Below are 102,205 nucleotides of genomic sequence, written 5' to 3' on the forward strand. Positions count from 1 at the left end.
CACAATAACAAGTATACTCTGAATAAACGTTTTTATTTCTTATGAAGGAATCAACTTGCCTCATTGTGGTATATTAAACTTGTCTCATTGAACAAAGGAATCACATGCTCGTAGGCTTAACCTATAAATTAAGCTAATTAGCACAAAACATTTTACGCATTTTAGGAATATAGTTTGATTTCAAGCGTTTACTCCTGGCCAAGGATAGTGGTGGTGTCCACAAGTCGAGGTATTCATGCCCCGTTTTTTTGGGAAGAATGGTAACATAAGGCAGATAGTTACCACACCTATAATGCAATTATGGCGAGTACAATGTACCACGACATGGAAGCGAAGAAATAAAAAATATTCTTAACCATAAAGCTACCGGTTTGGTTTTATACTGTCCATTACTAGTTGTGTCTGGATATTTCGTCATATTGAGTAACGTTATGTTTTTATCTGTTCCAGCAAGTGTGTAGAGAACCGACCAAACATTTGAGTAAAATCAGTCATTTTCTATATAAAACACACGTGAGACTGCATTAAGGATTAGTTGTACTAATTTCAATATTTATAGTGCTTGTCTTTGCATTGGTTTGTGCGATTCAGATGTTATAAGTGATCTTATAACAAATAAAGGACACTTAAGCACAGATTATTTATAAGACATATTTGACAAGTCCATGGATATAGATCACATAAGTAATTTTATATGAAATTATAAAAATTCCTTTAAAACATGAATTTTTAGTTATTCACATTAACCATTTTGTACTTACATTTCCCTTTCTTTGATGACGCTAAACTAATATATTTTCATTTTCCTTTCTTTGATGATGCTAAACTAATAGATTTTCATTTTCCTTTCTTTGATGATGCTAAACTAATAGATTTTCATTTCCCTTTCTTTGGTGATACTAGACTAATAGATTTTCATTTCTCTTTCTTTGATGATGCTAAACTAATATATTTTTCATTTCCCTTTATTTGAAGATGCTAAACTAATATATTTTTCATTTCCCTTTCTTTGAAGATGCTAAACTAATATATTTTTCATTTCCCTTTCTTTGAAGATGCTAAACTAATATATTTTTCATTTCCCTTTCTTTGAAGATGCTAAACTAATAGATTTTCATTTCCCTTTCTTTGATGACGCTAAACTAATATATTTTCATTTTCCTTTCTTTGATGATGCTAAACTAATAGATTTTCATTTTCCTTTCTTTGATGATGCTAAACTAATAGATTTTCATTTCCTTTCTTTGGTGATACTAGACTAATAGATTTTCATTTCTCTTTCTTTGATGATGCTAAACTAATATATTTTCATTTCCTTTCTTTGAAGATGCTAAACTAATATATTTTCATTTCCTTTCTTTGGTGATACTAGACTAATATATTTTCATTTCCTTTCTTTGATGATGCTAAACTAATATATTTTTCATTTCCCTTTCTTTGAAGATGCTAAACTAATATATTTTTCATTTCCCTTTCTTTGAAGATGCTAAACTAATATATTTTTCATTTCCCTTTCTTTGGTGATACTAGACTAATATATTTTTCATTTCCCTTTCTTTGATGATGCTAAACTAATATATTTTTCATTTCCCTTTCTTTGAAGATGCTAAACTAATATATTTTTCATTTCCCTTTCTTTGAAGATGCCAAACTAATATATTTTTCATTTCCCTTTCTTTGATGATACTAGACTAATATATTTTTCATTTCCCTTTCTTTGGTGATACTAGACTAATATATTTTTCATTTCCCTTACTTCCCATACCTCCTGAATCTCGACGAAAACGTTTCCATGGCTGCTGCTTTTACTGTTTTAGTACAGAAGAGGTTAATGTTTTGTTGGGCATGGTTTGACAAAGGGTCTTTTCCTGCATGCTTCCCTTAGTTTTTCTCTGGCAGATACATAAAGGGAATGGTCTTACCATGCAGTTTCTTTGCTTCTGCTATCCATGTAGGGGCCAGCCTCTAATCTTAATGAACAAAATGCTTGCTTTAATTAGTAAATGTCTCACTAAAACTACTGTGTAGTGTCAAGTGTGTTATAATTACACTTACACTTTTATCTGTTTGCATTACACGTTGTGTAAACTCATTTTTTTCTTTTATGGATTTTGTATAGCTCACATCATCACCTTGTATTCAAATATTTACGAAAATTTTGAGAACACAAATCTGACAAAAGAAGTAGCTATTGAGGTTAAAGAGTATTGATGCTACAGTGTATTCTCCAGGTACATTGTGTTTTCATTTTATGAACTGTTCTTCTCTCACATATTATTTTTGAGTCAACATCTAACGCTTATACAGAGACTATGACAATCAAAATAGACATGAGGAAACCATACACAAGTCTACAAAAAAATTATACATTTTATTTATTTTCTTCTGCTTGAAAAGTTCAGTGATTTTTCAGTCGCAACACTAAGGTGTTTATATTGTAATCGTTTTTTTGTCTTCGATTTGTCTTTCCGTGTTTTTACAGATTGATTCCAGATATCGTACGTGAAGACTTGGAAAACGTATTACCAGAGGACATCTACGTTATGACATCAGCAGCTAGTGAATGTGAAAAACAAACCAAAACATTTTTTGTTTAGTGAAGCGTGTAAAGATGTGTAAATAATAACTTTAACAAATATCACAGTTAAATAAAATGTTAAACAATCTAGAATTACCTGCTGGCTTAATACTTCCTACGAAATATTTTAAATTTAATTATATAATACTAATAATATAAATGCTAGGTAATTGAACTAGTACTAAAATTAATACATTTATTATTCACAAAACTGAACATGGCTATCTTGACCGATCTCTTCGTTACATAAATCACAACACTTGTAATGTGTTTGTTATTTTCCATTTGCTTCTGAACTGTTCTTAAATAGAAGACATCACACATACGTTCCAGTATTCATACGTGATAATAAAGAATGCTGCATAACATATGCTTGTTTTACTTCCAAACAATTTGTTTATCTGATGTTAAAAGATCTAGAAGCCACAGATATTCAATTGAATATGTTTGCAATTTTATACAGAGAGTTGAACGTCATGTAATTAAACCCGCTAGGTGACAGCACTGATTATCATGATTACGTAAGCTATTTTAGAGGAAAAAAAAGCAAAAATACGGGTTTAGAAGATTTGGTGTATGACGTGAAAAGTAAAGGCTTCATTAGGTATACACCTTTTTTACTGGCCGTTTAAAAGACAAAAAAGGCTATATCACAAAAAAATGATGAAATATGATATTTTTGTTGAGGCTTTGCTTTTCTAAGAGCAATAACAGATACGTAACTAAATTTATACTAGGTTTTTAATTGTGGAACATATACTGAGTTTCTGAAGTAAAACTCCATTATATAAAGTTTAAACCGAAGCGAATCTATCGTACAAAAAAGGGCTGAAAGGGGATTTGACTTAGTTGTAAGGGATTTCTCAGTAATGAGTGGTTAAGGCACTCGACTCGTAATTCGAGGATCGATGGTTCTAATCCCCATCACACCAAAGATGCTCACCCTTTCAGCCGTGGGGGCGTTATAATGTAACGGTCAATCCACTATTCGTTGGTAAAAGAATAGCTCCACAGTTGGCAGTGGGTGGTGATAACTAGCTGCCTTTCCTCTAGTCTTACACTGCTAAATTAGGGACGGCTAGTGCAGATATCCCTCGAATAGCTTTGCGCGAAATTAAAAACAAACCAAAACAAATTTCTCAGTAAATACCAAAATTAAAGTCAACACGACGCCTAAAAGGTTAAAACAAGTACAATATGTTTTCACTTTCTAATACCTCAGAGTCGGACCACTTTATTTAGCACAATACAGAACTTGAACTCATGACTTTTGCTTAACCAATAAGTGCATATTTTCCTCCATTTAATACACACACAGTGTTAAAATAAGTGTTAAAATGAGGAATAAAAAACAGAAGTTGACTTAATGTTAACATGTGAGTAATTTTGTTAAAATTCCTCTCATAATAAACTGTACTTATTTCTCCTAAATAAGGTATCTATACTTACGTAATTTGATTTTGAAACTTCACGGAAACATAGATCTGTATTTTATTAAAAAAATAATAAATCACATCAGATGAGAAAACTGGTCAAGTAATCTTTGGTTTTGAGACGAGCCGAAGAGCGAAAATTGTTTCTGAAACACTCTATTCAGATTCTGGAGATGTGACTTATCTTGTACGTTTGGTACAAAGACTCTGCCACATAAAGGTTCATGTGACTCATACCATTCTATGTTATATATATATAAACAGATTCCCGGTGAGACAGCGAGAAGTTTATGAAGTTACAACGCCAAAGTCCAGGAACGATTCTCCACAGTAAACACAACAGATAACAGTGTAGCTTTGCTTTGAAAACATATAAAAAATCTAGTCAAATATTCAACTATATATAAATCAAGGTAATTATATTATGTGTTTATAAACTGTATGATTATTATTTGAAAACCTTTTTTATATTCACAGCAAGACTGTCAAAAACACGTGACACAAAAAGCTTACTGTCGTTGCTTCATCAATAGCGTATTTCAAAGGTACTTTACTAGAAAAATGGTTATCACAGTCTGTATGAAATATTGTTGAAAACAAAAAATAAGTTTTACTATTCACGTACTAAGAGACAGTTAACATAGTATGTAACTTTAAGATTAAAGCTTCAAGACGAATTTTATTAAATTTGTTCATAAACCATTGTACTTTTGAATCTGAAATATAACATTGATCCAGCAACTGATTTGATCTCCTTTACTGAAGATAATTGAGTTTTAACTATTACAAATTTAGACACAGCATAAATCATTTCGAACCCTTTAATCCAATGCTATCATGAGCTATTAGGTTGTCCAGACATAAATGTCGTTTTTGAACTGCAAAGTTTGGAAAAGTTTAAACCAATATTGTAAAACATGTTTTAATCAAAATAAGCATCATTTGCTTCAACACACTTTTGCCAACATGTAATGATGCTATTAATATCCCTGCAATAGAAATCAGAGTTTATATAATTAATGAACTCCCTGAAAGCTTCTTTTGAAGCTGCCTGGTTTTGAAAGAGTTTATTATTCAAAAAGTTGTCAAGGTGCTTGAAAAAATGAAAATATGTAGGGGAAAGTTCTGGAAAATAAGATGGATGAGGCAGAATCTCGATTCCTAATTCGTTCAATTTTTGGAGCATCATCCTTGACAGGTCTCATAACGCTGATTTAGTTGATCTTCAGTCAGCTCATGCGGAACCCACTTATCCAACTTTTTCATCTTTCCAATCGCACTCAGGTGATTGGCAATGCTTGACTTGCTTGTGCCTAGCTTTTCTGCAAGCTCACGTACTGTTGTGCGAGGGTCTGTCTCAACTACTTCCCTTAATGTGTTTTCATCTAAGAATGGCTTCCTTCCACGACTTTTGTGGTCTTCATGACTTTCATCTCCATGTCGAAATCTGTGTAGTTTCGCTAGCTTTTCGTCCAAGTTTGAAGTCATAAAGGAAGATCAAACGAAAGTCCTTGTCCATGCTGCCTTGGGGTTGCAAAGCTTACTCTGAGTAGAGTTGGAACAGCAAATAATGAAGACACCTTGTAAGCGATTACACAAACGATAAGTTACTGAAAATTCAGCTTCTAAATGTCATCGTAGGAATTCCGACATTTATTTCTGGACAACCTAATATTTACATGATATATCCCTACTGTTTTCGTGGTATGTAAAGTTACAACACTTACATGATATTATATCACTTTTATTCTCGATATCTATAAGATTACAATAATTACATGATATTATGTCTCTTCTATTTTCGAAGTATGTAATATTACAACACTTTCATAATATATCTCTTTTGTTCTCGAAGTCTGTAAGGTTACAATACTTACATGATATTATAGCTTTTTGTTCTTGAGGTCTGTAAGATTACAGACTACATTACTACCTAATAGTACCCTCAAAGTATCAAAGAGAACGAAAGATACAATAACGCGTGTTTAGATTACGATTGTTACTTTCATTTACAATAATTATGATTATTTATAATAAACACTGATATCTGCGAACGCAAATTCCTTCGTGCAGTGTTCTAGCACATTTAAAGTGATGTAATATAACTGATCTGACTGCTGACTGTGACAAATATATTTCTATGTTTTTGACACACTAGTAATACATATTCTAAAACTACATGTCGCTTAGCCATTACCAAGAAATATCGTGGGATATTGAGGGCGTGACCTGCGTAAAGGGAGTAAATAGGAAAGAAATAGTTAATTTCGATATATTGGTTCCACTGTGGCATACTCGTATATCATGTCGATACACATTATATAGTTAGTTTTATTTTTTTTAAATGAAAACGAAAATCTATAAATCCCTATACCTATAATTCACTTTTCATTTTCTGTATAATGATAACATATCTTGTGTGATTGACCTATATTCATACATAGAAAAAGAGAGAGAGAGAGAATTCTAAATTATGTCGGCACTAGTAGTTAGTTAAAGTTATTCGTAACTTGTTGGAAAAAACTTATTATACCTAACTATGTTTTGTTATATCAGTTCATTGACTTTTGACCTTGCCTTGCAGAATTTCCGGTCAGTTCTGTGAAAAGCGGAAGGAGTCTAATTAAAACTCTTTCGAGACTAATAGAAGGGGCGCGTGTCGCTGCCCAGACGTGACGTCATAACAGGGTCATTCAATGATATTTTAAATAAACCTATAAGTGAACAAGGTCATTTACCTTTTTATTGTAAAGTACACTAAAGTAATAAATCTGGTTCGAAACACTGCGGCGTTTTTGTTTCATTCGTAAACACAAATAATAAGCTGAACCAGGTGTATTTCTTTATTAATTATGGAGCTAAACAATGCATATAACTGGTTTTTAGGTTTAGAAACCTTCATACTGAAAGAACGTTCAGTTATGATTGTTTGTTTTTGAATTTCGCGCATAGCTACACGAGAGCAATCTGCGCTAGCTGTTCCTAATTTAGAAGTGTAAGACTAGAAGGAAGGCAGTTAGTCATCACCACTCATCACGAACTTTTGGGCTACTCTTTTATCAACAAATAGTGTGATTTACAGTCACATTATAAAGCCTCCACCGCTGAAAGGGCGAAAATGTTTGGTGTGACGAGGATTAGAATTCGCGACCCTTCAATTACGAGCCGAGCATCCTAACCACTCGGTCATGCCAGATCACCAAAATAGACCCATTTTTATCTAATGCAATTGTAACATCATTGAATTTAATGAAACTTTCTACAATCTCTTCTTTGACCTTCATAACCTATTTATTACTTTCTAGATGAAAATTTAAAATACATAACTTCACTTACGTACATTTAATGGTTTAATAGTAATTAGAGATTAAAACGCGAAGTTCGATCCTTGCAGTGAAAACACAAACCAGAAAAAAGATCTAAGTGTGTTTTTGGTAAATATTAAGTCAGTAAATGACAAAATTTGCTTATGTTAAGAATCATCTACCTTACCATTATTTTGGAATTCTTGGTTTTTACCAGAACTGTGTTGAAGGTCCTCAGAAAACATCAAGTGTATAAATTACAATGGTAGATAACATCCCACTTACTTATCATTTTATTATTAATTCCTAATAAGCTCATTAGATGTATCTCAGAAAGGCTGGTATGGGTATTAACACTTTTATTGATAAGGAGAGAACCAATTTCCTAGGTCATTTTCTTAAGCTAAAGATACATTTTTATTTCAAGTGGGTTTCTCGTTAATAAGAGCTCATGAGCTGTTAATGAAAAATTTTGTTTTTACATTTGACCGATTGAATACTTGAGTTTTTGAATACAAAGTCAGAAGTTTAATAAAGAATTGAAACTTGTCCTATTTCATAATGTTTATTATCCTTCTTGTAGGGTAAAAATATTAAAACAAAATAACTCATGTACACCGTCAGATATTTTTCAGTTACTATGCCAAAATTGCAGTATTACAGTAGTATTCACGTAATACTGACACGTTTGTCAGTACACAAACAGAACATAAACCGCATACAAACCACACAAAACATGTCGAAGTGATTGGAACAAAAATTGTCAGAGGAGTCTTTGTCTACAACTTTGTCTCAGACAAAAGAAAACTTAACGGGTTCAGCATGGTTGGTCAGACGAACAAAATTTACCTTATCCTCACCCTCTTCACTCCTGGGGTGTTGAGCACGGGTTTAGCATAGTTGGTCAGACGAACAAAATATACCTTATCCTCACCCTCTTCACTCCTGGGGTGTTGAGCACGGGTTCAGTATAGTTGGTCAGACGAAAAAATATACCTTATCCTCACCCTCTTCACTCCTGAGCAGTGTGTAATTATTGCTAAATTACTGAGCGTCCTCGTTATTAATTTAATTTTTAATAATAAACAACCAAACTAAGATTATTGTAAAGTATACTTTCTGTACAGTTGTAGTACGAAATGAACTATGTAAGTGATATCAGAAACCTTGGTGAGACAGCGAGTTCTGCAAGGAAAATTGAATTCTAAGTTTCGTATGTAACTGATTGTATGGTATAGTTGCTTTCAGACGTGGATTATAAAAATGTGGCTGATTTAATATTTACCGGAACCATCGTCGCTGATCTATCTAATAAAATGTTAAAAAGTGCATCTAGCAAGTTATACAACTGTTCGTCTCTTTTGTTTTTTGGCAGTTTTGTTAATGCAAACGTGGTTTTCATTATTTTCATCTTCCAGTTAACTATCAATAGTAAAAACTAGAGATGGCTCTAATTACATGCGTAAAATAACGCTGTTAGAAACGTGTACAGTTAAATCGTGGGTCTTTTAATTAGAACCATGCTAATACTGGGAGTATTTAGGAGGATACGTGTTAAAAGTAACAGTTTTAGTCTTTGAAAATCAAGATTGAAATTCGATCTCAGAAAACTGATTGATTACTTAATCCTTTGGTAGGGTAATGAATTTACTCTCGAACATTTGATGACTAACTTGAGTTGACGGTTTTTTAGGTTGTTTTAAAACACGAGGGATGATGAGTGAAAGATAATCAATCATGGTCTGACCTTATTGTAAGTATCGCCAGTTTTCCTAAACCTTAGTACAATTTTACTGGCACTTAAGTCCCATAAAACGTAATCTCTCTCGTTAAGTGAGGAGAATCTCTTACATAGAAAGGTTTTAAGTTAATAACTGTCTTTTGAATTGTGAAGTCTAAACGCTGTGTTGAGCGAAAGAGTCAATAAACTTGTTTTTATGAGCGTTAAAATCAAAGTTCAGTGACACACGAAACGTGTTAGTCAGCCAGTTAGGCTAAACGTAATTTGTAATGTCTAGTGAACATAAATCTTTTTGTTGTATAGCAGCATTTTCTTAACCTTTTCGATTCAAAGAACCTGTTCGCGCTGCTTTCCTAAACTAGCGGGGTACAATTAAAAGTCACCACGACTTACATGTGAATATTATGACAGTGATTTATTAAGTTTTTGTTACCGTAAAATTCCACGAATCGACAAAGTGGTTGAGAAACACTGATGTAAATCCTGTTTTATATTGATAAACTCAATACACTAAATACGGTGTAAAAAGACACAACACTTGTGTAATTAATCAATACCTTGACATTCATAAACTAAGCTAAAATTGTGTAATCTTACTTACATACTGAACTGGAGTAATTTTACATATAAGTTTAACATAAATTCCGCGTTTAATAAACTATTAATGGTTTCTATTAATAACTGTGTCGGCAGTATTACTATAATACGTGTGTTGAAATGTTGATGTTTGATTTTGAAAATGTTTGAGTTATGTAAATTTGTAAATACATCCTGCCTGAGTGTGAACGATGAAACAAGTGTGACGGTCGCAATACGGACAAAACGTAGAAATATACATTAGTTGTAAGAAGTTTTTTGTTTTGAATTTCGCGCAAAGCTACACGAAGGCTATCTACTCTAGCCGTCCCTAATCTAGCAGTGTAAGACTAGATAGAAGGCAGCTAGTCATCACCACCCACCACCAACTCTTGGGCTACTCTTTTATCAACGAACAGTGGGATTGACCACACCTTATAACGCTCCACGGCTGAAACGACGAGCATGTTTGGTGTTATGAGGATTCGAACCCGCGACCCTCGGATTACGAGTCGAGTGCCTTAATCACCTGGTCACAGTTGTAAGAAGGCCAATAAAGACGACAATAACTCTTTAGCTGAACAGCCCAGTGTTTTATAAAGTATATTCGTGAACAGTAATCCTCATATTAAAGATTTGAAACTCACACCACTATGTCTTTGAAATAACGAAAAGACAGAATTATTTTTGTCCTAAAATAAAATAAATCATCTCTTTTGGTCCATACGAAATACTGATCTAAACTTTTAAATTTTGAACTCATTAAAAATGCACACAAACATTTGTGACTGGATGTAATATACAGAAAGTAATTCATTGGAAATATTATTTCCAAGAAACGATGTTATATATGTAAATGTTAAAATAACGCCACATTGCGGCAGTATTCAGATAAAATAAATGTTTTCCTATAATTTAAAAAATAGATGGTAAAATCAAATGGCTATGGCAGCACTTAACGATGAAAATAATAGAACATAAATGGTAAGAAATTGAAAAATATAAGTTCAAACGCTTATAATAAAAAATATCGTTTTGTTTGAAAATATTACACTGTATTTAGTTTCTGTGATGCATAAAGTAATCAGCTATAGTATGAATGTTTCAGGTTAATATGAAAAACAGTCCTGGCTAAAATATTTCCTTATTTTGTAACAGACAAGATCATTATTATGACGATGGAATTAAAATATGTTGTCAAAATGAGAAATGTTTATTGTATTAAAAAATTATGTTCATGTACACTCTCGTCCTTAAGAGATGTGCGTCCCCTGCGGTAAGTCTACGGATTTATAACGCTAAATTCAGTGGTTCGTTTCCCCTCGGTGGACTCTGCATATAGCCCGAGGTGGCTTTTCTATAAGGAAAACACACACACACTAAGACATGTGCCTGACAACGGTCACTTGCAAACTCTTTTTGTTAACTTGAAGATGACCTAAAAAGGTCCAAACGTTGTTATGTACTTTATTTTAATTAAAGATTTAATACCCATACCAGCAGTCTTGAGAATACATCTTTATTTCAAGTGGAGTTCTCGTCATCAAGAGCAACCTTATATCAGTTTATATTAAGCATTCAGTTCTTGTTTAGTTCTCAAATAACCTCGAAAAGCGAAGTGATATGCTGTCGATGAGGTTAATGATGTAACACACTGTGATGTTATCCCAACTTATCACTAGAAAACGCTGCAACTCAATTACAGTAGCTGGCTTAGGTTCGTGATTAGTAAGTTTCAGGCTCAATTCTACACAATAATTCTCAATGGGGTTACAATCTGGAGACTTTACTGGGCATGGTAATATTGTAATGTCCTCCTGGTCAAGATAATCCTGTATAATATGTTCACTATGGGCATGGCATTGTCACCCTAGAACATAAAGTTGTCGCCAACTCTTTCCAAAGCATATGACAGAAATATCCTTTCAGTGTGATGATTGTAGGAGGTGTCGTTGACGTTTCTTTGGATAATATGAAGAACAGGTTTGAATCATGATAACTAGCTGGTTAAACATATACTGCACCACCTACTATGTGGGAGAGACATTCTTCCCTCACCTGTTCTTCAGACCCACAAAGAAAACGAATCTTACCATCAACCTTAACAAACCCGAAATAGAACTCATCTGAAAAGATGGTATCAAATATAACAGACTTTTTAGTGCGAGTACTTTATTAATTAATTTATTTTATGTTTTAGAAAAATATATCTTACGTCTGTCAAATATTGTGTGCAATCCACTGATATCGAAGCTATAGAGATTTCTAGAAGTTCTAAGTGATAGACGTATAAATAACAGCCACCAGATGAGTGTAAAAAGAGAGAAAAACTGAAGTTAAGCGATAAAGAAGAGTATTCAGAGAAAAGTTAAACGTAAAGTGGGAGTGAAAGGCCTAAAACTGCTATGTTAGAGTAAGACTAACAATTGCGAAAGAAATAAGGAAAATAAGTTGTCTTGTCAAAGGATGTTCTAAAGTAATTGAACCTGCTTAAGTGAACATTGGGAAAAGAGCAGACAATTATTGGGAGTACGAAAAAACAGACGATTTTATTTTGAAGTTCAGGATACAACTGTAACTCAAAGAGAACATAAATTAACCTTATACTGACATTATAGTAATGGGAAACAGAGAAAAGACAGCTCTGTCCTGAATCACCTCTAAATATGCAACTCGCAAAATAATGTCAAATTTGTTTTCTAACATTTTTGACTTGATTCGTTTTATTAAATGCCATTTAATACATCAGTATTGGCTGTAGTGAACCTTACTTTTGTAGGGGTTCTTTTTAATAAGTGATGAACTTGAATTTTCAGTTACGTCAATATAAATGTTCAAAAATTATGTGTAACGTTTCATCAAAGGTATTACTTCAATACGCTTTCATAGTGCTTATCAATAAACTTTTAACTCTGGATAAAGTTATAGTTGGAATTTTAAAATTATGTATGACCTGCTTTAATGTTTTTAACATGAACTTCACATGGTGCAATGAACATTAAACTATAGCAAAAGTCAGTAATATACTGCAGATAATTTAAATCAGTGAATCCACTTTTTGCATTGTATAAAGACTGAAACTACAGTGGCGTTTCTTGTAGCAATAGAGTTAATAAAAACCATGAAACTTTACTACCAACAAATAATTTGCAGAATGAAGATTTCAGGTTTCTTAAGACATTTTATTTTCCAAATTCCAATTTTTTCTTTTAAAATTAATATTTTTTTTCGACAGCAATTGCAGTTCGAAATAAGAGAAGGAAAATTTGCAAAATATTTAAGCCAAAGTACCGTATGTAAGTAGAATATAAAACAATGAAAACATAGAAATAAAAACTTTAAACTGGATTTAAAAGCTGAGTATCGAAAGAAAAATGTTAATACCTGATTGGAATACCGAAAATCCGAAAACAGTGCAAAAATAATCATACCTGTGTCAAGGTATATAATGTGTGAACATAATAAACATTTTAATATGAATGCATCCAATTTTAAGATTTCAGTTGTAACGAATACTTGATAGTTGACAGGACTTCAGCAGCATGTGTAAGAATTGTATTCAACAACAAGAAATCCCTTTAACATGGTAATTTCACCTTTGATAACTTAGCAAATTGAAGTGATTTAGTAACTGTAACTGAACATAAAAATACTGTTTCAGAGGAAAGTATTTTAATGTCATTGCTTGTATATATTTATATATCATTACTTCTATGGAACCTATTTCAGTTTGAGCTATATTTGCTTAAACCACTGCATGGTCAACTAGCACATTCTCAGTGATGTCGCTCAACGAATCCAAATTTATAATCCCATTAGATTTACAAAGAAATTTTTGGTACTATCCTTATAAAAAACTTTGTCTATTAAGTGAGCTATTAAATCAATTTAATTTCATACATGTCGATAATTTGAATATCGTCAAGAAGCCTTATATCTGAGTAATAATAATCTCATGTGTTTGAATTGAACATGTTTCTTTGGCGCATTTTATAACTTTCTTTAAGAAAACATGGCTTCATTCTTTTATGGCGTGTTTTAAATGAAGCGTCAGTTCATTGGTTAAAGCTAATTCTACTTGACGTAATAGCCTAACTGACTCAGCCATTATACAAGACTCTTACGGATTACCTCTCTCTTGTAAAACATATTAGTTTCATTACCACACAGATACCTAGTGGAAGAACAATGATAACTAGCCTTTAAAGATTTGGAACTACACAGATACCTAGTGGAAGAACAATGATAACTAGCCTTTAAAGATTTGGAACTACACAGATACCTAGTGGAAGAACAATGATAACTAGCCTTTAAAGATTTGGAACTACACAGATACCTAGTGGAAGAACAATAATAACTAGCCTTTAAAGATTTGGAACTACACAGATACCTAGTGGAAGAACAATGATAACTAGCCTTTAAAGATTTGGAACTACACAGATACCTAGTGGAAGAACAATGATAACTAGCCTTTAAAGATTTGGAACTACACAGATACCTAGTGGAAGAACAATGATAACTAGCCTTTAAAGATTTGGAACTTAACATTTTTAATCGTTGTTTATTTTCTTTTGTTTTATTTTTGATGTCAGAAGATGAAATCCTATACACACACACATGTATAATGATAATGTTCGTTGTACTGATAGCCAGTATTGTCCCGCCCATAATGTTACTGGGAGATGCTGGTTGGACTTTACCCAAAGAAATGTGCTTTACAAAGAACCGGGATGTACCGTTTGTTTGTTTTTTTTAGCCATATTCTTCTTGAAGTATTACGGTTTCTCCACTTGGAACTTTCTAGGAATTCCATGAATGATTTGGTACTAAACTGTTATAAATTTCTCGACAAAAGTAATCATAGTGTAGATTATGAGAACAAAATAATCATAGTGTAGATTATGAGAACAAAATAATCATAGTGTAGATTATGAGAACAAAATAATCATAGTGTAGATTGTGAGAACAAAATAATCATAGTGTAGATTATGAGAACAAAATAATCATAGTGTAGATTATGAGGACAAAGCAGTTGTTTTAATTATTATTATTATAACACAACTCGTATTTCTTTTCTATCCTGTCATAACTGATTGAAGAGATTCAGAAAACAGGAAAAAATAATTCACAAACCTCCAGAACAAGCTACTTCACAATCAGTTTTATAATACCATGCCTTCCCATAATGACACAGCAGTACGTATGCGGATTTATAATGCTAGAAACTGGTTTTCTATACTCGTGGTAGGCATAGCACAGATTGTCTATTCTCTCTCTCAGTGTTTGGGTAAGATATGTTCATACCCTGGAGGGTCAGGTTCTCTTTGACCTCTTCCTCCTCCCCGTACTTATGGTCTTGCAGTATTGGAATTTGTAATATTATTCTGATCATTTTCAGAGCAATGTCCATGTATTGTGGTACATATATGGTTATTATTTTACTCTATCAGCAGAATGTCAAGTTTGTTGGTGGCACTTTTTCTTTCTTTTTTTAAATTAATTTTTATTATTTTTATTTATTTATTTATTTCTTATATGTTTAAAATATAAGCTACCTGGAGAGAAATGTTTAGGATCAACTTTATCATTTATGAGGTACCTATCTAGTTCGCATAGTAATTCGTTTTTCATCCAATTTTTATCGAAGTACGTTATTGTACTATGTAGGAGTCTATCTGGTACGGTAAGTATGTTCGAATATTTGTGTATGAATTGAGATGATATAGTTCTTGGAACTCTGTATGCTGTTGTGAGGAGTGTGTTTTGGATTGTTTAGTTTGGTTTTAATTATTTTATTGCTTACAGTTATCTATGCTGGAGCTGCATAATCTATTACTGGTCTAATGTATGTTTTATAGATTTTTAGTATGCTATCTTTAGATGTTCCACTGTTTCTACCAGTTAGACTCCTAGCATAGTTAGTTCTTCGCCAGACTTATTTTTAATTTCATTGACATGATTAATCTAAGTTAATTTTGAACTATAGGTTAGACCTAAAAATTTTGCCGATGGGGCAATCTGGAGTAGAGTGCCATTCATATATATTTTTGGCTGTTGTTTTTTTGTGTTTTGTAGATTTCGCAAAGACTACGAGCTGTATTTTTGCTGTGTTTATTTTTATTCTATATTTTTGACAGTATTCACTTATTCTATTTAGTTGCGGTTGTATGTTAGTGGCTGCTATCGTGGGTGTTGCGGCACTTTTCCAGACTGCCACATCATCTGCATACTGTGAAGAGAATCCATGATTTGAATCCTTCAATGACATATTGCTTACATACATGATAAAGAGTATAGAGACTCCAGCTTCTGGAGTAAAATACTCAGAAAAGGTACCCTCAACATTCACTCTACACTTTCTATTTTCCAAAAAGTTAGATAACCAACGAATAATTCCACGCAGTAGTCCCATTTCATTCATTCGGAACCTTAGACCATCGTGCCATATAGTGTCGAAAGATTGTCTATTGTGTAGTTTTGTGTTTAACTTCAAATACAAAGACAGAAAACATTACCCAATGGAAAGGGATTGTGACTCTAAGGTGTCTCGTCAAACGTGGATGTAGAGCGCCATCTGTCAGTTGTTGATTGTGTGTTTGTTTTGAATTTTGAGCAAGGTTACATGAGAGCTACCTCCGCTAACCGTTCCTAATTTAGCCCCCACGGCTGAAAGGGTAAGTATTTTTGGTGTAATGGGGATTCGAACCAGCGACTCTGAGATTACTAGTCGATCACCCTAACCACATAGCCATAAACGGTTGTTGAACAACTACAAACACAAATGTTCACTTGTGAAAAAGCCACCTAATAAAACGTGATATCTAGTTCACTTGATTTATAAATTACTTTATTCACTTATTACTTAAGGGCCCTGAAGAGTAGTAATTAGAATAGTAAAATCTAAGTATGTGTAAAGAAAAATGCGACTTTACAAACCTGCAATAATCTTTAAAAAGCTAAAATTCAAGGTATTTGTGCAAATAATTAAAACTAGTGTTAAAACCACATCTCTCAACCAGTGGGCGAGGGAGGGATGAGTTAAAATTCGACAAAATAGTAAATACAGTGCTTTAATTAAAGTACTTGTCTCCACCAATTTACGAGGATAAATTTTATTACTACCGGTTATGATTTTTAAATGTAATTTCTACGATTTTGCAAAAAAGAAAAAGAAAACAACTGAAAATACGTTCAGACGGTTCACTCTAGCTACTCTTAGATAAAACAAAAGTGACTTGGTATTTCCCGTCAATAGTCCTTGACATCAGGCCTTCAATTCCAACAGTAGAAATCGGCATCACCATTAGAATTTCAGTTAATTTTTTAAAGATTGTCCTAAGTAATACACACCATCTTAGGGTTTCAGTTAATTTTTTAAAGATTGTCCTAAGTAACAGACACGATCTTAAGGTTTCATTCAATTTTTTAAAGATTGTCCTAAGTAATAAACACAATCTTTATTTCGGTCTTCTTGCAACTCACTTGAAGGAGCTCAAGTCAGCCCACATGACATCCTCTCTTCACATCACCATATGTCAAACAGCTTATTGACTGGATGGTTTGGAAATAAGCGCATGCGTTGATGAAGAAGAATGCTTGGTCAATAAATTGGTGCTCTATTTGTTCAGTCGTGGTGTCTACAAATTTTTAACGTTTTTTTTTAAATTTGCCGCACACTGGAAGCTTTCGTTTTGAGATGTACGACAGCTATAGCAATTTAGTTTTCTTTACTTAGGTTGAAACACTGAGTTCCCGTATCTCTCAAATGTGCTATCGTTGACACCACGAGCTGAGGAGCTGACGGATGGTTTAGGTTTTCTTTTTGAAAAACGTTTCTGACATTAAACATTACACCTAAAGTCTCATCTAGAACTGCTACCGTAACAAGAAAAGTAAATTTCTCCATTTCGAGCAAGGAATGTCCTAATAACGATAATAACTCTGCACCAGCTTTGTATAATGTAGCAATAACAAATTAAAAGGACACGAACATATTTGTTATCACTGAGCCAGCGTACGTGGACTGGTTCTAGAATGTTTAGCTCAGATTCTTCCATTGACCTCTGAACCTCGTGCAACGCGCGATCACGCTTTGATGACGTGTGGAATAGTGATACAAGTCTTTAAAGGCACATAAAACCATTATAAAGTTATAGTTGATATTCAATCCAGAGGCGTCACAATCATATAGAACTTGGTCAATATAGGTCTGTAGGTTGCAAGCTGTAGCTCTGCTAACATATGTCAAACGGTCACTCATTTTCCACTCATTTCTTCAGATCGTCGTCTTGCAGCATAGGAAGATGAAAAATCATAGGTTTATACCTCTTTGTATGTTTGATTTCTTTTTTTGCTAAGAAGTAGACGCTTATTACAAACTCAGCCATTGCTTCATTGTTGTAACTATATTCTTTAATCGACTGTTGAACAACTAAAGTATGAACCGTCTTTTAAGACCCTTTTCACGAAGATCATGTATTATTTGAACATGATTTAAAATGTCTGTTGAACTTTTGGAGAGACAGTAAACGTGGTTGTTGTGAAAACGCCACCTATTCTATGTAGTGATTCTAATTTAAAAATTTTCGACATTACTTACAAAACGCCCTTATGAGGGATATATAAAAAAATAACCAATTATATTTGTCTTCCAGTTTCTACTGGTATTTAACCGAAGTCGATGGAGAGGCTAGGAAATTGCAGCAATAGGACTGATGAATCGACATCACTAGTTCCAAGACTCTGGGCCCGGCATGGCCAAGTGTGTTAAGGCGTGCGACTCGTAATCTGAGGGTCGCGGGTTCGCATCCTCATCGCGCCAAACATGCTCGCCCTTTCAGACGTGGGGACGTTATAATGTGAGGTCAATCTCACTATTCGTTGGTAAAAGAGTAGCCCAAGAGTTGGCGGTGGGTGGTGATGACTAGTTGCCTTCTCTCTAGTCTTACACTGCTAAATTAGGGACGGCTAGCACAGATAGCCCTCGAGTAGCTTTGTGCGAATTTCAAAAACAAACAAACAAATACAAGACTCTGTATAAGTAACACCATTCACTAGGAATCTTTGTAGCAAGCATTTTTCACTGCAGAACAGTTCAAACCATAACGTCTAAAACGCACAAAACAGCAAAACGACGTAAAAACAAACTATTATACAGAGTTTTCACACAGGCTAATAAACACCGGGACCGCTTTTTGAGAAGCGTTTACATGTCTACTAGTGCTTACAAACTTCGAAAAATATGAATAATGTTAAGTAATATGTCTACGTTTAGTTTTCACAAACGATCTCTAATTCTGGATTCTTTAATACAAGCCTCTTCCATTCGCATTGGTTAACTATTAAGGTCAAACACGCCATTTTTTGAGATCACCAGAAATTTGCCTCATTCTGTTTTATAATATATGGGTCCGGGTATTTTTAATTATTTAATAATTAAAAAATAAAAAAAAATAAAATCAGCATCTGAATAAAAGACAAAATAGTTAGAGTATTTCAGGGGGCACATTTGTTTTGCACAGGGGAAGTTCCCCTTGTACTCCTCATTAATTCAACATTCAAATTTAGAACAACATAAATATATGTATATATAATAAATGAACTCAAGAAAAATATTAAAAACCAGAAAAGTGAAACGTCATCATTCAATAAAAATCTTATTTTGACTCAACCGGATGATATGACTGCTAGAAATATCAGATAATTTAAAGGAGTAATGAAACACATGGAGAATAATTATCATATTTTCATTAAGGATAAGTGTTGGTAAGAAAGTATGCAGATTGCGTGATCTGTACGTTAATTATGCAAATTAAGTATTGACATGATTAATGCTTTGGTATATATAATTAGCACTGCTTTTGATTTTACAGTTATGAGGATTACGTGATTGAACATCGAAACGTGTAATATCTGTTTTGAGATTTTGGGACCGTTGACAAACTTAGAATAAAATGTGTTAATTACTTACTTTAAAAGTTGATCACTTTAGTATTTTACTCACTCTAATACTATTTTCTAACTGAATTATTACTATCAAATATGAGCTATATACTGAAATATTATGATAAACTACAAATCTTATGGAAATAATTTGAAACTTAAGAATATATGCCTTTACTTTTAAATGACGTTTAATAAAACAAAAACAAACAACACTCTAAAACCAAAGCGTACAAAAATGTTCAATTTTGTGTTGCTTTCTTTAAGGAAACAATTTGTCTCACTACTGGCCATTTTGAAGTTTAAACTCTGTGGTTAATATATAGGTTTATTCTATATGCGCAATAAACTTTACATGTTTCGAAGATCCAATTATATTTCACTCGCTTTCAAAAGGTCGAATAAGGTGGAAGGTTTGTGTTCGTGTCCCGCTATTAAAATTGTTTGATAAGAATGGTGTGGTTGGTTTGCTTTGAATTTCGTGCAAAGTTATACGAGAGCTATCTGCGCTAGTTGTTCCTAATTTAGCAGTGTAAGATTAGAGGAAAGGTAGCTAGTCATCATCATCCACCGCCAACTCTTTGGCTACTCTTTTACCAACGAATAGTGGGATTGACCGTCACATATAACGCCTCCACAACTGAATGGGCGGGCATGTTTGCATGCGTTTGATTTCTGCAACTCAGGAACAGTTAAGCCCACTAGGTGTCAGCACTATCGAAAATGTTTTGATGCGAAATTTAAAGGTTTCACTTATAACAAGCAATTCTATTTTTAAACAGCAACAACAAACACAAATCAGCTTTTTATTACTTTTTTTTAAATCAATTTACAACTAATTAAGTAGAAAAACAAAAATTTTTAGATATTTTTTATCCTTTCTGCTTTATAAGGAGCTAGCTTATTGTTACACATTGAGGTACAAGAAAGATTCAGCTAGCTTATTGTTACACATTGAGGTACAAGAAAGATTCAGCTAGCTTATTGTTACACATTGAGGTAAAAGAAAGATTCGTTACAATTTAAAATGATGCAGGTATTAAGACGACTTTTGTTCACAGTACACTTTGTCTTGGTTTAAACGTTTTATACCAAAAAAACCAAAACATTTGTAATAAAATCGTTAACTGAATGTTTTTTTCTCCACATTCCTCTTAATTTATTCATTTCGGATTCCAAATTAGAAGAGTTTAGAACTACTTTTGTATGCGGGCCCGACATAGCCAGGTGGGTTAAGGTGTTCGACTCATAATCTGAGGGTCGTAGGTTCGAATCCCGGTCGCACCAAGCATGCTCGTCCTTTCAGCGGTGAGGGCGTTATAATGTGACGGTCGATCCCACTATTCGTTGGTAAAAGAGTAGCCCAAGAGTTGGCGGTGGGTGGTGATGACTAGCTGCCTTCCCTCTAGTCTTACACTCAGTGATGTCGAGAAAACCCACTTGTAGAGAAATATATATGCAAAAACGGCTCGTTTGAGTTGAAAAAATATTTTACGTAGAAGAGCGAACAACGTTTGGACCTTCTTCGGTCATCGTCAGGTTCACAAAGAAAGAGGTAACTGACCGGAAGCTGACCACATGTTTGAAAGGGGTTGTGTAACTGAGTGTCGGAATGTAGAGAGCGTTGTTAGATGTTTAAATATATAATGTTATATTATTTATTTTATTATATTTAATATAGGTATGAAGGCGTTCCTTTATATTGGTTTATTTTGAGTTTGAGTTGTATAAGTAAGGCTTCTTTAATTTTGCGTTTGTTTATGTTTGTTTCTTTATTTGGTATTTGAGTGTTTTCTATGGTTATGTTGTGTTTATTTGACTTGCAGTGTTCGAAAACGTGTGAAGGTGACTTTTTATGTTCTTTGAATCTGGTTTCCATTTTTCTACTTGTTTCTCCAATATAGAAGCCGTGGCAGTTATCACATTGTATTTTATAAATAATGTTTGTGTTGTGTTTGTCAGTGTAGTTTTTACATAGTATAGACCTCAGTTTTGTGTTCGGTTTTTGAATAAATTTGGTATTAACTGGAATGTCATATTTTGTTTCTAGTGTTTGCCAAATGTTGGTTATTTGTCTGCTGATGTCGGGAATATATGGTATGCAGTAGTATATGGTTTCGCGATTTTTTGATTCGTGAGATACATTTACTTTTGTTGGTTGATTTGCTTTCTGTCTAGGTGTGTGCGTATAATGTTTTCCACGGTTTGTGGAGGAAACTTATTGATGTTGATGAAGTATTGTTTTATTTTGTCTAATTCATCGTTAATTTTATCTGGTGAGCATAGTTTTATGGCTGTGTTTATTTGGTTTCTTAGTATGTTGAGTTTTTGTTTTGTTTCATGTGCTGAGTCCCAAGGAATGTATAGTCCAGTATGGGTGATTTTTCGGTGGATTTCTGTTTTGAATTGTGTATCGGTTCTTGTAATTTTGAGGTTAAGAAATGATATTTGATTGCTTTCTTCCTGTTCACATGTGAAGTTAATGTTGGGATGTATAGAGTTAATGTGATTGAAAAAATTAAGTATGTGTTCTGTAGATTTGAATTCCGCAACCGTGTCATCTACATATCTGTACGAGTATAGTGGTGGATGTAATGCTGTGTTAATTGCTTGTGTTTCAACTTGTGTCATAAAAATATTGGCTAGAACTGGTGATACTGGGTTGCTCATGCTTAGGCCATTTGTTTGTATATAGTTGTGGTTGTTGAACATGTAGTTTGTCTTTATCGTGGTGAATTCTATGAGGGTTGCTGATTGGTTGCTTGGAATGTCTGTAGTTGGGTTAAGGTCTCGAATATAGAGTTCTAAGGCTATTTTGCAGGCTTCAGTGGTTGGAACTTCTGTAAAGAGGGATATAACATCGAAACTGGCCATTAAGGCTTTATGATTAAGTTGATTTAGATTAGACTTGAAATTAAAAGAGTCTTTGATGAATGAGCTGGCTGATGTTACATATTTGGAGAATGCCCATGCTATGTATTTACCAAGATTGTAATTAAACGATTCATATGTGGACATTATTGGTCGTAATGAACAATATGGTTGATGAGGTTTGGGGATGCTGTATATTTGTGGTGTGCGTGAGTCGGTTTTACGTAGGTAGGAATAAAGTGTTTGTGAAATTGTGTTGGCTTTTTTCATTTTTAGTAGTAATTTGTTTAGTTGCGTCTCGTGTGTCTTTGTTGGATTTGTGTGTAGTGGTTTAAATTTGTTCGTGTCTGATAGGATGTTCTTCATTTTTTTAAATGTATTCATTCGTGTTCATTATGACTATAGCGTTACCTTTATCTGCTTTTAGAATTTTTATGTTTTTGTCTTGTTTTAGGTTTTTAATGGAATTAATGTCTCTTTTTGTAAGGTTGTTTTTTAGTTTTCTGTTTTGTGAAATTATGTTGATGGTTTTGTGAGAAAATTCTTTGAAAAATCGTTTAAGATGTTGTTTTTAGGTGTTTCTGGAAAATATAAATTTTTAATTTTACCTGGGAAGTTTGGCTGTTGAATGTCAATAAAATTATCTAAGTTGTCTTCTTTCTGTTGGCTGTTTCCTTGTTTTTGTTTTCTGTAGAAAGTATCACAAGTCTCCTGGCTAGGTCTTCTAAACATGTTTTGATTTCTATGGTTGGAATGTACCTAGGTGTTATTGCGAAGTTGAGTCCTTTGTTAAGTAGATGTATCTCGTCTGTGTTTAACTGTCGGTCGGATCTGTTAATTATGAGGTTAGTCAACGGTTTGTCGTTTTGGTGTCTTTTCTGTTGTTTGCATCTTAGTTTTTCTAGTTTTTTTGTTGTGGCAGATCTTTTTGTCTCTGTCGTTCTTAGTATTGATTTGGTTCATGTTTCGTTGTATAAGTCCGTAAACCTCTGGTTTAATGCAGCATGCCAGTTGATGGTCTAGGTTCATTTTTTTTTTTTGTAAGTTATGTAGTTCTTTGTAATAAATTATTTATTAATAGATACACAAACATTATCCAAAATTTACAGAAAAAACTACTTAAAGCCATGTTGAACACAAAATACAAAGAAGATGACCGAAGAAGGTCGTAACGTTGTTCGCTCTTCTACGTAAAATATTTTCTCAACCCAAACGAGCTGTTTTTGCATATATATAGTCTTACACTGCTAAATTAGGGACGGCTAGCGCAGATAGCCCTCGAGTAGCTTTGTGCGAAATTCAAAAACAAACAAACTTTTATACGCTTGTTATTCTACTTACCAAATGGATAAATTAAGTGAAAGGTAAAGTTAACCTGACAAATATCACTGTTCCAAGAAAAGTTAATAGGAGAAAAGGTGAAACCTTCAAACATTGTGCAAAAGTGAAATCCCCAGATATTTAGTTGATACAATGTGTGCTAGTTGAGCAATAGAATTGATAATTATTTGATATAATATTGAAAACTTAGTAATCGATAATATACGTAAGAAATCAAAAGATAAAGCCGCATACATAAGTTATTTTCAAAAGAATAAAACACTACCTGTTAAACATTTTTTAGGATAATAACAGATTTACATTTATTACTATTATTATAAATCATTTAAAGGCTTCTCCAGAAGTAAGAACATTCACGTTTTAAAAATAATATAATATCGAAAGTTAATGTTTATGCCTCTCAAATGTAAAAACAACAATCACAGAATCATACGATATATTTTGAGAAATCCATAACTTGCATCTAAGATAAAAATATGGACAATAGTCTTCAAGTATTATTTATACAGTTTTGAAAACACAACTACTGAAAAACCTTGTGACAAACGTCTGGCACTCTGGCTGCATTCTGTCATATTTTTCCGCCCTGATGAAGGTGGCAATTGTTTATCACATGTTTTCCTTTACCAGGTTATATTGTATCTAGAATAAAAAGGCGAAAATCAAACAAACTGTAAGAAGGTTTTCCCTTCTGCTGCTTTTTTCTTCTGTGACAATATTTCAGCTGCTGACTTTGTTTACCATCCATTTGAAAAATACGGATGTGAAACCCATCATCGAAATGCATACCACCTACGTATATTACCAAAGACAGGTGTGGAAATTAATGTGATCTCCTTTACATTTCTACAGTAAACCCAGTCATAGCAGGCTAATAATATTTTGTGTTAAACTAGTTCCACAGATGATAAACGTAAACTTTTATTATAATGTCGCATTATACTAAGAAGTGCAAAGCATATAGGAATGTATTCTAAAGACAGCTGGTATGGGTATTAAAACTTTAATTTATAAAATAGAATACAAAACAATATTTCGGCCTTCTTAGATCTTCTTCAGATTAATAAAAACAGTTTGTAAATGACCGTTACTGGGCACACGACTTAGGGACGAGAAGTTGAACGGGTACAAGACTGTAGGGGACGCTGCAGTTAGATGTTAAGTTATTAATTATTATAGGTAAAAAGGTGTTGCTTCATATTGGTTCAATTTTGGTTTGAATTGTTGTATAAGTTGGGCTTTTTTAATTTTACGTTTGTTTATATTTATTTCACTACTTAATGTGTTTGTGTTTTCTATGGTTACGTCGTGTTTATTTGATTTCAGTGTTTAAAACCGTGTGAAGGTGTTTTTTTTTTCGTGTTATTTGATTCTGGTTTCCATTTTTCTGCTTGTTTCTCCAATATAGAAGTTAGAGCAGTTGTTGCATTTTATTTTATAAATAATGTTAGTGTTTAGTTTGTCAGTGTAGTTTTTACATAGTATGGACTTTAGTTTCGTACCTGGTTTTTGAATTAATCTAGTATTTACTGTAACGCTATTTTTCATTGTAAGTTTTGTTTTTCCAAATATTGGTTATTTTGGCGTTGATATATGGTATGCAACAGTGTAAAGTTTTATAGTTAGTTGTTTCAGTGGATTGTATACTTGCTGTTGACTGTGTTGCTCTAGGTACGTGCGTATATAATTTTTCGACGGTTTTTGAAGGAAACTTGTTTAAGAAATGCTGTTTTATTTGATTGGTTTCATCATTTAGTGAGTATAGTTTTGTTGTTGTGTTTATTATTTGCACAACATACCCATAGAAAACATCAACGCAATTTTACAAAGTTTTATTTTCAGTGTTTTTTATTGAAGAACGCAATTTACTCCTACCTTTTCAGTTCTTGATAACAAATGTCTTGGCTTCGTGATGACAAAACCCCACTTGAAGTTCTGTGTTGTCTTAGCTGTTCTGTATAAGGATATAACAAAATGACGTAATTTAAGTATCTACACTAAATATATGCATAAATGAGTTCATGCACTTTAAAAAACTTATCTTGTTATAACCTTCAAAGGGATAAACCCAAAATATCTTTGATACTCTTATTTGGGGTATGATCAAATCAAATTATATACTTTCCAGATTAATTTTAGACTCCAATGTTTTTATTTGTTCAAAAATATGTAATTATATCTTGAAAAAAAAACAACCATAAGGGAAAGCACATGATTATGGCAACATAATATTTTGGATATTTTTATGTATGAAAAAATAATGGAACAATCAACTAATAATAAATTTCAAAATATAAATATTTAGTATTAATAATAACAAAAGTTTTGAGTCGTACTTACAATTTTTGTATTTGTGTTATTGCATTGAAATAAAATATTTCTTCTGATAACATTCCACCTTTAACATCACACCATTGTTTATCTCCTTGGTTTGCTGAGAAAACTTAACACAAAGCTCTGTAGCTCTGTCCATCGTCTATCATTTAGAAATTATTTTATGTTTTTGTAAGGTATGTACTCGGAGAAAGTTGTCTCAAAACACTGGTGACATCAAATTGGTTACTTAAGAAAACCTGGCTCGTAGACTGACGTCATTTTACATTGGATTTTGTTGAAATAAAGTATAAGAATAGAAGCTGAGAAAATTAAATTTAGATGTAACACATAAATATGTATTTTTGCTGTCACACTAGATGACAGGGCCAATGCCCATATTCAAATAGGCAATGGATAAAAAGAACAAAAAACAAAAGTTGTTTCACTGTATTCAGAGTCCGATAATGTGACGTATATTTGTGATGGAGGTTCTATTAAAAAACAGTTCACGTACCCATAACATTGATATATCTAATGTAACATATGTAAACCAAGGTATTCACATAATCGTTAATATGTCCACAGCAAGATAGATGGTGAAAACCCGTTACGCTATAAGCTTAGTATTGTTACGTTAACAACATTTTACTTGAAATATTATTGAAGTCTAGCTGAACTATCACAGTACTGTAATACATTGACAATTGAAAATTAAAATCCTATCTGGAGACAGATAGCAAAATGTGTCACTGTCTGGTAACTTCTCCAAGACAGATAGTATACAGTTAGTTCATTAGTGAAATAAAATTGAACGGTAGATACTACATTAAGTGAAATAAAAACCCATAGATATATAGTAAACAGTTTATTCAATCTCCTTTGTTGAACAAAATGAAGTTTTACTAAAAATTCAGACCGAACAAAAATCAATTCGACGTTTCGAACACATCATTATTTTTTGACCGAACCGTTTAGAAGAATGTTATTATGTTCCTTCAGTTCTCAAGATCAGTAAAGTTAAAACTAATACAGATTTCGAAGACTGAATCATTTGTTAATTTATCGGTTGTTTTGTTTGTTAAACTGAGTCCATGTCCATTTTTAACGAAGTTTTGTGAGACAATAGATGTTGCGTAAGAATAGAACGGTATTTCCACACTATGCAGTGTCTTACAAGAAACTAGCGAGTTTCATAAAGGGTTATAACATTTGTTCTTGTTTTATTGTACATTAATAACTTTGCCACTTTTTACTTTTTATATCAACTTGATTTTTAATTTATTCTTAATTTGTATTCTTGTAAATCTTGACAAGAACTATAGGCTGGATTATACTTGAATATATTTTCATGTGTGAGTATTCACATAAATTAGGTTCTACTGAACATTGAACCCTTTCTTACATCAAGAGTTTGAACTCAAAACATCAAGTCCTATTGCTGTATGATTGGATGAATATTGGAAAAGGCAGCTTTCTTAGAGCATTTTGAGATGCAGTTTGATAACATGCCTCATATGGTTAGTTTAGATATGTAATTTGTCAACATACTTGACATGATTAGTTTTGGTGTGCTGAATACGTAAGAATACGTTATCAAGCCGAAAAATGACGTTTAAGGAATGAAAACACATAAATTATGAATAGTTGTCAATTTGTTTTATCAATACCATTAATTAGTGTGTCATCAAATCATTATTAAACATATATCTGGAACAGGATCCATTGACGTCAGAAATAATAGGAAAAAGTTTGTTATTAGTACACTTCCATCCCACATTTTCAGACTCTGGAGAGACAGGTCTTGGAAAGTGTACCTATTTCGACACTATTGATCGGTAGTATGCTCTCAATTAATTTCCTACCACATATACGACTACATCATGTAACGTAAATTGGCCTGTGATGTTCTCATTTGAATCTAATTAAAATCTGGAAACAAAATATTGCTTAGAGTAAATATCATAATCTAAGTCCAACAGGTAGTTGTTGCTAGGATAACATGTATTGGTTATATAAACACTTTCATATTTTTACTTACTACCCTAGTTATTTCTTATATACCGCATATAAAACTGAATGGTTACATAGACCTTGAATGGTTGTCTTGAAAGTTTTACATGTTCTACAGTAATTCCGGTATGTTGAATCAGAAATGATATCCATTTTCTCTATGGCGTACTGAGTTTTCACAAAACGTCATATGCACTTTTGCACAAGTGACTCATTTTCATTGAACTTGGGTCACATTTAGTGATGCTTAAAATATTGACAACTGCTGGTTGTAGAGATATCTGGACCAATCGCGACGTGAGAATCTTATCGATCATTCTAGAACCCACGAGAAACACACCGCTAGTACATAAACGGCTAACAGACCGCATGACGTGTCATTTCTTGTTAGTATTTGTTAGTGTGTGCACTTTTATATTATTGTTTCGTTGCGTAAATGACCTTGACACATTCTGTTATACTTGTGATAAAATTGTTGTAAATGTGGTCTAAGTAATAGTTTTATTTCCTTCCTGATTTATAAATAAATCCTTAAATAGAAAAAAAAAATATTTTCGAGATCTGCTTAGCTGAATTATGGAAAATCCGTTATTAAAACCGAAATAAATTTTATGAACTTAATATTCGCAGGCTTGTGTTATTGTTACAGATTACTTAAACTATAATTTAACATATCTTGACAAGCAATATCATCAGTGTAAAAGTGTTATCATTGTTGCTAAAGTTACAAAACACTTCTTGTTATATTTAAGACGAACTACTTATTTTATAAAAAAAATTCCTGTTAATATGTTTTTAATCTACTTACTTTAAGCTTCAATTTGACTTCATGCACGGATATTTTGCCAACAAATATCGACTTTTAATTTATGTATTTTCATACTCAAATTATTATGTGTCACTTAGTAACATATTTTCTAAATCAGTACCTCAAAAGTGGCTTGAAATTAATTTGCCCAACTTTTACTCTAAAATGGGGTAACATTATACATGTATGCTATTACTTTAATTCAGTTTTTGACACACGCCCCATTTACTTAGGAGGAAATCTATGGGTTTATAATGCTAAAAATCGAGTTTTGATACACGTGGTTGGCACAGCACAAATAATTCATCGTGAAGTTTTGTGTTTAACTACAAAAAAACAATAAAACAAATTTTTAGCTAACACAAAATAAGATTTTAAATTTGAAAGTCTCACATCCAGATCATTTTAAATATTTCTAAACAATTATTTGATAGGTTAGATAACCTTATGGAATATCTTGCCGATAAAGGAAAACAAAAAAAACAAACTTTTAACCCTCTTAAGTAATCCTGGTTTATGTATTTATGATCACGAGATAGACGGTCATCTTCTAACACTTCTCCATCTCCGCTTGAGGCCATAAGGTTGAATGGATTATGATGGAAATCCAAGACAAAAATGAATCTTTCATAGAAGTCTTTGTAACAATCCATACACGCGCGTACATGTACTTCTGTACAGCAGTCAGATTTTTAAATCATTATTTATGAGATTATTTTTGTCTCATGAACTTATTTTGATATATTTTTATGATCATCGCTTGGGGGCGTTGAAGATTTAAAAGTATTTATTAGTGTCAAATAACAAATTATCGTACTTGAAATGTTTGTTGCATTAGTGTTCAATTACAGACTGTAATATCGATGTATCCAATGCTCATTGATTACAGACTGTAATATCGATGTATCCAATGCTCATTGATTACAAACTGTAATATCGATGTATCCAATGCTCATTGGCTTAATAAGATGCACTTAATAATGCCACACGTTTTACTATTATATCATCAGTGAGTAACTGGCCTACTGGCGTAATAAATAACCGTATGCTTGTTTCTCCTTTTATTTTTACTGTCATAGTCTACAAAACCACATTATAAAGAAGACATTAAAATATCTTTACACAAACGACTTCAGACTAAGAATGTTTAACTATTCAGCTTTAGAATAAAAACATGAAACTGGTAAACGTAGGTTTTCCCTAAATCTTTTAAGTATCATGAATGCTTTGTTTTCCTTATGTTTTGTTTTATTTTCCAGTAATAACGAACTCTTTGTTTTTTGAATTTCGTACAAAGCTACTTGAGAGCTATCTGCACTAGCCGCCCCTAATTTAGCAGTGTAAAACTAGAGGGAAGACAGCTAGTTATCACCATCTATCGCCAACTCTTGGGATACTCTTTTACCAACGAATAGTGGGATTGACAGTCACATTTTAACGCTCTCACAGCTGAAAAGGCGAGCATGTTTGGTGTGATGGGGTTCGAAACCGCAGCCCTCAGATTACGAGTTGAGTGCCTTAACCACCTGACCATGCCAGGCCAGGGCCGTCGATGATAGCAGAACTGTTATAAATGCAAATTTTAAAACATTTTTCATAAACAAAGATAAACAAGATGAGAAAACATTCGCTGTTGACAGTAAATATGCTGTTATTGTAAATAAACTTAAACTCGCATACTTATCTGGAATATTTATTGTTATTCCTAAGGCCGTGTTAAACATAACTAAATCTCAGTCTGAAAAGGGAGATTCTGCTTTTCAAAATCACTTGTGTTTTCGCTTACCACTAACTTCACTGAAAAATACCACAATGAAACTTAGAAGATTGACAAAAATAGCGTTTCATCTGCTAGACTTCAAACAAACGTGTAATATCCATATATAATGTGAATACACTCAGCCAGCCAATTTATTCAGTCTAAAAAATAAATTACATCAATATACTAAAACTGTGACGTCAAAGCTTTATTAAAATAAAAATAAAGGAGATGTGTATGTGTATACATTTTGTTTCTCCCCACTTGTCATCACACCATTAGATCAATTTTAAAATGAATAATTCCCTCAATCTCGAAACATTTAACTTTTGTGATGACAGTTTAGGTCTCGTATTATATACGTAAATTACTGGCGGTTGGTACTCGTGCACTTTTGAACTAAGGTGTACGTTTCGCCTTCAGCGTAATCTTAAAGGTATTTCTTATAAGCTGATTCAAATCTGTATTCTGAAGACAGCTGGTATGGGTATTAAAACTTTTATTAAAATAAAGTTCATAATCATGTTTCGACCTTCTTAGGTCATCTCCAGGCTAACAAATCCCCATACCAGCTATCTTTGAAATACTTTTTTTTTTAGTTCAGGTAGGTTTCTCTTCATCATGATCCAAATCTGGTTTTATTGCTTTACAAACCATCGATTCATTTTATACGTACGCTTTGACAGGGCTCTATTTATTCACAGTTATCAAACAAAATTTATTAGCTCTACAAAAAAACGTTAATGCACATATATGCAATGAAAAAATACAAGTCAAAACAGTAAAAGAGTTCTTTAGTTGTTGTCAAAAGATGAGATTAAATTTACTGGGCAGGATGTGAAGATAACAGTCATACATCAAACAGACAACAGCAACAAATGAGAATTATAAAGTATTCCATTCTAATTAATAGTTTCATGACGTTGCGATATCTAACTTCAAGTGTTTGAATGACATGAAACTACAGTAGTAAATAAAAAGGAGAAATGAAAAAAAAACACATGGTTAAGATCTTTAATAAGATATCACCGTTTATATCGTTTTTATAGGGACACAACAGTATGATATATTGATTTCTTTGTTATTCAAAATAACATTAATTACAAATGATGACATCTGAGCATTTTATTATTTGCTTCAACATGCCACAAAAACCACGTGCTTTCCAATGGTAATATGTTCCATTTTGTTAATGCAGACTTTATTCGTGGTCAAGGAGTGGTTTAACTATTTATACCTCTGATCTATCCTCGTGAGAAATGTCACCTAATATTTCCAGTTGAGACGTAATATCCTTGCTATATGCAGACATAGTCTTACTAACACTGAGACGCAAATTTCTTACTGAGTACATGATGTTACAGGGAGTGAGACGAAAAGTTGTTTCCTCAGTACACAGTCTTACTAGGATTGAGATGTTTCTAACTACAGTACACTGTTTTACTAAGGTTAAGAGCAAGCTTCTTATTACAATACATAGTTTTAGTAACGTTAAGAGCGAGTGTCTTTTTACAATATGTAGTTTCACTAAGGTTAAGAGCAAGCTTCGTATCACAATACACTGTTTTACTAAGGTTAAGAGCAAGCTTCTTATTACAATACATAGTTTTAGTAACGTTAAGAGCGAGTGTCTTTTTACAATATGTAGTTTCACTAAGGTTAAGAGCAAGCTTCGTATCACAATACACTGTTTTACTAAGGTTAAGAGCAAGCTTCTTATTACAATACATAGTTTTAGTAACGTTAAGAGCAGTGTCTTTACAATATGTAGTTTCACTAAGGTTAAGAGCAAGCTTCGTATCACAATACACTGTTTTACTAAGGTTAAGAGCAAGCTTCTTATTACAATACATAGTTTTAGTAACGTTAAGAGCGAGTGTCTTTTTACAATATGTAGTTTCACTAAGGTTAAGAGCAAGCTTCGTATCACAATACACTGTTTTACTAAGGTTAAGAGCAAGCTTCTTATTACAATACACAGTTTTACTAAGGTTAAGAACAAGCTTCGTATCACAATACACAGTTTTACTAAAGTTAAGAACAAGCTTCTTTTTCTTACTACAGTACAGTGTTACTAAGATCGAGACTCAGTCTTTCTATCACAGTACATAATTTTGTTTATTACAGTACATTGTTTTCTTAATATGGAGACACACTTCTTATTACAGCACAGCCGTATTAAGGCACAGAGAACTTGTAAATCCTAAGGGTTGTTTTGTTAAAACGTTAAAAGTGAAAACAACTCATTATTGCTGTGGAAACCTGGATAACTAAGAAGTACTAACAGTGTATATCAACTTTTAAAAAGTGATTAAAAATGTCCAGTTTAAACAACCTAAGATCGTTAAATCGTGAAATTACATTATTCAAGTGTAGTCCCAGTTTGTTTAGCCGGATTTTCTTAATTGACTTGTAATTTTTAAACAGTGTTTAAACTGATATGTTGAAAAAGGTGGAACTCTTTATTTTTACCATATACTTTGATATTTCAGCCAGAAAACCAGAGTTGCTAATGGGTTGAATCTTCATAAGACAGAACGCTTTTCTGGATCATTCCACTCCCATTTAATCCAATGTTTATAAGATCCTAGTTAGTTTAGTTTTTCATGCTCTAATTAGATCCATTTTCAATTTGTATTATAATATCCGTGTAAATATTTTGTTTTACTTGTTTGTTGTTAAACACAAAGATACATGATGGGCTATCTGTACTGTGCCCACCGAATCTTATTTTTTCTATAGTGGTGAATAGATCTATTTTATATTTTTTTTATAGTATCTATGTAAATATATTTTTGTTCATTTGTTGTTAAACACAAATGTACACAAAAGGCTATCTGTGCTGCGCCACCACTAGGCTCAGACTTTAGTTTTTAGCGTTATAAGCCTATAATATTTTGCACCCAAAGTAACTGCTACATTCTCACAATGGGCTGCGAAGAATAAATGATAGTGTGACTCATATGTTGTGGGTTAAATCACTTGGATCCCATCACCATATTGGATTTGAGCTGTGGGGTGTTCCAGTTTTAATCACCAAGAAAGAATCCAGTTTTCTTCATCACCGACGAGCAGAATGTGACCCGTGCTGCTCGTGTCACAGATACTTTACCATCTGAGTTAAGAAGTGACTCCACTAGCGATTCTCAGTTAGGCACTTTTCAACAAATGAAAACAATACATTTCCAGCCTCTCACAAACAGAGTCCGTCCTAGGGCCATATGTCAGGATCATGAGATGGCTCCAGTTTTTCTCTGGTAATCAAATCATTCATGCATATTTAATATATACCACTAAACTATGGTATTCACAATTTTTTCAGGTGTTATTATTGTAACCATCACTCATTAAATTTTTGTTTTTTTCTATTTTTCTGCGGTTTGTTCAGTTCTGACAACTATTAATTTTGTATTCTGTGCAAGATTCAGAATATTTTTTATTATTTATATATAAAATCCATGATGATGAAAACAATTTGTACTTTTTCTAAATACTATTTATTACTTATTTTGTACAGCAATAATAGCAATTTTTTTCGTCAAGAATGATTCTGTAGTGAATTCTTACTAGTAGGACGTTTAAGTTCCTGTAAGTGTCATTTAATCAATCTGCAACCTCACTGGATTGGGTTTACACAGTATAAATAGTAAACATAGTTCCACATTTTGTCTTTTTATCACAATTCTGTCACAAATAAGAATAATCTTAGTTTTGGTGCAACACAAACAACGGGTGGAAACGTTTCTCAAATCAATGTTTAATCTGTCTTATGAAGTTGGACGGTAACTACAACAATACATGAATGAACGTACATATGTTTACAAGATTTTAGACGTTACTCAAGTTAACATATTTATGAACAAAATGAACATACAACTGAGAAGAAACAGACACGAACAGAATTGCTGTTTTGGTTGTTGTATTATTACAGAGCACCAGCAAATTGAGGACTTAGTTGTTAAAAGTAAAACACAGTTAGATATTTTATTTAGTAAGCGAATGTAGCAGACTGTTATGATTTCTGAATATTTTAAAATATTTCTTCTACTGAGCTATTTTTGTAATTAATTTGCTTCATGTTGTTATCGCGCACCAGATTACAAACTAGTCGAATCTTACTTACTATAATAGTTTAAGAATATTTTGAATTAATAAGCTACTAGAACCATTCACTGAATATTTGTAGTCTATCACACAAAATTCGTGTCAGAGATATTTAAGTTATAAGGAGTATTAGAATATTTTTCTATGAGTGTTTGTTTTTGTATTTTTAATATTTTAATAACTAAATATGCTTATAAGATATAACATTTCACTTAATGGTTAACTTGCCAAAAGTACAGGGTGGTAGTTTGTGGGTTTTTTTTCAAATAGAAATGTCATCATATTTTACTCAACCACATTACACTTCTCACAATTCATACAATAAAAACATATATTTGTTTGACATCAGATCTAAAACTTAAGAAGATACGTAACTGTCAGTCTCATGCATCACATCGATCAGGGCTCATCTTTTGTCTAACAAGACTGATAAGTGCAAACATCCTCAGATAAACATTTGTCTTGTAGTAAGCATCGGTAAATGGATTCTGTAATGTGTTCTTCTAGTCCTCTTCCAGGAAAAATGGATCTATGTAACTACTTCATTGATGTCAAGACATCCAGTAACCAAGAAACAGCAGCACCAGGACACAAGATATACTGCTGACTAGGAGATGAACCACTCGTACTTTGTCAGTGTCTCTAAAACGGGTAAGTATAGCTTCCTACAAGAATAATAATAAAAAAACAACAAACGGAAACGAATTAAAACAGTCTTTAATTGATTACAGTGTATTCTATATTGTTCGTGATAAGTTTCTAATCGGATGAACCTCAATTATTTCTGTTAATCGCGGAACCAGTAATTGCTTATTATGTAACATTGTACTTTATGGAGACATCAATAATATAAAAGCAGACATAACTCCAATTTCAGCTATAAATTTTAGGTTACTTACGATAAAAAAGAACACAAACTTTTGGAAATATTGTTTGCCATAGATAAAATGGATAATAAAAGACGTCAGAGTATTATTTGTCATACCCCATACTGATAAAAAGAGATGTTTTAGCATTTCTTATAGATCAAACAAATAACGAGAGACGTTATAGTAGCGTTTGTCATACACAAAACGGATAAAGACAGACATGAGAGTAATGTTTATCATACACCAAGAGAATGCGTAGAGATATATGAGAATATGGTTTATCATACACAAACAAAATAAAATAAATATATGATAATATCGTTTGTAACACACACCATGAATAATACCAAGCCATATGAGAGCTTTCATTCAAAATACACAGGCACGTAAGAGTACTGAGTGAAATACACAAATAACAAATACAGAAACATACAAAATGTAGGCATACTTTTTCTGATCCGAAATCGGCCTTTCATTTGTAGTTGAAGTTAAGTTTCGATTCTCAAACCCTGTAAAACCACTACAACCTACTAAACTATAAATTCACAACCAAGATATTTCCACTATCTTAACCTCGAGTGGGTTGAAGGAGAACAGATGTTTCCTAGGTTTCTTCCGAGCTTTTCCTTGGAAGGGTTTCAAACTGAAAAAAACAAACAAACCTACCAGCATTTCGGTTCGGTAAATGTTATCTCCATAATAGTAACCCACAGATCTCAGTGTCTAGCCTGCCTAGCACAAAGCTATACAATTAGCTATCTGTGCTCTTGCACCAGGGTATCAAAACCCAGTTTTTAGCGTTGTAAATCCGTAGACATATCGCTGTGTCACTGGGGGGCCAGGACATTAGGAACAACAAACAATAATTATTTTTCAGTAATTAGAACAAAAGTATCTCAGTAGACGTTCATATGTTCAAAAACCACTGCTGAGAATAGGTAACTAAATCGAAAGGTTAAAAGAAATTCAGAGCATGAACAGCGGAGTTATCAAAGAGAGAAGTGTGTTCTTCACAGGTGAACCTAAGTTTGAATTGTTCGGAAAAATTCAACAGTATTTTTTATGGCAGAGAAATGAACAGTATCGTCGCTAATGTACATTAGCAGGGAGACATGGGATCAGTATAAGTTTAGGGATGAATTCCAGCCAACAGTGTCGATGACCGACACGAAACTGACCGCTTAATATATAGTAAAATCGTGATCCCTCATAATATTTCATCAAGAATAATAATATTCATAAGACGGTAATTTGCCTTTCAGCATAAAAATGATCCAAATCATACAGTAAATGTAATGAAAAAATCTGATTGCAAAGAGACCAATGAAATTATCATAACCATGACTTAGTCTGAATAAAATCCCAATAAGAACACTCTTGAGGCTATATCGTAATATGTAAAGATTGAGATCAGAACACGACTAAACAAGCTTGACTGAATCATTGCAACAATATGTAATAATAGGTTTGTTTGAAATTAAGCACAAAACTACACAATGGGCTGTCTGTGCTCTTGCACCAGGGGTATCGAAACCCGGTTTCTACCGTTGTGTCACTAGGGGTCAAGACTTTAGGAACAATAATCCGTAATTGTATATTAATAATTTCAATGATAGAATGAAAACACGGTTTAATGCTATGCTGTGTGTAAAACAAAAAAGTAAGGATATATCCTGGGTAATATATACAACTAAATATTCCAAGATATATTTTAAGCTCTACAAATTGTATACTTTATCATCACCTAGTCGTGATCGTGAAATCAGATATTATTGTTGTCGTTTTTTTTGTGACGAAGTGTGAAAAGATACCGTATACATATTACTATTTCAATCGATTAATAATTGGCTAGAAAACTTTGGGGACCTGTTCAGAATGTAACGAAAAGGTCCATTTGTTTATTGAAACTAAAGACGTTTAGATGTGTAGACGTTTTATATCTTTAAGAACTAATTGATAGCTCATGCCCAAATTCAATGGAAAAATTAGATATATTATCTATAGATGTAATGATTTTTCCCATTTTAGAGTGTTTCGAAATAGTAACAAGGCTACTTTATTTAAGTCTGAATGTTTTAGTTTACTAACCCATTTCAGGATCTTTACTGTAATATAATATTAACTTCATAATATATGCTTACCTAACAAAGAATCTCTGAGTCAACCAGACTACTTGTGTAGATTTTGGTAACAAAAGTTGGACCCACACGAGATCCGGAAATCTGGAAAAGTTGGAATATAATTTAGGGATCTGAAGGGTTTTATCTAAGAAATCGTTTGCTGTGTTGTTTTTTTTCTAGGAATGTAATGGTCGTAGTGGTTTTCTATCTCTCCAAAATTAACCATTCTCACCGCCCTGATTGTGTCTGTCATGGTCACTAGAGGTCGTCTCAGTAACAGCTAAATTCAAGCTTTATTTCTGTCTCGCAGTAAAACCGGTTTCAATTGGAAATAATTTTGTAAAAACCGGTTTTAATAGAAAATAATTTTGTATAGCTCTTCTTCTGTAACTCCTGTTTTATTATTCTTCAATAATCGTTCGTCTTTATTACCACGAGTTTCATTTTTCTTCACTGTCGCTAGTCATTTCTTCTTTTACGTTCAAAAACGCAATCGTTAACATTATCAAAATGTTCCGTGTCATGCAGCTCATTCGTTAGCGTTCTCGCCTTCGTCATTCTTCGATTTATTATGATTTTTGCTGTAAACAGTTATTAGTCACACAAACTAGTTATATTTTGTAACTATGCGGTAAATTTATGGTAGAGCAATGTTCTTTAAAAACTACCTTCATTTTACAGGGTGTGAATCCGTTGACATTTCACGCAAAGCAGTTTCAACTTATGTCGGTATGTTGGCTTTAAGATGATAGCTATGGATATTGTATTACCACACTGCCATGAACCCAAAAAAATAATGATAATTGTATCTCTTCCAGTTCTTTTCGGTTTATGGGTCGAAAAACATCACTGGATTCATCATATGACATTGAATATTCTGTATAATTTACAAGAGAACTGGGCAAATACCGGCCGTGTGTGTTTCACGGAGATGGAATACCGCATGTGGTCTCGTTGACTCAGAGATTATTTGTTAAAACGTTATGATATACAAAACAGATGACAAAAGATATACATTATACAATCTTCTACTAATTATCCATCCTTATTACAGTTTTTACAGGCTAATATTAAAGCAGCTATTTTACTCTGAAAACAAACTGGAATGTTTGAGAAATTTAAAACCATCTAATAGTTTTTAATCTGTTGAGAAAGATCATTTTAACCAAGAAGAATAAACATGTATTGAATACTTTATTACAACATCAGCTTATATTGTTTATGTTTGGATGTGATGATTCAAGTGTCGAAATGTTAAAATACTGAATGTTTTCGGTAAATCCTTAACCCAATACGTAAAATATAACTTCCGTGAAGAATAGGTTATACCTAAATATATTTAAATCAGAAGTCGAATAATGCTCACTTAAATTAGTATGTTATAGTTAAGCCTGATATTTCGTTTAAAATGTGTATTATCTAGTGATTTATTTAGTTAAACGCAGGAAGTTTGCGTCTCCTGTGTTTGAAAACGAAGCCACTGAGTAAACATGGTCTGCCCTAGCAGACTTAACAACTCTTTTCGAACTGGACATGATTCCTACCAGTCAGGAGGTAAGATAAGAAAGACCCTCAACTGGCAAATCTTCTAGTCAGGACGGAATACACGCAGAAGTAATCAAGTGTGGTAGAGATTTGTTGACCAATCAGCTATATAAATTACTTATTTTATGTTGGGAAGAAGGAGGAGTAACAATGGATATGAAAGATTCATTGTAACACTACAAAAATACAGGTAATTGTAGGGACTTTAACAACTACACAAGCACTTTTCTCCTCAACGTTGTAGAGAAACTGTTTGCAATGGTAATATTAGAATAATACAGATCCTAGGAGAACGAGTAATGGTAATACTTAGAAGGCTTCTTTGAGGAGCGAGTAACGGTAATATTAAGTAATGGTAATACTTAAGAATGGTAATACTTAGAAGACAAAACAAACAAACATCTTAGGTGGCGTCGGTTGCAATGGTTAAGTCGCATTGTGAAGATGGTTTGTTTTAAATTTCACGCAAAGCTACTCGAGGGCTATCTGCGCTAGCCGTCCCTAATTTAGTAGTGTAAGACTAGAGAGAAGGCAGCTAGTCATTACCACTCACCGTCAACTCTTGGGCTACACTCTTACCAACGAATAGTGAGATTGATCGCACATAATAACGCCCTCACAGCTGAAAGGGCAAGCATGTTTGGTGGGACGTGGATTCGAATCCGCGACCCTCAAATACGAGTCGAATACCTTAACAGCCTAGCCATGCCGGACACTGTGAGGATGTCTGATGGTCGCATTACCGAATAAACTAAAATGAATTATTATTAACTACATAAAAATGTATATCAACCACACAACTTTCGCAACGTTCAGTGTAGGTAGACAAGCCCTTTCGTGCAGTATCAGGTTCGTAAATTTTATTTGTGTCACAGCAAATTAGAGTTAGAATAATTATTTTAACATACAGTTTAGAAATATAACACGATACAAGAAATAAACAGAGTTTTGGATAGCATACGTTATAGAAAAACATGTTATCAAAATACTTCAACACAACTTTCAAGGAAATTTCATGTTTTATTTCATAAACATAGAAATACATGTTTATATTTGACATTTTTGTAAACCCTAATCTCCATAATTTTTTATATAAACTTTCCTTAAAGTATCACAAACCTAAACAAACTTTATCCTCCTTGAAGTTTTTGTTTACCAAGTGCATTGTTTTTACCAAATCAAACTGCATATATGATTGAGTCAGGCTATACAATACATGACAATGAAATTAATAACAGCTGATTAGATTGGTAATTCATATAAAGTACGTTATTACAAAGAGCACACTCGACACGGAATAAAAAATACAAACTCCATCCAGATACAGTAATTATAAACGAATGAATGTTTTTGCTTCTTTGTTGTTATGCACAAAGCAGTGCCCACCATAAGTATCGAAACGCGGTTTTCAACGTTATAAGCAATCACACTTGCGGTTAAACTATTGAAGGCTTGAATTAATGAAGAAAGAGCTTAAAATTCGAACTTGTTAATCTGTCTTTCATGTTAACTGTCTTCGAATCAGGTTATGGTGTTACCTCTCTTTTAATCACATTTATCCAAGTGACTCAAGAATCTTGGTTTCGATACCCGTGGTGGGCAGAGCACGGACAGCCCAATGTGTAGCTTTATGGTTAAATTACAAACAAACAAATCTAATCAGATTGTGATGTTATTATTGTTTGAATAAAGTTATGGTGTTATCTCTCTTCGAACCAGGAATTGATATTATCTCTCTTCGAACCAGGAATTGTTATTATCTCTCTTCGAATCAGATTATGGTGTTATTTTTCTTCGAATCAGGTTATGGTGATATTTCTCTTCGAATTAGGTTATGGTATTATCTCTCTTCGAACCAGATTATGGTGTTATCCCTCTTCAAATCAGGATGTCGGATTATTCATCTTCAACTTAGTGCTAACAGAGTTTTATTTTGCTTTCTTTTCTTTATGTGACATTGTTCTTTAAGTCTGATCTTGACGTATTTTGAATAAAAATAATATTTTATTTTAATTCATTTGACATTAATCCTCCCTAAATCATCCTTTGTTGTTATTCCTTGTACAACAAGGCCTGATGTAATTTCCTTTTCAACTGGCCCAAATTCACTACTTTTAAAATCAACATTTGAAGTTTCCTCTATTTGAGTCAGACTTTTAGAATGCTTTCTTTTATCAATAAATTTTTGTTACATTTCTGTGGAAAATCTCATATTTTTCTCACTAAAATAGCCCTTGACTTTAAACTTACTGAAAATATATTTTATATATCAAATCAGATTTTACTTTAGTTTGCTTTTTCGAATCAGGCTTCGAATTTAATTGACCTGAAAACGGTCTTTAAAATTATTTTGTTTAAATACATTTTTCTTCTAAAATTTGCCTTAACATTTAGGTTTACGAAAACTATTTCTAATGTTAGTATCTGAATCAAATTTTGGTTATTTTCTTCATGTGAATAATATTTAGGATTTTTTCTTTGATATATATTCTAGTATCTATAACTTTTTAACTAGATTCTTCAAATACAATTTCACAAAGATCTTATAAAAAATTAACTTTTTTCAATATCTTATTTTAAGTTGGAGAACTGTGATCAACTACTCTTCAAATCAGTTCTTAAATTCATTTTCTTACTATACAGTTTTTAGTGAAAAAAAAGAGTATTTAAGGCTAAACAGTAGTCAGGATAGAACCAACTACTTTCGAACTAAGGTATTTACAAAACTATGAAAACTAAAGAGAAGGAAGAAAACGCAAGTTATATTTCTGCAATTCCATGTTCGTTTGCTTACTTTACTTACCATTACATAGATAGCGCCTGACAGTTTGGATGTCGTGGATCGAAACCTATTGCCGTACATCTTCCCTTTTCAGCCATAGGAACGTTATAACGTTGGTCAATTCTACATTTTTATAATGGTTGATTCCTTGGTGGCTCAGCGGTAAACTAAAAGGCTTATAACGTTAAAATCCGATGTTTATATCCTTGCGATGGATATGACACAAATCTTTCATTGTGTAGCTCTGAACATAACAACAGCAACAAAAATTTAACACAAACTGTCGTGGTTTGTTAATCGAAACTTAAGATACGTACAAATTCTTTTAGTTTTATACGCTGTGCTTTTCTTTGTTTAGTAACAAGAAAACTATGAAACATTTAATACACTCTAGTGTTTTCATTGTGTCCTGGGAAAATATATTTATATTTTTTATCAACAACTCTGATACTACTAAAGATCAAATCAGGTTTCAATTACTGAAAATGACGCATAAACTAACAAGCAAAGAAACCCTTATTTCTCTTGCATTATAAAAATTCGTATGAAATTAGCCTCTCTCTTGTTTTCTGTTCATCCTCCTCCGTAAGTGACGTCATATTGTAACAAATTTACCATGAGAAACACAGCCAAGCAGTATTTTAATGTCACGGCAACTGCATATGAACAAACTTGCTTACAGTTCACAATTTCAAACCGACACCATCATATGAACAAGCTGGTTTACATTTAACAGTTACAAAACTGAGACCATCACATGAACAAGCTTGTTTACAGTTAATAGTTACAAAACTGAGACCATCACATGAACAAGCTTGTTTACAGTTAACGGTTTCAAACTGATTTGTTTACAGTTTTAAACCGATACGATTATACCCAGTTTTAAAAAATGCATATTTTACATTTGATATGTTTATGAAAATCTTCTGTTTACATATTTCATTCATTATTCTCGTTACGAATTCCACTACACACCAGATACTTGGCGCCGTTTTCTATTTGCTATATTCGTTGGTTTCTCTTTGAATATTAAAATTTAATATTATTTTCAAAAACTTTACATATTTCAAACTTTAATTTCATGTTTTCACCAGAGATATATGCGTTTTTGTTATTTATCTGCATCATATGGGAATCATAAGATGAGCTGAAATTAAATGTTTGAAAATGAAAAAAAATAGCTCAAAAATCAAACTTTATATTTTGTCACATTCTTTTGTTGTCTAGAAATAAATGTTCCTGAATTTCATTAAATTTTATTGAATTATTTGGAACTGTTTTCGATTACAATGCATATATAAAGAAATGTAACCAAACTTGTCCTTTAATATTAACTGATTGCCATATCGGGGATGTTTCATTAATAGAAATCTCAGATCGAGAAATAATTATTTTTGATTGAAGATTTGTTTTGTTTGTTTTGGAATTTCGCGCAAAGCTACACGAGGGCTATCTGCGCTAGCCGTCCCTAATTTAGCAGTATAAGATTAGAGGAAAGAGCTAGTTATCACCACCCACCACCAACTCTTGGGCTACTCTTTTACCAACGAATAGTGGGATTTACCATCACATTATAAAGCCCCTACAGCTGAAAGGATGAGCATGTTCGGTGCGACGGGGATTCGAACCGGTGACACTCAGATTACGGATCGAACACCTTAACCCACCAGGCCATGCCGGGCCCTCTTTGAAGAATCTATGAGATACATTTATTAAAAACATGGATAAGCTTCAAATTTTGTAACTTTGTGACTTCTGATATTAAATACATTTATTCACGCTCAGACTAGCTTCAGTGTTTCCTGGATCGGTATGCACGTGCCAGATTTGCAGTTACTTCCTCAAATACATCTCGTTTCGCAACCTGAGAAATCGTGGTCGTACGTGGGCGGGAAATAGTGTAATAAACGTATTTCGTTATCTTAATACGTTATATAAGTTCCTGCCTCCAGATCCGGGCCTATTTCTGTACCAGCTTAGACAGATAGCTTGATTTTTGTTATAATTATCAATCTTCCTTTTATGAATTATTTTATTAACCTGGCTTTTTCGTTAGCTACACATAGTTGACAGAGGATGTTCCACAATCACTTAAAGAAACCAATTAGTGTAATTATCCATGACTAGAGCTTTAGCATTATAATTATACAATTTCGACATCAATAAACATAAGTCTATACCTGTTTGATCTGATTTATTGTATATATTGGACACCATGTTTTATATATTCTTTATAAAAAACAGTACTGGTTCGAGTCATTTCAGCCCACTTACAACTTGTTTTTGTTAGTTTTATAGTGTTCAATCAAATTATGAAGATGAATTCATATGTTTTAGAATGTTGCATTTAAGAAACAAAATATTAATAAAATAAATAATGAAAACGCATTGCTTCATTGTACGTTTCGGAGTAATAGCAATGAACAAATAATTTATTTGTAGGACAATTACTACAGTGTATTATACAAAAGTGATTTGAACAATAAAGACAAAAAAACCAACTGAAAAATGCTGATACTTTACTACAGTTCTAAAGAAATACGAAATTTTGTCACGTATGAGTCTCTACGAGTTACAAGTCGAGTGGACTATGCACGTGAAGGTTTGTCTTAATCAAGAGTGGAATAATACCTTCATTAACTAAAGAGGGATAGGTGAACGTGCTCAGATTATCAATAGCGAAACGTTTTCCAAACATCGTTAGTTGCAAGGTAATGACTCTCTGATCACGTAGAACGCAAATAATGTTTGTTTTTATTAAACCAACTCCCAGTTTGGTGTTTATGGATGTCGCTAAAGGTCACGTATATATTATTTTTGTCTTATCAAGCATTGTTGTAAGAATTATTTTAGATAAATGGTCGTTTACATCACTTAATAAAGAAAGCTTGTGAGGAAATACTTTGTCAAAACTTATGTATGCATTGTCCTCAGTAAAATAACTCCATCCTCATAATATCATGTTATTACGTACACAAAGAAAACGTCATTCCATAATTTGTGATGTTAGATGACCTTTCAGTACAAAAGACACATATCCCTTGCTACACTAGATTCACGCGAAGTACTGTACTGTATGTGTTTTCTTATAGCAAAGCCACGTCGGGCTATCTGCTGAGCCCACCGAGGGGAATCAAACCCCTGATTTTGCGTTGTAAATCCGAAGACATGCCGTTGTACTAGCGGGGGGCGAAGTACTGTACTGTTGCACTTGTCCTGCAAGACTTTTTGTTGCTTATATATCCATGGCTACATTGTAGATTCACACAATGTACTGTAGTGTTGCATTTGCCTTGCAAGATGTTTTGCTGCCCATATATCCATGGCTACACTGTAGATTCACACAATGTACTGTACTGTTGCATTTGCCTTGCAAGATGTTTTGCTGCCCATATATCCATGGCTACACTGTAGATTCACACAATGTACTGTAGTGTTGCATTTGCCTTGCAAGATGTTTTGCTGCCCATATATCCATGGCTACACTGTAGATTCACACATGGCACTGTATTGTTGCATTTTCAAGAAACCGGATTTAATAACACTTCTAAAGCTATTATTTTCAATTTTCATACAGCATGTCAATTTTCATTTGCAGACCACGCCATATATATATTTTGTCCCGTTACCTTATTGTTTTTTTAAGTATTTGATAATTAAAGTACCGTCCGCTATAATTTCAAGATTTTCTTATGATATGTTTCTCTTATTAAAACTTGCTTTAACACAATAACCTATCAGTTTGATTCAAAATATCTGAGATGATTTTTACTAGAAAATTAAGTGAATTTTTATCTAATATATGAATAAACAGTTGCAAATAAATATTTAATAAACTATTTAGCTGTAATATTATTTATCTTAACTATTTTAACTTAATAGATAGATTTTGAGAACATAACAGTTTTTGTTTCGCAAAAGATTCGTTTCTTTGGGCTACTTATGCTCTGCCATTCACATGTATCGAAAGCTATTCTCTATTGATTGTAAGTCCGCAGATATACCGCTGTACCACCGTGAAGGGGGGCTTATAAAGATTCAAAGGGGTTACTAGCACCAGTAATCACACATTTGTGACTGCTAGACTATAGGTACGGCAGCTAGTCAAGAACCAGTCGCTAACTCTTCGGCTATTCTGATCAAATAGTGGGATTTAACCGCCACTATTATAACGCTCCTTTAGCTCGAAAATTGGGGCCTGGCATGGCCTAGCGCGTAAGGCGGCCGACTCGTAATCCGAGGGTCGCGGGTTCGCGCCCGCATCGCACCAAACATGCTCGCCCTCCCAGCCGTGGGGGCGTTATAATGTGACGGTCAATCCCACTATTCGTTGGTAAAAGAGTAGCCCAAGAGTTGGCGGTGGGTGGTGATGACTAGCTGCCTTCCCTCTAGTCTTACACTGCTAAATTAGGGACGGCTAGCACAGATAGCCCTCGAGTAGCTTTGTGCGAAATTCCAAAACAAGCTCGAAAATCCGTATCGCGATTTTGCGGAATCAAGACGGCAGTCGAACCTACTAACCATTGAGAGTCATGCCTGCCCTGTCTATACTATTCAGTGTTACCTTTACGAATCTTTAAGCATTTTGAATAAGTTTTTTTAACTGTATTTGTCAATATTGTTTTGTACTGTAGATTTAATATTTGCGTTTAGGACTAATCCAAATCTCCTAAGCTGACCAAACCTTCATTAACATCGTTAACAGAGAAGGTATGCAAATAACGATTCTATATAATCTAGCCTTTTTTATTTCTTTACGCGAAAAACAATAAAATAAATTATCTGCACGATTTCTGATAGGGGGAATGAGCCTCAAATTCTAGTATTATAAACCTGAGTACTTTAGTCAATTTATGTGATTTTAAAATTACTTTAATTAGATTATTTGTAATCAAAAATTTTAATAATAACGTAACTCCTGCTAAAGAAATAAAAAAATATGTAGTAATTCCAAATGAAAAATAAAATATATAATTATTAAGTGGAAATATTAATATTGTAAGACATCGTTAAAATTATTTATTGTAGTTTTTCCATACTATTGGGTGAGCTCCACAGGATGATGCGTATTGGTGGCTGTGAGGGGTGGAGTTGGGGCAGCATTTTGTGTGAAGAGCCCAAAAATAATGACACAAGAAACCTGAAGCCCCCTGCGGTAGATTTACAGCGGTAAATCTACGGATTTACAACGCTTTAAACAGGGGTTCGATTACACTTGGTTGGTTCAGCAGATAGCTTGATGTGGCTTTGCTATAATAAAAAAACACACACAAACAAAAGAGTTGTAAAAGAGAATAAACTAACACAACTATCAGTTTGGTCTTAAAGCATTTTTACTCTCGCATTTACTTATTCCTTATAAACATTTTTTTATTTAAATATATATTAAAATATGCAAAGAAAATGTTTATCTTGTTGTTATCACTTACAAAAATTATTTCAATATGAAGAGGACATAAAGGAAACTTCGCTGAGTTAGGGAGCGCCGCTAAATATAGTTTGAAAAACAGTGATGTAATGTACTAAAATCAAAAGGTTATAGTATAGTGATGAAAGAAAAAGTATATCGTTCATAATCATCGATCATGAAAATCAGAAAATGTCAATTTCAAAAGGTACAGAAAACGAATAATGGATAGGATCTCAGTTAAAATAAGTAACCATAATATGCAAAATGTGTGAAAATATACAAAAGTGAACAGCGAAAATAAAACGAGAAAAAATATTCTACACTGTTTTAATTCTAAAAATGTAATTTTGAAAAAAATATTAATAACGCTATTAATTTACGTTGGAAATGCAAGAAATTAATCACGACTTTCAAAGAGATTGACTGGTGCATCTAACCTTTTTAAAAAAAAAGACATAAGAAAAGATAAAACAAATAAATAAAAAAGGTTTACTTTTGTTGAATTTCGCGTAAAGCTGCTCAAGAGCTATATACGTTAGCCATCCCTAATTTAGAGTGGCCCGGCATAGCTCGTAATCTGAGGGTTGCGGGTTCGCATCCCGTTCGCGCCAAACATGCTCGCCCTTTCAGCCATGGGGGCGTTATAATGTGACAGTCAATTCCACTATTCGTTGGTAAAAGAGTAGCCCAAGAGTTGGCGGTGGGTGGTGATAATTAGCTGCCTTCCCTCTAGTCTTATACTGCTGAATTAGAAACGGCTAGAGCAGACAGCCATCGTGTAACTTTGCACGAAATTTAAAAAAAACAAACAAACCCTAATCTGTCAAATAGTGGCCGTCGTTATTTAAATACAGAAGTCTAAAATCACATAACTATAAAAACCGTGTTTGATAGCTGTGGTGGGCACAGCACAGATAGCTCCTTGTAAAGCTTTTCAAAGAAACAAAAATAAAAACATTTAACCTAATAGTTCAAAACTAGGAAGAGATAGTACAGGTGTTTTATACACAGATCTGATGTAATATCCGAAACAAGCAAATAAATTATCTTCATGAATGTGATTCATCAGGTAGGTACTTATATTGACTTACATCAATAGCTAATAATCTTCTACTAAATAAGCATGCCATCGGTGTTCACCGCGGCTTTAACAGCAGTATCTTTCATATCTGTCTGATATTTTTTAATCATGAAGAATTTCCTTCATATTTGCTATACCTAGGCCTACTTCAAATTGTTTATTTTCCAAGTGTCAGCGATAATATTCTTCCAGAACGATAGAATCCGGGGTTCGATTACGACGGTGATGACAACAGTGTCGATATTTCACTTTGTGCTTTAACTTTTGAACCAAACTAAATTTAAAATTGCAAGACGTTAGTGTAAACAAGAAACAAAAACAATTAAACATAGCACTGGTTGTGTAAAAGTGATTACATTTTTGTTTCCGTTATTTGCAGTGACTTTTATACCTTTGGAATGTTGATGCACGTGACCACGATTTGCAATAGCCAGCGATGCTTCTGCAATCAGTGATATTTCTTTTTTATTCCGTAACTGGAAAAAATTATAATTTTATTAAGTTTATAAATAAAAAATCGAGGTTTGATACATATCCATTGCATATAGAGAAGCGTTCATTAGCGATACCATTAACTTAGCTCATGGACTGCAACGGACCTAAAAATTAAAATTTAACATATCTTTCTTTTCTTGCACGTGACGGTATACTTCAGGCTTTACAGTGTTTATACTGTGTCTTTAATTATAATGTGCATGACAAGCCACAAGTGTATTTTAAAAGTAACTACTTACCCAACCACCCTGTTGAACAATCCAGGACGCTACGTCACCTTCTACTACAGAACCCATACCTTGCACCAGATTCAACACGTATTCAGGATGTCCAAGCCGGACACAGTCCAGAGCTAGTCCTCCAGCAACGCAATATAAAGCAATGATTCGTCCCCAAGAAATGTCTTGACGCAAGACTTCATCAGCCACAGCCCGGAATAGATTTAGCATTCCTGACTCAGAAGTTATTGACTGTATTCCCACGCCGTCTACAACGCTGTGAAAGAGGCGAGGGTTCTGTCGCTCGAGGAGTCTTGCCATGTGGAGAAGTTGCTCTCCCACCTCTGTTAGAATAGGGTCGTTGGAGATCTTGCTCAGGCTTCTCAAGCGTTGGAGTCCAAGTTTCTTGTGTACTGCAATGCACGAGCGTAGTTTCATGCGGAGGTAACGGCTGCAAAGACACTGGGCCTGACTTACAACTTCATCCTGTGAAACTACCGTTCGCCAGCCGATCGTCGTAGATAGTTTGTGAGTTACTCGGCTAAGTTTGCGGCGTCGTATACATGCCATCTGAGCTTCACGTGCATTCTCGATTGCAGCAGCGTAACCTGAGAGTGAAGGCCGAGGAAAGACCACTTGCAAACTCAGTCTTCTTGGTCGATTGTTATGGTCGTTCCGTCCAGTCACACCATTAGTTACAAGAGATAGAGCCATCCGGAAGTCGTGTTACTAAAAGGAAATATATCAGTTAATAAACTGATTATTGTTTGATGTTTTGACCTCTGAACTTATACCAAAGAACATTATCCCAAGTTTCCTAAAGTGATTTCAATAGAAAGCATAGATTAATTCGCTTAGCGGTGGATTGTAGCCGTTTGTACTGCTAACATCCGGCAAGAATCGTTGCTGGGATTCAACTCGTGCATCGTTTTATGAGAACTGGTCTGATTGGAGAAGGTTCAGTGGTTTGCCGATAGACGGCAGGCAAGGTAATTATCTAACGAGTGAATGCCATCAATCTCTCCAGAAACGGGTTCTATTCAATCCGAGCTTATTAGCTACAATGAAAAGAATTTTGCGGTATAGAAATTTCTTCTGATACAAGGTGATAAACATACAAATGTCTGTTTAAGCAGTGGTGGTCGTATATAGCTTCAAGGCCATTGACAATATAAGACCATCAACTAACAGTTTAATCACGGACGTCCGTGAACAATGTTACAAATACATTCTGATGTAACTGTTCGTTAGAAACGAATACCTACTTAACCATTTGCTGTTTTTACTGTTGGTAAAATAAATATGTTTAGTAAAGTTAATGTGTAAGAAAAATATTAAACACAAATATGTAGGAGCATGAATAAGCTAAATAGAGTTTTATATCCTGGTAATTTCATATTTCTATATTTTTACGGGCTCTACATATTGTCTATATTAAATATAATTAATTTATATTTTCACAACTGCTACTTTCGTCAAATAGAGATAGTGGTACAGAACTCATTTGTAATAACGAGCAAAAGGCGTTTGAACATCTTACAACATATTTACAGGTATTTGACGCGGTGTATTTCATAAATGATAAACTCTTAATGAAGCTGAGCCGATAAAACAATGTCATTTATTTAGAAACGGCGGTTTCTAGTTTCGATACTGATTTTGATTCGTGTCGTGCATCATGTATGTCTCAGACATTTTGTTTCTGTTCCAGTGGCTCAGCGATAAGCTTGAAGGTTAATAACGAGAATATTTGGGGTTTAATCCCTGATATGATGGAAAAAGTCCAGATAGCCTTTTGTGCACGTTTGTCCTTAACGAACTCATGAACTCAAACTTTCACGTTTCATACCTGTCAACTTCGCTTGTTAGATAAAGCTTTTCATGACTTCAACCTCATTTAACTTACTTATTCCACGCTCTTATATCTTAAGTACCTTTACAGTATTATTGGAATTTATAGGTGATATATACCATTAAATTAACAAATACGTTTAAGTATTTCATATAACAAAATCATAAGAATGAAGTAATTTGAATATTCGTGAAAATAATTGGAAACTAAACATAATCTATACAAATCTCTTTACAAAAACCGTCAGTCAAAATAATAAAATATGCTTTAAGTATTTACAACTTTAATCAATCTATATTAATATTAACAAAATTATGAATTAGTCACATTAGGATAAATTCTGTTTAAACATTTATAAATACTAGCCAACCGTTGCTAGCGCAATCTGATAGATTTCTTATGGAAAAGAAACTTAGTTTTCTTCATCGAAGAATTCTGATGAATCAATACACCTAATTAGGGGTTTGTGATGCAAGATCAGTTCCTATTGTAAAAATATTGGTAATATAAAAACCATATATTAAAAAACAGAGTCTAGAAAGTATTCATTCGTGTTGTTTAACTCCCCTTAACCACGGATTATTGATTTTTTAAAGTAATATATTATAATATCCACGAATAAGGTTTCTAAAGTTCAGAACTTCATAGAAACGAGCATCTTACTGAAATAGAGAAGAAACTATTATAATTATTGAAGAATTGAATATCTAATCTTATATAATAAAAACAAGCAAAATTGTTATAGGTAAAATAAGAGCATCGTTTTCAGAGATCTTACAGATTTTCAGATGTTAATACTCCTGACAGATTGAATAGTGTGCGATAAGATGTTAAGCTAACATTATTTTCGAGGAGGTGCTGAGATTTGTTGTTCTTTTCTCAAAGCTATGTTACGATATGTTAACATCAACTACACTCATTACACACTTTCATCGTCAAAATAATAATTTAGTCTTTTAGAAGAGCAAATTATTTCAGACCCTGTAAACAAGTAACTCACTAAAAATAAACGAGTTAATTTGTTTCAAGTGTTCTCGCACTACCAAACAAGGGCTATCTGCGTCAATCGTCTCTAATTTTGAACAAATAGATTAAAGGAAAAGCAATTAGCTGTTCAACAGCAGCGATCCTAAATTTTGGACTATCAATAACGATATTTAATTGTCACTTCTGAAAACCCCAAAGCGGGAATTTTTGTGACAAAAGGATGCGAACCGAGGAAGGACCCTCGGATACATTGTCCGAAACACTAACCCCAAGGCCAAATTCAGTCAGTCGAGTGAGATCTCCTTTACAACATTTTATATCGATGTCAAAACTTACTTCGGCCAGGTTGAAACCAAATGGTTGACCATTGTGAAAAATAATATGAAATGTTAAACTACTCTAATTCGTTATATAACCGATAGGTGGTCCCGTGGTAGAATTATTGAATCCGGAGCTGTTTTCCACACTTTAAGTTTAACTTCTGGCGTGAACGGCGGGTGGCATGTTGCTACTGGCTGGTTGCCTTCTTTCTTGTCAGTGCTTCTAAATTAGAGACGGCGGCAGATAGCTTTAGTAGTTTTTACATAAATACTAAATATAAATCTGAAAGCCAATCAGCTACGAGTGGCTAAATGTTTCACAGATTCTGTTGCATCAGTTAATTGCAGTCATAAATTATTAAACTGACCTCCTCAAGTTTAACAAACCGAGTTGCTAATCAGTCAGTTATCAAATTCAGTACATTGCACGTTTTATTTCAAAGTTAGCTTTGTGAAGGCTAAGACTACTAGTTGATTTAACACTATTCAATAGTTATTTAAAGTTAAGAGAAGTGCTTACGACGTTCACATATCAAATTGAATTTCACTGACTTTTCAAATAGTGAATTGCATATTGTTGTGTTATTAATACATGTTCACAGCCTTCCGAACGATCTCTAGCGATTGTTACATTTCAACATAATTTTATTCACATAATACTATACATGTAAGTAAAGGATACTATCTGATCCCAGTTTCACCCACATTACTTACAAACACAGTTTAGCTTCCTTCTCTTTACTTTTTTACTTGTTTTTATTTCTAATTTATCCAATTTATTTTACGAAGTAAAGGCTACGACCATGTCTTGTGCACTTTGAACTTTTCTCCACGTGACTTTCGAGATTAATTTTCTTCCTCTTCGGATTGACAGGTAGCGACGTAAAATGTGTCACGATAAGATAATAAATTTAAGACCTTTCAGGCAAGTTTCTTTCATTATCGCAAATCTATAGAAACGACAAATAGTTAGCTCTTATTTTCAAATCATTTTAAATCAAATATAATTAATCATAGGGACGAAGTAAAAAGCCTTTATAAAAGAAAAATACTACTTTCTGATGGAAAAGGAAATTAGTGGCAAAGCCAAAGCACTAGGATCGGGGTATATACCCAGTTTGAAATATTTTGTATTTTTCACTGAAAATAATGCATTGTCAAGGCATTTAAATACTTTAGAAATCTCAAGTATTTTATATTGATACTTGGGTGCAATTCAGGGGGTATAATCACACCCACTACATTCCTCATGTTACAAGCACGAACCACACATTTCTAATAATAAATTAGCTCACTTTTAGTTCCCCGCTGGGACAGCGGTAAGTCTATGGAATTACAACGCTAAAATCAGGGATTCGATTCCTTTCGGTGGATTCAGCAGATATCCCGATGTAGCTTTGCTATAAGAAACACACACACACTCTCACTTTTTATTTATTGTACGTTTAGAGAACTAAATAGGTAATAAATGACTGGACACGAGTGTAAAAATACAGAGAGCTAGCTTTGATGAATTCCAAAGCATGCAGATAGCCCTCATGTAGCTTTGCGCGAAATTAAGAAACAAACAAAGCAGTATATGAAAGAAAGAGTCGATCAGTTGCGGTTACACTGTGAATAGGTAATCTCTTTAATAACGTTCCATGTCTGCTATTTGTGTTCATTCAAAAGTTAAATGCAAAGTAGCTCCTTGCTGTCTTTTATTATGCATAACAACACACAAGGGCAGAATATACTAGAATGATGAATCGTCAAATACTTATTGTATGATATAAATAACACATATATAAGGAAACGTGTGTGTATTGATTCAACGCCTTTGAGTTTACATGTAAAGTTCAAGTTATCCTTTATAAGACAAAACTGTAGGCAGCGTATTTTAGGTAGTGAAGTTTAGAGGGTAGTTGAAAAGGGCATCGTCACCTCCCCTCCTTTCCTTTTTGATTGATCGCGTTTTTGTTTTAGTAAAATGCTGACCCTGACAATTTGTAAGGATTCAAAGCATATTATTTGTTAATACATTTTCGCTCCATCTAATCGTAACTACTCATTAGTACTTGATAAACATAAATCTGAATGTGGCGGATTAATTATTGGTGCGGAAAAATTTGGTTTCTGTAACAGTGTTGTTCACTCACTTGGATCATGCTGAAGAAAACATTTCACGAAAGAAAGTTCCATGCAAAACACGAAAAAAACACACACCTTTACACGTTTTCAAACACTGGAAATCAAATAAACACAGCCTAACCATAGAAAACACCCAGATAATAAGTAGAGAAACAAATATAACCAAACTTAAAATCAAAGAAGCCCTACTTATACAACAACTAAAACCAAAATTAAACTAAGTTACAGGTGTTCCTTTATACCTGTACTAATTAATAACCTAACATCTAACTGCAACGCCCCCTACAATCCCGTACCTGTTTATACTCTAGTCCCTAAGACGTGTCCAGCAACTGTCAGTTGCAAACTCTCTTTGTTAACTTAGAGATGACCTAAGAAGGTCGAAACGTTGCTCTCTGCTTTATTTTGGTAAACGTGTTAATATCTCTACCACCCGTTCCGAGATACATTTTTCTTTTCAAGTGGATTTCTCGTCATTACGAATTACTTCACCACGGACGGACTTTATCTACATATTTTTCTTACCGAAGTTTAACTAATCAGGCCCTAATTCGAAAGTTTAGTTCGTCGGTAAGAAAAGTATTTTGATAAAGTCCGTCTGTGGTGAAGGTAGTTCGTGATAACAATAGACCCACTTGAAAAATAATGCAATTCTTGTTAGCTACTTCTAAAAGTTTCTGATCAAATTTTAATAAAGTTACTTATTTTTAACCCCTAGTTTAATAGAAATAAATAACTTTACTAAAACTTTATGAAGTAGCTAACAAAAACTGTATAAAACTTGATGCAGAAAATTTAGAAAAATCTAAAAACACAAATGTACAAAGAACTAACTTTGACTCCAGTTGATACTTAAAGTAATTAATGGTACTTTTAATTCCTTGCAGGAGATGTTGATATTATTTTTGTTACAGTCAAAAGCTTTCAGTTGTCCATCGTTGTTTGGAACCAGTTTGATGAAGTAATTCTTCCGTGCCACTCATCTTCCAGCAAAGAGGTCATCCAGAGTGTGTTTTAAGACTTGTGAACTATCACCTCATCTCAATCAATGTCACTAATATACTACTAGAAATGGGGTTAATGTAATAGATTAGGCTTCAGAGTTCAGGCTCAGAAATTGCTTTCTGTAGATTTATTTATTCCACCTGTTCCCGCTAGTACAGCGGTAAGTCCACGGATTAAAATTAGGGGTTCGTTTCTCTTTGGTGGACTCAGCAGATAGCCCAGTGAGGCTTTGCTACAAGAAAAACACACACTTATTCCACCTATTTTCAGGAAAAAAAATAATATTTCATACCTACCTATTCATACTCTGCAGTGAAAATGAATTACCTAGATAACTTCCAAAGACTTACAATGTTGATTCCGTTAACTAAGTTAATTAAAGTTCAAATTCCGTCGGAAAACCGATCGTAGTTCTTTATACAAAAGCTTCACAATGACTCGAGTGTTCTCAGTTGTTACTGCTCCCGATAGCACAGATGTAAGTTTGTAGACTTATAACGTTAAACATCGGGTTTCAATACCTGTGTTGGGTATACCACAGATATTATTTGTGCAGTTTTATTTTTAAGAACAAACAAATAAACAATCTCTCACTCTGATTTGGACTTTATATTTCACCCACATTTGTTTCGTTAAATAGCAACAAAAACATTCAGGTAGTGAGGAAAGTTTTGATCAATCCTGTCTACAATCACGTATAATGGGACAAAAACACACATAGTCAGTAATTAATTTCTGCCACATCTTTCAGGATCTGTGTTCCGGAACCTGTTTTCAATGTTGTTGTTTTTAAAACTCAAAGCGGAAACAATAAAATTGCTTTTAATATTGCTTTGTGTGTGTTACGAATTGACTTCTGACTGTCGTAGTCAACTGCATTAATCCCCTGGAGCCCAAAATAGTAGCCTCAAAAACATTTAAATTTTTATTTTCTTAAAACAAAATCCTCCAAACCCGTGAAAAGGATCTAGAAATTAAACACTATAACCAATAAACAAGTTCAACATGGCGGTAAGATTCAGTACGATGTTATTCCTACTATTGTAACATTTAATAAATATTGTAAAGATATTCCTTTCCATATTGCGTGTTTCTCTTACATCACGGTCACACTTCAAGAAATGGATATAATAGTTTTACAAATTTCAAACAAAATGTGAATCACACACACACACACACAACTTAAGAGATTGATACACAACTTCTGTATAGGCGCCATTGTGTTGGTTTTTGTTTTCTTTCTACGTATAACGTATAAGCCCAACAGGACGGTATCCTTCATACTATCGTGCACAGAACTATTACTTCCCCCTTTCTTTATGTTTCTTTGTTTGTTTTTGGAATTTTGCACAAAGCTACTCGAGGGCTATCTGTGCTAGCCGTCCCTAATTTAGCAGTGTAAGACTAGAGGAAAGGCAGCTAGTCATCACCACCCACCGCCAACTCTTGGGCTACTCTTTTACCAACGAATAGTGGGATTGACCGTCACATTATAACGCCTCCACGGCTGGGAGGGCGAGTGTGTTTAGCGCGACGCGGGCGCGAACCCGCGACCCTCGGATCACGAGTCGCACGCCATACGCGCTAGGCCATGCCAGGCCCCCTTGCTTTATAAGCCCAGCCTATATAACTCGTAATATTACAAAAACATTGCACGTAGATAGAAATATTTTTATAAGATATTAAACTGAGAATGTATTCGTCGTAAAGTATTTCGATCACGGACTTTGTAATGAACACAGAACGTGTTTCAAACTCAAGGAAAACATTACATGCATTGTTTAAGTCTGTGATAATGGTCACCAGCAAAAAGGAAAATGTTTTCGTTTTTTATAAACAAAGATAAACTTGTACAAACGTGATATGTGGAAAGAAATAAAATGTACGACTTAAAAATAAACATAGCATTGCAAAACCATTTATCTCCCCCCTTTCTAACTGTTGTAAACAAGAATCGCCATTGAAAGAAAGATAACTAATGGTTTAGATTCATCAGTCATACAGTTAATATTCCTGAAAGAAAAGACTACCCTGTGACTCAGCGGCAAGTCTGAAAGCTTATAGCTCTAACAAGCGAATTATAATACCCCGGCCCAGCATGGCCAGGTGGATTAAGGTGTTCGACTCGTAATCGGAGAGTCGCAGTTTCGAATCCCAGTCGCACCAAACATGCCGTGGTGGCGTGATAATGTGACGGTCAATCCCACTATTCGTTGGTAAAAGAGTAGCCCAAGAGTTGGCGGTGGCTAGTGATGACTAGCTGCCTTCCCTCTAGTTTCACACTACTAAATTAGGGACAGCTAGCGAAGATAGCGCGTGTGTAGTTTTGCGCGAAATTAAAAAAACAAATATAATACCTCTGGCGGAAACAGTACGGATTGCCTGTTGTGTAGCTTTGTGCTCAACTACTTATAAAGAGATGCAGAACAAAATTAATTTTAATAAAATGAATACCCAGTAAAACATATTGATATTAAATAAAAATATAGTAAGTAGTGACTTTCACTTTAAAAACATGGTTAAAGCCAGAAAAGAACATTTTAGAAGTACTTTTCGAGCATCGCTTTCAATAAGCTTTGATCTTTTGTTTGACAAAGAGCGAGTGTTATATAATATTTTTAACTGATATCCGCCCCGGCATAGCCAGGTGGTTAAGGCACTCGACTCGTAATCCGAGAAAAAAACTAAAACAGAATCATGGACAAGTATGTATCAGTCCCAAAGTGTAATCGTTGTGGTATTTAATCATCATGTAAGGTTATTGTACGTTTATGACATTCATATACCTAACTTACCAGGAAGTCACTAACTATGTGTAGAAGATTTACGCGAAATTTGCTTAAACAGAGCTTTGAAAAATGATGTCCACTTACAGCGAAAAGTCTGAAGAAAATTTGTCAGTACAGTAAGCCTTGTTACGGTGGAAGTCTTGCTTTAGGCAAAGGTTCGTAATCATGTAAAGAACGAGAAATCGTGGAACAAATTAGACCTGAAACTGTTAGATGAAATACTAAAATGCTACAGAAACTGTAGGGACTTAAAGACGATAAATCCATTAAAAATGGACAAAAATAGGATCTTTTTGATACCATGATTGAATATTAGGAAAGTTAGTGTGGGAAAGAATAATTCCAAAGCAAGGATATTTGTCAAAGTCAGTTGGTTTTGTCCATTAAGCAATTAGAAGATTGGTGGGTGAAACTCTATAAGAAAACAAACTTAAAGATATCATTTTTTAAATTCTAATTCCACAATAAACAAGAACAGTCAAAAAACGAAAGATTCTAATGGTAATATCCATTTTGTAAAAGTTAATTCTGTAAAATTTTCGTAAAAGCTAACAAAGGGTATTAGGACTTTTAATCTTGATGGTACGATGTTGAAATCTAGAGGGGTGAATTAAAACGGAAGACTAAATAAAAGACTTTAGTCAAAGAGAACGCCCCACGCTAGTACAGCAGTATGTCTTCGGATTTACAACGCTAAAATCAGGCGTTCGATTCCCCTGGGTGGGCTCAACAGATAGCCCGATGTGGCTTTAAGAAAACATACACACACATTTAGTCAAAAAGATGGATTTAAAAACAAAGCGTAAAGAATACTTTCACGCCACTTGTTAAAAAATTTTAGATTTTTTGTCACTAAATCTAGAGTTAATTATTGAAAATGGTTTAACCTTGCTTCTACTAACGATTCTTGATGGGGATTTTTTAATGTAACAGTTATGGTTTACTAGAATTCTGAGGATTCATGTTCCACGTTCTAAACCACTGTGTGTGATATAACAGTGATGATGAAATACTACTCTCTTTTAGTCTATCAGGGCAAAATAATTGTTGTTCGTTTGTTTTTGAAATTTTGCGCAAAAGTACTCATGAGTTATTTGCTCTGACCTTAATTTAGAAGTGATAGACTAGAGGAAGACTTCTAGTCAACACAAACGATTGTCTACTCTTAGGTTACTCTGTTATCAACGGAAAGTGGGATCTAATTTCACGTTATAATGTCCATATGACTAAAAGGGCGAACATACTTGGTGAGAGAATTCTGACTCGTGAGCCCAGATATGGGCTCGAACACTTTAACCATCAGGCCATGCCAAATCCAGAAAAATAGTGTTGGAATATATGCACAGATAGTCTGTGTGTGGCTTAAAAAATTCTAAAATCTTTTGGATCACAGAAAAAATACCAGTGTAGAGCATTTCAACGATAACCATTATTCTCAGGTGAAATGAGCTCTGAGTAAGTTGAAAGAGTGGACAAAACAGTACTGTATTTTATATAGACTATTTTAAATAAATAAGTATGTTTTCCTTAAGTTGAATAATCATGAAGCCTATTAACAAAAATTTGAATAGAAATAAATATTTTGTAATCAATTATATTAAACTCCTATGGTTACAGAGAAGAGTGGATATTACACTTTATATGAAAAGGAAGTGGATTCATAGTTGTAGTTACTTGTATTATTTACCCCGTTTTTCTAGATCCCCCCCAGTGGCTCAGCGGCATGTCTGCGGACTTACAACGCTAAAAACCAGTTTTCGATACCCGTGGTGGGCAGAACACAGATAACATATTGTGTAGCTATGTGCTTAATTCAAAACAACAACAACCGTCTTTCTAAATGTAAAACTTTAAAGACCTGCTTGAAGGATAATAAAGTTAACTTTTTTACATTTATTCTCATTTTCAATCTGTCCAATTATATTGAGAAAATCACTGAATCTTCGCAATTATTTATGCGATATCGTTTTGATCTGTTTATTGAAGAGGGATTTTTAACAAATTCAGTGTTAAACGTATTAAGACCTTTCAAGACAAATTACATTAAGGAATGGAATTTTGTTAACGTATACATGTCTCTTAAATAGTAACTTACAACCGTATCCGTACAAGGATTTCAACACGACCTTATTTATAAAACCACGAAACTATGATCCCTTGTTATGGAACACAAGTTTCCACGATTTCACATGTTCCCTTTAATCCATCTTTGCAGTATGGTGTTCACAGTTACACAGATTCTATTTAGAATAAATGAGCAAGACCTACAGAACTGAACATCTCACGAATACTTTACTACAAAGTATGGGTTTATACTGACTTCATAGAAAGGGAGGAAATAAAAATACATAATCAAAATCATTATTATCAAGAAAACACAGTCATAATAAAAAACATAGGGCAAGTATGGAACCAGTATAATGTTAATGTGAGAGAATCTTTATCAGTTCTCTATCACCAGTTCAAGATAATCCCCAATATTCCAAAATAAAAAAAAGCTAGAAGTTAAAATTAATATCTTCTATAATTCAGATATTAAAGTTTAAGATAGTTGTAAATCGCAAAAAATATTCTGTATTGTTAACATATAAAATTTCAAGACAAGTTTGAGTGTCTGACCTTTAACCACAGAATAAAACAAGGCTACTCATGGCTCACACCTCACTCACGTGACTTTCAATTATTCTTGCTGGACCAATGAAAAAGACATCCGTCTATCTTGATTGTAGAGACATTTTTATTTCCTGCACAAAAACAGGTTTAATGAGCGATAAGTAAGATTTTTGCGACACAACACAATTATAATAAAAACAAGTTGAACTGCAAGCAATGTTTTGTTTTCAAACTGAACTTAAAGAAAAGAGGATTTTCGTAAAATGTATTTATTAAGTAAGAGAGATGATAAATGGATAATGTTCTGTAGCACATTTCTCCTCTTTTCTTTAAATTCAAGAAGACTTGATTATCCCTAACTTAAAGCTAAAAACCCAATCAAGAGATCAAAATGACTCCTCTGCGTTCAACACTCAAACTCGTTTACAAAAAAAAAAAGCTTTAAACTACGATAAAACGGAACAAATTTATACTAGAGATAAACTGAACATAAATGAAAAGCCATTTAATAAATAAAGTACTACCCTTTGAGAAAGGAGTACCTAACACCATATGCAGTATAAAAAATTAGAAAATATATTTTAATGATGAAACAGTGCAACATATCCTTTTAATGAGGATAATAATAAAATACACACACAGAAAACAACAACACCAAGAACATACGTTAAAATATAACTACTTTAAAGCTAACTGAGTCAAGGAACCATTCTCACTGCGGACAATCTTAATCTATAATAACCATTTAGAAATTAGCACACTAAGTTCACACATTAAACACGTCTTTTATAAAACACATTTACATATCATCACATACTCTAGTGCCTGTGGTGGACCACCTCTGGCTTGTGTGCCATTTTTATAATAACTGACAAGTTACTGTTAAGTAACGAGGTACTCGTGATCTGTTCTGGACATCAGCCACTATTCAGGTAAGGAAAGTGATTTTGTGAAACATCAAACGATCATTTTGCTGTCAAATATAACAAGATACCTTGGAAAGAAAACTCACAATGCCTTCCAACAGAGATTTTCAACTTGTAGCAAAATTATTCAATTATGTAATCTATTGATGGTCTATTGATGCTTCTAATAACATCAACTGTTTTAAACTGCGATAATCGAGTGATTGTTGCAAAATGTTGTCTATACATCTTGTTGGAAAAAAAAAACTTATAAAAATGAAAAGTGAGAGTTTCAACACCATTAGAGTTATTGGTTTCCATAGTTGAAGCAACAGCAGCTACAGCTTGCTGCTAACCTCTCTACACCTTTTGTGTGATCAGCCAGGATGGAGTGTAACATTTACCTTTCTGACCAGTATAATATTAGCAATTTGTACAGAAGTGTTCCAGCAACCGAAACAGAGGCTCTGACTTCCTTTGGGGATGATGTCTAGGTAGAGTCATCATCTGTATTGGCTGTGATATAAATATCATAGAAGCCAGAATACTTAGGACAGTCACTGTGGAAACGCCTTTGTGAAAATTCGAGCTCAGTTGACTCAAGACTGAGTAGGATGTCCCGTGTTAGAGGTTTCTATTGTGATTGCTGTTGTTGGTTTTCTTTTTTCCTGTAATTTATATAAGGTTAACTTCTGAAACCTCATTGCTATGAATATCACCTGCGTTAGGATGCATACATCTCACACTCTCAAATAGCGCTTCAAAGCCTTGCTCATTAACCTTTCGACATACGTTTCGACAATTGTATAATCATGATGTGTAGACTTCATTGCAAGATATGCTTCTTGATGCAAATGGCACAGAAAAAACACTCATGGTTTCAGACAGGTCTTTCCTTTGAATTTTAAACTTTGGCATAACTGAGCCACAAATGTGCCTCTATTTCAAAGCTATGATTCCATCAAGTATTCAGTGGCATTGAGAGCAGGTTCCTCTTAGCTCAAGAATAGGCATTACATTATTTGTTTCTAAACAAACTTTCTTGTCCACACCCTTAAACATTGAGAGTGTGATCTGTTTTACCTTTACCCCATTTATTCACGATTTGGGTGTGACCCTCTCCTTGATGTAATAGTGGCCTGGAATCAGTTAGACAGTTGTATGAAGGTGTGGTGGAGTAGGATGGTGCTGAGAGCCCTAAACGTGTGAGTGTTATCTCCTGACCTCAAGGTTTCATAATGGAAATTAAAAGGACTAACTTATCTATTGCTTTGCACGACCAGGGTCACCACATAATATGTGGTGGCCTAGGTAATATGTTTTCTACCCCAGAGAGGCTGTATATTGCTTCTTTATTCACACTTTCTCCTTACAAATGCATTGTCTCTATTGGTTAGAAAATATCTTCTATTGATGGACGTCGTCCACCAATTGCAACACAAAAACTTTCTCTGAAACGCCTGAGAATGGCTTTGAACATACCGTGGGATACTGATACACTCGGGTTTGGATACCAAAGGCTGTGTAACAACACCCTGATAGTCCTCGGTCATATGAATTCTGCTTGTGTCGAGGCTTTTTCTCAGGAGAGAAATTAATTAGCCATTCTGCATATTGAACATGAGGCTGGAAAGCCGTGCGTCATTATCAAAATACTTACAAAAATAAAAAGTGAGAGTTTCAACACCATTAGAATTATTGGTTTCCATAGTTGAAGCAACAGCAGCTGCTGTTTGCTGCTAATGTCTCTACACCTTTTGTGTGATCAGCCCCTTGCACAGTAATAATAAATATGAATAGTGTTGTTTACGTGAGAAATATCCTACCTTCAAACTGAACTAAAACAAAATAGAAAACTAGAAAAAATTATGTTTTAACTAATGAGAATAGCACAATACCATAGTGTATCACAACGTAAATATATATTTATTAACTGTAGAGGTCCACTTATATATAACGATCCAAACTCAACGATATGGATATAACATCAACACAATTATATCAATACATACCTGACTACATCTGTAGGTTGTTTCTTTTGTTTTTGAATTTCATGAAGCTACTCGAGGGCTATATGCAGTAGCCGTCCCTAATTTAGCAGTGTAATTTACCAACGAATAGTGGGATTGACCGTTCATTACATTATTACGCCCCCACGGCTGGGAGGGCGAGCATGTTAAGCGCGACGCGGGCGCGAACCCGCGACCCTCGGATTACGACTCGCACGCCTTACGCGCTTGGCCATGTCGGGCCTTACATCTGTAAGATCGGGTTAGAAAACGCACCAAACACAGTTATATCACTATAAAAGTGTCATTTAATGAAGTAGTTCATCGTAGGCTTAGTAATCGTAAGTGTCTGAAAACGTTGTACATAGCTACACATTCGCAAAATGTCACCAAATTTATCAGTAATAGATTATAACTAAGACTATGAGATCTAAGTATCTGACCATGTGTTTCAGTGTTAATGTGTAGCTTAGATTGATAAAAAATTGTACTAGGAGACTAATTATTTATAATTGCACCTCCTACCGTTGAATAGTGTTTAAATTTAAATATTTTGTTAACTCAGCATGGAATGTTTAAATTAGGGCAATTTTTTAACGGCTTCATCAACCTGAACAGTCAAATTCAGTACTACGTTAATAGAAAGCAACTTTACTGGAGGCTTTCCCATAATTGTTCATTATCATTTAACGAAATTTTAATATAACAATCTGAAAGAAAAAGAGAAACTATTAATTTTATCGATGAACTTGTCGAGGTAGCGTTGTTTACCGTTCCATTAGTTTCAATATCTAATGTTTATGTAGACACGTGAATACAAAATAAGAAAACGAGGCAAAATGCTTCGATGTAAACCCTTTCAGTTTGGGTTGTTGTTAGATAGAGTTTTCTACTAAAATATGAATGGGTAAAACGGAAACAGGAACAAATGATTGAAATTAATGAAGTCAGATTCACATGATTTCTTTGTAAACTTATTAGTTAAAAGAGTATCACAGTGACCTTTATGTATATTTGCTGATATTTAAGGGTTCAATTTTAATTTTCTTATTATTAGCTTGAAAAAGATTTTTCCTCAGTCATTAGGTTACGTACAAGCTTCAAAACTTCGCAGACTCCTTCTTGTTCGAATTTAGATGACGTATTGGTAAACAGGCCATTCTTGAATGATTACAGGCAAATAAATATTAATCAAAGTTACCCGTGCTTTGGTGCTAACTAGACTTCTTTAACACAAAATGTGCAAATTCTCTTCTCGCCCTATGACTTAAACCTTTAAAGAAAAGTAATTTTCTCGAAAGTCACATTTTCAGTTCGCAAACTTGTTCATTGTTTAACGATTCTACAAAAAAGAAAAAGTTTATTCTTCATTCAGCAGCTTTAGGTCTAAAATGTCATGCAGTTACACCTCAAACTCTATTAGTTAACGGCTAAAAAACAGACACACATCATCCAGTTTTTTCTTCCAAAACTTCGAACATCCCAGTTTTTATTATATATTTTTATTTATATTCTAAGAGTAGCGAGAAAAGATTATATTTCTCAACTTCGCTGAAGCTGGAGTTATTCCGGTATCATTTCACTAAATAATTTAAGAGAAAGTAAACTAACAACCCATTGAAATGTATATACTTCTGAAAACCATAAAGTTTCATTTTATGGTTTTAAAGGTAAAAAGATATGACATGTATAATACTTATAAAATATATAAAAATTTACTTTATTCAAATCTTTATCATTAAAACATACCCATTCTAAAATTACAATATGATTTTAGTGCCATCTATCCTTGCAAAGTGTTAATACTTTTGTGCATCGAATTATATTTAATATTATTTATCAATAGATGGCGCAGCTGATTATTATACTAGAATTTCATTAAATGATATTTTAAACAAAATACTCTACTTGTATTTATTTACTTATTGAGTGATTATTTGGAACTAAACAAACACAAAGATACACAATGGCCTATCTGTGCACTACCCATCTCGAGTATCGAAATAGGATTTCTAACGGTGGGAGTCCGCAGACATGCTTTGTATTTATGGTAAAGTTACTAATGCTACTTGCTTCCCTCCCTAAATTTTAAACTACTGGACAGAGAGAACGGATTGACTGTCATTCTCATAATCCACCTACAGACTAAATGGGAATATTATTTTTCGTATAATACAGATTCAAACCCTTCTCCCTAGCTCTATTATATTAAAATAATTTTGAAAATGCAAAATAGTAAACCACATGACAACTGCAGCTAATATAATGTCGTGGCGAAAAGGCGTTCTTTGTCCTTTCGTATGTAAGGCATCACCGAAAACGGACTGCTTATAGGAAGGGTATACAGCAGTTCTTTATAATGTAGAATATTCATTCAGTCAGATACTAAAGGTATTGTCAGATTTAGAATTCTTAAGACGAAGATATCTCTTTGGATAGTAAGACTATCAAGAAAGACCTGTAATAAATCGTGCTCTGACCGTCGTAAGGAAACAAAAGTGCAACATCTTGTAACAGGTAAGGATTCACGAATACCGAATCAGAAAAAAGGTCAACCATCCCTCGCATGCCACATAATAGAGAGGATCTTCATGTGGAAAATCAGACATAAGTCACGTTTACAAAAGTTGTTTCCATTATATATAAGTTCAATAATCGCCTACTCCAATATTCGGAGAGTGAAATAAATATTTGTGCTATTCAATAGGAAGACTTACTAGTCTATCTGTAGGATATTCTAAGTGGCTCTGAATTTCTGTGCAATAATGGAGTTAAAATGGGTGCTGGGTAACAATTGTACTTCTACGTAGATGCATTATGGAAAACAAAAAGGGGAGATATATGTTTGGAAATGAGCACCTCACTTTGGAGACGTTACCAACGAAAACTTTGCTGCAGAGCTATTGTCTAGATGCACTGTCGTCAGATAGATCATGACTGGAAGTGTTGACATAGATTGTTACGATGCAGTAAGGCTTCAACATCATTTTAATATAACGTACTCAACTTCTACATTTGAGCAAAGCTTCCAGAAGTGATAGAAATAAATTAATTATATTACCTAATTTTTATGAAGCATATTTAACATGATTTTAATGTTTGGGTGTTTTGTAGTCAAGTACAAAACAACACAAGGAGATACCCGTGTTCTTCCCATTGAGAGTATCAAAACTCGATTTTAAGGGGGAAAATTCAAAGTCAGTTTATTGTTAAAAGCAAAGCTGCACTATGGGATGAATATTTGTTACGTGCCTATCTCTAGAATCGAATTCCCAATTTTAGTGTTATAAGCTTTCGATATTACTGGAGCGCCCAAGGAGCTAGATTTTAAAGGACAATATTAAGACCGAGTGAGTTAATTAAAAATTCCAAATCCTAAATTTATCAAGTTTGAAAGTTATGTAAAAACTAAATTGAAAAAAATTATATTTCAATGATATTTCAGGCGTGCAATGAGAGTTAGAAATGGGTAAATCATTTTCATATTTTATTTTTAGATACAGTTCTGCAGTTTAATCCGCATGTAAATGTTATTATAATGAATACTCTTCAGCCATCAGTAGATAAATTTGAAAAAATAAAGAAACATAAACACTAGACACAGGTGAGAAACCTTCATATTCGCGATGACAAGAAATCTACTTGAGATACGCAAACCTTTATATATTTTACTATTAATTTTCCCATGAGTCGACTTTACACACACGTGATACTTAGGTTCACTGATCTTCAATAGATTGATATGGAGATCTGATTAAGACTGAAGTGCACGTGTGTAGCAAAGAGTAACAAAAAGTTTTCATTCGTCCACAAAACAACTAAAATGCTGGGGTTTTACTGGTACTGTATCTCAGGACGGCTGGTATGGATAGTAACACTATTGCTAAAATAAAGCAGAGAACAACGTTTTGGCTTTCTTAGGTCATCTTCAGGTTAACAAAGAAAGAGTTTGCAACTGGTACCACCTGGCATCTAAGTTGGGTCCATCTGTCTGGTTTCTCAGGTATACATATCCAAAAAGGGCAAATGTATATAAGAATGATGACGGAAAATGTGATCAAGCAACTTAAGTCTTTAGTTTTATAAAATCGTCACTGTAATACTTAACCCTAGCTCTAGGTAATAATTTTTACAGATTTAAGACTGTTCGTTTCATCTTCACGGCTCCCCAGTGGCAGAGCACAGATAGCCCATTGTGTAGGTTTGTGATTAATTATAAACAAACAAATAATCTTCACGTGGACGCTAATGAACTGCAAAACTCCTGCACAAACGGTTTGAAGAATTTGCTTAAAAAAGATATATTATTTTTTTAAGTTAGGGAAAAGTAAAATATGATACTTCTTTACATTTGTCACACCCTCATTAATGATGTATTATTAAATAGCTTTGACCTATGTGTATGTGGTTAGGATAAAATGTACGAATAACTTTTAATGAGATTAATTTGGTTACTACACACGTGATTTTAAAAATTTCATAGACTTGTATGAAAAAGGGCTGCCTTCTTAAAATATAAATATAAAAATAACAGCAATAATTTTTTTGACAAATTAACAATAACATATTAAAAATGTAAAAGTGGAATACCGAAGAGTAGTTTCGTTCCCATGCTAGGCCTAGCACGGCCAAGTGGTTAGGGTTCTCGACTCGTAAAATGAGGGTAGAGGTTTCAAATCCCCGTCACACAAAACATGCTCGCCCTTTCAGCCGTGGGGGTGTTATAATGTGATGTTGGTACAATAGTAGTCCAAGAGTTGGCGGTTAGTAGTGATAACTAGCTGCCTTCCCTCTAGCCCTACACTGCTAAATTAGGGACGGTTAGCGCAGACAGCCCTTGTGTAGTTTTGTGTGAAATTTAAAAAAAACACAGGTAAATAAAAAAAATATATATCATATACATAATGGTCTTGAACGTTCAGTCATGATTATATATCTCAGATAATAATTCATAATAAAGATTAATAACAATGATGAGAGTACAAGTATTTATGTGAAGAATGGATAAAAAATTAAAAGGTGTCAAAGTATTAAATACACCAACTAAACAAAGAAACGCTAATGGCTTGTCATGGTGTCTATGTCATTCGAATCGTAATCATCAAACATACTTGCCCTTTCAGCCCTAGAGACGATATAATTTTACGGTCAATTCCACTTTTCGTTTGTGAAAAGGGTAGCGTAAGAGTTGGCGATAGGAAATATTTACTATCTGCCTTCTCTCTAGTCTATCACTGTTCAATTCGGGACTGCTATTGCAGACAGCCTTCGAAATTCACAAAACAAAACGAACAGCAAAAGTTACAACAGGTCTTGTTAAATAATAAAAAAAAACATAAAATCATTCTAAATGAATGAAAAATATCATTCATAGAGTGTTCTTTGTATCACTGTGATTACAAAAATAATAGTTTATATCATTAAATATACGCGTTTTATCGCCATCTTTAAAAACTGAAGATTTTCATTACATTCCAATTGGATGGTCTTCCATTATAGGTTTCAAATCACAGTCTGTAAAATTATAATTCTATCTTTATATACCAGGATTTGATCTGTTAGTGTATGTAAATTAAGAAACTGTATTTAACAAGAATTGTCAAACGCCTAAGCTAATGAAACAATAGAGTATACGTGAAAAGAAACTGTAAAACGTCTAGGTTACAGAGCAATAGAGTTGTGTTTTTGAGGGGCACCTAACACAGCTCAGTGACTGGTTTGAAATTTCTAGAAGATATGAAAAAGTTTGCATGGATCCAAGATCCATTCAAGGCTAAGGCCACATTTAAATTTACCTCTGTAAAAAGAAAAATTTCATTGAACTGTCTTGTGACAACACTTTAAAAAAAAAAATTGGCAGCATGGAACTAAATGAGTTTTGGATATCAGTAAAAGATGAATATCCGCTGCTAAGTGCTAAACCTAATTGCATTTACGACACTATATCTCTGTGAAGCTGTGTTTTCAGCGGTTGCTGTGATAAAAAGCAAATACTACGCGAAAATCAATGTGAAACAGGAAATGAGGGTGTCGGTGTCCAATTTGATTCCAAAGTTTAAAAAGCTGTGCAGTGACCAACAGGTGAACACATCCTATTAGTAATTGTAGTTACTACTTAAAAATGAAATAACTATATTGTTTTTACTTTCAATTTACGTGTATTATTCTTTCAAACGGTTACTAAGTTGTTAGGATATAAATACCTATTAAGTATTAAGTTGTTTGGACCTAACTATTTAATAAACGGAACTGTTAGATTTTTCTTTTTGTCTTGGGGCACCGTAAAAAATTGCTGAGACACTAAGAACGCTGTGAACCGAGAAAGTTTAGGATACGCTGGAGGAATCTATCTTGTATTTTTTACGTTCTGTACACTAATTTCATCATTCTCTTCCCTAACTATATACAGACGAATCTGTCTTCCCTTCTTTACGTTCTGTACACTAATTTCATCATTCTCTTCCTTAACTATATACAGACGAATCTGTCTTCCCTTCTTTACGTTTTGTACACTAATTTCATCATTCTCTTCCTTAACTATATACAGACGAATCTGTCTTCCCTTCTTTACGTTCTGCACACTAATTTTATCATTCTCTACCCTAACTACATACAGAGAAATCTATATTTTTTTCTAATATTTTCTCGTTATTCTAATAATTTTATTTCCCAACTAAATGTTTAAAGTAGTTTTAATTTTGTGTCTATCTACTGCACAATAATCTATTTGTATGTTTTCTACTTTTATGTGTTAAGAATATTTTTCTCATAACAAAGACAGTTAAATACTTTCCATTGTTCGCTATTTTGAACCTCGAACTTTTCCTCTAAACTTCCATAACAAGTTGACTGCATATTGTATTAACTGTAGCATTACTTGAGTAACGTGTGTAATCAGGGATAAATAGAGTTAAATTGTTTTGGGGAACATGAAAACAATATGAGAAACAAATGTTTTAGTCAAGTTATTTTTCTACATGTTAATTGTCTTAATTTTCACTTTGCTTATATCTGCTCCATTTTGAGTTGAAACACGCCAGTGTTAATGTTTCGTTCCCTTAACAAACTATTAACTCTTTTCTCAAATTTTTGTTTTTCAAAATACTCAGAAAATTGGCAGAAGGAAATACTTAGAAATGGTTCTGTATACGAATGGTTTTGTAAGTGTGGAAGGCGATCTTTATGACGTCTCAAAGGTTTGCTCATACATACAATATGAGGTTTTTCAATCTCGCGTTTTGCTCCCTTCAGCCTCATTTTTCTTTTCTTGTTAACCAAAAATGTCACCAGCTATACTTCATTCTCCACTAAATTCATATCACATTGATTATAATGTTGGCAACCGAAAACAGATATGTTTATCTTCTCTGTTATCTACTATACTTTTAGAATAATTATTTTTATTTTCCTGCACGCTTTCCACAGAAACGTTTTATCTCTACTTTTGTTTATTGCACTCAAAATTACTAATTATCATGCTAACTGTACAGAAATACGTGTATTCTTTATTTTTTTGTATTATCTTAAGATAACTTGGTTTCCCTGCCTACTGAATACACAGACGTTAACCCTAAATTCGATAGAGAATGAATACAAAACAGAATGTTTTACCAATGTTATTGAGGATACACATAAATAAATCTAGCTTACTAAGTTGTGTAGATTTTACCTTTTTCGTTAATTATATATAAGTTTCGTACTGTCCACAGTTTATTAATTTATTTAAATTTTGTTAATGTATCTTTTCAAGACATGACACATTCTTACAACTTATCTTTGGTTCTGCGCAGTCCAAAGCTGAAAAATTCAGTTTAATAAAAATCAAAGAAAATAAAATAGTGAATAGAATGAGAGTTTTGAAGAAAATAAAAGTGTGAAATCAATGGAGGAAAGAATATAAATCTGAACAGGGCATCTTAAAGTTGAAAGGCTTGACAGAAGCCTTTTAAGTTGATAAGGATTTACTTCGTTCGACATGACAAATCATTCACGAAGATTCCTTACAAGTTTCTTAAGGTCGTGTTTTACTAGATGTTTTATCTTGCTAAAAGTCGTATTAGGTAGACAGTGTGTGACAAGCAATGACAAAGTTATTCAGAAGATACATAGTCATTTAACATATACAAGTTAACTGTCATTGAAGATAACGGTGGATATCATGATTGAGACAGCTGCTTACAAGATGAACGATATTGGTGGGCAATGAAATGCATAGCTATGCCCAAAGTTTAATTAGAATTTAGATAAATATATTTATGAACATAAAAACTGCGAAACTTAAAATGCATTATAAGATTTATTGAAAAATTTAGATAATTAAACCAAGATTAATAGAAACTAAGAAATAACTCTTACCACTACACTTTGAATAGAATGACACAAAATAAAGATAATTTTTGAAAGACGATTCTGGAAAAATGTCATATTTAATAATTTTTGAGATATGAAATATTTATCGACGTCAAAATTATTACTGCGAATGCTTTGAAAAAGCAAGAGAGCTTAACTAAGCACAAAATTTAAGAAATAAGCATCTTTCTCAGTAATTGCAAGATATCTGAAAGCTTCACTCCAATTGTTTCATTTTATGAAAGTACAGGTCCTAAACCCTCAATAGTGTTAGATAATTAGGGTTACATATCTTTTGCCAGCGCTAATTTCAATGTCATAGTCACACTGTACCATTCGGCCATCCATTTTGTTGTTGGTGAACTCTCCCATGGAAGACATCATTGAAGAACAGTATATATCAGATGCATGTAAATTTTTTATTAAGAACCACTATGTAGGTATTTGGAATTATCTTAAGGTTGTCTTGACTTGGTTTTGAGTTAACTCTTAAATACAATATCCTCCATAAATTTTTATTCAATAGCGAGAAATCTGAGATTTTTATAAAGTATGAAAGATCATATTTCAACTTAACTTTTTAAAACATTTTTGAAATAAGCGAATCAAGCTATCTTATTCAGGTACAAATTTAACCAAAATGTTTTCATACTGTTCTATATTGCTGTTATTGTCTACATGCATGGTGTAATTCTTGAGTAAATGCCCTTGCTAAATAATAGAGAAGAAAGAGTATGACCAGACAAACATGCACGAGTTGTTATTCCGGTCTGTACTAGATGTTCAAAGTACTTGTTTGTCAAAACATACAAACATACCCGTTTTGTATAAAAAGGAGCTCTCTTCGTGTGGCACTTTTTTTTTAAACAGATCAGCTCTTTGTTCGAACAGTATTCTCTGTACTTGTTGTAGGTTCGTGCTTCGTCACGTGCTAGAAGTTATAGGGCGTCATATTATTCGTTTGTCCGAGATGACTCTGTTTTGGTCAAGTTAACAAGTCAAGACCCAAAGAGGTCTTGCACATCAACATGGGCAAGACAGCATGCCAACTTACCGTTAGGACATTAGCAACATGTTATCTTTTTAGATGTGTCCTGTTTCTGGCTTGTTAATGCTTGTGGTAGAATTCACGTTCGTTGTTTGCTTGAGAAACAGATGAGAAAAGACTACCATTCCCATAGGCAACACACATGCAGTGGTACAGTACATGCTTGGGCAGCTACTCATTAAGGGGGCAAAATACTCTTCATATCCTCTATGACGCTTCGAGGAGCATCATATGAAGAGGATATTTCTGTCTTATACAAGGGCAGGGTTTGGAAACAACTTTGTGTTTCAGAATGACAATGCCACTGCCCACAGTATATATATCATATATGATATTTTCGACTAGAAGGATATTAGTAGATTGCTTAACAGTTCTCAATAATTCGCTGATCATGGTAATCTTCTAATATCCTTCTAGTCGAAATAATCCTATACAATATGTACATTGTGTGCAGTGGCATTGTCATTCTGAAACACAAAGTTATTTCCACGACACTAAACCAGATACTGTAGCTGAGTTGCAGCTCCTTCTAGTGTAAATTGAGATGAAATCATGGCGGATTACATCAGTAACCACATCGACATAGGACATATCAATTGACACAATGTTACAGACACTATTTATTATAATCTGATGCTTTATTTTTCATGATATACGTTTTGGTACGGTTATGTTGAGAAAGATGAAATGCTGAATTATACATTTTTCTACAGCTGTCTGATAAAACTGTTTGCTGTTCTAATAAATCGTTCATTATGTCCATATAACCTGTTCCATTATACAAATTATATATACATAGATGTTTAATATAACATTTTTTTTTAGTTTGATAGCTCTAAGTGTACATTTATTCCATCCTAATAAGAATTATCTTACTTGTTACAAAACATTCAAATAGTTTGGCCAAAACTGTATGTCTATGAAGATAACTTTACAAGCTGTACTGTAGATTATCTTACCAAAGACTGGTCATCGATACTTACGCCATCATCAATGGAATAACTGTTTACTTCCTTCATCTGATCACTATGGCCTACAGTTACTTCTTCATTGTCCACGCCGTAGTTGACAATGAGAAACAATTACTGACAGGACAAGAAGATAAAGGTTGTCTGAAAATAAAGCGCTGAATGCTATTTTACTAAGGTTACCAAATATATTGTTCAACTACGTTTGATTACGTCTTCACATTGCAAGATAACTTGTTCCATGCGAGTATTTCCTTTTATTATATCCATATAGATATTAATATCAATGTGTCATTGGTGAACAATATGAAGTTTTGAAAGTCTCGATATCACCAAGAGCTAAGCAAATTATACTACAGAAGATATACTGTTTCCAAAGCCTTGGCGGCTTTAGGTTATTTTTTTTAAAAAAACGCAATGGACACTAAAGGCTAAAAGATATTTTGGAAATAAATATGCGAATATTCTCCAAGAATTTAGATCTTTTTCCCCCATTGTTATGATTATGAGACTTTCATGAAGGAACACTTTAACCTTTAATTTAAGCTTGTTTAAATAGTATTTCACGCAACATATGAAGAAAAAACTGCTGCAAAGGCTTGAGGTATATTTTAAGGATTATTCCACGTGGGAATTTTCTGATTGGACAAATATGGTTTAGTTTAGTTTGTTTTGAGTTTCGCGCAAAGCTACAGGAGGTCTGTCTGCGCTAGCCGTCTCTAATTTAGCAGTGTAAGACTAGAGAGAAGGCAGCTGATCATTACCACCCACCGTCAACTCTTAGGCTACTCTTTTACCAACGAAAAGTTAGGTTGACCATCACATCATAATGCCCCGACGGCTGAAAGGGCGAGAATATTTGGTGTGACGGGGATTAGAACCCTCGACCCTCAGATTACGAGTCGAGTGCCTTAACGCATTTGGTCATGCCGGGCTTCCGGTACAGGAAAGTTAACTGTTGGGTATCCCTCCAGTCTACTGTTCAAACCTATGACCAACTAGAACAATCGATAACACTCTAACGTTGCGATTGGTCTGGAAAAAGCTATAGCCAGTGGTTGTCAAAATTTTAAGCATAATAACATGCAACTCGGTTTCAAAGAAAATGATTCACTTTTGTCAAGGAACATACGATATTTTGTGAACAAAATTATTATGAGCATGCAAACACTGAAGCCTCAACGAAAGTACACTTTATTGACAGAAATGTTACATTGCAATCTTTAACTAATGTAAATTGAACCTCAGACTTAGTGAGAGCCAATATGAGTGTGGTACCTTAGGTACTACGTCCCTTGCCTCTGCAGGTCCCCAGATTTCTCCTTGACACTTGGCAACCCTAGCAGTATGCCTTTAATCATAAAGGGACACATGACTGCCCCATTAATCGTATTTATCAAACAGTGCTTGCTGTATTAATTGCCAGCAGAATCCCTTAAGCTGGCAGACGTCACTTACCAAAAGCTCTCCTAGTTTCTGTTGGTTGGTACTGAGTGACAACAGCCAGAGTGAGTCTTAAGCAACCATGGTTGGTGAATGCACAAAAGCCCTGTAAAGACCACTCCAATGTGCATATACTAAACACATAGGTAAATTCACTAAAAAAAAGGTAGGATGTAGCTTTCAGACGAAAAAAATGAACTATTTAAAGTTCACCTAAAGTTCTTCTTTTAATTGTCACCTTAGGAACAGGATGAGCAATACGACAAGAAGAAATACACTGCTGGCCAAAATCTTAAGGCCAATGAACATAAAGAAAAAATATGCATTTTGCGTTGTTAGACTCAACCGTTTATTTGAGTAGAGCTTCGAAAGATGAAAATAAGAAAAGGGAAAATAAAAATAAAAACGTTTTTTAGCATTTAATAGGGAAAATTTAAACACCATGAAACTAGCAGAGCTATTTTGATGGAAAAGCGCTTGGAGCACATGAAGATGTCAAAACTATTCTTTCTGCATTCTTTTCCTCCAAACCCCAATAATTTTATAGAAGCTTGTGAATCGTTGGCAGGAAACAATTAATAATAATGGAACATACATTACTGATTAAATAACATTAAAGGTTTTTTTTAATTCTTTCTCTTTTTTTTCTGAACCTAAAATCGGGCATTACTTAAGGGATGACATGATATATGAACGAACTACAGTTTGTAAATTAAAACAAATACATAAACCTCGTGTCCTATTTTTTACAACCATTTCACCAATACGCTTGTTGTCACCTAATTAATGGAAATTCTAAAATTCAACAACTATAAGTTAGGGAAAAAACTATTAAGGTCTGTATTAAAATACCATGCTGAAGTTTAATCTGGTTGTGTTATGATATGGATTTTAATAGGACGATATAACCTACAAAATAATATTTTTTTGAAAAAGGACCAAACTGTACCAAAATATCAAAATGTGCTTGTTATAGCGAATTGTTCAATCGTGCAGAACTCAAATTTTTATTAAACTATGCAGAACTAATCAGCATAACTTCCAATCTCAAATGTGCTGGTATACAAAGTTACACACACACACATATGACTTTCATTTCACATTGTCCAGGATTCTAAACGTATGCATTTTTCAGATATTTTTTTATTTTGATATTTTTAACACAGGTGAGGCCCACGAAGTTCACTTATTTAAAAATTTTAAATAGATTTAATCTTATTAAAGTTCACTTATTTCACAAATCCCACTATTTGTTGGTAAAAAAGTAGCCCAAGAGTTGGTGGTGGGTGGTGATGACTAGCTGCCTTCCTTCTAGTTTTACACTGCTAAATTAGGGACGGCTAGCGCAGATAGCTCTTGAGTAGCTTTGCGCGAAATTCAAAAAACAAACAAACGAACCAAATAGAAAGCACATAATAAGTTATAAGCTCTTGAGAGTTGGTTAATATTCATAATAACATTATTATACAATATATATCCATGTGTAGACTATAACATTTAATATGTTTTTACGGTCACTACTTCACTTAAGAAAGTATTTCAACTCATTAAAAAAAATGTAAAACCAGCATACTGGAAGCTAAACGGATTCTGCATAGAGAGCAAAGGCGAAAATTTGTTATGTTCTTTGACGTAAGCATTTTTTTTTTGCTTTTAACAGGAGGTGATTGGTTAGACATTCAGATAAGTAAAAAACAATGTTCTTCTAAATTAATTTTTCATATTAACGTGTCTTCTAATTTGCATTTAGTATAGAGACAGAAACCTTATAACAGTATTTTTCAGCCAATCACAGATAAGCAACCTAACCAAACTTCCAATAAAGGAAGAAGAAATGTGGTCTAGGTCGTCAGTATCCTGCTGTCAAAGCAAAGCAGAACTCCCCCTGTGGTTGGCTGCTACAGACTCTCTGGTCCATCCGGAAATTTGATAAAGGCTTTAACGTTGCATCAGTACACCAGTTTGTGGAAAGCTCAAAGTTCATATATTAAAAGTAAATATTACGAATTGTACATGTTTGTGCGATATATCTTAATTTTTTTGTTAAAGATAATTTATGTTCAATAATTTGACGTTTCAATCATTGAAAATATTCATCGTAATAATCATACACCTTGCTAGAGAAACTAAATATAACTATATTTTAATGAGCAAGATGTTTTAATCGAATTTTTTCGGACTTATTTTAATTCTTTTTTACAGTAAACAACCATAATGGCTAATCAACCAAGCTACAGTTCTCTAGGATGGCCTTATCAACCCAATGCCTCCGTTGTGGACACAATGCCCAAAGAAATGCTCTACATGATACATGAGCACTGGTATGCCTTTCCACCTATGAATCCCCTGTGGTACAGTATTTTAGGGATGGCTATGATATTTTTGGGGATTATCTGTGTTTTGGGTAATGGGATGGTCATTTATCTAATGACGACCACCAAGTCCCTGCGGACACCAACCAATTTACTGGTAGTGAACTTGGCTTTTTCGGACTTCTGCATGATGGCCTTTATGATGCCAACAATGACTGCTAACTGCTTTGCTGAGACCTGGATTTTGGGACCCTTCATGTGTGAGGTGTACGGGATGGCTGGCTCACTCTTTGGCTGTGCATCCATCTGGTCTATGGTGATGATAACACTAGACAGATATAACGTCATTGTTAGAGGTATGTCAGCTGCACCTTTGACCCACAAGAAAGCCACTCTGCTCCTCCTGTTTGTCTGGATCTGGTCAGGTGGTTGGACCATCCTGCCCTTCTTCGGATGGAGCAGGTAGAAACATCTTTTACAAACCAAATGAAACCTGTGAAGCGCTCAAAAAATCAAATAAACACCATAATTTGTGTTAATAACTTATCAGTCTATGAAAGTAATCGATAATTATTTTACAGTAATTAAATAAACCTTCATTATAAAACAATTTATAAATCATATTGGCTTCAATTTAAGGATATGGACTCACATTTTTTTACGTCAAAATACAAACACAACGGACATGTATTTGTTCGGTTGGATTCTTAATCAACTCTTAAAACTTTTCGATTTTTTTATCTTCAATGTCTAGATTATTAAAGTTTTCATAATGTAAAAATGCACATCTAATGAACTTGATTTTTTGAAACACTTTTTAACCAATTAAACCTTTTCACACAGGTATGTACCCGAAGGTAACTTGACAAGCTGTACCGTGGATTATCTTACCAAAGACTGGTCATCGGCTTCTTACGTCATCCTCTATGGAATAGCTGTTTACTTCCTTCCTTTGATCACTATGATCTACTGCTACTTCTTTATTGTGCACGCCGTAGCTGACCATGAGAAACAACTTCGTGAACAGGCCAAGAAAATGAACGTCGCTTCACTCAGAGCGAACGCTGACCAACAAAAGCAGAGTGCAGAATGTCGTCTAGCTAAGGTTAGCAAATATGCTGTTTATCTACGTTTGATTGAAGCTATGTGTATCAAGATATCAAGTTCTAGTAGAATTACTTCAGTGACCGAGTAAAATCTTAAAAAAATTAACCGGTTGTGAAACTTGAGTTGGATTAAAGATCTAAATATTTAATATTAAATTGGTTTGTTCTAAACTAAACAATTATCAAATTGATATTGATGAATCATACGATATTTTGAATATATTGTTCATATTTAGAAGCTAGACAAATTATACCGTCTCCAGAAGCTTAAAATGGTTTGAGTTATTTGTTTAAAGAATGTAAAACACACTAAAGATTAAAGGACGTTACTGAAAGAACTGTACAAGTTATCGTAAGAAAAGCAGTGCAAGGTTTTTTAACGAAGAACTGTATCTTATATTTTAAGTCTGTTTCTTTAGTATTTAAAGATCGCCTCCTTCAAAAACCCACTAGTAAAAACTTTGAAATTAAATGTATGTTTTATTGTCATCAAGTCGTGGGTAATTAGTTTTCGAGTCGATATATCTGTTTTTGTTTTCTTTTAAATTTCACGCCTAGTTACAGGAGGGATATTTGAGCTAGCCGTCCCTTATTTAGCAGTGTAAGACTAGAGGGAAGACAAGTAGTCATCACCACCCACCACCAACCCTTAGGCCACTCTTTTATCAATGAAAAGTAGAATTGATCGGATCATTATAGCACCCCCACAACTGAAAGAGCAAACATGTTTGATGGGATTGGAATTTGAACTCGTGACCTTCAGGTTGTGAGTCGAGCTCTCCAACCATCTGACCATGTCAAGTCCTTGTTTAAGATTCTTGCTGAGAGAAGTTTACTGTTAATGTTGACACTGCACAAAACCGAATAATTTAGTTACGTTAGAGAAAAATATTTTAAACATAGCTAACACTAGATGTTTTCCATAAACAATCGTAATGCTACTAGATTATATACGTCACTTATGGCCTCAAACTTTGGAAAGTTGCTGGGATTCAATACTTAAATGATTTCTATAATACTGAGTAAACAAAATTTATAAATTACGATCAAATACAAATATAGATAGCATATTATTATAACCTTAAAAAATCATGTTCAACATGACAACTGAAACATGCTGCAAAGAATAGATAAATACTTGATGAGAATTTTTGTGAATTAATGAATAAATGACTCAAAGTACCTCAAACTGTATCAAGCCCAAGTAATTTACTTCACATATGGCGAGCGAATTTGTTTAGTATCTATTATGTATATATTTGAAGTATATTTTGAAGTACTCGTTAGTGAATATACTTTTATTTCTGTTATCTATAGGTTGCTATGATGACAGTTGGCCTATGGTTTATGGCTTGGACTCCTTATTTGACTATCGCTTGGGCTGGTGTCTTCTCAAGTGGAAAACGTCTCACCCCTCTAGCCACAATCTGGGGTTCTGTGTTTGCCAAAGCAAATTCTTGTTACAACCCCATCGTGTACGGTATCAGCCATCCGCGATACAAGGCTGCCCTTTACCAGAAGTTCCCATCTTTGGCTTGTGGAGCAGGTGAATCCGGAAGTGACGTCAAATCAGAAGCTTCTGCTACGACGACGATGGAAGAAAAGCCAAAAAGTCCCGAAGCATAACTGTTACTAACGTTCTTGGTTGTTGTAATATTTTGTTTTCTTCTTTAATTTCAATAATTTTACAGTTGTAAAAACACCCTTAAGACAAAGTAATAAAATATCCAGCATTATATTTTGTGTTCTGTGCTATTTTTAATCTTCAAATAACAGATTTCATTTATATTCCAGCAATGTAATGTAAGTGTGAATTTCTACACTTTTTTGTTTGTTTGTTTTGGAATTTCGCACAAAGCTACTCGAGGGCTATCTGTGCTAGCCGTTCAAAGTTTTGCAGTGTAAGACTAGAGGGAAGGCAGCTAGTCATCACCACCCATCGTCAACTCTTGGGCTACTCTTTTACCAACGAATAGTGGGATTGACTGTAACATTTTACGCCCCCACGGCTGGGAGGGCGAGCATGTTTGGTGCGACGAGGATGAGAACCCACGACCCTCGGATTACGAGTCGCACGCCTTACGCGCTAGGCCATGGCGGGCCTTCTACACTTAGTAAACAGATGTTCTATGTTGTTATTTTATTCTTTCCAAAACTATAGTATAAATTTTAATTCTTTTGAAAATAATATAACAACTTGTTACATATTTAACTTTAAACACTGAACCTGTACGACACAAAGTGTTTTACCTATTATCCTTTTTAATATAGTTTTAACATCAAACAAAAACATTATTATTTTGTAAAGTGCTCACCTTTCAACATTGTCTTACCCTTTCATTCAGATTTTTTTTATTAGTGATAATTAACTCGATACTGGAGTTTTACTTACTTATCATTACTAACTTATTATATAATACACTGTAAATTCTGTAAAAAGAAAAGAGGGAGTTGGCAACAAATCTTCTAGTTGGAGTAAGTCTCAGATTGTAATGTTACGTTTTATTAGTATGATTTGCTCTACTGGCCGAATTTGTAACATTGACATTTGAGTGAGTAGTGAGTAGTATTGGTTTATAGCGACGTAGTATTGCTTTGTAGCGACTTAATCATCTTTCGAATATCCTGTAAGGGGTAGGTCGATAACGTTTTTGGCTATTTGTCATTACGGTATTGTTGTCTGGCTGTTAAAGCACTGTACATAGTTTACCCTCTCTTCATTTTTCTATTGTTTTGTTACTGGACAACGTCCAACACTGAAACTCATTTTTGTTTCCCTGTTAAGCAGCCCTTAATACTGTAGGGTAAAACTCATCAGAGTACGAGATACAAGTCATTATGTTAGGACTTTAATGTTTTGCTTTTGAATTTCGCGCAAAGCTACATGAGGGCTTGTCATCACCATCCACCGCCAACTCTTGGGCTACTCTTTTACCAACGAATGGTGGGATTGACCGTAACATTATAATGCCCCCACAGCTGAAAGGGCGAGTATGTTTGATGTGACGGGGATTCGAGCCTGTGACTTTTAGATTACGAATCGAACGCCTTAACCACCTGATTCTTAGATGTGTGTATTCAATTAGTAAAAAGCTTACTCATCCTAATCTTTCTGTTGTATTCTTAGGCTTTGTAACATCAAGGTGAATGAAGTTATTTATATATAAATATTGCTACCTGCCTGACAGGTCTTCGTCACAGAATGAAGAACACTTGGATCCAACTTTACATAGATTACGTAAAGTTTTTTTGGTTTTTGAAATTTCGCACAAAGTTCCTCGAGGGCTATCTGTGCTAGCCGTCCCTAATTTAGCAGTGTAAGACTAGAGGGAAGGCAGCTAGTCATCGCTACCCACCGCCAACTCTTGGGCTACTCTTTTACCAACGAATAGTGGGATTGACCGTCACATTATAACGCCCCCACGGCTGGGAGGGCGAGCATGTTTGGCGCGACTCGGGCGCGAACCCGCGACCCTCAGATTACAAAGCGCACGCCTTAACGCGCTAAGCTATGCCAGGCCAGATTACGTAAAAGACGAACACTACATTGCAAAATGTACATAGTGTCATACACGGATTGAGTCTTTATATTAAACACTTCTATCCAACGTTACAAAAAATTATAAAAACCGAACAATACCTTCAAAAATATACACTGTCAAGCAGAGATTGAATCTCTATATTTAAACGTCATGCTCTATCTGATCACAATGACCCTGCAGCGTTGCTGACATTGTAGAAGGCCAGGTGAGTTAAAGCGTTCGATTTATAATCTGAGAGTCGTGAGTTCGAATCCCGGTCGCACGAAACATGGTCGCCTTTCCAGCCTTGGGGCAGTTATAATATTACAGACAATCCAACTATTCGTTAGTAAAAGAGTAGCCCAAGTGTTGGCGGTGGGTGATGATGATTAGTTGCCCTTCCTCTAGTCTTACACTGCTAAATTAGAGATAGCTAGCGCAGATAGCCCTTGTATAGCTTTGCGCGAAATAAAGACAAACAAACAAAAAAAATTGCAAAAAATGGTTTCTAAATTTCTGTTTCAACATCCAGAGGCATCCACATGTTGGTTCTGAGATGTGCCTAAACCCCTGTATTTAAACTCCAAAATTGCCCTTTTTCTCAGTCATAAAACACTGTGAACACATTTTACAATTATTTACTCTTCATTTATCTACATTTCGTTACTGGACAAATTCCAATATATAAAGGCATGATATGACGTGTTTTAGCGTATGTCAGGTGCACTTTTGGCACAGAAGAGAGACGTAAAAAGTGAGTCATCACATACAAATCCAAGTGGGCCAGTCAGTTAGTGAGTTCAAAGGGAATATGTCAGTTTTTTTGCTCTCTGTAGTACGGTACCAGTGAAGTATTGTTTCACTGAAGCATTTGACAAGCGTTACTTATCTTAGGTATTCAATTACACAATATGTTAGCCGTGAAAATGTATCAGTAATTTAATTTTTCACATTATATTTAATACAGTTAGAGAGGTATTCTGTTTAATACAGTTAGAGAGGTATTCTGTTTGAGTGTTATTTGTAAACTTCAACCTACAAGTTAAGATATAAAAGAGAACTGTATCATGTTTAAAGAAAAAATAAAGTAATTAATTATCGTACATTGACTTCACTTCAAATTAATTTTACTTAATAATTTAGAATATATCGAGTAAAGTTTGTTTGTTTTTTTGTGGTTTTTTTAATTTCGCACAAAGCTATTCGAGGGCTATCTGTGCTAGCCGTCACTAATTTAGTAGTGTAAGACTAGAGAGAAGGCAGCTAGCCATCACCACCCACCGCCAACTCTTGGGCTACTCTTTTAACCAACGAATAGTGGGATTGACCGTAACATTATAACGCCTCCACGGCTGGGAGGGCGAGCGTGTTTGGCGCGACGCGGGCGCGAACCCGCGACCCTCGGATTACGAGTCGCACGCCTTAACACACTTGGCCATGTCGGGCCGTATTCGAGTAAAGAAAAACAATATCAGTAGATACCACTCATAAAATCATAATATGATTTTTTCTTGCTTACGTTTAAAATATAAATATTTTTTCGTTATTCTACTATTTAATTTAACTTTTAAAAAACGCTATTTAACGTTTCCTCTTCTATGTATTTCTAATGGCTGATTCTTTTTTATAATCTGATATTCTGGAATTCGAAACTTCCTATTTAATCTGTATTGATTTCCAATCTTACAATGTGTCAGCGTCTTAAAGTTATATTAATCTGAGGCACACGTCCTACGTCAGTTGGCATAAGAAATTAATGTAGGTCTTAAACTAATAAATGAAATCAAGAATTTGTATTTGTATGCATAATTTGTTTTGCAAATAATTTAGTTTAATCCACATTACAAAAATGGTCTTTCAGTTGCTTTACTTTATTACTTTTACCAGCCATCCTCTTCAGCCTCAGTATTTGTTGATAGACCTCATTAGAGGTTCGTCCTCCTTCCTGTCCTAATCAAGAAATGTTTTTAGTAATTCTACTCTCGAACACCCAACACAGAGCTTTTGGATGCAGCCCTGTCACTTTATTGGTTTGACCTTGTGCTTTGGTTGATATTTGCTTCCTGGCAAAACTGCCCATAAATGACATTTTTAAGAAATAAATAAAATATTTTCAAGAGAAACTCAAACCAAATTTAAAGAGAAAAATGAAAATGAAAAATTTTAGTAATAAAAATTAATTCACGCCCGTGGAATCATTAGCTGTGGACGTAATCCAGGCTGGGTGAGGTCGGGTGATAATCATTCTACGACATTCTCCTTTGTCCTAAGTATCATTCTACCAAGTTTGGTTGAGATTGGTCCAAAGGCCATGAGATAGTTTGCGGACAAACAAGCAAATGAATTTTCTGCTTTTATATGTACAGATATAATCAAATAAGCCGCAAACAATAAATCGTTATTTCACTGGTCAAACGCTTAAAATCAGAACAAAGCTCTTCAGACAGTTCCAAAATATGTTTATCATGAAGTGTTTTCATGATAAAGTTATTTGGGGAAAAAAAAGAACAAACCGTTAACCCTGTGCATAAAGTTAACTTAAAAAAAGAAAGAGATTTAAACTGTTTTCAGTAACCACAAAAAAAAGGAAGGAAGATGAAAAAGTACATGTTCCATTGATAATATCAGTTTAGTAAAATAAACATGATACCACCTATTCTAAACATTTTCAAATTTGTTTTGGCATCTTTTACTCTGTCTTAATAAGTTAATCACGTTTAAAATTGCTTAAATATTATTGTTTAATTCCTATAGTGCAAATTTAGAAATAAATGACCCGATAACACCAAAGTTTATCTCCTGTGTTATTTTATTATTTAGATCGATACTATATATTTCGTTTTATAATTTCTTAAGGAGCTTTTCGCTAAAACATAATCCATATCTGACAGTACAAAAATTCAAGTGAATTATACAGGAAGTTATTATTGATACTATAGCGGGTGTCTATACAGCAAGTGCACAGGAAAGCTTACTGATGAATATTTATATTATTCTTTGTAGTAACCAATTACTCGAATTCAAAACTAAACTTCGAGTGATATATTAAAAATTAATAGCGCATATCAAGAAAATTTGATGTTATAAGGTCGTTTATTTTTTAGAATCGACAAAACACGTATGATTTAATCATGTGATCAAAACCTTAGAAACGAGCCACATTTACTTGGTAACTTTCGATGAATGCAAAAATAAAACGACAATTAAAAATTTACGTCACGATAATTGTTTTAAATTTATATTCAATGAAGTTAAAAAACAAAATAAATTATGCTTGTCGTGTGTGTGTTTTTTCTTATGGCAAAGCCACATTATGCTACCTGCTGGGTCCCCCCAGGTTAATCGAGCCCCTGATCTTAGGGTTGTAAATCCGTAGACCTACCGCTGTACTAGCGGTGGGCAAATTATGCGAGTTAGTTTTATCTTCACTCAAATCCTGCCACCACACAAACAATAATAAACATGAATTTTGAAAGGCAAATTAATTTTTTGCACAATATTTGGGAGATACTTTTGAATTTATTGGTTCACAACCACTGATTCAGGGAAATTTTAGAATACTTAAAAAGGAACATGTCTTATATTTTCAAGAACCATTGAGTTTCATTTTTATACTAATAATTTTTTTCGCTGTTTTGAAATTAATTAGTTAATTATTGGCCCCATATCGAAGCAAATATTGCTTAATATCTTAAGATTCTGATAAATAATTTTTGAAAACATTCTCAGATGTGTGAAGTGTGAAGAACAAATTGAGTTAAAACTAAGACGACCTACATTTTGTACAATCTCCTTTCAATTCCTAAGAGCCAAGACTGGAATAGAGTGTGTTTTGTTTGAGTAGGATACATGCACGGTTTGATGGAGAAGTTTTCTTGGTAATATTAACTTAAAAAAGGCTTAGCAAGTTTTCGTCAGCCTTCTCTATGACACTTTCCTTAAAAACAAACTATATAAACGAAATGTTGCTCACACATTCTTGATAAAGCAGGCCGCTTATCTATTTATGAAAACAATTGCATCACTTAGGCATGTTTTACATTTTTATAAAAATCCGAAAATTACATAACATTAGACACAAAAAAGAACTATTAAAGTATGTAATAAATCAACCTGTTGCAGATTAATATGTCTGTAGAACATTTAGAAAGGACAAAAAAATGCTAGACAATATTATTATTTTCAAAAGAATACAACCGATGTACAAAACCTTTAAGACATATTTATTACAAAAAATCATTAAAACGAGAATATTTTAAATTAATAATAAAACACGTGCAGTTAGCCAGTGTGACTTCTGATTTCCATTGTGTCCTTAGAGAATATTGCACATGCATTGCATTCTTTTGATATTGTAAACTTTACTTTAACATATCTTTCAATCTTTCAACTACTGTACGTAGCTGATGCTCAGTAAATGTCACAGTTTGAAAATTCTATAAAAAACTTATAATCTTATTACAGCCCACTCTCGATTACGGTTATAAAACTAACCCATCCCAGGCTTATGGTGTTTAAAGGCCGGGTTTCGACACCCATGATGAGCACAGCGCAGACATCCCAATGTTCATCTTTGTGCTTAACGTAAAACAAACAATACAATAACTCTTAATACCAAAAACATCAACCTGACAATTAGTTAAAAACTGGTTGGTTAATATTCATAATGTTCCCCAGTGGCTCAGCGGTAAGTCTGCGAACTTACAATGCTAAAAACCAGGTTTCGATACCCGTGGTGGGCAGAACACAGATAGCCCATTGTGTAGCTTTGTGCTTAATTCAAAACAACAACAATATTCATAATAACGTCACATAAGAACATTTGTTCACATGTAAACCATAACATCCAAGACGTTTCTTCTAGCAATACTACTTCCAAGACACAGTATTAACGAAAGTAGAAAAAGAACAAATGGAAGCAAAACGGATTTTAGCATGCAGATTAAAGGCGAAAACTGATTATGCCACTGACGTAAGCACTTTCTCTCCTGCAATAGACAGTGATTGGTTGAAAATTCACGGCAGGCAGAAACAATCTCATCTAAATTAATTTTCGCATACTAACTTTGTTTCTAGTGTAAAAAGAAACCCTAGAAAGGTATATTTCATCCAATCACAAATACCTAACCTAACAAAACCTCCAATAAAAGAAGAAGAAATGTGACTTGCGATCCTGCTGTTTAAGCAAAGCAGAACTCCCTCTGTGGTTGGCTGCTACAAACTTAAAAGTCCGTTTGGTATTTTGATAAAGGTTGCCTTTCAACTGTGTAATCTCTACCATCAGTGTGCCAGTTTGGTGAAGTTTAAAGTTCGTGGAACTGAGGTAAGTGTCACAGCCTTTTCTGTGTGATGAACCCTTGATTTTATTTTCTAAGATGGATATTTATCAATAATTTATTAATTCGGTCATTGAAAAATTTATCAGTGTAAAAGCGTATATTATAACAATCGTACACGATGATGTAGAAATTAAACACAAATGTATTCTAATGAACAAAATGTTTTCAATCTAATTGTTTTAAACTTATTTCTATTATTTTACAGTAAACAACCCTAATGGCTAATCAACTAAGCTACAGTTCTCTAGGATGGCCTTATCAACCCAACACCTCCGTTGTGGATACAATGCCCAAAGAAATGCTCTACATGATACATGAGCACTGGTATGCCTTTCCACCCATGAATCCCCTGTGGTACAGTATTTTAGGGATGGCTATGATATTTTTGGGGATTATCTGTGTTTTGGGCAATGGGATGGTCATTTATCTAATGACAACCACCAAGTCCCTGCGGACACCAACCAATTTACTGGTAGTGAACTTGGCTTTTTCGGACTTCTGCATGATGGCCTTTATGATGCCAACAATGACTGCTAACTGCTTTGCTGAGACCTGGATTTTGGGACCCTTCATGTGTGAGGTGTACGGGATGGCTGGCTCACTCTTTGGCTGTGCATCCATCTGGTCTATGGTGATGATAACACTAGACAGATATAACGTCATTGTTAGAGGTATGTCAGCTGCACCTTTGACCCACAAGAAAGCCACTCTGCTCCTCCTGTTTGTCTGGATCTGGTCAGGTGGTTGGACCATCCTGCCCTTCTTCGGATGGAGCAGGTAGAAACATCTTTTACAAACCAAATGAAACCTGTGAAGCGCTCAAAAAATCAAATAAACACCATAATTTGTGTTAATAACTTATCAGTCTATGAAAGTAATCGATAATTATTTTACAGTAATTAAATAAACCTTCATTATAAAACAATTTATCAATTATATTGGCTTCAATTTAAGGATATGGACTCACATTTTTTTACGTCAAAATACAAACACAACAGACATGTATTTGTTCGGTTGGATTCTTAATCAACTCTTTAAACTTTTCGAATTTTTTATCTTCAATGTCTAGATTATTAAAGTTTTCATAATGTAAAAATGCACATATAATGAACTTGATTTTTTGAAACACTTTTTAACCAATTAAACCTTTTCACACAGGTATGTACCCGAAGGTAACTTGACAAGCTGTACTGTGGATTATCTTACCAAAGACTGGTCATCGGCTTCTTACGTCATCCTCTATGGAATAGCTGTTTACTTCCTTCCTTTGATCACTATGATCTACTGCTACTTCTTTATTGTCCACGCCGTAGCTGACCATGAAAAACAACTTCGTGAACAGGCCAAGAAAATGAACGTCGCTTCACTCAGAGCGAACGCTGACCAACAAAAGCAGAGTGCAGAATGTCGTCTAGCTAAGGTTAGCAAATATATTGTTCAACTACATTCGATTGAAGCTTCGCAAAACAACATACTTAATTTTGTTAGTAAACCTCTTAATTTAGTTTATATTAATATAGAGTCATTCATTGGCTCGGTAAAGTTTTATAGTCGCTATTGCGTAAAATTTAAAAAAAAATTAACCGGTTGTAAGGTTTGAATTGGACTTTTCTAAACCAAAAGGTTAGCATGTAAAAACGAATAAAGATGTGGTGGAGTACAGGTATGAAACTGGTTTGTTTCTGACTAAAAAAAAGTAACGTAAAACTCATTGGTAAACTAAACTAAACTAACGTGGCAGGGGTTCAGTTTAGAGAGAGAGAAATCAGAAGAGTTCTCTCTCCAACTGGGGTGTTCAGGAACTTTGTAGTTCCTCTTCGTCCCCTTTCGTGGATTGTTATTAAGATTAAGTGGTGGTTTTTTTTATTATTATTTTAATAAATTAATTATCGTTATTATTCTTGACTTTTTGGGTGGAGAATGTCTCTCTAAATGTTGTTTTGGGTGGAGGCAAAGGCAGCAGTGAAAAGAAAGGCCGGGACCTGTCCCGAAAGGAAAAAGTTGGGCAGATGTGAACATGAATGTAATTCATTCAAATCCAGATCAAACAAACGGCCCGATTCAGGGTCTGGCAAAAAAGTTGCCTGGGCTGGGATCTAGAAATCCAATGCCTGAAGATTTTGATGTGGGGGGGAAACGGGAGTGCCCCGAAAAAACCCACTTTCACACGACAGGCGCCGAAAGTTTTGCCTGTCGTGTGCCCTGTACCTGAAAAAAAGGAATTCATGTTAATAACATGGATTTTATTTATTTAGATTCTTTGTTGAGTGAATTGTGATTCTTGAAATATGTTGTAAGGTGATATGTATTTCGTTGGTGCACTTGATAATTTGTGTAGTGATGCCGTTAGTTTGTTTCTATTTTCTGCTTTTAGATAATATTTGAGAGAAAGTTCTGTTATTCTATCTCTTATAGTTGGTAAATTACTAATTTGGTGTAGATAATTTGTTGGCGTAAATGATGGTAAACTGAATGCGGATTTTAATATTCTGTTTTGTTGCACTTGGATTTTTTGGAGTGTGTTGTTTGACATATTGTATGTTACTTGACATCCGTACTCTATTAGTGGACTGATGTAAGCCTTGTATATTTGTATAATGGAGTTCGGTGCGCATTTCGATTGTTTACCAGTTATAGTCTTTAGATATGAAATCCTTTTTCTGATTGATGAGTGTATATTGTTCATATGTTTTTTTCCATGTTAGTTTTGTGTCGAAAGTGACGCCAAGGAATGTGATGTTTTTGCTCATGTTAATGGTTGTGTTTCCAAGTGATAGTTTTATTTTTTCTAGATTTTTTCTTTGCTTCTTTAGTTTTCTATAGAAGGTGATTGCTTGTGTTTTTGTCGGATTTAACACGACCCTCCACTTGTTGCTCCATGTTGAGATGTTGTTTAGTGATTCTTGTATGCGAGACATGGCCATTACTGGGTTTCTAACTCATTGGTGAACCATATGGGACTTTATAAGTCTTATTATCTCAAGAAGCTAAACAAATGATACTACTATTAAACATATGTTGTGTCCAAAAGTTTTTAGATATTTACGTTATTTTTTAAAGAAAACCAAAGATCAAAACAAACATACAAATTGTTCTTGGAAAATAGATTATTTTTCTTTAGAATGATTCTCATACAAGGCTCTTATGACGAAGCAATTTAACTTCCACTAAAATATTACAATTATTATTCATTCTACTGCAGTCACGTCATGGGTAATTATTCTTTGATTTTATATATCTGTTTGTTCTATAATGGTGACGAGAAAGCTTCGCCATAAGTTCAATTTAAATGTTTAAAAAGTTTATATCAATAATGACATTACAAAATATCAGATAAGTTAGTGATTTAAGATTAAAATATTAAAACAACAAATAGGAATAGACCTCAACTTTTACAATCGTAACATCATTTATGGCTCAAAACATTGGAACGTTCGAGGTAAATAATTCATATTTTAAATATTTTTATACGAATGAGAAAACCTGATTTATAAATTACAATTAATTCTAGATATAGGTATTCAAATATTTTAACTTTTAAAAAGTGATACCAAACATTACGAATAAAACATGCTGTTCAAACTAGAAAAATATTCTTATTAGAATTTCTCTGTCAGAGTTTTCTGACATAATAAATAAATCAGAGTAATTGAAACAGATCTGAAAATTGTCCTTGTTCACTTGACTCAAAAGAGTAACACACTCAAGCAATTCACTTCTAATATCGCAAGTTAATTTATTTGGCATCTATTATGAACTGATGTTTTATTTCTGTAGGTTGCTATGATGACAGTTGGCCTATGGTTTATGGCTTGGACTCCTTATTTGACTATCGCTTGGGCTGGTGTCTTCTCAAGTGGAAAACGTCTCACCCCTCTAGCCACAATCTGGGGTTCTGTGTTTGCCAAAGCAAATTCTTGTTACAACCCCATCGTGTACGGTATCAGCCATCCACGATACAAGGCTGCCCTTTACCAGAAGTTCCCATCTTTGGCTTGTGGAGCAGGTGAATCCGGAAGTGACGTCAAATCAGAAGCTTCTGCTACGACGACTATGGAAGAAAAGCCAAAAAGTCCCGAAGCATAACTGTTACTAACGTTCTTGGTTGTTGTAATATTTTTAGTTCAATACTTCAATAATTCTTTACTGTTGTAGAACTATTCCTGAGGCAACATAATAAAATAACGAGCATTCTATGTTGCGTTCTGTACTGTTGTTATTTTGAAAAGAACACTTTTACTGACACTCGAAAAATGTAATATTATTTTATGTACGATAATATTCTTTTAGTTACTCATACTTTTAAGGAACATATTTTCTTATTAATTTTACTTTTAAAACTGGAACATTTCAGTGAGGGTGGTGTTGTGTTGCAATTTCCTCTAGCTAGTCAACAGGAATTCGCGACTGTTGATTTTACATACAGAACACCTTCGAAGCTAAAATGTTAAAATGACATTTATAATACATGTTTGATTTTTTAAAAACTAGTACATAAGATTTAGTGTTTAAAGACGTTATTTTTCTTGCTTATAATAATTCACAAGTTATGGGTTTATCGTCTTGAAATGTCCACGTTTTCTACGGTAATTCCTGTACGCTGAACCCGAAAATGATATTCAATTTATTTTGTATCCCGTATAAATTGTTTACAAAATATCGTATGTTCCTTTAGATAAGTGAATCATTTTCTTTTCTTTTGAAACTGAGACACGTATTGCAGTGCTTAAATTTAAATGTCTAAAATGTTATAGATTCCTCTAGACCAATCGCAACGTCAGAGTGTTATCGATTATTTTTAGCTGTTCATATCTTCGAGGGATATCGAAGAAAGTTGACTTTGTTGTGCCGAATAGCAGGATCGTCTATCATTGTCACAAATTACCCATAGATAAAAATGTTTGTTATGCTTCCCACTGTAATAGGTTCGGACCATACTATATCGTAGAACGCAGTACATGATACACATATTTACATATATATATTTATAAAAGCGCACAGCGCTCATAAAATTATAACACTATTTTTCTTAATATATTGAAACTATAAACATGTTTTGGATTTATTTTTCTTTTAAACTTGGACTTTAAAAAGAAGTAATTCAGCGAGTCTTTTACATTAAAAAGGACGACATTGTGTTAGTTTAGCATAGTCCGAAAGCTGTTACATGCTCTGAAAATTTATAGAATAAAGATATTTGAGCTAACTTCATTTTATATCATTCATAGGTTGATACTGTAAGCTGGGATAAAATTTTATGAATAGTTTACAAAATACAAAATTAAAATCTAATAACTATTATACTTCCGGTTATTTATAAGCATAACACATATTGTTGTTTTGTGTACGAGTACTGTAATTTTTTGCCTCAAAATATTTTTGGAATGATTAAACGGATGCTAGAAAAAAAATCGTTGTTAATAATCAATAGAACACCTGAGAGAAAGCAGCGTTCATGTAACCGAATTTTTAGCCAATAGTATCAGTTTAAATTAGACTAATTTTATATCTTATCTGTTTTGTATCATAATTTATCTCTGGTGAACCTTTAATTTATTATGTTTCATTTTACCATTTAAAATATCCTGAAATTAAGTTAAATTGTAATTTAAATTCAGAAATTAATTAGATATTGAGATCTATCAAATTTATAATATTTGCCAAAAAGATTGCTTTCCTCAATTTCTTTTTTATTATACATATTTATTTTAAGATACAAGCGATAATACAGATTATAATAAAGGTCATTACAAATTATGACACGTATTTAAAAGTTTTATAAATTTACAAACAATATTGAGTCTTCTATCCTCTCCGAAACTTCATTGATATTTTATCGCGGATTTACAAGGAGCGAATTAATTCTGAGTTGATATAGGTATAATTCACTTAATGGGAACTATCTAGCTCTTCGCTGATTAAACGTGAGTTTTTCATAGCTGAAGTTATACAGGGTGTTCTAAGAAATACTATCGTTAGAAGTTAATTCGCTAAAGTTAAACAGTTTGTAATGCTCGAAATCTATAAATGTTCCTAGTGAACTATCTGTAATGTCTCGATTAATAAGCGTTAATCACAGTTACAGCTTCTGAAATTTATAGTATACTAACTGTAGCAAACCAACAATACATACTGTATTTTATAAGCTTGAAAGAAGAGTTTCTAGAAATTTCAGCTAAAACAATCCTGTCAATCACTAGTACTTACACACACACACGCACACACATAAATAGTACATTGTTGATTCTTACACCCGAGAATCTTCCGCAACTTTAGTGAATAGGCGGGAATTTCGCAATGCAGATATAAAGATATAAGTTACATACACTTCTAAATATATATATTTAATAGAAACAAACATCTATATTAAAATAAATATGTAATACTAAATCCGTTACAAATCTTACTACAGTTTGATTTCTTGTAACTAACACATTAGAATTCAACATTTTTTGTCAGATCTCTTTGTTGTTTTCATAACCTCGTTTATATATATGTACATTTTATACATTCAGGGAATTAAAGTTAGAGCATTTTCCCTTTCAAATGTCTGGTCTTACCATATCATTTGTTATAAACGCAACATTTTACTAATTTTTAAGTAGAACTTGGTGTCGAACAATGAAAATATTGCAAGTGGCAAGTGTCGTTAAAAATATACTTGTTACCAACATTACAACGCTTCACTGTCTTTAGATTATAATAAGATAAACTTATTAATACAACTTAATCATTGTTCAAACTTAATAATACATTTTAATCATTAGTCAAACTTATTTATACATTTTAATCATTGTTCAAACTTAATAATACATTTTAATCATTAGTCAAACTTATTTATACATTTTAATCATTGGTCAAACTTTTTACTACAGTTTAATCATTGAGCAAACTTTAAGGATTAGATTTATAACGCTACTCTCATAATAAAACACTGGTTTCAGAATATATTTGTCGTTATGTGTTATAATAGAATTATTTAGGTAGAAAGAGATAAAAACCGTTGTATTTGTGCTTAAAGATAAATAAAAATATTTATACTTCAGCAGCCACACTAAAAAGAAAGGAAAATAAAAAAGTATATATAAAGTTGCTCTCCATTGGTCAAACTTAATAATACAGTCTAATCATTGGTCAAACTTATTAATGCAGTTTAATCATTGGTCAAACTTATTAATACAGTCTGCAAACTTACATCACTAGAAACCGTGTTTAACTATAAACAAATAATTTCAAATAAGTAAAACAAACACGAGCCTTAACACTTCTTAATTTGTTTTAATACTTTTTACACTATCACTATAACTTGTTAACTCATCGATTACGTCTACAATTCGTTAAATAATATCGATAGTGGATATATGAGTTTGAAAGGTATTATAATATTAGAAGTAAAGTACCTTTTAACAGCATGTTTTGTTGTCGTTGGTTTTTGATATTGTTCTGTTACTTAACATCCTACATTTCTCTTTACAGCTTCTTGTAGAGTGTTCCATTAAATCTCCAACCATATCTAACAGTACATAGCTTTGATTCATTTTTCTAAACATTCTTATCAATTCTATAATGTGCGTTTCTACAGCAATTTGTTGAGATACATAGTAAAGTTTCTGTTACAATATAATAGTATTTTCTTCAGTAACCAAATACTCCTACTCAAAAGGAAACTTCGAGTGTCACATTATATAACAACGAACTCTTGCGTTAAAATACTTATTTGTAGATTTAGCAAAATAGGTATAAATTAACAGGGTGTTCGAAATAACGTTATCGAAGAAACTAAACAAGCAGATATAAATTTTTCAAATTTAGAAAAAAGAAAATATTTATTCGGGTGGTCAGTTTATTCTTCACCAATCTCATTCTTACACCTTAAAAATTATACGTACAGTAATAAAAATAAAGTTGAAAGGTAAATCGTTTTTCCAGAAAATTTCGTATATCGTTTTGAGTTAGTAGCACTAAGATCCTTATTTCAGTAAACTGTTAGATTATCAATAGATATATCTTTAATTATCAAGCAGTAATGACCTCCATTTGTCACTAAAGTGTTTGCCGTTTTCTTGTGGCCCGACATGGCCAGATGTTTAAGGCACTCGACTCGTAATCCGAGGGTTGCGGGTTCGAATCCCCATCACACCAAATATGCTCGCCCTTTCAGCCGTGGGGATGTTATAATGTGATGGTCAATCCCACTATTTGTTGGTAAAAGAGTAGCCCAAGAGTTGGCGGTGGATGGTGATGACTAGTTGCCTTCCTCTAGTCTTACGCTGCTAAATTTGGGACGGCTATCATAGATAGTCCTTGAGTAGCTTTGCGCGAAAATAAAAAACCAACCAACCGATTTCTTGTTTATGACTTGGGTGGCGAAATGTTTATCCCATATCAAAGTAAAAATTGATTTAAAAGCGGAGGTTTTGTTAGACATTTCCTGGACAGATGTGAGTATTTTAAAGCTTATAGTGTAGATATATTAAACAGCCAGACCACATTTTGTACGTTCGCTAATAGTTATCTTTCAATGCTTGAAGGAACAGCGCTTGACTCATAACCTGAGGGTCGCGGGTTCGAATCCCTATCACACCAAACACGCTCGTTCTTTTAACCGTGGGGGAGTTATAATGCTGCAGACAACCCTACTATTCGTTGGTAAAATACTGCAAGAGTTAGCAATGGATATTGATAACTAGCTGCCTTCCTTCTATTTTAGTCTTTCACTGCTAAATTACGGACAGTTATCGCAGATAGCCCTCGTGTAGCTTTGCGTGAAATTCAAAACAAACGAACAACCAGTTCTCGAAAACACAAAGTACAGAACAATTGGTATAGGATTTCTTCCTCATACTTTCCGTTTAACATTAAACTGTTCAATGTGTTATTAACCTAAAAGTCGGCTTGAACTAATTTTTTATCTTATCTTACTATATCTTGATTTTTTGTAATTGACACTTTAGAATTTGAAAATTTGTATGTTACTTATTTGTTGTTTTCACAATATCGTTTATAGATATATAAATTTTCTAGCTTCAAACATTAACATCAAAGTAGTAGTTCTTTAAAATGTCAGTTTTCTTCAAATCATTCGTTTGAGTACAACATGATACTAATTTGTAACCTAAGCCAGGTGTTCAGTTACGATTTTGAAACTTAGCTGAAACCAAACGATTCTGGTGAATGATAGGAGAAACATTCCGTTCTTCAAAATCTTCTCTTTAAAACTAACTACATGAGCGAACAGCTCCTGACAAATTTTTGAAACATCAAACCTCCTGCCTATTTATCAGAATCACTTAACTGGATTGTGTTCCTAAAACTACACAACACTAAGTAAGAATAAATACCCCTTAAATATGTAATAAAACGCCCTGCTGGTGTTTAATGTGGTTGTAATGTGCTGAACATTTAGACTCGAGGGAAAAGATGTGATTGTTTCTAAAAATAACACAACATAATTATCAAAATCTCAAAATGTACTTGGTATAAAGGTACAGTCCTTCAGTTCATTACAAGCCACGTGAAACTAGTCAAATAGTAATTTTCAATATGCCATTTTAAAAAGTTAAAGACATACATACTCAAACATATATCTATTTGACTTTTATTCGATATATCCGGAAACAGTAATTTTAAACTAACTTTCAATTACTTTCCGAATTTGATTTCTTGACGTAGTTGATGTCCATTATGTTTTATGATTTCAAAGATATGAAATAAACTTATATTCTTATTTTCATTCACTTTCGGTTCGAGTTATGAATCTAAGCTTAAACCATACGATTCTGTGGAATCATACGAGAAGCGTCCAAAACACAATAACTTGTACCACCGAAAAGAAACCTAATAATGAGTTACCAACGCTTGTGGGTTGGTTACTATTGTTATTACCAGTACATTAAAATAATTTTCCTTGTGTAAATTTTCACATCTGAGACGTTTCTTCTGATTCTTCCTCATCTCAAATGCTGTTGTACTAGTTCAAAAGGGCCCGGCATGGCCTAGCGCGTTAAGGCGTGCGCTTCGTAATTTGAGGGTCGCGGGTTCGCGCCCGAGTCGCGCCAAACATGCTCGCCCTCCCAGCCGTGGGGGCGTTATAAAGTGACGGTCAATCCCACTATTCGTTGGTAAAAGAGTAACCCAAGAGTTGGCGGTGGGTGGTGATGACTAGCTGCCTTCCCTCTAGTCTTACACTGCTAAATTAGGGACGGCTAGCACATATAGCTTTGTGCTATCTCGAGTAGCTTTGTGCGAAATTCCAAAAACAACAACAACAACTAGTTCAAAAAAGGCGAAATCAGCATACTGGAACTAAACGGATTTAACATACACCGTAAAGACAATAAGTGATTATGTTCACTAATGTAAGCAGTTTTTTTGCCTCTGACAGAAGGTGATTGGTTGAATACTCGGATAAGGAGGAAATAAGCTTCTTCTATATTAATTATGTCATATCAACATGCTTTTTTCTTCTTCTTGTTTTGTTTTCAGTGTAGGGATAGAAACCCTATAACGGTGTACTTCAGCCAATCACAGCTAAGCAACTTCAACAAACTTGGAGTAAAAGGAGAAGAAACACGACTTACGATCGTCAGTGTCCTGCCGTCTAAGTAAAGCAGAACTTCCTGTGTGGTTGGCTGCTCCAAACTTTGAAGTCTGTATTGCGTTATAAATAGACGATCTTTCCCATCAGTGTCCCAGTTTTGGTGAAGTTTAAAGTTCGTAGAATTAAGGTAAGTGTTACAACCTTTTTGTGTGATGAACCCTCAGTTTTATTTCGTAAGATGGATATTTATCAATAATTTATTAATTCGGTCACTGAAGCAGTTATCAATGTAAAAGCGTATATTGTAACAATAGTACACGCTGATGTAGAAATTAAACACAAATATATTCTAACGAACAAAACGTTTTCAAATTAATTGTTTCATATTTATTTTTATTATGTTTTACAGTAAACAACCCTAATGGCTAATCAACTAAGCTACAGTTCTCTAGGATGGCCTTATCAACCCAATGCCTCCGTTGTGGACACAATGCCCAAAGAAATGCTCTACATGATACATGAGCACTGGTATGCCTTTCCACCCATGAATCCCCTGTGGTACAGTATTTTAGGGATGGCTATGATATTTTTGGGGATTATCTGTGTTTTGGGCAATGGGATGGTCATTTATCTAATGACAACCACCAAGTCCCTGCGGACACCAACCAATTTACTGGTAGTGAACTTGGCTTTTTCGGACTTCTGCATGATGGCCTTTATGATGCCAACAATGACTGCTAACTGCTTTGCTGAGACCTGGATTTTGGGACCCTTCATGTGTGAGGTGTACGGGATGGCTGGCTCACTCTTTGGCTGTGCATCCATCTGGTCTATGGTGATGATAACACTAGACAGATATAACGTCATTGTTAGAGGTATGTCAGCTGCACCTTTGACCCACAAGAAAGCCACTCTGCTCCTCCTGTTTGTCTGGATCTGGTCAGGTGGTTGGACCATCCTGCCCTTCTTCGGATGGAGCAGGTAGAAACATCTTTTACAAACCAAATGAAACCTGTGAAGCGCTCAAAAAATCAAATAAACACCATAATTTGTGTTAATAACTTATCAGTCTATGAAAGTAATCGATAATTATTTTACAGTAATTAAATAAACCTTCATTATAAAACAATTTATAAATCATATTGGCTTCAATTTAAGGATATGGACTCACATTTTTTTACGTCAAAATACAAACACAACAGACATGTATTTGTTCGGTTGGATTCTTAATCAACTTTTAAAACTTTTCGATTTTTTATCTTCAATGTCTAGATTATGAAAGTTTTCATAATGTAAAAATGCACATCTAATGAACTTGATTTTTTAAAAAACTTTTTAACAAATCAAACCTTTTCACACAGGTATGTACCCGAAGGTAACTTGACAAGCTGTACCGTGGATTATCTTACCAAAGACTGGTCATCGGCTTCTTACGTCATCCTCTATGGAATAGCTGTTTACTTCCTTCCTTTGATCACTATGATCTACTGCTACTTCTTTATTGTCCACGCCGTAGCTGACCATGAAAAACAACTTCGTGAACAGGCCAAGAAAATGAACGTCGCTTCACTCAGAGCGAACGCTGACCAACAAAAGCAGAGTGCAGAATGTCGTCTAGCTAAGGTTAGCAAATATATTGTTCAACTACATTCGATTGAAGCTTCGCAAAACAACATACAGTGTACTTAATTTTGTTAGTAAACCTCTTAATTTAGTTTATATTAATATAGAGTCATTCATTGGCTCGGTAAAGTTTAACAGTCGCTATTGCGTAAAATTTTAAAAAAGAATTAACCGGTTGTTAGGTTTGAATTGGACTTTTTTAAACCAAAAGGTTAGCATGTAAAAACGAATAAAGATGTGGCGGAGTACAGGTATGAAACTGGTTTGTTTCTGACTAAAAAAGTAACGTAAAACTCATTGGTGAACCATATGAGACTTTATAAGTCTTATTATCTCAAGAAGCTAAACAAATGATACTACTATTAAACATATGTTGTGTCCAAAAGTTTCTAGATATTTAGGTTATTTTTAAAGAAAACTAAAGATCAAAACAAACATACGAATTGTTTCTTGGAAAATAGATTATTTTTCTTTATAATGATTCCCATACAAGGCTCTAATGACGAAGCGATTTAACTTATACTAAAATATTACAATTATTATTCATTCTACTGCAGTCACGTCATGGGTAATTATTCTTTGATTTTATATATATGTTTGTTCTATAATGGTGACGAGAAAGCTTCGCCATAAGTTCAATTTAAATGTTTAAAAAAGTTTATATTAATAATGACATTACAAATATCAGATAAGTTAGTGATTTAAGATTAAAGTATTAAAACAACAAATAGGAATAGACCTCAACTTTTACAATCGTAACATCATTTATGGCTCAAAACATTGGAACGTTCGAGGTAAATAATTCATATTTTAAATATTTTTATACGAATGAGAAAACCTGATTTATAAATTACAATTAATTCTAGATATAGGTATTCAAATATCTTAACTTTTAAAAAGTGATACCAAACATTACGAATAAAACATGCTGTTCAAACTAGAAAAATACTCTTATTAGAATTTCTCTGTGAGAGTTTTCTGACATAATAAATAAATCAGAGTAATTGAAACAGATCTGAAAATTGTCCTTGTTCATTTGACTCAAAAGAGTAACATACTCAAGCAATTCACTTCTAATATCGCAAGTTAATTTATTTGGCTTCTATTATGAACTGATGTTTTATTTCTGTTATCTGTAGGTTGCTGTGATGACAGTTGGCCTATGGTTTATGGCTTGGACTCCTTATTTGACTATCGCTTGGGCTGGTGTCTTCTCAAGTGGAAAACGTCTCACCCCTCTAGCCACAATCTGGGGTTCTGTGTTTGCCAAAGCAAATTCTTGTTACAACCCCATCGTGTACGGTATCAGCCATCCACGATACAAGGCTGCCCTTTACCAGAAGTTCCCATCTTTGGCTTGTGGAGCAGGTGAATCCGGAAGTGACGTCAAATCAGAAGCTTCTGCTACCACGACGATGGAAGAAAAGCCAAAAAGTCCCGAAGCATAACTGTTACTAACGTTCTTGGCTGTTGTAATATTTTTATTTCAATACTTCAATAATTCTTTACTGTTGTAGAACTATTCCTGAGGCAACATAATAAAATAACGAGCATTCTATGTTGCGTTCTGTACTGTTGTTATTTTGAAAAGAACACTTTTATTGACATTCGAAAAATGTAATTTTATTTTATGTACGATAATATTCTTTTAGTTACTCATATTTTTAAGGAACATATTTTCTTATTAATTTTACTTTTAAAACTGAAACATTTCAGTGAGGGTGGTGTTGTGTTGCAATTTCCTCTAGCTAGTCAACAGGAATTCGCGACTGTTGATTTTACATACAGAACACCTTCGAAGCTAAATTGTTAAAATGACATTTAGAATACATGTTCGATTTTTTAAAAACTAGTACATAAGATTTAGTGTTTAAAGACGTTATTTTTCTTGCTTATAATAATTCACAAGTTATGGTTTTATCGTCTTGAAATGTTCACGTTTTCTACAGTAATTCCTGTACGCTGAATCCAAAAATGATATTCAATTTATTTTGGATCCCGTATAAATTGTTTACAAAATATCGTATGTTCTTTCACACATG

The 102,205-nt window shown here is 33.7% G+C and overlaps 4 protein-coding genes across 6 annotated transcripts; 3 read left to right on the top strand and 1 right to left on the bottom strand.

Annotated features, from left to right (window-relative positions):
• Positions 1-25,645: 25,645 nt before the first annotated feature.
• Positions 25,646-50,336, bottom strand: LOC143249680 (bcl-2-related ovarian killer protein homolog B-like). 2 transcript variants are annotated; one of them, XM_076499980.1, is made up of 2 exons: positions 49,326-50,336; positions 25,646-25,741 (listed from the first exon to the last, which is right to left on the bottom strand). In XM_076499980.1, the coding sequence occupies exons 1-2, from the start codon at positions 50,016-50,018 to the stop codon at positions 25,733-25,735; spliced, it is 702 nt and encodes a 233-aa protein (XP_076356095.1). In that variant the 5' UTR covers positions 50,019-50,336; the 3' UTR covers positions 25,646-25,732. The 2 variants fall into 2 exon arrangements, with proteins under 2 accessions (XP_076356095.1, XP_076356084.1); XM_076499969.1 differs by lacking the exon at positions 25,646-25,741 and adding an exon at positions 34,155-35,449.
• Positions 50,337-77,557: 27,221 nt separating this feature from the next.
• On the top strand, positions 77,558-80,876 carry LOC143249688 (lateral eye opsin-like). 2 transcript variants are annotated; one of them, XM_076499992.1, is made up of 4 exons: positions 77,558-77,715; positions 77,925-78,496; positions 78,878-79,139; positions 80,458-80,876. In XM_076499992.1, exons 2-4 carry the CDS (start codon positions 77,937-77,939, stop codon positions 80,764-80,766), a joined length of 1,131 nt encoding a protein of 376 aa, XP_076356107.1. In that variant the 5' UTR covers positions 77,558-77,715; positions 77,925-77,936; the 3' UTR covers positions 80,767-80,876. The 2 variants fall into 2 exon arrangements, with proteins under 2 accessions (XP_076356107.1, XP_076356116.1); XM_076500001.1 differs by having other exon boundaries at positions 77,925-78,043.
• A 6,948-nt stretch (positions 80,877-87,824) lies between these two features.
• On the top strand, positions 87,825-92,196 carry LOC143249700 (lateral eye opsin-like). Its single transcript, XM_076500011.1, has 4 exons — positions 87,825-87,984; positions 88,206-88,777; positions 89,159-89,420; positions 91,778-92,196. Exons 2-4 carry the CDS (start codon positions 88,218-88,220, stop codon positions 92,084-92,086), a joined length of 1,131 nt encoding a protein of 376 aa, XP_076356126.1. The 5' UTR covers positions 87,825-87,984; positions 88,206-88,217; the 3' UTR covers positions 92,087-92,196.
• A 6,373-nt stretch (positions 92,197-98,569) lies between these two features.
• On the top strand, positions 98,570-101,721 carry LOC143249708 (lateral eye opsin). Its single transcript, XM_076500024.1, has 4 exons — positions 98,570-98,727; positions 98,950-99,521; positions 99,902-100,163; positions 101,303-101,721. Exons 2-4 carry the CDS (start codon positions 98,962-98,964, stop codon positions 101,609-101,611), a joined length of 1,131 nt encoding a protein of 376 aa, XP_076356139.1. The 5' UTR covers positions 98,570-98,727; positions 98,950-98,961; the 3' UTR covers positions 101,612-101,721.
• Positions 101,722-102,205: the final 484 nt, after the last annotated feature.

This window comes from Tachypleus tridentatus, chromosome 1, assembly GCF_004210375.1.
Source record: "Tachypleus tridentatus isolate NWPU-2018 chromosome 1, ASM421037v1, whole genome shotgun sequence".
NCBI classification, from domain to species: Eukaryota; Metazoa; Arthropoda; class Merostomata; order Xiphosura; family Limulidae; genus Tachypleus; species Tachypleus tridentatus.

Coding starts and splice junctions, on each gene's coding strand:
- LOC143249700 (XM_076500011.1), top strand. CDS start 88,218: ATGGCTAATCAACTAAGCTACAGTTCTCTAGGATGGCCTTATCAACCC. Junction 88,778..89,158: donor CCCTTCTTCGGATGGAGCAG/GTAGAAACATCT, acceptor CTTTTCACACAG/GTATGTACCCGAAGGTAACT. Junction 89,421..91,777: donor CAGAATGTCGTCTAGCTAAG/GTTAGCAAATAT, acceptor TTATTTCTGTAG/GTTGCTATGATGACAGTTGG.
- LOC143249680 (XM_076499969.1), bottom strand. CDS start 50,018: ATGGCTCTATCTCTTGTAACTAATGGTGTGACTGGACGGAACGACCAT. Junction 35,450..49,325: donor TTGTTCAACAGGGTGGTTGG/GTAAGTAGTTAC, acceptor TTATTCTTGTAG/GAAGCTATACTTACCCGTTT.
- LOC143249688 (XM_076499992.1), top strand. CDS start 77,937: ATGGCTAATCAACCAAGCTACAGTTCTCTAGGATGGCCTTATCAACCC. Junction 78,497..78,877: donor CCCTTCTTCGGATGGAGCAG/GTAGAAACATCT, acceptor CTTTTCACACAG/GTATGTACCCGAAGGTAACT. Junction 79,140..80,457: donor CAGAATGTCGTCTAGCTAAG/GTTAGCAAATAT, acceptor TGTTATCTATAG/GTTGCTATGATGACAGTTGG.
- LOC143249708 (XM_076500024.1), top strand. CDS start 98,962: ATGGCTAATCAACTAAGCTACAGTTCTCTAGGATGGCCTTATCAACCC. Junction 99,522..99,901: donor CCCTTCTTCGGATGGAGCAG/GTAGAAACATCT, acceptor CTTTTCACACAG/GTATGTACCCGAAGGTAACT. Junction 100,164..101,302: donor CAGAATGTCGTCTAGCTAAG/GTTAGCAAATAT, acceptor TGTTATCTGTAG/GTTGCTGTGATGACAGTTGG.